Genomic DNA, 125,869 nt, shown 5'->3' on the forward strand with positions numbered 1-125,869 from the left:
CTCTGTACTGTGACATCACTGTGTGTATTATCCTGTACTGTGACATCACTGTGTGTATTATCCCTGTACTGTGACATCACTGTGTGTATTATCCCTGTACTGTGACATCACTGTGTGTATTATCCCTGTACTGTGACATCACTGTGTGTGTTATCCCTGTACTGTGACATCACTGTGTGTATTATCCTGTACTGTGACATCACTGTGTATTATCCCTGTACTGTGACATCACTGTGTGTATTATCCCTGTACTGTGACATCACTGTGTGTATTATCCCTGTACTGTGACATCACTGTGTGTGTTATCCATGTACTGTGACATCACTGTGTGTATTACCCCTGTACTGTGGCATCACTGTGTGCACTATCCCTGTACAATCACCATGTTTGTTATCCCTGAGTGTAAAGGAGAACACACTAATAAAACACTTCAGTTTCTGGATTTGCTGCTTACAATGGCCATGACAGTGTGTCTCCATCACGATACTGCTGTGGGGCCCCATGGTTGGGCTCCTGCCTCTCATGGCCATGTTGCTGCTTCTCTGCAGCTTTTGTTGTGCAGCAGTTCCCACCGGTACATAAATAGTTAATAGTGTTTTGTGACCCGCGTGCATCACACTGTGTTTTAAACTCAAACCACACCCTTTACACAATGTAACCACACCCACTCGGGAGGTGTTCGTCTAACCTCGCCCCCTAAGAAGGCGTGGCGCCGCCCTCCGTCGTTAGTCATACAAAGATTTCCACTCTTCTGGCTCCTCCCCCCGCAAAGGCTTTAGTGCTTGTCGGGAGCGCGCACGTCACGTCTCCCCGCCCTGTACCCGCCCACACCCTCCTAAGCCACTACAAGCCCCGCCTCCTCCCAGCATCAGTAACACTAGCCTAGGGAGGCGGGGGCGCGCACGGCGCTCTGCCGGCGTCTGAATGAGAGAGGAGAGAAACGGACAGAGAACAACGGCCCGGAGCTCCGGGGAGCGGCGTACACACCGGGAGGGGAGGCGGCAGAGGCTCGGTGCAGGTAACCGGACGGCAGGGGGGGCTGAGTAGCCGCTGTTAGATGTGTGATACCCGGGGCCGCTGCCACCGCACTGTGGTGACTGATAGATGTGACCAGGGACATGGATGCATGCTTACAATGTGACACACGTAGGGCCATGTCCTCAGCTGACTGCCCACTGTGCGGGGCTGGGCAGGATTGCAGGGGGCAGAGCTGGTAGTGGGTGCAGGCTGCTGTCCTATATGGCTGCAGAGGGACTACAAGTCTCAGCATGTCAGCCCTGCCCGCCACCTGTCATGGAAGTTTCTGCCAACAGATGGTCAGAAGTCACCCTGCCCCCATCTGTTGTGGGACTACAACTCTCAGCATGGCCTTCAGGGCACACAGGGCTTGTAGTGTCACAATGGCCGGAGTAACAATGGTTGGTCATACCTGGGTCTGTTCTATGTAATGTGTCTGCGCTCACTCATGGACATTGTTAGTATATTGTCAAAAATAGCGCCCCCTAATGTGGGAGGAGCTTATGCTGCGCTATGTATATATCTATATGGGAACAGTCAGATATAGTTGTGTGCGTGCAATCATATTAGAAAGTTTTTATAAAGTTTTGAGCATTTTCTTGGGTGCCCCGGCTGTATGGATGACTATAGAGTCGCTATAGGGTGTACGATGTGGCGGTATAATGTTATAATGTACTGTATATGGTGTACAATGTGGCGGTATAATGTTATAATGTACTGTATATGGTGTACAATGTGGCGGTATAACGTTATAGTGTACTGTATATGGTTGGTGCTGAGTTACATCAATTGTATGATATCAGATAGCCCTGCGCAACTTAAAACTGCAACATGGAGGTGTTGGGAAAGTTGTGTGGCGTGATACATATGCTATCTGGCTTATACACCATTCTTTTCTATGCCCTATAGAAGTCTTGGGGTAAACAGATGCCGCCATACAGCATCTGTCTGCATTCTGGCGCGCTCTCTTGCTCTATACTGGTCAGGCACTGGCACAGTCTTCTGGTGCGAGTTGTAGTAGATTTGTTGGGCCGAGGCGACATTTTGCAGCTCACGCCTGTAAAAAATGGCACTCGGGGGTAACAAAAGTGCAAAAAAAAGTGCTGAGGATAGAGATCTGCCATAACTGATCACATCTGCACCCGTTTTCTGGCACAGAGGGACTAGTAAATCCCCCCCCCCAAATAGTGTCCAGTCAGTGCTGGTATTGTAGGGACACACATTTCATGAGATTGACATAATACACAGCTGACTATTTAGTTAGACATTGCCTGGAGGAGTAACTGAGGAACAAGACAACTCAGAAACCCAAATTTGCTAATGGTTGGACAGTCTGAATATGGGCCAGATTTATCACTGACTAGCCTACATTTTTACACTTAGCTTGCGCCTGAGTTTTTTGCCCCTATTTTGGTGGCCCATTTTAGCCACGCCATATTTTCGGAGAATCCCCTTGCTAGCAAGTCAAAAAACTTTAGCACAAGCTAGATGCGCCATATTGTGCCAAAGATGCAGCGTTTTGTCTACACTAGTAAATCTGGTCTACAGAACTGTTATTTCATGGGGAATACAAATCGAGCATCTGTAAGGACTGAACTCGCCCCCTGGAGCAGAGAACCTTCCTAGCGTATGTACAGTTGTTTGCGACTGTTCAGTGTGAAACCTCACAAGTTGTAGGGGCGGCAGCGCGAACCCACAGATGGATTGTTTCTCAGGAGCGACAGCTGCAGAACTGCCTGATAGCGGACTACAACTCCCACAATCCTTCGCCCTGTTTAAAGGGACTCTTATCAGTGTATCTTGTGCACATGGGCTGTGTGGCTGAGGACAATCTATTCTTCCCTGTTATCAGACATGTCAGGTGGGGGGAGGCCGGCTTTAATGATTAGAGATAAGGGAGCCCCCTGCCCCAAGACCACTACTTAATTTCCAAAAAGCATTTGTTTACAGATGTCTGAAGATTATTCGCAGCCCTTATGAGATTTAGGGCAGAATAAGAAGAGGAATTTGAGACAGACCTTAGGCCCCGATCTGCCCGGTGCTGCGATCCCTGCCTGCCATTGACTACACTGGAACATACAAGCAGGGTGGAATTGGCCTCAAAATCTGCGTCCTATGTCAATGGGCCCTTAGCATGGGGGAACTTTAGCCCATGGTGTTGCCCACCTGAAAAATACGATACGGTACAAACCATTCGCATCTAAATTCATATAGCGCATACAAGTTTTACGGATGACCTACTGATACAATATGGGCATGGTTTTTTGGGGAATTCGGATCCCTTTTTCACAGGCGGTAACTACGACTATAGTCGTGTGCAGAGTCATAGACTTGGTGGATCCAAAGCTTTACCAAAAGGGACTCATTTTGGAGCGGCGACGAAAACTGAACTTTGTGGTTTGCTTTGCGTTGTAGTATCACAACTCCCCTCCCCCCTCCCAAAAACCCCTCACAATTTTAGCTTTGAAAGGTGCTGGTGTGAAAACCTAAAAAAGGAACCAAAAACAGCAATGAAATAACAAAGCAAGATAAGAAAGCCATGCTTGTCTTGTAAGTCGTCTGCCGGCTCCGTGGTCCCCTGCCGGGAGATGACTTAAAAGACAGTCTTTACTGTACAGGACACTAACAATTAAGGAGGACTCTTGTCACCTCTTGGAAATGTCCTGATTAGTAAATACTTGTATTCCCCTAGGATAACCATTTTGGATCGGTCGTGCTGTTCCTCCATTGTTCCTCCTGGAAATGTAGGAATAAGATTTTACCAGCTAGGAGCTCATCCCCACTTTAGACTGGCACTGTCCAATCAGAGGTGACACAACCCTTTCACAAGTGCACATGGTGACGCCCAGTTGTCAATTTACTCATGAATTTCTAGGAGGAATAATAGAGGATCGCTACAACACGGGGCTAGAAAAAAAATGCTGCTTTTATGGCTAGTACAAGTATTTACTAGAAGAGACATGTCAGGATGGGTGCAGCTTCCATGAGTTATATATTTGTGACCTGTGCTTAGGATAGGTCATCAATATCTGATCTGTAGGGGTTCCGATAACCAGAATCCCCACTGATCAGCCATTTACCATTGGCACCACTTTAGCTTCCCTGGATAGTGATGTCACATTTACACATGATGGGGCCTGTATAGAGCTCAGTCCCATTCAAGTGAATGGTCTGAGTTGCAATACCAAGCACAGCCACTATACAATCTACTGCGCTGTGCTTGGCAATGAAAAGGCCACAGCACTTACCTGAGCGCAGCTTTCTCTTCAGATAGCTTCTCAGTGGGGGTCCTGGGTGTCAGCCCCTCACCAGTCTGATATAGGTGAGCTATCCCAAGGATGGGTGTTCAGTGTTTGACTCCCAAAAAACCTGTTTACAATTGGTGATAAGAGAATAACTTATTATTGGTAGCTATAAAGGGGTCTTCTGACCTTTGGGGTTCCCCGGATGACCACTGTCGGGTATGTGTATTGTCTAGGGTGATGTAACATCCTACAGCCATGACACCGAATACACAGGACCAATGGGTTGCAAACTCTTATTACTTCCCGTTTCTTCCGTGAACCCCCGCAGCCCCTCCTCTGCCCGGGTTGTTGGAAAAGCCCTTTATGGTTTGTGGTCTAATACAGACTGTGCATAAAGTTATATCACAGCCATCGCCTGTCGTATATAACCCACATTGTGGTGCGTCAAGAAATATCTGAATACATATGTGGGTCGGAGGTCCTGTATCCGCAGCGGCCATGTAATGTCACACTAGATGCACTACAGACGAAAACTTTGCAGCCTATTTGTTTCCCCCTAAGCCCCCATTGTCCTATTCTTCTGCCCCTTTGTCATTGTATTATGGCTTGTTCTTGCTGTCCAGCCTCATTGGCTTGTGGTACATTGTATTCACTGCTGATGTGCTGTTTCAATGTTTCATGATGGCCGTATACCCCTGGGCTTTATATAATAAATCTATTTCACATCCGTTTTGGAACAGATATAAAAGGGAGAGAAAATAGATTTTGGAAGCTGCCGGGGCACACCCATGTAGATTCAGTAGTGTGCGTGTGTTTTTGGATGGCCGCCCGCATCGCTTTGTTCTGTGTCACATGTGACAGGTGTGATGACTACTACTCTCATGTCACAGATATGATGGCTACTACTCTCATGAGCTAGGTGTGATGGCTACTACTCTCATGAGCTAGGTATGATGGCTACTACTCTCATGGGGCAGGTGTGATGGCTACTACTCTCATGAGCTGGGTGTGATGGCTACTACTCTAGTCACAGGTATGATGGCTACTACTCTCATGAGCTAGGTGTGATGGCTACTACTCTCATGAGCTAGGTGTGATGGCTACTACTCTCATGAGCTAGGTGTGATGGCTACTACTCTCATGGGGCAGGTGTGATGGCTACTACTCTCATGAGCTAGGTGTGATGGCTACTACTCTCATGAGCTAGGTGTGATGGCTACTACTCCCATGAGCTAGGTGTGATGGCTACTACTCTCATGAGCTAGGTGTGATGGCTACTACTCTCATGGGGCAGGTGTGATGGCTACTACTCTCATGGGGCAGGTGTGATGGCTACTACTCTCATGAGCTAGGTGTGATGGCTACTACTCTCATGAGCTAGGTGTGATGGCTACTACTCTCATGAGCTAGGTGTGATGGCTACTACTCCCATGTGATAGGTGTGATGGCTACTACTCCCATGTGAGGTGTGATGGCTACTACTCTCATGGGGCAGGTGTGATGGCTACTACTCTCATGAGCTAAGTATGATGGCTACTACTCTCATGAGCTAGGTATGATGGCTACTACTCTCATGGGGCAGGTATGATGGCTACTACTCTCATGGGGCAGGTATGATGGCTACTACTCTCATGGGGCAGGTATGATGGCTAGTACTCTCATGTGACAGGTGTGATGGCTACTACTGTCATGGGGCAGGTGTGATGGCTACTACTCTCATGGGGCAGGTATGATGGCTACTACTCTCATGTGACAGGTGTGATGGCTACTACTCTCATGTGACAGGTGTGATGGCTACTACTCTCATGACTTGCAATACTGAGCTCTGCTAGCCTGGGTTGTAGGGAGGTGTTCATATGTGGCAGATTTCTTGCAGTAATATCTGCAGCTATCCAATGTACTTAGAATGAGACTTAGACGTCCACCTGTCTGTCACCAGATCACTCCCCGCTCACATGAATAAGATAGTGACGTAAAAATTCTGCAACAAATCTGCCGTGTGTGAACATTCTCTAACAGGAGCTGTAGATCTGTCGTGAATTCTTACGCATGTGTCAGTCTCTCACTGCTGCTAAGGTTTTATTCACATGACTGATCAAATAAAAATCCTATGACGGGTCCATCTTACTGGTTTGCATTTGCGCTGCTCTGCGACTTGTCTATTTAGGAATCCAGGAAAAGTGGCAAAAAATAGGACATAACCTAGTTTTTTTTTAATGTTTTATTTTTTTCTTTTAGGGAACTGTGACTCTCCCCATAGACTCATCCATTTTCTACGTTTGTATGAATAGAGCCCTAGGAGGGTATAACAGTGTTTTCCATTGGACAGGTGACATTGCCACCAGGGACAGATAATTTTACATGTCACAGTTAATTGCAACTTTTTTTTACCCCGGTTTTGGAACTTTTGGGCTTTTGTACCCCCCCATACTGTCAACAGCAAACCTACATTACAGCATACTAGATGCGATTTTGCAAAGTTTTATCCTTCTCATGCAGCTAAAGTCTTCAGGTTTTTAACCCTTAGTGTGTAAATTCAGCCTTTGCAATACCTTTTTTAAGGCTGTGGTGCGGGTGTCGGCATGGAGTGTCCCGGCTCTGCTGATGGTTTCTGATCTATTTCAGAATCTGCTGTGGTCTGGTCATGTGCGCTGCGTGCAGTTGATAGTTCTCTCTTTTGCTTATCTTGCTCCACGCTGACCCTTTTTCTTGCGCCCTCTTGCCACTTTATCTCCTTTGTCCTTCTGCTCGGCCTCTTTTTGTCCTTTAATGCGATGCCTATTAGTTGCTGTGCCCTGGGTAAATTACATGCGGGGGGTCTATTTAGCCGCAGAGGGTCTCGGGCCTGGTGTAATCAGGAGGGAGGAGGTTTTCAGGACGCAGCACCTGTTCCCGGGCGTTTTTCTACATTTAGGTGCATTGACAGGTCACCATTTGTCAGGAAAATTCCAGTTGGGGAAGCCGTCTGTCCTCACAGATGTCTCTTTACCCTGAGTAGATACCATGGGCACAGATGGTCTTAAGTCATCGGGGACCCTTAGATTAAGGTTGGTAAATAGACGGTGGGCTTAGACGGCATTATTTTAATCCTGCCAGCGTCGCACTGAGCCCGAAATGCAGAATTTTCAGCTTTGAGCTAAATTGTTCCTTATTAATCTTAACTTTGCTCTCCGATGACAGTGACCGAGTGACTTTATCTTACAGGATGTGGATGTTTCTGCATCTCCATATGTCAGAGGGGAACCGAAGGGAAGGTTCACGCTGGGTTTTTTGCAGGCAGAATTGAAATCTTCCAACTTTCCCATTCACTTCAATGTTTTGGTTTTTTTCTTCTAGCGGTCAGGTCGATCCTTCCTTGCAAATCTGCCTGCAAAAAACTCTGTGTGAACCTTCCCTTAGCCTTGTGCTCTTAATGTTTGGTAATATACTGCAGTTCCAGTAGTCGGGCATCCAATAGGTCAGATATTGTGAGGTTTGTTACTTATATTCTGGAACAGAGCTGCAGAATAGAGTGGGGTGTCTCAGGATCAGAGATCGAGCAGAGATGATGGGAGTAGTAATAGCAACACTGGCCTATACTGTGAGCTTTATTGTAGGCTATCGATATCAGATGGGTGAGGGTTCGACTCCCAGAACCAGCATGGACTATAGGGCTGGAGCACTGCTGACTAGTCAGCCGATATGAGGAGTCAGACCCCCACCCATCTGATATTGGTGACCTATCTTGAGGAGGATGCTTTAGCATTACATGACGTCCATGCTGATGTATGGCGGTCCTAATAGTCTATGAGCAGGTCAGGACCACCAGTGCTGGCTCATAGAGAGGTTCCCAAGTTTCCCAAGGCCCCGTGCATACGACTATAATGTTGTCTTGCGGGTCCATGGAAAACACAGTGAATGGCGCACGCATGGCATCTGACATTTTTCATGAACCCTATCAACGGGACAGACTAGACCGATCTGAAAAAAACGGACACGAATAGAACCTGCGCCATATTTTGCATACAACTTTAGAGCACAGCCACCCCGATTGTTCTGTATTTGCAATTGGGAAACCCACAACCTATTAGATTACCATTATGAGATGTGAGATTTTAGAAAGCCCATCCACACACTAAGGTAACAATGGACCAGCAAAGTGACCTGTGATATGGATTGTATCTGCCGCCAATGCCACACCAAGGTTTGTTTTTGTTTTCTAATGAATTGGGCGATCGATCCCTAGGATAGGTTATTGATATGTGATCAGTGGGGGTCTGACACTAGGGACCCCAAGTGTTTGGAGGGATTGTGTGCTCGTGTCTCTTTTCTGTGGTGATGTCACAATTTGAGTGAATGGGTCTGAGCCGCAATCCCAAGCACTAGCCCTATGTAATGTACGGCTTGGTATTCAATGAACTGTACACACCTTCAAACAGCTGATCGTTTAGGGTCCGAGGTGTCAGACCTCCACCTAAGAGTAGGTCAGCCGTAGTTCAGTCCTGGAGAACGCCTTAAAGGCATTGCACCATCCTGTTATTACACCTGAGCACTTCCATCTGCTCTACGTAACGTAATTGTCAATGTTTTCTCTTGCTTTTTAGGAAGGGTTCTCACAGGGGTGATAATGGGACATCTGCACTAAATGTGTGATGCATAGTGACTATGGGGGAACCTAGCAATCCCCCCACTACAGTATGAAGCTATATTCACATTACTACTAGACGCCTTGGTACAAATGGAACTTTTTGGTAAAATAATACCCCGATGGAAGTTTGTGTCGCCGGACTCTGCGGTATATGATCAGGGACATTGTATCTGTGTATGAAATCTTTTTGTGACACTGACATAACGGGACTGGTTAATGAATTTATTACTTTGATACTTGTGTTAGATGTTTCCATGATGACAATTGCATCCCCGTCCGTAGCGCTGCCCTTTCATTACGTCGGTATTATGGCAGGCCTCGGGGTACAGCGTTTTGTTAGGTCCTGCAGGCGAGGCCGGCTCTGCAGATTAGCGGAGTCTTGCTGTGCAGATTGCTCTTACCCCCAAGTAAGCGGAGAGTAATCTTGTCATCTACTAGTTACACAGCGAAACTCCTGATCCTGAAGCCGCAGGGAGCGCTCTGACTCCGCCAACATGCGTCACAAAAGGAAAACTAGGAACTCATTTTAGAAGGTACCGAAAGATGTCTCTTATAGTAAGTCCTTGTTATTCTGCATGTGCTGTTCCTCTGTTATTCCTCCTAGAAATGGAGAAATAAAATACCACCTGGGTTTTACTATTCCCCTTGCCAAAGGAAGTCTGCGCGGACACAACACCATCTGGTAACACCCGGTTGTCAATTTTTTTTTTAGGAGTTCTAGCACGAATGTGCCGTTTTTAGAACACATTGATTTCGGTGAGGGGGGTTCATTATTCCCTTTAAGCCAATGTTCTGGCATAGAGGGTTGATATGGAGGCGCACGTTTTGCTCAAGGCCCTTTCATGTACCAAATGTGCGCCACCACCCTGATCCATGTTGAAAAACTAATGACTAATTCCTATGAAAGTAAATGTGTATGGGTTTCCTTTTGGGGCCTCTGCCTGAACGGAAACCTAATCTGCATTAAAAAAAGGTTACCTTAAGAAACCTGCAGACCCCATAGACTATAATAGGGTCCACGTGGTTTCCATTCGGTTGCCGCTCTAAAAGGGCGAAAAGTGCTGCTTGCATTGTATGGAGTGGCAAGCGCAGATGTGAACCAAGCGTAACTTTTTTTTGTTTTCCCCTGACTCACCCCAAACTGGCCCCGACACGCCATTATTTACTAAAACGGACATGTTGGGAGATATGACAGGTCCACATGTGACTTTGCTTGGGCATTTGGCTCTCCCCCTTCTCCCGTTGTGGCACTGCCCTATGATCCTCTTTCCTCATATGGGGAACAGGTTTGGGCAGATCCTGTAAGGCCGAGTACCTACAGTGTGGTGTTGGGCCCGTGCTGCTCCTGTAGATGTGAATACATGTACGTTGTGAGCTTGTTCCCTCCCGTGTATGACCAGTTACTGACTTATCATTCGGTACATGACTTGCATGTCCAGGGTCCATGTTCATGCTCAGACATAGGGAGATTTATTATGCATTTTGCATCTACTAAAAAAAAATCAAAAAATTCACTACATTTTTGATGTTCCTGAAGTGAGGTCGAAAATGGCATGTCCAAGAAATACCCCATATAGGAAGTAAAAAAAAAAAAAATGCCCTGCTCCATAACCACATGTAAACCGTATCAACCAAATTTGTGAAAGGAACCCTGTGGCCACGGCCGGTGATGTGGGCGATGCCCTCCTCTCAGGTTGGTGACATGTGTAGTAGCGCTTATTTCCATTAAAATAGACTATGTCAGTAGCGATGTTGTTTTAGTAGTTTCATGGTGGCCGCGCGCCAATACAAGTGCTGGCTGGAGTTTACTCTGGTTAGTCACAGACTCCTAGGACATGTGTTCTGCTCCGAGGCTGCCCGGCTTTGTTTATAGAAGTCAAGAAAAGTTGAAAGATAAGTGGCCGGCCAAGACCGGGGTAGTTTTTGGCAGCTGCGGTTCTCATGACAGATCCCTGTGCCACTTCTCAGTGAAACGTGCGAGACGGCCGGCTGTTTTCACTGGGGCCGTGCAGGTTTATTTTAGGCACTTTACTGCTTCTGGATTCAGGAGCGTTTTCCTTGACCTTTCTTCCCTTGGTCTCCATTTTTCATATTTTTCAAGGATATTTTTGTTTTTTGCCGTGTTAGTTTCTTCCTCTCTCCACGGTTCTTGAACCTTCTTGGGATCTTACGAGGCCGTCGTTTACGTTGACTGGCAGCAGATTCCTTGCAGAAATTTTTGGAGTTTTCAATCCAAAAATTTGTGAAAGAACGGCACTTTGACGTATGCTCCATTTCAGACGCGGAATCGCTTGGACAGGGGCATCTGGGCCGACAGACTTACAAACATGAGGTGAATTATAGCTGAAATCTACGTCGCGCCCTTCCATCTTGGTGGTGGCAGACTCTCTTTAATTGACTACTCAGGAATATCCGCAGCTCCAGTGTAAGTCTACAACACAAGGAAGAGTTGCTTTAAGTCTTGAATTGTACTTAAACATTGTCTTTAAGGGAAGTTATGAAAGTTCACAGTCATGTATAGCATTGAAAGGGTTTGTAGGAAATTGCGAAAGTTTGTGTTTGCCAACTTAAAGCTTTCGTGGACATTTCAGCACCAATGACCATTTTTACTGGTTGCTCGTGGAAACAGTCAACAAGCTTGTGTCCAGCATCTTCACTGAGTGCCTGCAATGCTTTTATGTGTGTGCAAATCTTGGCACATGGTAAGACGATGAGAGTGGGAATAAGTTGTTCCAGAAATCGGGACCAGTCCCTAACTGGTGTATGTTTGTGTTCAGGCGCATGCGACCTCCTGACGTGCAAGAATTTAGGGGCCTGATAAGAGCCGAGCCCAGGATTTTCTATATAAGATGTTCTGACTTTCATCTATGACTTTACAGTCCGCACATGTAGGACGTGGTGACCTGTCCTATGATCCGGACATATGGTCCATGCGAATAACCCCATGTGAACGTCACTTAGCTACCGGTGCCGCTTGACCTGGTTTTTATGGGTGTTAATAGATTATTTGATCTCCTTACAAGAATGTCTTCTGAGACTCCTTGGGGACTTGTTGCAGGAGTCTGAGGATACAGCTGTAGTAGTAATCTGTAGTTATAGTCTTCCTGCGAATATAACCAGGTCAGATGCTTCGTATTAGAATATTACTGTGTTAGTCACTTGTACTGTATATACTACTCGTATTATCAAATATATTTATGTCATCTCTGCTGTAATAGTTGAGGGGAGGGGGAGAATAGTCTTCCTGCGAATACAACTGGGTCAGGCGCTTTGTGTTGGTCATTCGGCCGTACTGTATATACTGTGTGGTCTATATTCTGTAAAACCCTTATGCGTTGTATTTATATGTAATGTTCTAGTTATAGGGGATGGTCGTCTATTCATGTGCACACCCTTCGACAACCTGTATAGCAGGTTACTAATTTTTTTTTCTCTATTATTATACTTTTGGGGAAGATTTTTGAGGTGTAATACACAGGACAATAATTCATTGCTGTGCCCGGGGGTCTATTGGGGTTTCATCGTTTCCATATGGTTTTGTATGCACGGCTATTACTCCTGCCAAATGTGATGGACTTTGAAAGCCGTATGACTTAAACCTTTGCCATCATTGGTGGCCACTTGGCGGTTGGATTTGGCTGCATGTGACTGCCACAACATGAACATGTCTCCTTCCCGCTATTCGGGTGGATATCAGACTTTGCGGCCTAGCATGCATGTGTTCTCATGCAGTTATTTTCTGAATAAGATGGCGATCTCCGCTATTCCAATGGAAGTGTATGGACTGGTGGTCACACATGTAGATCCATGCTGCACTTAGGAATCCTGTTCTTGTGATCACAGATGAATCCCCGGTGATCCAACGCTTATCTCCCTATCCTGTGGGTTGCAGATAAGTGTTAATAATGGGAAAATCCCTAAGTTTTTAGCTTTCCGGACAAGGAAATTCCCTCCTGGACGTCCCCTCCCTTTTATCAGCTGATTCTAGATAATACTTCTATAACAAATATGGTGGGGGGATTAGTTATATCATCTTAGAGGGAATGTGGCACAGTCACAAAATCTGTTCTGCATTCTCATTCCTGGGGTTTGACCAATATCCTGAGTACGAGTCTTCCTCTTATGAGAAGTATTAATCTGTGTCTAACCCCTTGACTTCATTGGTCTTATGATTGTGTTTTTTCTGTGTGGAGCGCGGCTCTCCGGCGGCGTGCTAATGTCTTATTCACATGTCTGCATTTAATATTCTCCTCCAGGGAAAGCTGAAAGCTGCGAGCTAGAAATGTAAGTGTATCTCGTGATGGATACGGTTTATAGGAAGGCACAGAGCTGGCATAGTGCATACATTGTTTGGCAGCTTTCGTCTTTGGGAGCGTCCCGAGCTGACAGTCAGCAGATGCAAATATTTCTTCACGTCGCTTTATGGACGTTATTGAAGGAACAAGCCCTAATCCTTCCCGTGTCTACTATTTTAGGCCTGGGCGGTTAATCCTAGCCCCCCCCCCCCCCCGACTCCCGGCTTACTCCAAGGTATACTGGAGGTTGTACTGTATGCACAGTTCATAGGTCGCCCCCTGCAGAAAGGAATATACTGACAGACATTAAGGTATTGTGTAATGGACCTGTCCTGGATGGGACTGTGGAGTCGGTGGCATGTCCTGTCCACAGTCCCGGTCATGTGTATATATTATTATTTGCTTTTCATATGTATTTGTATTCTTCTGACTGTTTCCCTTATGAATGGAGCATCAGGTTGTGCATGTTTATGTGTCCATTCTACTGTATGTACAGGCAGTCCTATATGGATGAATGTAACGGCACATATGCCCAACCTGCTGCTCTATTCATATGGGGTATATGTGAATCCCATTCTCGGATTAGTAAAACATGGATAAAGTTTTGTGCAGCTTTGCAGCCCTGCCCCATTCCCATCCATGTGAGCTGTTCTTCAATATCAGGCACATGCACAACCTGCAGCTCCACTCATACAGGGAAACGGGGCCTTTCTCCTGATCTGTGGGATCTGACAACTGAGCAAGTATCCCATCACAGCTGATCTGCTGTTTGAAGGTGCTGCAGAGCTCAGACAAGGACCCAATCCCCTTTACAGCACTGGACATTTAATCTCGGCTTTCTGGGTAAGTTGCTCAGTCCCATTCTCTTGAATGGGACTGAGCAACATGTACTGCTGCAAAATGTATAGAGTTGTATGCGGTAAACAATGACAGGGATGGCCTTGTCAGCTGATTGGTGGTGGTCCGACTCCTGGCACCCTCACCAATCTCCCTCATCGATTGTAAGCCCTCGCGGGCAGGGCCCTCTACCCCACTGTGCCAGTCGGTTATTGTTAGTGTATTATATCTACCTGTATATTCTGTGTACTGTATGTAACCCCCAAATGTAAAGCACCATGGAATTAATGGGGCTATATAAATAAACAATAATAATCATCTCCTGGAGGTTTTGGCCTGTTCTGGAGATTTCCCAGGACTTTAAAACTGGTTAATGGGACTTCAAACCCAGGTTAATGGGGCTGCTGCTACAGCATGTACTTGGATGTCTACAAGTCCCACTTAGGTGAATGTTCTGCAGTGAATCTGTGTGCGAATTCTCCCTAAATGAGAGGGTGCATGTGATGACGCCTGGCGGGCAGTCCTTGTGGATCACATAAGAACATGCTGTTTACCCAACTAAGACTGAGACTATTGATGTGCCCTCCCCGTCTGACGCCGATTACTCACCACACTATGGTGACGTGCCAGTAAGTCACTGTCCTGTATACTCCCTTGTGGGACCCTATATCCTCTAGTACCCATCCTACAGCTGACATTAGAGTCCTAAGAACTGAACGGTCAGAAGTTAAGGATGCCTTTCCTTAAAGGAGGATGTTAAAGGAAAGCTGGAAAGTAAATTCAGACATAAAATCCTTGTAGTTGCTTTGAGTCCAGGGGTCCGGAGCGCTCCCCATGACCACCAACCAGTGATGGTCGGCATGTCTTCATCCATACGCATCATCACAACTTTTAAGGAAAGCCTTGAAGAATAAGGCAGTGTTCACACAATGGAATTTTCTACATATTTTGCTGCATTCTCCACGCTGCGGTTGATGTGCCGTTTGCATTTCTCACATACAGAGGGGTTTTTGCAGCCCTGTTCACATTCATAGGCAAATTTTCACCTTATTTTTTCTGTTGGAGTAAGAGACGGAAAATACAAGGATCACTTAGATGAGTGACAGTGGGGCTAAGCCTTGTGTGATCTGTGTCCCAGTACTTGCACCGAAAATCCATATGCACCAAATTTTTAACTGGCTTGCAACTCTAGTGCACCTTAGCTTATGAAATATCAGTCTTTATAAATCCCCCTATTATGTTGTTGTATGTCCCCCCCCCCCCTCCCGTTACATGCAGTTCCTAGATATGGTAAAGCCCATATTATTTGAGCAATATCTGATAGTGTCCTATGCATACAGAACCGATGGGGGTCAACGGGGTAACAAGGTACATGGTATATATTCCACTTTGCTGTTTTTTCTCCGATAGGCTTCTTTCTATGTAATAATTCGCCTGTGAACGGTTTTCCCTGATCTGGTACAAGTGAACAGGCGGTTATTATTTTGCGCGCTCTCAGCGTTTACTGTGGCTTTGTGTCCTGGTTCGGGCTGCCCTGGTCCTGGGGCGAGACAACAAGTGCTTATATTGAGCGCTGCAGAGGAAATGGGCGAGTGCTGACCGTTACGTGCACATAAAAGCGGCTCTGTCTCTGCAGCCTGAACTGGAAAAACAGCAAGTCTGACCAGTATGAGCCAAATGTGATGCTCTTAACTTATAGATCTCTATTGGATAGTGTCTAGAGTGGACTACTGAGCCCATGCACCCTATTCAATGCTATATATGGACTTATATTTTTGCAATTTTTTTTTTTGCATTTTTAAATTTTTCCCAAAACTGCTAGAAAGAAAATAAAGTAACGGCGAGGGACTGTAGCTGTTGTTCCAATTCTTGGCCTGGGATTTGGGTGTGACTGTGTCCTTCTTAAAGGGCTTTGAGGATACCTTATCTGCCAGAAAAAATGTGTGTGGCCACATTACTCACACATGGGGGTGAATGAGCGGAATTTAGCGTGTGGCGAGCGCTGGCAGGATGCCGCTCTTGACACCAATTGTTCCAATATATTACAATGGATTGAACCTATTCTAAGCCAGGGCTTATCCAGGCGGACGGGTCCGGAGTTGTACTTACTCACAGAGCGTAAGAAATCCTCAGCCGCAGTAAGTGTATTCACGACTGGATAATGTCTCCTTGTGCGTACATATAATCCAGGCTGCTAAGGAGGACCTGTCACCTCTCCTGACATGTCTGTTTTAGTAAATACTTGTATTCCCCAGGATATAGAAATTTAAGAACTTCTTATTTTAAAAGTTTGCATTGAGTCGTTCCTCTGTTACCCCTACTGGAAATTTAGAAATTATCAGCAGGTTGGACAATTTCTCTTGTTTCAAGGGTGTGGCTCATACGGTCAGGACCAATTGGATAGTGTGTGTGTGTGTGTGTTAAGCTATGCCCCCCCCCCAAATGTTAACACCTCTTGTCAGTTTGTTGTCAGGAGGAGTAAGAGAGGAACTGTATGATGTACAACATAAAGAAAAGATGCTCTACAATGATCGAGAGAAACATTGCGTTCACATCTGCGTTGGTTTGTCCGTGCGTCTGGTCTGTGGGAGAACCAGAAGAACGGAAAAACGTTACGTCCAATGACACGGCAATGAATCCCAAGGGCACCCTATTGGCTATAATGGGATCCGTCAGGTGTCACTTTTTAAAAAAATTTTTATAGACCTCACTGGACAAAAAATTGATCCAGGATTTCTACCGGTCTCTGCGCCAGTCGCTCTGCAGATGTGAACTCAGCCTTGGGACATTTTCTGAAGACTATAATAGAGGCATGATATTCGGAAGTCATTAATTCAAGTAATAGGTAAAGTACTTCATTCGATGGGTTTTTGCCATAAAGGGAGTTTTCAATTTTTTATGTTTACAATCTAGAATTTAGAAATGAAAAGTATAGTTTTGAATTATAGTAATTCAGACTTTGGAGTTTTTGGGACTTTGTGCACAAGTGATTGTAGTCTCTGCTGTCTTGGTACCCGCCAGTAGGGGGCAGTGATTTGGAAAGCCGTCTCCACCATTGACATCCCTTAGACTGGTCCTGTATGGTTGGTATACTAGGGCATGTTGGGTAATGTAGTGCAATAACCTGCACCATTGGTGCCTTGTAAATCTGGAGTGTGACAACAGCCGCACTTATTCCTACTTATTTGCATTATAGTTGTCATGGGGCATAAATGCTGCAGATTTTCTGCAGCAGGATTTGTGTCCGAATTCTATAGCGGAAGCAAATGCACCAAAGAGTGGGGGGGTTTGCACCAAATATTTGGCTTTCTGCAGTGGATTTTATAATGTAATTGCTGTCTGCAACCACTTCCCATGTGGACCCAGTGACTAAGGACCTGTGTAGATAAATCTCAAATTTTTATTTTTATTTTTTGCAGCATTTTTTTCTGCTTTTTCTTCTATATTACCGTACATCTACTGTCTTTAGATTATTTGGCACACTGAGAAATATAAAGAAAAAAATACGATTTTCGTGTTGTCACAAGATATCATTGGGATCTGCTTTACTATTCCCTTAGATACATTGCTGTATTATATATGATATTGATTGTAGAGCATTGACCATAGTTCACATTGTGCTGAGCAGGCTGTCTGGCTTGGCAGATTTCTTCTCTTCCGTTAGTGGTTACATGTGGCTGTAATACGTTATAGTATGTGCAGTGATTGCAGTTGTATTACATTGTGGTTATGGGTACGCAGGTTGGCTGAGCCCGGATACTTGTTTTGCTGCCTAACCTCAGTCTACGTGATCCCAGAATGATATGGGGACGATCTCGTGGGTGTCTGTATCTGCTCCCTCGTGTGATCTGTCGGTGGGTGGTCTGTTCCAGCGGCCGCTCCATGTCCTGCACCGAACCCCTAGTGCAGCTGTACTAATAGTACAATACGCTGTCCATGTGTCTGCTTGGGAAATTGAACTTTTGGGCCACAGGTTATTCTGACATCTGGTTACTGTGTGAGAGTCTCCTGCTGGACCAAGTATTTCAAGTTTATACAGTTTCTTATTAAAATGGTTTTCTCACATCAGTATAGGATATCCATCTGCTATAAAGCCAAGCAATCCAGCTATATTCTGCGGGGAATGTAAGTACTGTGCAGCGCCGCCATCAGGGGAAATGAGGCGTTACAGTTTTTACTAAAGTTCAATAGACTGATAGGCGGACTGCTAAAATAACGGTATCGTAATGGGGTCCGTCAGGTGTCCGTTCTAAAACTGAAACCAGCGGAGGAAAAGACTCTGTCGCAGATGTGAACTTGGTCTTACTAGTACGTTCCCTACTCTCGATGAGCTTTATTGCTAATATGGACCTGGACACCCCAGTTTATCATCTTTGTTGAGCACCCCTGGGGTGGCCACAAGTCTCATTCCTTTGCCTTCCTCTACTGATGCTCGACTCTGTCATGTGACTGACTCTGCTCTACTCCGTGGACCTACATCAGGAGAACAGCAGAGTTGGGAACGTCACATCGAGGTGGAGCGTAATCCGCAGGTTTGCTAGAAAATGTGGTCTCCATCTTTCAAATTTCTTGTCCTGAGACCTGGATTCCAAGCCACATGCTGATCTACTGTGCCATACGGTATACGTAGAGGGCAGCAGTACCATTGGGCGGCATTATAGATCACGATGATGCTTGGAGTCTGGGTTACCAAGCTGATATATGGACTGGCTTGTCTAGGCTATCCTCCTCAATGTACAGGAGACCTTAATAATCACTACCTCACCTTACACCTATAGCTTGGTGGGTTACACTTTCTGCAATAAGTGCACTGAAAATTATTTAAGACCACCCATAATTGTCTTTTAGAGGTGGCGGTCCGCTCATAGATGGTGGCCAGTATGTGGTGGACCTGGAAACCTGGTCTGAGTAACCTGGTGGTTTCCTCTAAGCGGTAGTCTTATGGACAGGTCTTCCAAAAAGGACGACATTGCGCTTTGTTTACAGCCTTCTTATTTTTTGCCGTATCCGTATGTGAAGCCGTATAGAGAGACAAAATGCAGAGTACGGAAATCTGCGCGGACATTGGATTGCACGTCTGCCAGGTCAAGGGCGGAGGGATGGGTCTCATCGGTGCCAGGATTTTATACAGGCCTGTAAAGATAAAGAAGAATTCCGATACTAATATTCGATAGCCAAGGTATAAAAGTCAGGTAGAGACATTCTCGCTTGCCCCGGCGCGCGGCGACGAACTCGCAACCACTAAGCAATATATAATTGATAGAGATCAGATTACGGTATTAGTCGATGACTAAACCTGGTTTTCTCATCCTCCCTTTTTATCATGTCTGTTCTAGTAGAATTTCCCGGGAGGAGGCCCGGACATGATCTATCAGTGCTAAATCCGAATATTTTGACAATCCCTGAATACATCTCTATGGCTCCTTTGTCTCCTATCTCGCTGCCTCCTCCTTTTTGCTGCTGGGACGGTGAATAAACTTGCTCGACCAGCCCCAGCAATGAACCCTGTAGTAATGGGTCACGAAGGGATTTCTCACACGAGTATTACAATTTTTGGGTGTGTCTAAGAAAGTGTCATTCAGTAATGAAGTTATTTTGCAACCTGAAACGTTGCAGCTTGCGCGGGGCCGATAAGCTAAAACTAACTTCTAGAGCGCTAAGACTTTCTTAGACTTTCCAAAATATCTGATGCCGTTTGATAATTTGATGTACTTGCCACTTTTCCAAAAACATGTTTCATGCGGAAACCACATGGACCTCACTATAGTCTATGGGGTCTGTGTGGTTTCCTTGGCTAACCATTTTTTAATGCGTATAGGTTTCCGTACAGGAGTTCCCAAGCGGACTCCCCAAACGGAAACCCGAATGCAGATGGGAACCGGGCTGTCTGTATGACTGTGCTTCGATACGCTGACCCCAGTGAGCGCCGTACTGTACCTTATATCGGATTTTATTCATTGCATATGAATGCTCACGACCCCTCTAAGGTATCCTAAAATTGTTAGTAAAAAAGCGTTTGTGGGAGCTTGAGGGTTAACCCGCTGTGCGGAGGACCCGGCAATGCAATGGTGGAGTTTGCTGCGATTTTTACCCCGTACTGCCACTGCCGTTCTATTAAGAAATCTGCAAGTAAAAGAAAATGTAAATTTTTTTTGCAAACAAAAACTTTTACAGTTTTCAGTGCAGAATCCGTAACTAAAAACTGCATCGAAACGGCAGCGTGTGAACCCAGGCTAAAGATTTTATAGCAGCTATGCGGTTAGTTCCCCTGTTTGGGAGTGGTGGTATAGTTCTGTGGATGCCATTCCGTGTGTATGACGGCGCAGAGGCTCCATCAGGCTGGTGGCGTCCGTCCTCCTGTTCTTTACAGTTCATTGCCCCCATTGCTGGTGTAATTGAATTTTTGTCAGCAGGCTCTTTGTTCCTTCAGAGAGTTGAACCTTTTCCTTTAATGATATCATAGCCCTGGAACACTCCGCACCAGGACACACACGCAGGACCAGGTTTTACGTGCCGCAACCTGCACAAATCCTTTTAAGAGAAAACTAAACCTGCACTTGATACAGTCGGAGCAGTATCCGGTTACCTCGTGTGAACGATTGCCAAACCTGATTGTTTGCAGACCAAAGTGTTTTTCTCTTACATATCAATATCATTATTTATTTCTGATGCCCGTGGACACTTTCCAGGTAACCAAGGGACTTGTAAATGTTTAGATGGACGTCGCCAGTGCCCAGGGAACTAGGGCAGGGTATGAGGGGTTAATGGGGCGTGATCTTAAAGGGGGTTTCCCATAAATGGTGGCACTCCTCTAAATTCTGCTTCCAATTCAGCAACAAAATAATCTTCAGATTCAGCGTCAAAAGCCTTGTCTGTGTTTGACAAGTTGAAAAAATCTGCTTCTAACTTAACCTTAAATTTACACATGCACATTGCCAGTCCGCTCATACAGGGGGCTTGGGACCCCCATTCATGTGACCACTTGGGGACCATTGGCAGTCCCACCTTTCTTGGAAACCCCCTTTTTGGGGCTGATCTGTGCTTGGTAAGTAGTGAAGGGGCCAAAGGACAAGTATCAAACTCCCAGAAAACCCCTATATCTGAGGTTTATTTGATGCTGTCATTGGGGTTGTGGGATGTTTTTGACCCCAGGTCACATGGTCGGGGCTGGCCTCCTGGTCGCTCCACCACCTCAGCACGAGTTATCTGTTCTAAGGGGCCCTGAAGGTGGTCTAGCTCCTTTACCAAGAGGCGGTGTACCCTATAGTGGCAGAGCTGGTGCAGTCATGGTGCCTATGGAGGAAAGTCCCAGCTCGGTCTGGCCCTGTCCCAGTTTACCGTGGGTCATGTGTCCCTTTTCAGAGCCTCCGAGGGGGTTCACAAATAAGTGAAAGAATCCAGCTGAGGACCCTCCTTTGTTAGCTTGACCCTATTGTCCTACAATGGGCCTGTCACAGTCTGAATGAGCACCATTGGGGATGTTGGGTGGGGGATTTTATAAGACTTTTGCTGTCCTGAGCTTTGTCACAATACAAGTAAGCCATGGTAGCCGTCGTCCTCTTATAACCTTCCATAAGACGGTAGCGGATTCTTATTCCGCCTAGATATTACATTTCAGAACTTGGCCGCTGCGAGTGCTGAACAATTGGGCATTTTCCCACTAATCTGGTATTGAGAATAACAGGATCGGGGTCCCTTTGGGCTGCAGATTTAGCTTTAAGCGTCTGCTGTTTGCTCCCGTTTCCATTGCATGTGGTTTGTCGTAAATGCAATAAACAGTCTAGTGGTTTTGGAAACAGAATTGGACAACGTCTCTGTCCTGCGGGAAGTCTCTAGACCGAATATCCTTATTTATCGTAGGTAACTAAGCACATAGATCTCCTCGCAAGGCCCAAAGCAGCGCTCTGAGCTCCCGGCTGTTTGTGCCATTTACATATATGTTTCCTAATCAGCTGTTCCGTTCTTGTCTATAGGTCCACATATGCCATACGGTAAATGGAGCACTAGTGGCGTATTTACTGCTGAGTCTCAACCCCTTTAATTCAATACACATTCCCAAACTGGGAATACACGCCATTGTTCCTGGCCCGGCTGAACTTTTTTGTTACTTTTTTTTTTTTTTGTGTTCCTAACACCTATTGTTCAAGGTCTGTAAAATTCCCCATCTTTCACGGCCGACACCATGGCAGTGAGCAGAAAGGGTTTCGTCTCTCCAGAAGATCTCGCAATAAGATCTGGACGGATTGTCTGTGCGTAAAAGAGGAAATGGCCGTTCCTTGAAGGTTTCCTGTGTCTGTATCTTTCCTAGCCAAGCACTTGGATGTTTTTAAACATTGTGTCCTGCCGTTCTTCTCGAGGGAGGATTATGTAACATTTTCTGCAACTCTATATGGCGATTATTTGGGATGTCCGTTATCTGCTTAAAGGGATATTCCCGATCGTACAAATTCCTGTCCACTGAAATACAAGAACGGGGGTCCTGTGTGACTACAGCGGCAGGTTGGAGGGGTCTCTACTCAGTTGAGGTCAGGTTCACATCTGCGATCACCGCCTAAAATCGTAAACGGTGGTCTAACGAAGCGGAGCAGCAGTGTAAGGCATAGAGGACGGCACAGGGATGGGGTAGAAGCTTTTTTTTAAGGATTACCCAAGACTGTGCAGATCGGGTCTCTGATCCTAATAAAGTAGAGCTAGTAAAGAAGTCTCCTCAGATAAGATATCATACAAAGTTTCTTATGTTATGAGTGTATAGTACAGTAGTTTATGCCGTATTTGATAAGTCAGTGACTATTTCACCATATTTAAAGGGAGCGCCCTCTATTGGGCTGCATGACTGAGGCGCTGTATTCCTATTTACATCATGGAAGACAGATTTGCATATTCTTCCCATGATCTTCTTCACAATGGAGCGTCTATGGCTTAATAAGACTCCACACACCTAAATGGGGGTCTCTCCCTAAGGAGTGACGATATCCCCTTAACCCTGTCTAGAAGCCTCTCACCTCTGCCAGGTCAGTCTTCTCTGCGCCGGGCTGATGAGATCCATTCAGATCAAAACAGCTGTCCTCGGCTGAGAAGACTGGCTTGGTAAAATCCCACATCATTTGCAGCAAAGGCCTCTGGGAAGGTCGGACATGATGTTAAAGGGAGCGTCCCCTAGTGGGCTGCGTGACTGAGGAACTGTCTTCCTATTTACATCATGGAAGACAGATATGCATCTTCTTCCCATGACCATATTTAAGTACGTGGTCTGAAGTTTATAAGGATAAAAAGTAAAATGACTTGCACTTTGCATTGCATGTGATATGTATATAAACAATGACTAGTTTCCCATTACCACATGAGGCACTTGGCCGGTGTTCAAGATCTGACAGCTGTCATGCTTCGAGGGTTTCTCTTCCTGTGTCTTGAAAGACAGTCCATCTTCGAATGTAGATTTTCACAGATTTCTCAAGTCTTAAGGCCCTGACCGGGCACGGCTGACTTGTGGACCGGCTCCGGCCTCTTCATAAATCAGTCGCACACTGGTGTCCGGAGTTCTGCGCCAATTTGTAGCTGGTGTAGATTTTACATTATAACACACAATGCATATATATATATATATATATATATATATATATATATATATATACATACATATACACACACACACACACACACACACACACACACACGTATTTTTGGAGTCTGGACAAGACCATTCCTCTAATAAACCAGCCCATATAGGGACCCATTTATTGGGCAGGGACATCTGTGGGTTTCTTACTCAGTAATTGGACAGAATGATCATCTCAGTATGCCATAAGTGTCTCGGAGGATACTTCTTCCGTAGGGTTGACTTGCGATGACTGCCGCTGTCCAAATCTAATATATCCTATTATATTCTGGGGGGAAATGTGCGGCCAGATCCATCTTCCTCAGCAATAACCGCTGCTCACCAGGGATAGCTGAAATTCATTTAAAGGGAAATATTAAGCTTGTGCGGCTGGCTGTGATCATCTTGCAACCAAAACTTAAGGCGGAACCCTGTCCTTACTGGAGGAAAGTTCCAGAACGTGAGATCTTTATTAAACACTGGAAATTCCTTAAGACGTCCGTCCTTCTTGATAGCCAAGTTGGCAATTTTTTGGCTTTGTTAGGCTAGCTGACATCTGCCCCACATGTGGCCTCCAGTTGTGAACCCTGACAGTAGAATACAACATGGTGTACCAGTGTACTCAGTGGTGTACCTGAGGGGGGCAGTTTTGGAGGTTAAAACCGGCGCTTTGCTGACCCTGATTGGTCACTGCTCTACTGAGTAATTGGTGAGTGTATTGAGCCTGGGGGGCAAGAGACTATGTGGGACTATGTACTGTACTGTGTGGGACCCAGGTGGGCACAATACTGTGAGGGACCTTAGGGATATTTAGGGGACACCCTAGTGTGTGTGTGTGGGGGGGAATCTGCAGAACTAGCACATTTATCACTTTATGGATTTTTAGTTATTTAATAGGTAAACGGGTTTTTGATGCGGAGAGCAATCTGTAATTGTAGAGAAGTTTTTCAGGCCGTTGTGCTCCACCCGTCACACATGGGCGCCCCGCAGCAGGTGTGATAAATGGCTTCTTTCTTCTTTATTATTGAGACGTGCTGAAGCAGAAAGATTCAGAAATGATCACATCTTTACACGTACTGATGAAAATAGACGGAATTTTTTTCCAACATTATATTTGTGTAGACTTGGATGGCGTCATTATTTTTAGCACCTTTTTTGGGGTCGATTTAGGGCATGTTCAGCGAATAGTTTCAAGTTATTTTAAGGCGGATTTGTCAGCGTAAAGGGAAGCTGTCAGCTACTTCATGGGGCAGCGCACACGGAGGTTATTACTGTATGTGTGGTAGTGACAAAGAACTGTATACAGGGGGGTATAAACCTCACCCCTCACCCAATACAAAGTAATCGTATGTGTAATCTCTAGTGCGCTTTACAGGTGTTCTGCATTGTATATTCCCATGTTATGCTGACATATAATGACACACATTTTGACCTGTCTTTACCCCCTGACGAAACGTTTGCAGGTACAGCGTGCATCGGGACGCCTGACGTTGTGGTAGGTTGATCTTTATGGCACTTAATTACTATTATCTTTATTGGCTCTTTGTTGAGACTTTAATTGCAGCCTTTGGAGTCTAGGCCTAAAGTTACCATGACCCGTATGGTTACAGACTGCCGTGTTCTATGATTTCTGTCCATTTTGGGCATCCGTATATACAAAAGATTTATATGAATTGGAGCAGGGGCTTAACAAGGTGATGGGATGGATTAGAGTATAAAGACTGGCTATCAAACTAGGGATGGTTCAGTTTGGAGAAAGAGAAGACTCAGGGGTGACTTGTTGGTACAGACATTAGTCCTTGGGGTCCTGGGTTTGAATCCGAACAAGGGCAACTCCTCATGGAGCTTGCATGTTCTCATGTGGGTTTCTTCTGGGTACTCCAGTTTACTCCCTTGTGCCAAAAATATACTGATGGGCAAATTGGCTCTGTGTATAAACAGCTGACCCTTGTGGGTATTGGGTATTTTATCTATCTATCTATCTATCTATCTATCTATCTATCTATCTATCTATCTATCTATCTATCTATCTATCTATCTATCTAGTGTATTTGTAAGTTTATTTTCCTTGGATTAGACCTGTCACAAGTCTGTGTTCATTTCCTCAACACGTTTTTATGTGAGATTTCCTTTGATCGGAAACCCCAATAAACCTTTATTGAACGACGGAGGGGTTTTCCAGCATTTTATGTCGTGTCATAAAGGACTAATCCTTGTTTTAGTCCTGGTCATGGGGGGGAGGAATCCCTGTTACACAAAGGGTCAAGTGCTTTACTCTGCCACCGATCAGCGTTTTATGAAATATCCCATTGACGTGTCATAAAACACTTTTATGGAAAAACCTTGTGAAACACGGAAGTCTGAAGGGTTTCCTAATGAATCATTCGACCTGGATATTTTGTCAGGGATGTTTTTCCTTTGGACGTTTGTTTTCTGGTCTAAACAAGGGCGCGGATTATAAAGTTTTACAGCTCAGATGGAAACTTTGCGGAGGCAAGAGGTATGTGATGACCTCTGATATCGGAAGTTTGCATCTTGTAGAATAGGCGCGCTCCTCATGCAGGGAATCTAAGGTATTTCACTTGTTTTATTAACGGAACATAAACATTGATACGACAGTGTAATCCGAATAGTCGTGTGTTTGTGCCCAAGGCTGAATAGTTTTTCATAACTGTTCATTTCCTTGGTCGCTTCAATTTTCATTCATAGTAGTGGATGTTTTGCGTAGATATGGGCCCATGGATACAGAGGTAGAGTCTACGTGTATTTTATGTAATCTGTCTAACAATGAGCTTGGACAGCAAGATATCACATATGGTTTTACCACAAATTTCTAGGTGAAGCTTATTAAAACTGCAACAATCTGCAACTTTGGCGCTTGTGGCAAAAATATGGCGCAGATATACTCTTAAATGGTCCTTCACTTTTCAGATGACGCTAGATTCACACTAGCGCCCGGAGTCCGTTCTGAGCTTTCTGTCTTCTGCATGTATTCTGTCAGACCGGGTCCGCCGTGTGTGCCGGTGAGCATTTTATGCTCTCCGCCGCAAAACCGTTTTTTTTAAAACCAGACACAGAGTACTGCATGTCCGACTCTGTGTCCGATTTAAAAAAAAAACAACAAAAAACGGTTTTGTGGCGGAGAGTATAAAACGCTCACCGGCGCTCACGGCCAGACATCTTTTAAACCCATTCAAATGAAGGGGTTTGAAAGAGTCCTGCAGGTTTCCGTCTCCTGCTCAGTTTTGTGCAGGAAATGGAAACCTGCATGAATGGAGACCGGGCGCACATGTGAACAAGCCCTGACTTGGTCTCAATTTAATAGAACTTGTGAATCCAGATAAAAAAATGTACAGCTCTTTTATTTTAAAAATGTTCCTAAAGTTCCTAACGCTACAATGCGGTGATCCTTCTTGATCATTTGCAGTTCAATCCTTGTTACTAGGGAAGTTCTGTCTTTAGATTCCAGCAGTCTCAAAAGATGGCACAAGGGAAAGTGACAGGACAGTCTGCACAGTCTCTGTATCTGCTTCTGAAAGCTGACATTGAGTGTAAGAATCTTTATACTTCTATTTCTCTCTAGCTGCTTTTGTTTTTGCCGATGAGCTTTCCCAGTTTTGCTCAGGTCCCTTTTTTCTGTGTTGGGATCTAAAGCTGCATCATAACATGGATTTGCAGTTATGTGTCCCTGAATCTCCTATATTATGAATTCTTGGGCATTCTATTCGTTTGCTATTTATAGCAGAATTAGTTATGTTTGGCAAAACTACAGTACATGTAAATAAACCAGTAGTAGTTGTAATGGATGGGATCCGTGGGGAAACTGCTCAGCATTGTATATGGGGCTGTTAGCAACAGCAAAAACTGATAGGACACTCTATATGAAAGCTTATATAGGCTGCAAGAACTTGCAGATATTTCAGATTTTTCAGTAAAACTCTAAATTTAGAAGTGAATAAGTTAACTTGCCCTGTAACTGCTTATAGGACTCTGTCTCCCAGTTTTTTTTCTCCTACATTCTGCAGCAGCATGGATGACATTACACAGCAATCATGAGCAGTGTTACCGATAAGGCCCTTGTGGTGTAAAATAGAATAACACTGCAGAAGTATGTGTGCGTCACAATCTCTCTCCGAAAATCTGTCTCCTCTATACCGCTCTCAAGACAGATTAGGCTGTAAATTAAGAGTAAGTGATAAGTCCAGGAGAGGGGAGGAGAAGAATTGGCAGATAAGTGCGGCAGTTTTCTGTACTAGGACATATTATACAGTTTCTTATCTTCACTCGTACTATTGATTCATGCACCGTTTGTTGAAGTGACCCCTAAAAGGAAGATGTTCTGTGAAAGTAAAGCGCACGGCCCCCCGAGTTGTCCGGACCGCATTGTGCAAACACAGGATGTCGAGTGATCAGAGAGCGCGGAGCCCTGGGGTGTCCTCTGATCCCGTCATACACCAACCTCACGAGGATGTTCTTGTTTAGACGTCTCAATATTTTACTTCCTGCCGTTCATATATTTTTTTAATCCTTCCCGTGTTGTTGTAACATCTCGCAGCGTCTTATTTGTTTGGCTTGTAAATCTGTTCGGCCCAGACCTTTCCTATAAATGCTAAAGAGGTGTTTTTTGTCCCGGTCATACATGTTGTCCCAGTACCTAGTGATATAGGTGCACGTAACGCCACCTAACACGCAGCCCTGCATGCTTATACTGGCGGACGTTCTCCTGTTAGCGGCTGCGCGGGTTTACGGATTTAACCATTTAAATGAAAAATTGCGAAATGCTCGGTTGCTCGACTGGTACTCCGTTGCTGATCATGGAGCAATTTGACATTTTTGGAAATAGGGAATCTGGGCTTTGTTTCTTTGTTCCTTTCACCACTGTAGGACCTGAAAAATAACCCTATTAAATTCGGGACCCCCTGAGGGTAACCCAGTTCCAGCTGAGGTTTATATCGTCTTATATCGTCCTATGGTGCTACCCCCTTTTCCAGGCTGCACCCCGTATTGGCATGCTATATATATATATATGTAACTGCATTACTTTTCTGTATTCCTTGCCAGGCTTCTATAACCACTGTGGACAAACAAATGGCAGCCATTGTAACCGCTGCCTTATTTACTTCTCCGTAATGTGCAGGGTTCCCTTTTTATATGGTGCCGTTGCCAGGCTATGGTAAATGGACATATTGGCATAAGCAATCAGTATGGTTTGCATTCTGAAATATCCAACTCTGCCCCCTACCTCCACCCCCGCCCTGAGCAAAAAATCACCATGGGTGGGCATAAAGCAATTTTCATGACCTCCTGCAACTCCATTCTGCCTCCCGTTGCATGCCTAATCCCATCTCTGCTCGCTGCGATTTTATTTATCTGCTATAAAAAATTAAAAAAAATTGCAAAGCCCAGCAAATCCCTCACATATTGCATTCGTCTCTTCCCCTCTAAATTAAAAAGCCAATAAATGCATTTTTTTTTTCCCTCCTCTGCATTGCAGAGCTGTGAAGTTAATCCCATGTACAGCTGGATAAAGCCGCTTGTGTGCGCTGGATACATGAACTCATGGAAAATGCCAAGAATTCCCCCCACTGTACAGAGCCATGAAGTGGCCGTTGTGGGAATGTGCGGGGAGAATGCACGCAGTTGTAAGGGTGACGTCGGCGCTGGAATCTGTTGTGACAGAGAGGCCACTCTGTCAGGGTCCCAGTAGATGAATGAGAAGCGGGATTCAGCGGCCGGCGGGCCGTGTGCGCAGCATCGGATACGTTGCCTTTGTCACAACGACATAAAAACTCTTTTTCAACACTTGCAAATGAGGCTGAAAGTCTTCTATAGTGCAGCCACTTCCATGGAAACGCCAAACTGGAACAATGGAGCGCCAAGGATTCATTAGTCATAACCTTATGGGCAAGAGCGCAACTTTACCCTCCAAAAAGAGCGGGATCGATTCCTTGTCAAAAGTCGTTAAACAAGAAATAAATACAATTTCTTTAACATTGTGATACTTGTAGTGTCATCATTTCACCTGGTCATCTGGCAATTGATACATTTGTTTAGTGACTTTCCGCAGCGCTTAGACCTTGCATACGTTCACACTTCCTTCCTGCACGGACTATAAAGGGTTTCCGAGTATTGACTTGTACGAAGAGTCAATATAGAGTTGCATTGTCAGGGGTCCAGAAACTGGAATCCCCACCGATGTCCCGGATGTCCGAGGAGGAGAGCGGGCCCTACATGTGCAGGCGCCGGGCAGTATTGTCTTGCAGGACAAGGGGTCTTTGTTTCCATACTACTAGGGGCCACATCTGTATGGAGCTTGTATGTTTCCCCACTAGCATAGGCTTCTGCCCATACTTAACCCATGGAGACGATTTGGATGGTTACAAACAAGGGAGGGCGTCCTATGCAAGAGACCAGATGCAGTTTTAAAGGGGAGTTCTCATTTCCCACAAGATGCCATCACCTTATGACCTTACCATCCAAATTCAGGGATCATGAGTTTGTTTTAAAGGGGTATTCCTACCTTAACATCGCTTGGACATGCCATCACTTCATGATCTCTGGGACCATCACCAGTTCCGAGAGTAAAGGGGCTGTGGTATCCCCCACGCATTTTACTTCCCTTGACTGTATTTCTCAGCACAGTGACACCACAGGCTGTGGAGGGAACTTCAGCCAGCAGATCTGGAACAATGTACTGGGAAAGACTGCAAACCAATGCTGTGGCCCCTTCACTTCCAGGATTGGTGCAGATTCCAGAGGTCAGAACTCCATAGATCGTATAGTAAAGTACATACTAGCTAGATGTCCACTTTTTTTTCTTTTTTTTTTGTAGGCCAAAATATTTGACCTATCCTAATATTAGCGGTTTCAGATTGAATGGGATATGACACCTCCCTTCAATCAGTTGTTAACAACCCTATACAGAGAATAGAGCAGGAAGTGGACAGCTCCGTTCTCTGTGTAGTGGCCAGAGCAGGTACTGCAGATCAGCTCCTATTTATTTGAATGTAACCTAACCTGTAGTGACTCGTATCAGCCACTACACATAGAACGGCGCTGTCTACTTCCTACTTTATTCTTTGTATCTGCAGCTAATCAATGGGGCTGCCGGGTGTCAGACCCCCACAGGTCTGATATTAGTGACCTGTCTTTAAGAGAGGACATCAATATTTTAAGCTTGCAAAATCCCTTTAACTATTTTGAAGAAACAGCTCCTAGAATATGAGTTGATTCTATTCCAGATGGCCGGTATATCATAGAGCCCAGGCCTGGGTGACCGTCCACAGCGTAGCAGGTAGTATCGGCGGTAGTGAACGGTGCGGACATTGTACCCCACAAGGCTGTGTAATGGCCGTGCAATACAAAAGCTTCACCTCCACCGCTACCTGCGATGACTAAGAAATATGGCGTGTCTTCTCCTTGTCTAAATGTTTTCTCAGACTGTTATCAGGCGCTGCCTCCGGCTGTGTTTCTTTTACATCTGGCGCAGCGTTAAACACTTGTCCTCGGAGCCGGTTCTGTTTATAGATGGCGGCGGGGCGCGACTTCTTCATTATTTTACTGCTTTGTTCCTATTGTGTAAATTAGTCACAAGATATTATTAGGAATCCATTTGTACAAGTCTGGTCTCCTCAGGCCTCCTCCTAACTCCCAACTTTACCTTTTATGTAATAATGTTCAGAGTTATTTAAAAATTTTTTGCTTCCTACTAGAAATGATTGAAAATTGTGTTACCCCGTATTAAAGCGTCAGGTCGGGGTTACTCCGGGGACGCTGCTGCTGATTTTGTCTCTGATCTTAGCGGTGCCGCTGCAGAAGTAATAGGTTGTTATTGCTACTGCCATGTCTGTGTGATGGAGTAGCAAAACTTACCCGTTCTGGGGTTTTTCACAACATGGGGTTACGATTTGGTGAATATCCACTATGCTACTAGAAGCTAACACGCATGACTGCGTTCTTTATGGATCTGGCCTATAGGGGCCCTTAGACATATGAACACCAGAATGACCATCTTATGTCTATGGCGGATTGTCCCAACTCTTCCACTGATGGCAGATGTCAGGGAAAAGAAAGATTGGGCATGTTGACTATCTATATGGCCTAGGAGATCTGTCTGGGATCTGCTTTTTCCCATCTCCCTATTGAGGAACGTGCTGATATTATATAGTGGGGTCGGGGGAAATAGTTATCAGGCTATCGGCCTCCGCTGTTGTAGGCCTCAGTATCTTACACCCTCTACTACCACTAGTCAGGTTTATTATGGATATAGGCCTTGGTGTACAGTATCCTGGAAAGCCGTACGTCTAGGGAAGAATACCGCCATATACATAGTCCTGTACAGCAGTGTCCTGGTTAGCTCTTGCTCTACTTGCTGAAACTACAAATCTGCTGTATCTGCCGGTGATTGAGCCCCGACGCGCTGTGTGACACAGATGTCCTCCGATCTACAGAGCTGTCATTTACTTTGCATGACAAATGGCATACATATATTCCCCCCTGTTTAATATCCTGTGAAGCATGCCAGGGCCAGTAAGCTGTCAAAATCCAGCAAGCAGTACAGCGGCGAGCTGACATGTTACATGGCGTGACTGAGGCGTCTTATGGCAGCTGGAGCATTGCAATATGTTGTGGATTTTATTAGGATGTCTAGCACTTCTATATCTCCTGGCACCATGAAAGAAGAGTGTAAGGACTCATGGACACGACGGCACACCATGTGCATGTGTGTCCACATAGGTCAGTATTAAGGACTTGTGCTGCCATCTGATGCCACCAGGGTGCGTTCTAAACAGTTTGTTTTATGGAGGTTTTTTTTGTTTTGTTTTTTAAATGTATTATTGGATTTATTTTAGTTGTAAAAACCTGTGCGCTGCCCTATAACCAGAGGCACAGAGAGGGGGCAGCACCGTAACAGGCCAGGCGTGTGGTATTAAAGGGATTCTACCATTAAATTCAAATTTTTTCTCGATGACACATAGGAGTATCCTTAAGAAAGGCTATTCTTCTCCTACCTTTAGATGTCTTCTCCGCACCGCCGTTCAATATAAATCCCGTTTTTCGTTGGTATGCAAATGAGTTCTATCGCAGCACTGGGGGCGGTCCTCAGCGCTCAAACAGCACTAGGGGCATCCCCAATGCTTCGAGAGAAATCTCCAGCGCCGCCTCCATCTTCTTCAGGAACAACCTCTTAATGCGTCTTTTTCTGGCACAAGCGGTCAAACTTCTAGTCTTCCCGCCTAGGGCAGAGCTGACTACGCATGCCCACAGGCCACAAGAAAATGGCCACTTACTTACTGTGCAAGCGGCCATTTTTCTTGAATTATAGCTTGTGTGTATCTATCCTTTCATACTGTGCCAGCAGTATATGAACAGTGGTCACTGCGTCCCTTCTCTGCGCCCTGTCTCCTCGTGAAATATCAAAGTTTCATGGTGTCCTGAGAGATTTGGTCATTTGGAGGCTGCCGACTGGTCTAACCCAGTATTACAATGTGCCCCAATTTATCTACTCTTCATAGTAATATTTATTGGTCCTTGCAGTATTTTCAGTTATGTGGAGAATCCCAGGTTCTCCAGTAGGTGGTGCTGTAAGCATGCAGATGGCGGTCAGTAGCCGGGAGCCATTGCTTCGGTATAAGGTTAGACTACAAGGGCCTTTTCTACAAGATTGCAATGTGATATCTAGTACATATGCAGAACGCTGCTTTATGCTTCATTGTATCTGGGACATGGCAACAAAAATATCAGATTGGATCTTACCCATTGTGCCATCTTTAATATGTATTGCTCAATGCTTTCTTATCCCTGTGGTTGGCTTTACTGTATATTAGGATGTATACCATCTCAGTATATAGCATCTGGCCGTATGCCGATGGAGTGGTTTCGTGCATTTGTTTCCATCCATCTACTCATTGTAATGTCCCTTTAGGTTTATCCGTACACATCTGCATTCTGCAGAGCATCGCCTGCTCTCCTCCGAGCCGTGGTCTGACGCTGAACAATGAAACCAGTTGTTAAGATAAATATAGAAACTCATTCTGTTACCTTTGACCCAAGAAAATTCTCCCGGGCCACCAGGGTTTGGAATAGGTCTATGTAGTCAATGCGTTCAGTCACTGGGATGAATGGAGTTCAGTTCTTAGGATCACAGTGCGGCCTGTATATGATGCGTTCACGTTCCTTACATTCTCTCCTGCATTATTGTCGTGTTTCTGGCCACTTATGGCTCCTGTTTGTCTCCTTGCAGTGTAATGAAGATGCTTTTACTTCCATGGAGATGAGATGATCAAAGTTTTTCGCTCACTTTGAAGAGGGAGCAAGCACTAATGGTGCCGGGAGAATGGACCTAATGAACGGCCAGTCGAGCAACACTGCTCTCACAGCAAATGCCTCAGAGGTGAGGGGGTCACCGGCCAGCACCCGATTTTTAAATCTGGTTTTTACATTTAACGTATTTTTTTTAAGAATTTTTTTCTAATTTTATTTATTTTATTTTTTTTTAATGTAACTAGCATGTTGAATTTCAATGCCCAATCCTTAAGGGAGGTATCCATGTATACATGCATGCTCAGATGTATGAGTGTATGTGGGTTACGAAGACTAGATGTAGGCCTAACAAGTTATTGTAGGTGTGAGGTCAACTTTAATGTATTAAACTGTCGGGCCCGGTTCACATCTGAATTCGGTATGCAGTTCGGGGAGTCTGCGTGGGGACCTCCAAACGGAATACCGAACGCATTGGCAAGCGGTGAGTTTATGAAAGCACACGGACCCCATAGACTATAATGGGGTCCATGTGTATTCTGCGTGGTGTCCCCACGAGTCATGTGGAGAGAAAAATACTTCATGAACTACGTTCCTGTCCGCATAACTCATATGGAGACCGCGGAAAACACACGGAACCCAATATAATCTATGGGGTCCGTGTGCTTATAATGCTCACAGCTTACCAATGAGTTCGGGGACCCCCCAGACGGCATACCAAATACAGTTGTGAACTAGGCCTTACCTGTTTTATCTAACCACAATTTCTTTTCCTTATAGAAAAGCAGCAGCTCAGAATCCCTGAGCGACAAAGACTCGGCTGCTCTGAAGAAAAGTTTTGATGCCGTCGTGTTCGACGTACTCATGGTCACTCCAGAGGAATATGCTGTAAGATCTTTCCCCGTCCATTACAGACAATCTGCACATTTTATTATATCATTTTGGTGCAAAAATTAAGTTCTACTGTAAGCTTTGTATATTATAGTCCATAGTAAAGGGGGCTTTAGAAAAAAAATAAAATATCAAGAAAACATTTAAAAATATGAAGAAAAAAAACCCCTGATTTTGTAAAATTTAAAGTCAATAACTATTAAAATATCACGAAATTGCTATTTTTGCAATTGAAGAGCTCAACGGAAAAATGGCCTAAGTCCACATTTTGTCATATTTCAAATTATTACCTAGAAAGCTTCTTTGTACCTCGTTCTATGCATTGGGTTTACAAGGTACCTAGGATTAATGACCTAAGTCCATATATTTCAATGCAGAAGAATTTACATTCAATGGAATAATGGCCTAAGTCCAATACAAACTTACTTACTTCACTCTTGTTGGTCATTTTTTCATTGAAATCGTGACTTCCGGTCTGTTGTTTATATTAGTGTAAAAACTTTGTCTTATTGTTTAAAAGGCTCTAAATCGACTTTTGCACATATTTAGCGCCGAAAAGGGAGGCAGGTAATTATTATTCTTCATCGTTTAATAATAGTAGTAATTAATAATATTAAATAAATAATATTTATACATAAAGCTGCATTTTTTTTAATAAATAATACAATTTATGATTAGGATTAACGGTGTTCATTAGCTGATTACATTGGATAGATATATTCCACAATAATGCCCGTTTGCTTTAGGCTAAAACTTTAAATTTAGTTTTTCTCACAATATTGATTTTTGGACTTAGGCCATTTTTCCGTTGAGCTCTTCAATTGCTTTACCTCCCAATAAAAAAATGATAAAAAGAATTCTTACATAACCCAAAATAGTGACAATAAAAGTTACAGCTCACCTTGCAAAAAACAAGCCCTCATGCAGCTTTTTTTTTTTTTTTTTTTTAAATAAAAATTGGAGCTAGGAACTGGTGGGAAATCTAGGCAGTATTAGAATGGATGTTCACTCCACTTTGAGTTGTTTTTTTCTGCTGTATAAGACCTTTAAAGGGATTCTACCATTAAAACCTTTTTTTTGTGGCTAAGACGTCGGAATAGCCTTTAGAAAGGCTATTCATCTCTTACCTGTAGACGTGGTCTCCACTGCGCCGTTCCTTAGAAATACCGTTTTTTACCGGTATGCAAATTAGTTCTCTCGCAGCGATGGGCGCGGGCCCCAGCGCTCAAACAGCGATGGGGGTCGTCCCCACCGCTGCCAGAGAATTGTCTCCAGCACTGCCTCCTTCTTCGTCCACAGTGTCATCTTCAATGTCTTCTTCCAGCGCAGGCTCATAACTTCTAGGCGTCAAGCAGAGCAGACTGCACAGGCGTACAAGCCACGGGAAAATGGCCGCGTATTGTTAGTGGCCATTTTCCCGTGGCCTTTGTGCCTGTGCAGTCTGCTCTACTCAAGGCGCGCTGCCTAGAAGTTACAAGCCTGCACCGGAAGAAGACATTGAAGATGACGCTGCGGATGAAGAAGGAGGCGGCGCTGGAGACACTTCTCTGGAAGCGGTGGAGACACCCTCATCACTTTTTGAGCACTGGGGCCCGCCCCCATCGCTGCAAGAGAACTCATTTGCATACCGGTAAAAACCGGTATTTCTAAGGAACGGCGCAGTGGAGACCACGCCTAAAGGTAAGAGACGAATAGCCTTTCTAAAGGCTATTCCAATGTCTTATCCACAAAAAAAAGGTTTTAATGGTAGAATCCCTTTAAGTACAATGTATAAGTAGAATGTCCTCTCCGAAGCGCCCTCTAGTGGTAGAATATTTGCAGCCACAATACAGATCCTAAAACGCATGCTTGTTTTAACTTCAGCAATAATCCGTAAACGTGAAACCTACATAAAAACAGAGGCGCTATTTACTATGGAATCCGCTGCCGTTTGTGAATGGTTGTCATTTATTCTAAGCCGGTGCCAGTTATTCTGCAGGGCGTTCTTTCCGCTCAGCGTGCAGTAAACATAGAGAGATTGTGGTTCCTTACTATAAAATACCAGCCTATAAAGTTACATGTCAGGATTGATCACTACCATATGTGCAGCACAGCAGGCCCTTTACCCACCCGAGCTTGTCCCATATCTCTGCACTTGAATGGGGATAATCCGTCTTCATGCAAGGGACGTCACTGTTTGGTTTTAGGGGCATTGTCCAGCTTGGAAATTTTTTCTTCTTGGCGTGTTCCCTAAAATAAACTGTGCAGAGTGATCGTGTAATATTCCTGATAGCGCCACCACTGGGTAAATGAAACATTACAGGGTGTTCATTGAGATCTCTCTATACTCCTGGTCCTCCAGAGGCTGCACAGGCTATTTGAGTGATATAGCAGGGGTACCCAGCAGTTGTGCAGACTTCTGACATGTATTAGGTTTTGATTGGTGGGGTCCAGAGGCTTAGACCCCCTCCGATTACTAAATCAAAGCAACGCAAGCACTTGGCAGAGTAGTGTACACATTTGTCTCTATGAGGCTGTCCTCTTCTGAGAATGGAGCATGCGGTGCACTGATTTATAGAAAGCGTGTAGGCTGCACAGATTCCTATAGACCGCATGCTCAGGATGCCTAGAAATAAAGGGGAACGTCGGTTAGTTCAGCGCATCCACCTTTTTGATTTTGCTATGGGTTTGACAAGGAGGGATGTGCATGCGGTGTATAGGGTCTTCTAGTAGGTCACAGTGATATGTTTTTTTTTTTTTTTTTTTTTTTTTTAAAGAAACTTTTCTGAACAGAATTAATAATTTTGTTTTTAATGGGTAGCAAAACATCCGCAAACAGTCACACGTTTATTTCCCATAGAATGCATTTTCTGCTGTACGCCAGACATTGGGACCTGGGTCATCTTTGACTCATCTGTCCTGAGAGAATTCTGCCAAACATCTGGTGTCTTCCAGGTGTCTTTGTGGGACAAACATCAAGGTTCCTCTTGGACAGCGATGATTTCCTCCCATGAATGGGATTTGGCCCATGTCCTGACTAAGGTGTTATGTCTCCAGACGTATAGTTGTGACTATAGAGTCACTTGAAGATGTGTTCTGACTTTCTGGAGGGGTTCCACTTGTATACATTTGGCAGTCTGACCCCTCCTTGGAAGTCTTCTCCATTTGGCTGCTCACGAGATTCTCAGAGACTTAGAAATAGTTTTGTAATCCTAGCGAGAACCTTCAGCTCATCTGTCCTGGACCTGAAACAAGTCTTATATGTACAGAAGGCTGCCAATGGGCTGGATGGAAGGAGTTTAGCAAAACGCTTCTAATATGTATCTGTAGATATTACTGTGTGTGTGTATATTATATGAGAATGTGTCAATCATATCATGCAATGCTTTATGTGCCGTATAGAAGATGGACATACTTCTAGGGCTGCACATACTGACATGTCCTCCTCTGCTGATCCCTCCACTTTGATCCAAAATATTAGAAACATTAAAATCTTCAGTCCTCCAGCCCTCCTTTACTACTTTATTGGGGGTTCAGCGGTGTCATCCAGATTCCATAGTAATACGTATGAAGTAAAGGAGGACTCCTAATGCCTCAGTATGAGAGAGGAGGCATTTGGAGGTACGATATGGGTCCCTAAATTTCTCTGGGTGTTGCTACAGCTCTGTACCAACTGGTTACTTGATCGGTGTCTGTTCGCTGGCGGTCCTGTGTCCCTCATGTGATTGGGAGCAATAGTCGTACGTGTTTTCAATCTTTGACACTGACAGATAGTCAAGTGCACAACTTGGGCCTCTCCCACAGCGATCAGACATTTATCACGTATCCTACGGACAGGATACGACTTAAAGGGGTTGCGTTGTTACGGACAGTTACATCTTATCCTGTGGATAGGGAATAAGTGTCATGTCACTGAAGTCGCAGATATATAGGGCATGTTTTTCCTAAACTAGACATCCCCATTAAGTTGTGTGTTTACAGTCCTGATAGTGATGTTCCCTCCTATGTGTAGACTGGTTATCGGCCAGCTCGGGTCCGGTGACTTCATGTTTCTATGGATTCCCAGCTCCTGACTATAAACCTGTCAGACCCCGCGGGGAGGCCTGAACATCATAGGAGATCCAGTACACTTACTATTCCTACGCATACATCATCTTCAGATAATTCCTGTTTACCTGCGCGCCTCTCGCCTAATCCTCTGGGCTCTCTCTTGCAGGGTCAGATAACACTAATGGATATGCCGGTCTTTAAAGCCATCCAGCCGGAGGTGAGTAGTTCATGGAATTAACGTCTAGAATCCTGAACATTTTCCACTGTCTTAACTCTGTTTTGACATCCTCTTACTCTCTTTTTGCCTCCGTGCTCATAAATTCTGGAAAATATGCATATATTAAAGTATTTGGGGCCCTGTGATCCTTTATATGCATTTAACCACTTCACTGCTCCGCTCATCTATAACATTGCTCCTATATTTCGTTCGCTGTGCCTGGAGGAGTCTCCTTGTGTCGAGCATTTGGCTTCCATAAGCCGTAACTAATCCTCCTCCTGATTTAGCTGAAGAACTGTGAAATCCTATACTTGGTGATAGAATTTTATCAGCCCACTTTCTTCACCAGGATTAGTTCCTTTACATTGTCGCCCTCCCTTGCACTGCTACAGTCTTCCCTGGTTCTGCCATGTCCTATCTTTCTTGGGTTTTTATATTTTCTTACAGATAAGATGCTACGGAAATGAAGAATCAGATCTAATGGGTTTCAAGATACTTGTTCTTGGTGGATAAGCTGCTATAGAGGGGGTCTCACAGTTGGGGATAGCTATAGGGAGCCTGAGGGGGCGCAAAGGACCTTCAAGAACATTAGACATCAGTATTATAGATGGGACATGTTTAGTGGGGGGCTCGATTCAATTCTGCTCTTGGCCCAGATTTTTGTCAGCTGAAATGGCGGACGGTCTGCAATGGCAACATCACAAATGTTCGCTCGAGACGGCCTATTGTCATCTGCCAAAAGAAGATTGGCCATGTTGGTAATTTCTTGGTGGTCGACTGAAAATGTCAGTTTTTAGCAAGTTCAGAAACTTGTGGCCAACTTGCGCAAACTCTTTGGACTTTCTTACTTTTAGCAACCAAATTTCCCCTGTGACCGGGCAATTTAGTTGTTAAAGTCAATGGTTTGATCATTTGTACAGCCACATGATGGCGGTCCAAAGTCTGTGTTATAGTCCGCTCCACGCTCGTCATTGAAGACTGAGTATGGACATAGGCAACTATACTAATGAAAATAAGGTATGCCTAGAAAACCCAAAGACGTTCTTGGTCTGCTTTAAGTGAATGACAGCCTACTGATCCATTAAACATGTCTACCATGAATATCTCGCTGTCACAAGGCCCAAGGATCTGTATCTTTGCTCCTTTGCTTCCTTCTTGGGCAACAGGAAACATTAGAGGCTACCCAAGAAATCTTACAGATTCGGAAAGAAAACAGAGAAGGGTTAGAAGTTCCTGAACAGGAAATAAATTGTGTTACTTCTATCCTGCCATTATGTAGCAAACGGAGATACGCTGCAACATATGGGAACGATTTAGACCTTTAGCTAAAGATTCCCTGTAAATAATTTCTGGAGATGATCGTGGCCGCCCTGCCCAAATCTGGAGTTACTGACTCTAGACACGTTACTGCTGTAATACACATCTTGTCCAGCAGGGTATCTGCACTTGGTCTCCATCACAAGTATAAGATTGATCGCCTTCTCTTAGGATGGACCATACAAGTTATACACCGCAGCCTGGAAGGTTTCGCATCCAGTCACCAACCGGTTAAGACACCGACTGAGCTATAGAGTTACCTTGTAGCCGCTGCGGTGTTTATTTTTATTAATTTGGGTTGGAAAAATGTTGGCTCTCAAGTGGAGCTGAAAGGATGAATTTCTCCTGTTAGCGGTAATCTATACCACATTTCCCCCTTTGGCTATGGACCATGAGGTGTCCTCTCCGGATCAGAGTTTCCATTATTCCACGCTCACTTTTGTTAGTAAATATGTCGGATGCCTTTGTTTTTTTGTTTTACTGTGTCTATCTTCTTTTGACCTTTCTCAGTCTTCTTCCACCTGCATGGAGTTTGTTTGTTCTCCCCATTTTGGCATGGGTTTCCTCCAACATCAGAAACCATGTCAAGTGCGTGTGAACAGGCCCCTATAGAAACAAAAGTGATTAGATTCTACATAATAATGATTATATTCTACAACAGGTTAATATGAGTAATGACAAGCTTTGTACAGCACTGCAGAATATGTTGGTGCTATGTTCATACTAGCGTCGGCTCTCCGTTGTTCTGGTCTGTTGTCGGGTCATGACAATGGAGTGGAGGACTGCTAAAATAGCAATAACACACAATGGAGTCCGGCGGAGCCCATCGACTATAAGGGCTAGTTCACACGGGACCAATGGAGCGTATTTTGACAGCTGGTTTCGCCTCAAAATCCACCTCCATACATTGGGGCCCTATGTGAAACACTAGTGTTCAGTTTTCGACTATCGGCTCTTTGCCACTAGTGGAAAAAAGAAGCAGCCTGCCATCTCTTCAGGTGGTTTCAGTGGCTCGGCGGGCCGCTGCTTCCACCTGGCGGCATCAGCCTTCGGAGTCGGCCCATTCATTTGAGCCGACTCCGGGGGGGAGGAAGCCGTGAGTGTCGGGAGCCGAGACAGTCATGGCAGGCGGGTTCTGACCCGAGAGTGACGTGGCTCTCACGTAACTCTTGGGGGCCAAAACCCACCCCCCGTGTGAACTAGCCCTTAGGGGGTCCATTGTTTTAAAACTGAAACTTGTGGAGAAAAAAGTCCTTTGTGCAGATTTTCATGTGGATAATGCAATGTAGTTTACAATGGAGACTCCAGCGCAGATGAGAACGTATCCTAAGGTAGTGATCAGTTTAACAGCCACTATAACAAGCTGCTCACAAGGGCTTTTATTTGACCAACTGTATTAGAACTATGTGTAGTAATGTGGTAATATCAGGACCCCCCTATATACTCGGTATAACATAGCTACTAGATTGGTGGAGCTCCACAGGTAGGACCTCATTGATTGTCAGTGGCTATCCTGTGTTCTCCATTAGTATTAGAGCTTATTTGTTTTTGTTTGTTTTGTGTTTCATGCCGATTGTGAGCCCCATATAGGGATCACAATGTACATTTTTTCCTATCAGTATGTCTTTGAAGAATGGGAGGAAATCCATGCAAACACGGGGAGAACATACATCTCCTTGCAGATGTTGTTCCTGGCAGGATTCAAACCCAGGACTCCAGCGCTGCAAGGCTGCAGTGCTAACCACTGAGCCACCGTGTTGCCCCTAGCTTATTTGTTTTTGTATCTGCTCTGTCTGTTTTGGTGCCAGGTGACCAGGATTTCTGAATTATTACATCCTAGATCAAATGACTAGGCTCACAATATGTAATAATACAGTAAGTGATTCTATAGGTTGTAATAAATTATCTTTTTGTGCATAGGAATTATCAAGCTGTGGGTGGAACAAAAAGGAGAAGTATAGCTCCGCACCGAACGCTGTGGCCTTTACAAGAAGATTCAATCAAGTGAGTCACCGACCATAGTGATTTTATTAATGTGTAATATGTGATAACGTGTGCGAATTCACAGCGGGAAGAAAACGCAACTAATAAATCTTAGTGTAAAACACGGTGAGCAAAAGGTATAGCAAAACTGCAATCATGGATGGTAAAGTGGAGGAGTTAGCTTCTGAAAGGGATAGGAGACACTGAAAATACACACACAAATTTATTGAAAAATATCACTTCTCCTTCACTACCTCCTCTCCATTAATTCTATCTTGGTCCCTTGTTCTGCTGGTTGGATCCACAGCGATCTAAGGCCTCATTCACGTCTGCATCTGTAATCCATTCGGGGGAGTCCGCATGTGGCCTTAGAAAGCCTGCGACTAAGGGTTGGTTCACATTTGCTTTTGAATTCAGTCTGTGGAGAGTCCGCATGGGGACCCCTGAACGGAATACCGAACACATTTGCAAGCGATGTGCAGTGAAAGCACATGGGTCATGGGTCCCCATAGACTATAATGGGGTCCATGTGCTTGCTGCGAGATCTCAGCAGGAAACATGCAGACAGGAAAGTACTAAAGTACTTCACAATCTACTTTCCTGTCCGCATGACTTGTGCGGAGATCTGGCGGCAAGCACACGGACCCCATTATAGTCTATGGAGATCCGTGTGCTTTCACTGCACACTGCTTGCAAATGCGTTCGGTAGTCCGTTCAGGCGTCCCCATGTGGACTCTCCGTGGACGAAATTCGAAAGCAAATGTGAACCAACCCTTAGTGGCAGGCTTTCTAGGGCCTCATTCACAAGACACTATTCATCAGCCATCTGCTAGCCCTTGTATTAATGACTAGCACATGGCCCCATAGACCATAGTGGATCTAGCCACACGACCGTTCTTTAAACAGTCAATGTGAAAGATCCCAGAAAAATTAGAACCTGCTATAGCTTGGGCTGAGTTTACGGATGGCTCAATAGATTCATGTCTGAGGGATCTGTGAAATCAGATTACCCTTTGGAGATGCACTTTTGTTTTTTCACAACATAGTGCAGGACTCCATTGTGTGAATGTTGCCTTAGGCAGTGCAACTTCTCCAGTCTATGTGCGAGACGGAGGATGGAGTGTAAGACTATGGATTTCTTTAGGCAGATTTGTATTAAAGGAACGGAGCTGCTTTTGGTTGCTGACAATATCCCACCTTCCTGACACATAATAGAATTTATATTAAACAAGTGAAGTCGACGACAAACTTTTATTTCTGTGGGGAACGATCAATAAAACCAAATAGCCCGGTGAGCTGCTTGGAGGATTTATTTTTTTTTTTTTTTTTTTTTTTTTAGCAGCCAGACTTCATTTCTTGCACTCAGGAAATTACCGTTCCTGTTTCCAAGACGTTTTTCTTTCTAGAAATAACATTCATTATTTAACTTCAGCTTTCCTTACGCTTTATGCGGTAACTAGAAGATTGGGATATCCACTCTATAGACGTTTCATAAAAAAAAAAAAAAAGGGCAATTGGAAATATTTTCGCTGAAAAACTCCAGATCGCTCCATTCCCGACTGTGACGTTAGGAACATAAAATAAAAAGCGTTGGCGTATAAGAGGACCTGTGTCGGAGAGGAATGCTGCCCATTATTATTCTATAGGGTCTTCAGCCGCTTTATTGATTTTGGGTTAATGTAATGAAATGCTTTTAGCCATCAAAGTTGAAAAATTGAGGGAAAAAAAAAAAAATGAAAATCGTTAAAGAAATATCCCGTGTGATAGCCAATTTTTGCAGTCATTTTCCTTTTCTAAGCACAGCAAACCAATTAAATAAAAAATAATAAAACTTAGCACTTTAAAAATGTATGTTTTCATACATGCATATACATTCATACAGGCATATACATTCATACAGGCATATACGTTCATACACGCATATACATTCATACAGGCATATACGTTCATACACGCATATACATTCATATACATTCATTAGGTACACCTGTCCAACTGCTCGTTAACACTGAATTTCTAATCAGCCAATCACATGACGGCAACTCAGTGCATTTAGGCATGTAGACATGGTCAAGACAATCTCCTGCAGTTCAAACCGAGCATCAGTATGGGGAAGAAAGGTGATTTGAGTGCCTTTGAACGTGGCATGGTTGTTGGTGCCAGAAGGGCTGGTCTGAGTATTTCAGAAACTGCTGATCATCTGGGATTTTCACGCACAACCATCTCTAGGGTTTACAGAGAATGGTCCGAAAAAGAAAAAACATCCAGTGAGCGGCAGTTCTGTGGGCGGAAATGCGTTGTTGATGCCAGAGGTCAGAGGAGAATGGCCAGACTGGTTCGAGCTGATAGAAAGGCAACAGTGACTCAAATAGCCACCCGTTACAACCAAGGTAGCCAGAAGAGCATCTCTGAACGCCGCACAGTACGTCGAACTTTGAGGCAGATGGGCTACAGCAGCAGAAGACCACACCGGGTGCCACTCCTTTCAGCTAAGAACAGGAAACTGAGGCTACAATTTGCACAAGCTCATCGAAATTGGACAATTGAAGATTGGAAAAACGTTGCCTGGTCTGATGAGTCTCAATTTCTGCTGCGACATTCGGATGGTAGGGTCAGAATGTGGCGTCAACACCATGAAAGCATGGATCCATCCTGCCTTGTATCAACAGTTCAGGCTGGTGGTGGTGGTGTCATGGTGTGGGGAATATTTTCTTGGCACTCTTTGGGCCCCTTGGTACCAATTGAGCATCGTTGCAACGCCAAAGCCTACCTGAGTATTGTTGCTGACCATGTCCATCCCTTTATGACCACAATGTACCCAACATCTGATGGCTACTTTCAGCAGGATAATGCGCCATGTCATAAAGCTGGAATCATCTCAGACTGGTTTCTTGAACATGACAATGAGTTCACTACACTCCAATGGCCTCCACAGTCACCAGATCTCAATCCAATAGAGCATCTTTGGGATGTGGTGGAACGGGAGATTCGCATCATGGATGTGCAGCCGACAAATCTGCGGCAACTGTGTGATGCCATCATGTCAATATGGACGAAAATCTCTGAGGAATGCTTCCAGCACCTTGTTGAATCTATGCCACGAAGAATTGAGGCAGTTCTGAAGGCAAAAGGGGGTCCAACCCGTTACTAGCATGGTGTACCTAATAAAGTGGCCGGTGAGTGTACATTCATACATGCCTATACATTCATACATGCCTATACATTCATACATGTATATACATACATACACAGCCCTGTACACTATATACTATGTCTGGCGTTGTAGCACCTACTAACCTCTGATCCTGGGGGGTGCCGTGTATCAGATCCCCACCAATCTGATGATGATCTCCTATCCGAAAGAAAGCTGATCGATATCCGAAGTCTTTTTTTTTTTTTTTTCTACTCATATAAACAGGAGGTTCTTAGCAGACACTTGGATCAAATTGTGTTTAAACAACACTTTCTTCATATGGGTCCCCACACTAAGGATTGGTTCACATCTGCGTTTGGGGAGTCCGCATGTGAATGGAATACCAAACACAATTGCAAGCGCTGTGCTGCAAAAGCACACAGATCCCCATAGACTATAATGGGGTCCGTGTGCTTGCCACCAGATCTCTGCGTAGAACATGCGTACAGGAAAGTAGTTCACAATCTACTTTCCTGTCCGCAATATTCGTATGGGCAGCGCACGGCAAGCACACGGACCCCATTATAGTCTATGGGGTCTGTGTGCTGTCACTGCACAGCAAATGCGTTTGGTGTTCCGTCCCCAAACGGATTACCAAATGCAGATGTGAACGAAGGGTAAGCATTATAATCTTGTGTATAGCAGCCAGGGACCTATATACCGTTCTGCCAGTCCCAGCACTTAGATACTTGTATCCTTAGCTCTGAATGGGGCTGACACCTTATTTTGACACCCAGCTGTAATTTTGTGCACGGATTTTCAGCCTTTAGTCCGCTCTGTACCCATCTGTTTCCTCCCTAGAGGAGTTGGGCGGCGTTCAGAAATAGTGCGTTGAAAGGGCTCATTGAACACCAACGTATTAACCTCACAGCCCATTACACTTGTTCTACGCTCTTGAATCCATATTTATACATTTTCTTCTCTTTGCAGGTGAGCTTTTGGGTTGTGAGAGAGATCCTTCACGCACAAACACTAAAGATTCGTGCAGAGGTCTTGAGCCATTATATAAAAACGGCCAAGGTGAGAGATGTCAGCAGTGTTTTCTTTTCGCCGTCTCGGTGTTTAGTAGAAGATATGGGCACCGCATACTTAGCATACTGACACCCATGGATAAATATTTATTCCTAACACTTCATTTGGCAGCGCTCTCGGACTCCATTAAACGCTTCCAGGCACCCTGTGAGTCCATGAGCGCTCTCGCTGTAGTTATGGAGGCATGTGCAAAGAGGCTTTATAGTGCAAATCCCCGCAGAGCCTCAACCCAAGATTTAGACATTGATGTATGTGATAGCAGGATTTTCTTTCAACACTTAAAAGCTTTGGAATCAGAGGGAAAAAAAAATCGGTCTTAGGCCGGGTTTACATGCGCATGTAAAATATCATCCAAGTTGCATCTGCAACAAACAGATAGTTTTTCATGTCTATGTGTGCAGAAGAACCAGACTGGGAGGCCGCCTCAAATGGTCTCCTTATCCATCCCCTAATTTATCCGCTTCTTATTTATTCTGCATCATATTCTGCAGCGCTTTACACCTAGTCAGTCACTGTCCCATATAGAGATCACAATCTATAAATCTGTCTTGGGATTGGGAGAGGAAATCAGAGTACCCCGAGGAATCCCATCCAAACACAAAGAGAACATACAAAACACCTTGGCTAGATTTGATCCCAGGGCTCTGGCGCTACAAGTATACAGCGCTAACCACTGAGATATATGGTCTAATACATCTCAGTATCTGAACCATAAGTCCATGTGGAAAACCATTCCTGTGCATTGCAGCATTCACTACTATGCAGAACCAAAAAACATCAGTCCTGGAAATTACATCTTGCTCTAAGACTGTGTTTGATGGAAGGCTGTGAGGTATCCCACTGTATAGGCGTAAATATCATAGGCTGTCGTTTTTGTTTTGTTTTTTAATTTAGCTTTTTTTTTTGTGGCGCACATCTTTTCATTTATGGGTATACCATTGTATGGAGTAACATACTCTGCTACGCAGATTCATACCATAACAAGGTTTGCGTATGTATACTGGCCTGGGCGAACAGATTATCCGTACAGTCTTTTACAGGGAACCTTCGTGCAATGTTTTTTGCACCATTAGGAATGTATAAGGTTTGCAGGTGTAATGTTATGCAGACAATTCCCATTGAATCGAAATCCTTACATCAGTTGTGCAAAATTTTCAGCAAATAAATGCATAAGGAGCATTCGCAGTGCAGTCTTATGCTTCAGTTTTCCCAGATAAAGCTGATACAATTGCAAAGGATCGGACAAAAAAATACCATCAGAACATGGTTGAACAACAAAAAAATGTACATTTTATAATCTGTATAATTCCTGTGTCTACAGAAGCTGTATGAGCTGAACAACCTGCATGCATTAATGGCTGTGGTGTCTGGCTTACAAAGTGCTCCGATCTTCCGACTCACCAAGACGTGGGCAGTAAGTAATATGATTGACTTCGTTGGCTTGTATTTAAGCATTTGTTCTCAGTGGATGTCTGCAGATTTTTTTATTTTTTTTTTTGGTTGGGTGCCATGTTGCATGCAGCCGCCTCCTAATGTAAAAGGGAAAGGGTCCTCTCATAAGGGACCTCTGTTGGCACACAGTCACCTGCCAGGGCATGTAACCAGGCATTGTAAGAAGATATAATCTTAAAGAAACAATCATCACAACATGACATTGGAAATGTTAAAGGGGCCGTGCGCTTTATAGAGAAATGCCATACACTAGCACGCAATGGCATAAAGGTATGCTACGTTGCTTTAGAGCTGACCTAAGCTTGCATGGAGAATCCAACGTTGCCAATGGGCACTGATGTACATAAGCCACCCCATCCATAAGCATTCGGTGCAGTCACAAGTACAGGTTTTACTGGAACGGTATGGACACCCCGTAATTGCACTTGTGAGGACACAGTGGCCACTTTGGGGCTGGGTACCCATAGACATTGGGAGTATTGCACAGATGACGATTCCATAATAAAATATTAAAATCCAATATTCCTTATAGAAAAAAGTCATTTGTATTCTTAATACATTAACTAATGGTCTTCAGTTGCTGACTCCCCTGCTCTTGCAGATCTACCACCCCTGGCATTGCCGATCACCTCCGCCTATAGGCCATATTGGAGTTGTAGTTTTGCACTAGTGATTGGAGACTGCTATTATAATCTGATGTAATATTATAGTGTGCTGACCCGCGGCCTGGTGAAGATAGTCTTCCTCTCCGCCTTTGCAGTGCGTGGTAATTCTTCTATAATTGAGTTTGAGGACTGGTGCGCTGACTGTCAGGTTTCGGCCGCTCCTGGGATGCGAGAAGAGTTCATGGATGGTGTTAATCTGTTACAGACTCGCTCTGCATTCCTCTAGCGTCCATGAGAAGCATTGCCGGGTGCAGAGGTCAAGGGATATAGTGACAGCCATACTGTAGAGATGACATGAGGGTAAAGGGGCCGCTCTCTAAAGGCTGCGACCTCCTGAATTGTGGCGAATAGATATATGAGCGATGGCGCTGGTGGACGGTGCAATGGAGAGTGATTCAATTACCGGAGAGCGAAAGAGAGATCAATAGCCAGGGGATGGGAATGTGGGATTTGGAGAAATGACAGAAGTGTGAAATAAGAAGAATCTGTAATAGAGAGCAGCTGTATACGATGTGACCTCATAGACTGCACAGTTCATCCAGGTATGAAGAGTAGTTATTGCTGTATACAAAGGCCATTGTAGGATAGATGGAGACATTACAGCTGGGAAATGATCACCGTCACTATAAAAATAAGATGTGACTTCTCTTTAGAGCCAATATGGTGGTATGGGATCCCAGCAGGCTCATAATTTAGAGCGGTCAGGACTCCTGTGTTCCTCCATGAGGCCCCTTATTACCAAAATATTCTATCCTATAAGCATTGTGACTATCTCTACAATACCACATCTGATGAGCGTACCTCAATATTGTGTACACAGTCTCTGTGTATGTATCCATATGGAATCATAGTCATATAGTGACAGTTAACCTTAGACATCTATAGGTGCCGTACAATGATCATGCACAACGTGACGCTCACTTGGACGATACAGGATCCCTGCCTGTCACTTTAACCTGTCTTATCACCCTACTTCTACCAAGGCGATATTCACACAGCTTATTTTTGTTGTCAGCTCGACTTTGAATTCCTTGTCAAAAAACTGTGTGACGTGTTTCGTATTGCGAAAATTACTGAGTGAGGATGAGGAGCTTAAAGGAATCCTATCATTAAAATGCAAATTTTTTGTGACTAACACATAGGAATATCCTTACGAAAGGCTATTCTTCTCCTACCTTTAGATGTCTTCTTCGTGCCGTCGTTCGGTAGAAATCCCAGTTTTCTTCGGGATGCAAATGAGTTCTCTCGCAGCACTGGGGGCGGTCCCCAGCGCTCAAACAGCAGTTCTACAGTAAGCGGAGTAGAGTGGCCACAAGAAAATGGCCTCTTACACCAGGCGGGCATGCGCAGTCGGCTCTGCCCGAGGCCCGACAGCAAAGTCGACTTGCGCATGCATAGTGGTTTCACTCCAGCGCCGGAAGAAGACGCGTGAAGAGGCCATTCCAGAAGAAGATAGAAGCGTCGCTGGAGAGTTGTCTCGCAGCATTGGGGACACCCCCAATGCTGTTTGAGCACTGGGGCCCGCCCCCAGTGCAGCGAGAGAACTCATTTGCATACCAAAGAAAACTGGGATTTCTACTGAACGACGGTGCGGAGAAGACATCTAAAGATAGGAGGAGAATAGCCTTTCTTAAGGCTATTCCTACGTGTTAGTCACAAAAAAATTGCATTTTAATGATAGGATCCCTTTAATAAGTGGAGAAAGAAACTTCTGGAAAAAAATATTACAAAGCTTCTTGTTTACTATTATTACTATTCATTGATATGAGTGATTTTATAATCAGAGATATTGTACCAATTGTTACCAAAATTCAGACAAAATAACCTAAAGGCAATAAAGTGTCACAAAATTGAATGTACAGGATTAGAAAAACATGAATTTCTTTCATAAACAGTGCCATACCGGGTTGTGTGTAGTGTTTGCAACTCAGTCCCATTTACTACTTGAAACTGCAATACCAAATTCAACCTGTCGACAGGAGCGGCGCTGTTTTTGCCAATCTTGCACAACTCTTTTTATCTGGTTTGCTCATAACTTGGTATATTAGATCCGTCATGTCATGGTTTTATTTTTCCAGCGGTTTAGGACTTGGCTATTTCCTGATTTATAGATGTAAAATTGTTCAGGCATTATTAATCCCAGAAGTAAAAAAAAAAATCTGCCGTCATCCTGTTGTGATGAATAGTCATTGCTACTGGATATGCGTCTAATCTGTTATTGTCCTGTGTGGGAACATCTGTAATCTCAGTCAGTTTTTTTTGTCTTTGGCCGAGTCTATTCTTTGCAGCAGTCCAAGTCACTACAAGGCTCGCTCTTTATGACCAGCACTCCAGGAAAATTTTGGGTCAGGGCCCCAGGGCTGGTAAACCCCAAGTGTTTTTATAGTGTGGTCTGGTTTTCAATAAAAGCGGGATTTTCATGTGGTTGTTTCCAGGTTTGGAGTTTCCGAGTATCTCACTTTTGTTAAGCCCTGAGTATATTATAAATTTTTATTTTATTTTATTTTTTCAATTTTAACCATTCTCATCCAACTGGCCCCCGTCCGACCGTTCCCAAGAGAAGTCGGTAGCCGAGCCGGTCTCAGCGAAAGCCTATAATTGGGTGTTTTCCCTAATGCTTCGACCAGCTGTTGCCTATGTGTAGCTTCTTTTCAGGCCCGATGTGATTGGCATTCACCGCAAGGAAACAAGACGTGACTATAAACAGCTTCTGTTTTTGTTACCTTGTAATATCATGGCCTGGACGCCCCCAAGTACTGGCGTCGCTGTGCGCCCTCATGAATTGTCACTGTATGGATAGCCAATTACCCCTTGTTATTCTTGAGATGTAATGAATATAGTATGTGTATTGGCCCCGCACACGTGGACAGGCAGGACGCAGTTACTTGGCGCTTGGGGAATAATTCCTATTTACTTATCGGAGTGTGTCGGTAAGACTTTACAGTGAGTTTAGACCATGGCTGGGTACAGGGATGAGGGGGTGATGCTTAAAGGGATTTTCCAGGCCAGAAATATTGATGACCTTGATGTCAGTAGGAGACGGATATTGGTAATGTGCTCGGTGGACCCATGGTTAGGACATCCTCTCCAGAGACAGCCATTGAGCGTCTCTTATCGAGACTCTCCAGAGACAGCCATTGAGCGTCTCTTATCAAGACTCCTCTCAAGCTATTCACTGCGATGTTCCAGCCCATCTATACCAATTATTCCTACAGGTTTCATCACATTGTCTGCTTAAAATCACCAGACAAGAGAATATTGCATGGTTGGCGCATTCCCTTTAACGACCGAACCTATCATAGTTAATGTTGGTCTCTGTACACGTCCACGATTTTAGCGTATTTCGGTCCATTGTTCTGGTTCTCCGTTGGATCAGAACAACAGGCACCCGATGCAGGTGTGAACTTATCAATGGATGTTTTAGAGGTTGTAGCTTCACTGGTGATATGAAACTTATCTGGCAAAGGGTAAGAGACTATTGTTCTCTTTTCTCCAATGCTACTGGAGGACAAACCTTAAGGTTTTAAAAAGGAACTTTCATCACCGCCAACAAGTCCAGCGTTTGGCACCATTTAATAGGTGCCACTTCATTTATCCTGGAACAATTTGATTTTTTTTTTCTAGCCCCCACCATTCCCGGGCAATCAATGCTATTAGTTTTGTCACTTCTTACCCCAAGTGGGGATTCATATCCATGTTTTTGTAGCAATACCATATGAATTTCAATTGCTGCCTTGTTAATCTCATAGTTGTTAGTTAGTTGTTAATTAGTTGTTAGTTAGTTGTCTGTTAGTTGTCTGTTAGTTGTCTGTTAGTTGTCTGTTAGTTGTCTGTTAGTTGTCTGTTAGTTGTCTGTTAGTTGTTAGTACGGTAGTTAGTTGTTAGTTAGTTGTTTGTTAGTTGTTAGTACCCTGTTTCCCCGAAAATAAGACAGTGTCTTATATTAAATTCTCTTCCGAAATATATGACCTGTCTTATTTTCGGGGGATGTCTTATGCAGCGGCTGGAGCAGGGGACAATCGGCAGTCATGCCGGCGCTTCCTTAGCGGAGCCCCGGCATGACTGCTGGTTGTAGGTGGTCCAGGAGGTGAAGGGGGGTGTCTTATTTTCAGGGAAACAAGGTGGTTAGTTGTTAGTTAGTTGTTAGTTAGTTGTTAGTTAGTTGTTAGTTAGTTGTTAGTTAGTTGTTAGTTAGTTGTTAGTTGAGACACATGGGACAGTGGGGGAGAGCTGCTGCTGCAGCCAGTTGCCTTACAGTCAGCATAGGTTTGTAGGAATTAAATGTAAATGTACTTGCATACTATTGTATTCTTTTCTGAAATGTTTATGGCCCTCCGCTACTAAAATATAATCCCTTCTACAATAAAATTTGCCCCCGGCTTGTTGGATTCTGTTCACAGTGGTGTTACATAGCCTTACCTGTATTAAATCTTCTACTTTTGATCAAACCCTCTTTGATTTTCCAGATACAATGTTATATCAGTCAGTACAAATTCTCGAGCACATTCTTATTACAATCTCTGTAATTTAGTGATTTTCTCCAGGCACAGAGGAGAATTCACATCTGTCTCTTCTGGTCCGTCTGTTGTAATTTTTGCCTAATAATAATAATGTTTGCCTTTCAGCTACTGAGTCGGAAAGACAAGACAACCTTTGAGAAGCTGGAGTACGTAGTCAGTAAAGAAGATAATTACAAGCGGCTCAGAGACTACATCAATAGCTTGAAGATGACTCCTTGTATCCCCTACCTGGGTAAGCCGCTAATAATCTCACCCGTCTTGTGGAAGTAATGATTGTCACCTAAGTGTGTTGCGTAAGCTGAAAGTGGCAAAGGAGATTATCGACGACGTAAAGTCTAATCAAACAAACAGGCTTATGGGGAAATGATACATGGCGGGCAATGCACGCGGCGGTCTATCCGTTATTCATTGTGACCTGTACTTACAGGCATTTGCAGCACATATTCGCTCATAGCCGTCAGAGCTTTTGTCACTATATCCTCCTCCAGCCATGTATGTAGCAATGTAGATGTTTTATACCAGATTATAAACTTTTATTGAGTTTTATCATCAGGTATTTGCATGCTCCGCAGAAATTTTTTTAGTAGTTAACACGCCGCCACCTGGTGGTCAGTTAATAGCATCATAAAAAAAATCTTGAAATGTCTCTAGGGCGAATTCACTGCTTCTATAATGCGACTTGGTACAGTGAGTGTGTGTTTAGTACCAAAGTAGAATCAGATGGAAGCACAAGGAAAGAAAGTGACAACGTTTTTTTTTCTTTCTTTATGGGATTTTGTTTAAATTTTGGCAAAAATGTACGCCGTTTTACTGAATAGAGGTGTACGTCTTGCAATGTCCTTAAGGAGACTAGTGTGGGATAGGTGAAATTTTCCTTCCATGGTATTATCAGTTGTCTCCCATGGCTAAACTGATCTTTTCTATGACCAGTAGTATGCTTTGCTTTTCCAAAAATCTACCACTTTTCCCCCTTTGTGGTGTCAGGCCCCTTGTCCTATTCTGCCAAGGTCAGAAGTAAAACGTCTCGGGTCACCGCAGCAGCCAATCAGTAGCCTCGGTGGTCACATGTTGGGTAACAGTGACGTGACTGGTGACCAGTGATCACGCGAACGGTGTCACTTCTGGCCCATCCAATATGGGAATGGACAGGGGAGCCAGCACTGGAACTGAGGACCCGGGGTAGGTGAGCATTACTGGGTATTCCAGTTTGCCAGTAGGATTGAGCCGATCTTGAGATTTCAGGATCAATTTTAAAATCCGATTTCTCAATCACCGATCTTTTCCGATCCCGATCGCTCAACCCTACTCAATGCTTCTCTATGGGAAAAGTCACTTTTAGGGTTGAGCCGATCTTGAGATTTCAAAATTCGATTTCCGATGATTTTCCAGCCGATCATGAGTTTTGCTTGATCACTGATTGGAATCCGATCTTTCCCTATTTGCCATTGAAAACCCCTTTGATACCCTTTGATGTCTTGAGCTTAGACATGTCCTCTACTATTCCTCCTCCCAGTCCTGTAACAGGATGTAGGACAACTGGCTGGAGCAGGAGCCTCCCTACTTTGCCTTGCTTCAATAGGGTAATAAAATTAAGACCAACCCCCTTGATTAAGCCCCACCTTCTCAATTAAGTCTCTAGTCAAAGACGGAACAGATAGCAAGAGATAACCCCTGTATTCTCTGCTGGATTTCTACAGGACTGTTTGCCAGCCAGCACCATTTTCTCTCACACCCACACGAGAGGGCGGCCATGTTTCTTCTTTATTTTTATCATTCGTTTTTACGTTTAGCGTTCCTTTTAAAACCTCTTTCCAGATTCCTATAAAACCCCTTTATGTAGCTCAGTGTGTGCAATAAAACGACTTTTGTTGAACATCCCATGTGCTGCCATTGTTGGCATGCCGTTATGCCCGTGGCTGCCAATTATAGTGAGGTCTAAAATGGTACAAAAAGACCCCTTGTTACCTTATTGCTATAAATTAGGTTGGAAGTTCTGTTTTGTACGATACGTCCAGATGGCCAAATACGTAATAAGGGTTTTCATATTGACGGTGGGGTGGGAAGGGGTTGTATGGCGACCCTATAAGTGACCACTACAGTTAGGTGCTTGGAGTTGGAGACCACACATAGTATTTGGGTTTATGTACAATGTTGTCCTGTGTATTTTTAGCTCCGCAGGTATTCCCAGTAAGGCATTACTCCTCCGTACAAAATTCCTGGCACGTTCCTCTGCCACAAGATGGATTTCACCTATGTCCCGCCAGAATCATTTGTGTTTCCCCGTGTGGACTCCCCTGGCTCCGGCATCACATATCATTTTTCTTGTAAAGGGGTGTCGGAGGAGAGGTCTGTTTCCTGGCGGTCGCTCTGCAGTCACTTTCCCTTTTTCGTATACTCGGTTATTGTGTGAATCTCCGTAGATCAAAGCTCCAGCAGAATCACTAGATGTTGTAAAGTTCGGCCATTCTCGGAGGCTTTACGCCCGTAATATCCTCGCCCTGTTTTATTCCTGCAGTACGGTTCCCCTTTTTTGTAATTTTTACTAGCCACAATAAGCGCTCCAGCTTAGGCTGTCGACTGCCGTATTGGCGTAGACGCAGCACGAGAGCTTTGGATAGCGTTCTGGTTCCAGGAGCTGCTTGGTTTTGGCTGTTTTGTTGATTTTCCTTTTTTTTTTTTTTTTTATTCCACTGACCAGCGCCTGACATCTTATCCTCTCGAAAACCTTTAAGCACATGGGTTAATTTGAATGGTCGCTGGTCCTCGTCCAGGCATTGTGTAAGACGCAAATTAATTACTGCGGATCATACGGAGCCAGTGATGAATGGGAAATATCTGCGGCTGGAAGGCCGTCCCTCGTGACATGGAAGTTTAGCTGCTATTTGGAAAGGAAATCTTCCCTGTCTGTGTTGTAAATTATAGTAAACCTCTGATCCAAACTTTTTTTTTGGCTGATTTTAACCAGTGCCTTGTGTTCCTGCCATCTCTGTGCCCTGCGATGTAGTGTAGTGGAAAGGACCTTATGGGGTGATATACATCATCGTCCTATATGCAGCATAGGGAGACCCCCAGTTTGGGTTGTGGGGGGTTGTCTTCTGGAATTTTCCTTACGTGAATGATTTGTGTGCTCAGCCTGAGAACAATTATAAGAAAAGAAGAGCTCCTTCCACGAATGTAGGGGCATCTGTTCATGCTTTCAGACAAGAAGGGGAAAGTTTGAGCAACGCTCCAGTTGACATCATCATCTTCAGCCATACACAGGTCCGTCCCCAAGGTCCATCTCAATCCATGAAGTGTTTTCATTGTCCTGGATCATTACGACATGCGTATCCGTGCAGCTGTGGATGTCAGTAGTAGCCCCCAACCTTTCTGAGAAGCTTTTCCTTTTTGAAGAAGTCAAGGTTGGGTTTATGGATGCCATATGCTCAGTCGTAGATTTAGCTACTTTGTGTGTTAGACATGGTTTCCCCGAAGTTTGTGTGTGGCCGTGAGTGAAGGAATTGTTTGCAAAATCTTCAAATAGACGACGTGATATTTCGTCGTGACTGGAGAGAATAGGTGGAATCCATTTAGCTTCCGATTTTGCGGGATGACCTCGAGGGTAAGTCAGCTTAGTAGTAAGAATAGATGGTCATATAAGAATTGCCATATGCATTAGATATCTGTTGGTCCCGACCCCACCAATCCCATACATGTGTGTACTAAATGTACATTGGACATCCTGCTCAGCCCTTCCATCCCTTGACATTCACAGAGTGCAAAGGCCCCCCTTACACATTAGGTAGGTGGGTTGGCTGCTATACATCTAATGATATGGGTGAGCGTGAGCAGCCAAGGGGCGATCTCCTGAAATACATGCAATAAACTGTCTTGCCCTATCACATAATGTTATCAGACATGAACATATATCTGTACACACCAGAATAACCCTACAGCTTAACTTTTTGGAAAATCAAGGATGTGCTCATTGTAATGCACTAGAGCACTTCATAGGGCATCATCCCAGCAATTAAACTGCTCTATGACAGGCTGCCTATGGATAGTACTGCATTCTCAATGTGACAGGTTCCCTTTCAATAACATCAGGATCCCTTTGTTTACTGGGCTTGGACAAGATGCCTCCTCCAGTATTACATGTTCTACATTATAATGATAGTAGGTACATTGCCAAAGTCCAGCCTAAATCTGAAGGTCTAATTGTGGAAAGAGACCTGTGAACCCATAACCTTCCAAGCCACCGTATCGAGACCAACCTCATCTACACAGTCCAGTCATATTAATGTGACCACCGCCTACTTTTGACGTCAACGTTAAATAACCAATCGCAGAAGGCACATGTCATCAGCCATCTGGGTGCACTCATCATTTTGGAAGGCACGATAGATCAGCACCAATATGCATTTACCCTTGCGGACCATGTTCATCCCTACATGCGAATTGTTTTTCCTCAGGATGATGGCATCTACCAGCAGGACAATGCGACGTGTCATAAAGCTCACAGTGTACGTGCGTGGTTCGAGGAGCACCAGGATGAGTTTACCATACTCCCTCGGCCAGCAAATTCCCCGGACTTGAACCTAATCGAGAATCTGTGGGACCACTTCGATCGGGTTGTTTGAGCCACGGATGCTCAACTGCGTAACCTAGCACAGCTGGACACGGCACTGGAGTCGGCATGGCTCAACATCCCAGTGAACATCATCATAACATTCCCTCTCTTCCTGCATGTCTCGCAGCGGTCCGCTCTGCCAAAGGGGGTTATTCTGGATTTTGGAAGGTGGTTACATTAATGTGACTGGACTGTGTATATCACTGCTTTGTTGGTGCCCGGTGTCTTTTACATTGTAAACCCTTTTAGTAATAAGCATTGGAAATTTCCTATGCCTCCCAATTCTCCCCCTGCCTATGGCTGCGTTCATGTGCCGTGCTTCCCCGCATATTATAAGCACATGGCTACAGACTGTTTTATCTCTAAGCTTTTAAAGGCTTTGCATGGACTAAGTAGAGCCTTTGGGCTGGCTAACCACAGTGCTTAAAAGTCCAAAAATCCTACCTTGCACCACTAATTCATTCATTGCACGAAATGTACTTGAAATTGTGGCAAGCTGTACCTTCTGGATTGTGCTGTAATGTGCGTGCTTTGTCAGTATTACATGTGCCTGCTCTGCATAGCGATGATGTAAAGCAGAATGGTGAACTCGGGTCCCGCACTCTCCAGAGCTTAGCCCATTCCTTGGTGCTTGAGTCACACACTCTCGTGCTGCGTACAGATGGCAGCTGTTTCAGCGGATACACGGTACATCTTCCTTGTTGTGGGTGATTTGTAACTTCCGAAATTTGCTTCCCGGAATGAGAACAATGTATATTTCAGCTGCAGAGCGAAGATCAGACACACACCATCCGTACCAAGCCTTATTCTATTGCTTTTATACTCTAGTCTGGTATAGTTGTAGCCCGGCGAGTCATATTGTATGGAATAACTTTATATCATTGCATATGATGAACCGGCATTAGATCATGGGTGCAACAGAAGGGAAAACTGCTAGCAAAGGAGATTACTGAGCTTTGTCATGGCTAGGAGCAACAGGGATGGGGGCTTGGAACATTTGTTAAATGCTTCACAAGCCAGATTTTGCAATGGAGTCCACCTTACAAAATCCACCTCTGAAATCTTACTGCTGTTGTCGGATTTCTTACTCCCATGAGCCCTGATGAAATGAATAGGAGGTGGAAATGTTGCACCCTAAACTCCTTTTCTATCTTCAATATGCCCAGAATGGTGCTTGCCTTTGGCCTATCACACAGTTGCACATTTGTCGTGGCTACTTTTCTGCTCTCGCCTATTGCCCAGTGAGTACTCTCCCTTCACACCCCCCTTATATAGCGAGCGGGGCTATTCTGCATCTTAAGGACCCCTGCACAGTGGATGAAATACCCAGACAATGTGCTGCATAAGTCACAGTAATACCAACATGTAGATTGGCTACAAATTGGCCCCTGAACTTGAAGCACAGTGGAAATCCACTAAATAAATTGACATTTTGCAGACCTTACAGTCTACAATGTGCATCAGTACATTCCTGCAGCCCGTACTTTGCCGCTATTATGTACGTTGCACCTCGAGAAGATAATTTTAACCTAGTTTTAAGAACTTGGGAGAAGACTAGCTTTCTTATTCTCCTAGAAGCATCATACAGGTAACTGCTTAGAGTAGGTTTTGGCTGTCACTACTACACTACTCATTTGCACACTGACTTTTATGTGCTCAGTTGCTATAGGACACAGTATATATAAACATCTATAGGATGAAGCGCTGCTCAGTTTTATGTGCATATCATTACATTATGTTTTTATTAGCTGGAGGTCCCTGTTTCAGCCAGTTGGCACCATCGCCTTCCTCGACTGTTAATATGGGAAATCTGCTGACATCAGGAGGTTAATATGGAAAAAAGCGGTGCCGAATGTGCCTGGTTAGAAAGATTTACCTCTGTTTTAAATCTGCTGGTTACTTGTTCAGGGTAAATTCACATGTGACAGATTAGTTGCAGAAATTACTGCAACTGAAAATCTATAGTATGAGGGTCTTTACCCGTGGACTTTTGCACATCATATTCACCTGAATGAGACAGTAACAGAAAATTCTGTAAGAAATCTGCTGCATGAGAGTATAACCTTAGGCTTCCTGACACCTCCTGTTATATTCCAAATAAATTAAAGGGGCTGTCGAGGGATTTTTACTTTTTATGGCCTGTCCTTGGAATAGGGATAAAAATCTGATCAGTGGATGACCAACATGTATCCCATACAGAGTCCAGCTGATCAGAGGAGCCTCTGGCCTGTGTACTATATGTGTATAGTGGATGAGTGCCAGTACTGCAGTTCAGTTTTCATTGATGTAAATGGGAGTTAAAGGTGGCCAGCCATTGTGCAAGGGAAATGCAGTACTGGTGGTCAGCCATTATGTAAGGGAGGTGCAGTACTGGTGGCCAGCCATTATGCAAGGGAGGTGCAGTACTGATAACCAGCCATTATGCAAGGGAGGTGCCGTACTGGTGACCAGCCATTAGGCAAGGGATGTGCAGTACTGATGGCCTGCCGTTATGTTAGGAAGGTGCAGTACTGGTGGCCGGCCATTATGTAAGGGAGGTGCAGTACTGGTGGCCAGCCATCAGGTAAGGGAGGTGCAGTACTGGTGGTCAGCCATTAGGCAAGGGAGGTGCTGTATTGGTGGCCAGCCATTATGTAAGGGAGGTGCAATACTGATAACCAGCCATCAGGTAAGGGAGGTGCAGTACTGATAACCAGCCATTATGCAAGGGAGGTGCTGTACTGGTGGCCAGCCATTATGTAAGGGAAGTGCCATAGTGGTCGCCAGCCATTATGCAAGGGAGGTGCAGTACTGGTGGCCAGCCATTATGTAAGGGAGGTGCAGTACTGATAACCAGCCATTATGTAAGGGAGGTGCCGTACTGGTGGCCAGCCATTATGTAAGGGAGGTGCCATACTGGTCGCAGCCATTATGTAAGGACAGGTGCATTGTTTGGTACTGGCATCAGAAGTGTCCCCATACAGCTGGCCTAGTGCAGAATAGGCCCATAAATGAAATGGCCAAGAGTTCTTAAAATGTGCAGTGACCAGCTGTGTGGTATTATAACGCACATGTACAATATGAGCCTGAAGCTGGGGGTGGTACCTCAACTGTGGAAAACATCTTGCGTGGTACCAGTCCCAAAGAAACCCAACCCGATGGGCTACAATGACTACCGACCTGTAGCACTGACATCCCACCTGATGAAGGTCCTAGAGAGACTGGTCCTGACACACCTACGCCCCCTAGTGAGCTCCGCTCTGGACCCCCTCCAGTTTGCCTACCGGCCAGGCATTGGGGTAGATGATGCCATCATCCACCTTCTTCACAGAGCTCTCTCTCACCTGGAGAAACCCGGGAACACTGTGAGAATAATGTTCTTTGATTTCTCCAGTGCGTTCAACACCATTCAGCCAGGGCTACTGAGGGAGAAGCTGAACCTTGGTGGTGTGGACCATCACCTGTCCAACTGGATCCTAGACTACCTGACAAACCGCCCTCAGTATGTGAGAGCCCAGGACTGTGTGTCTGACACTGTGATCTGTAGTACGGGGGCACCTCAAGGTACAGTTCTTGCCCCATTCCTCTTCACACTGTACACTGCTGACTTCAGGCACAACTCATCCAGCTGTTCCTTACAGAAGTCCTCCGATGACTCTGCTATAGTCGGCCTTATCACTGATGGCGATGATAGGGAATACAGAGACTTAAACCGGGATTTTGTTGAATGGTGCCAGCAGAACCACCTCAGGATTAATGCTGGGAAGACCAAGGAGATGGTGATGGACTTTAGTAAACGGAGAGGTGCTCCGACCCCGGTGGAGATCCAAGGAACATGTATTGAGATAGTCAGGACCTATAAGTATCTGGGCGTGCTCCTCAATAATAAACTAGACTGGGCTGATCACCTGGAGGCGCTGCACAGAAAGGGCCACAGCAGACTCTACCTGCTCAGGAGGCTGAGGGCCTTCGGAGTCCGGGGGACACTTCTTAGGGCCTTCTTCAACTCTGTGGTTGCCTCAGCCATCTTTTTCGGTGTGGCCTGCTGGGGAAGCAGTATATCAACCAGGGACAGAAATAGACTTGACAGGCTGATCAGGAGGGCCAGCTCTGTCCTGGGGAGCCCCTTGGACCCAGTACAGGTGGTGGGTGACAGAAGGATACTGTCTGTGGTGACCTCCATGCGGGAGAACAAATCCCACCCCATGTATGGGACCCTGATGGGACTTGGCAGCACTGTAAGCGACCGTCTGCTTCACCCCAAGTGTGAGAAGGAGCGCTATCGCAGGTCTTTCCTTCCAACCGCGACCAGGCTGTATAATCTACATCAGACCAAACGAAGAGCTCTCCGCACAGAGAACTAATGATTATGAGGATGACCATGAGGTCTTCCTCTTTCTCTTCTGTTTTTCCTTAGCTGCCATGGACTCCTAGTATATCTTCTCTTCTCAGCTTATCTGTGTCTACGTCTGTAACATATTACTCTGTATTATCCTGTATCTGTATTACTATGCTGCTGTAACACGCTGAAATTTCCCCAAGGTGGGACTATTAAAGGATTATCTTTATCTTATCTTATAAATGAAATGGAGGAGGGAGGAGAGGAATAAACCATTGACAGACATAGCCAAGGAGAGAAGGGTCAGCCATCCTTGCCCTGACTATTCCTTATGTTCTCGGGAAGATAAGTCTCTGCCAGGTAGTGCCAAGCTGAAGATAGCTGCAACTGCAGATGTGAACATGGCTTAAGATTTGTAAGCAAAATATGTCAATACTGAAGCGCATACAAAACCACAAACAAAAGTAAGCGGGATCATGTATATTTTACACGTCATATCATCTGTATGGTTGGACACGGAGTCTGATTCATTCACTTTTGTAAGTCTTGGCTGTCCATGGTCATGGTTGATGCCCCGGTGAGTCCTGCAGGACATCGTGGTGATGTGTCAGTTCATGAAGCCTGATCGACAGCACTGAGTTTTAAATAACACACAATTCACACAGGTAAATCGTTGCCATATTGCGTACCTGAAACCGATATGTTGTACATCTCCTCTTACATTATTATGCAGGCGTTCTGAGTTACTCACAGATCATTGACTGGAGAGCACCAGAAGCCATGTCGTATTTCTTTACATGAATCCAATAAAATATTTAGCCAGAAATACATAGTAACCTTTAAATGGAGGGATGTCCAGCGTTCCTCTTATTAACATTTTCGTGAGTTACAGTTTATGGATGAAGCTGAATAAAACGTCCTCAACAGTATCATGAAAAGCCTTCATGACGGGAGCCATCGGTGTGAGCAGAGCACCGTCCATCATTGTCCTGCTTTGTGCTTCACTCTATTGGTCTGATCATCATTTGGACCTTTTTGAGAGAATAGGAGCCGCCCCTGTATTCTGCCCAGTAGATGCCATCTTGGTGTTTACTTCGGTACATGCCACCTCTATACCACACACCATTGAGATTGGCGTGTGCGCAGGCGTTGTACCACCATCCTCCTTTATGGAAATGTGCACAGTTACCTGGAAACAGATTTATACATTTAGTACATTTGGTTCTGGTTATTGTTGGATATGTCATGTTACACTATGAAAATTACGGTTTCGAAAGAACCTTTAAACTAAAAAAGGAGAGAGAAATATAGTTGCCCATGCTCGTATAAAGTCTGCAGAGAACAGATGTTAACTCCTGCTGATCTGCTCTATCAAGTTGGTGGTTGACTAGATTGGGCTGGGCTTAGCAAAGGGGGGGGGAGCTCCTGCTGCAGACATAGTAGAGGGGGAGGCTCCTGCTGCAGACATTGAGGAGGAGGCTCCTGCTGCAGACATAGTAGAAGGGGAGGCTCCTGCTGCAGACATAGTAGAGGGGGAGGCTCCTGCTTCAGACATAGTAGAGGGGGAGGCTCCTGCTGCAGACTTAGTAGAGGGGGGAGGCTCCTGCTGCTGACATAGTAGAGGGGGGAGTCTCCTTCTGCAGACATAGTAGAAGGGGAGGCTCCTGCTGCAGACATAGTAGAAGGGAAGGCTCCTGCTGCAGACATAGTAGAGGGGGGAGGCTCCTGCTGCAGCAAGTCTGAGGCAGACATTGGACAGTGAGGGCCTGGACATGGCTGAGCATCTAGATTCCTTTATATATTTCTTAGGTTTAATTGTGATAGAAGTCAAAGTAGAATAGCAGTGGAGGAAATGTTGGGTTTTAGGTTTTTGTGTATTTTCTGTGATTCGTGTTTCATTACGAGTATAGCACATGCAATATTTGTCTCACCTGCATACGAATCCCTGTCTCTATCCAGTGTGGTAAACTGCTTGCCATTATGCCAGACCATGGAGTCTCCGGCGTTCCCTTGGTACGTTCCCAGCCGTATCCTGTAGTAATCTGTCTCGGGCTCCAGTCGGAAGCTGCTGTATTCTGCGTAGACTTTTTTGTTGTTCCAGTCTTCCAGTTCTATCAGCAGCTTGTAGTTATCTTGGTTTGTTAGTTGATAGATGTTCTCTAGGCCCAGCCAATACTCCGAATCGATGTTTCCAAAGCCTTTCTGTAGATAGAAACTATTTATTAAGTGCAACGTATTTCTTTGGTGTCTTATTGTGTAAAGCATTAGTAGTAGTTGTAGCGGTGGTATTTTATTTTCATCTATCGTGGGTTTTTTTATTTTATATTGTCATGCATATAAAAAATTACTATTAAGTAGTCTTCCAGCTTGTGGCTTGTATAACTTTTTATTCTAGATAGCTGTAGGTCTGTGCATAGTCTTCATTAAAAAATGGCATAGTTTTATCAGGTGCCATGCATTGTCTAATACCATAAAGAATAAGCATCACTCTACATACATTGTGGTGCTGGGCGTATAATGAATAGTAACCCGAGGTATACTAGAGATCTGTACAGATGGTAATCCCATAAAAGAAGTCAACAGCTTTACCTTATAAGTTTCCCAATTCCTGAAAAAGTTGGCCGATCCGTCGTTCCTCCTCTGTATGACCGCCCAGCCGCCGGGATCCAGGCTGTTCTCACACCAGAGCTGCATGTGACTATTGGCGTTTTTGGGCTTTATCAAGTAAATTCCAGTGCTGGAAAATCCGGACTCTTTTGCATGTTTGCAGTCCCTGAAAGGACCTGTTGAGTCAATGGTAGATGTATCACATAACGTGCAAAGTAGAAGGCAACGCGTCCTCACAATATACACCAGCTAGGGATCACTTGACAATTGTTACTGGTCATGGTGGGTGCACAAATCTATTTAGATAGAGAGAGATGGATGGATGGATGGATAGAGAGAGATGGATGGATGGATGGATAGAGATGGATGAATAAAGAGAGATGAATAGATAGATAGGCACATTCACATGTGCAGATGTGACGTAGGTTCCCACCACCACCAGCAGCCCAAAGATCATTGATCTGAAGGAGGATTCAGAAGTTATATAGAAAGCTGCTCTGCATCCTAAATCCTACTCTTATTGCAATGGTATATACCTCCACTGTAGTATCTTGTATACTGCTGCAGTATTTTCCTAGCGCTCCATTGTCAGGATGAGCAGAAAATACTACAAATGTATAAAACATATTGACTTAAATGTCTGACAGTACACCGCTGCTCTGAATTTGGCAACTTTAGGCAACACAATGACTAATAAGAAATGCAGAGATATTTCAGGGAATACAAATGGCTACTATACAGAGTGGTTATAAGAGTTTGGCTTTTCATGATGGACCATGTTAATAATCCCGCCCTATAGAGCTCAGTGTTGTGCCGCTATCTATATTAAACCTCTTGCTTTGGAGGACCTTTCCTGTCCTGCATTACTAGTTCCCAGGCAACCCCATTGATTTGAATGGGGACTGTGCAGTTCTTAGTTTCCTCTGTGGTGGCGCTGCAGGGAACTGAAATACTTAGTGATAGGTTTCTCTCCAGATTACAGCGGTCATCCCATAAAGTAGGACTTTATCTACAGCAGGGACCCCTCTAGTATGTGCGGGAGTCTCTGCACACAGGCAGTTCCAGTCCAGAGAATACGGTCCATATATTATTGTCTGTATTTCCCAGACAACGCTCTGTTGTAGAGACCTAGCCTCACATTTTCCTAGATATCTATGGTACTATGAGTCATGGCCTCCTTGCAGGACTACCATCGAGGGGACCGTAGTCCTATCATGAATTATGATACTGTCAGACCAAGCCCCGGACACAGTGCAATTTGAGAAATGGTGCTGATATATGAACCCTGTTTCCCGGACCAGAACTAACCATCTGCAGGAACCCTTTAAGAGTTCATACAGAAATCTTGGAAATCTTTCATACAGAAAATTTTCATACAGAAAATTTGGAAATCTTATCCACGGCAATCCCATGGAGTCCTTTGTGCTTGTCGGAGCAGGCGGCCATACCTGGCCCTGTGTGCTCAGCCCTCCCCGCAGTCGGCATACTTTGCTGTTGATGTGTAACTTGTTGTTTAGTCCGGGGATTGTTCTTGCAGCAAGACTGTTACACCATGCACCATTACAATGAAAACAGAGACTTTTGTTTGTTGGGAAGGAATTGGAGTCTTTGTGGAGCGCACTTTCTGTGAGGCCCCTCAGGATCCCCAGGATGACTTTCTGAATATTGACGTGGCATACTTCATTCCTTTGGATAAAGCTTATTTTTTTTCATTTTGCTATGTCTTGCCTGCAAGTGGGGCAGGGACCGTGTCTAGATGACAAATGACATTTCAGGCAGGGGAAACAATAGTGCTAATCTTTACAATCTTGTGAATTATTTTTTCCGAAGATTAATTATTAAAATACGGGAGAGTAACCGGCTCAGGAATGCCGTGTGGATTGTTCCCTGCAAGTTCTATACCGAGGACGTTTCATGTGTGTAGACCAGCACTTCACGTGTCGGCAGCATGTGTTATAGATTATGTGTAGTTAATCATGTTAATCCTATGCAGTCAGCGGGACAATAGACATGATGTGCCGGGGAGCGCTTCTGCCATAAAAACCTAAAGCCACCCACGTTAGGTTGGCGCTGGCTGATCCTGTGTCAGTCAGATGGATGGTTCCGACGGTAATGTGTAGAAAGACATCAATCCTTCTGACATCCAGTTGTTAAAGGGGTTCTCCATCCCCATAGGATTGATCATCGGTGTCGGGCAACCTATAATCGGCTATCTGAAGAGGCTGCAGCACCATACATTGTATAGCGGCTGTGCTGGGTGTTGCCGCTCAGCCCCATTCTCCTGAAGAGGACTGAGCTACAAGCATGCAACGTGATCAATGAAATGGACGAGCACCGCTATAAACGGCCTTCCTGACAAACCCCTTTAAGCCATGTTGAAAATTTTTAAGTTTTAACTAAAATTGTGTATAGCCCCAATTTGTATGGAGCGTGTCACATTATACAGGCAGTCCTATCTGCAGGCGACATGATATAAAGCAGATTGATGTGTATTTATAATAGTAGTTTAAATGGCTGCTCCTTCTATGCTTAGGAGTCCAGTGGGCGGTGCTAATCAGTGACTGACTTCTATATCTGCATACACTGTCAAACACTGAAGGCTGTCGGTCTGAGTAGCACCACCTACTGGGCTTATAAGCAAAAAAGGGACTAAAATACAAGTTGTACTGGATCTTTTTGCACAATGCTGTATATCAATGTGCTCAGCTCGTCTTACACTATAAGTCTGCATTCACATCTGCGGCAGATCAATCAGAAATCACCCGCCTGACCTTTCTCATCCAGCGATTTCAGTGAACAAAACAATGCACAGCTGAAGTTCACCCGAAGGACCCCGTTATAGCCATATATGGTCCAGTATTCATCTTTCCATTGTGGTCCTCCAGTGGATCAGAAGAATGGACTTCTTAGCGCAGATTTGAATAGTGTAAGGCCTGGTTTACATCTGCTTTCGGTATTCCGTTTGGGGAGTCCGCTTGTGGATTCTCCCCCCCTGAATGAAATACCGTTAAAAAGCCGTTAGCTAAGAAACCACACGGACTCCATAGACTATAATGGTCCATGTGTTTTCTGCGCGGTTTCCACATGAATCATGCGGAGAGGAAAGTACTGCAAGCACCACTTTTCTCTCCGCATGTTTTGTGCGGAAATCACACGGACCCCATTAATAGTCTATGGGATCCATGTGGTTTCTTAGCTAACTACTTTTTAATGTTTCGGTATTCCCTTCCAGGGGGTCCCCAAGCAGACTCCCCAAACGGAATACTGAACGCATATGTGAACTGGGCCTAACATGCTACCTGCAGATCAGATGCCGGGCTCACTATGACAGGTACCCTTTAACGGTTCAGTCTATAATACGTATTTTGTGTATAATGAAGTGTTATATAATATTCCATGCTAAATATTCTCCTGCAGAATTACACATCAATCTGCTGAGGTCCTCCTGCTTTATATCCTGCCGCCTGCAGATAGGACTGCCTGTATACTATAGTATAATATAGTATATCGATTCTTCATGGCTTCTAGGATCTCCGCTTGCAGTTATTGAAAAGGAACATTCATTGTTTACTTCCATTAAATAAAACCCATCCTGGTCATGTGATGGGGACATTGGGTCGGCGCATCTCGAAACACTGCTCAGATATTGGGGCTGCCAGAGCCCACTGAAATGAATGGAACAACAGTTGCACAGGTGCCCTGGCCCTATAATCACGGGGGGGATGGGATGGGGCGGGACGGGACGGGATGGGATGGACGCACGCAGGGGCTCCCATTCTTCCCGTTCATAATGCCAAAAGCCCTTTAAGTGATACCGGTTGCCTGCAGCCATCACAAGGGGGATCTTGCTACTCACTGTTTGTATCTGTGCCCCAATCCATATATACCACACATCCGCAGAGGTGAAGTATGTTCTGGTCACCTCTGATCACTCTAATGGGATTGAAGCCCCCGATTCCTCCTCGTGGCACGTTTGCAGTAAGAGGCGGTTGTATGGAGCAGCCGTCTGCCATGCTGCTTCCCAAAATGTCATATTTTCTAATATAGGATGGCCTTGACAATCTCTTGGGACTTCTGGCCTGTATAAGGGGGTGGTTTTCACTTATAGGGTTTTATACTACCTATCAGAGCATATTGGGATGGCTCCTACTGCGGGCTTATGAGAAGTCGGTCCAATTTTCAGCATGTAGGATCTGCAGGCTGTTGGTGTGAATCACATATTCCTGCTCCTTTTGCCAAATGCCTGGTTTGGGGCCAGCCGGAGCATTAGCTATTTTTATGTCTTTATACATTTCAGATGTCACCGTTCTGTCCTCATCCAAACTCCATTTCCTGATAGCAGGACATCATGCGGGGACGCTTCTAAATTTAGTCGCCCCTCTTTCCTGCCTCTTTCTTTATTAGGACCAGTCCAATCCTACATTAGAGAATGACTTTATTGTGGAGTCGCTGTCAGTTCCCATGCCTGGTGAATAGGACGCGTTCACATCTGGCTGTAATCTGTGTGACATGTTGTTAAACTGCTGCAGCTGAAATTGCATCAGGCTAAGCTACGGCTTCCTGTCGGCCGGCTTCTGTGTCCAGCCCCATCACAACAAAGCCATGCTCTGCTACTGACATGGCGGCGACATAATCCCTGCCGACATGATGTGCCGGAGAGGAGCTGACTTGGAAATTCTCAGGCAAAACCTTCTTCCTTACTAGGACATGTTGATTAGAAAGAATGTGACTTTGCTACAGAGCTGGAATCTGGTCTCGGGAAGGATCCCTGTTCTAACCAGCCTGTATGTCCCTAAAACTACCAGGACTGTATACGTAGCCATAAGGCCAGGCTTATACACTATAGCGGCCGAATGTACAATGTGTATGAATGGGAATGTACACACAATGCATACTTCTCCGCACAACATTGTATCACTAGGAATGACTGACTTCTCTGTGTTGCTTCTTATCTGGCAGGTGCGTCTCTTTGCATGTTAGACCCAGACTCCTATAGCCACCATTTTCCTTTCCCTGCGCATTATTCTTGCGTCAAGATTTACCACCGGCCCCCTGTTTGGACAAGGAAGGTTTACAGGGAAAAGGGTTCAACGTCTGCACTGTAATAGAGCATACTGTATATCGTGTATTCATAACTGGGATAGTTTTTAACTCTTCTTGAGCCCTTTTCCAGACAGTCAGACCCTTTAAGTGACCTTTCACCTGGGAAGGTCATGTGAATCTCCCTTCACTATGCAGGTGCACATATTTTATTGCAGGGTATTAAGAATGTTCCTGATATTATGCAGCAGCAAAAAAAAAAAAAATTGTGTAAAGTATTTCCTTAGAAATACTTTCCATGGTTGAGGAACTTTTTGGAAACCGTTTCCGACTTTACTCGGGTTTATCATTCTGTAGTTGTTTGCATTGGACGGGTTACAGACTGTAATGTGATCTAATATTCTGCAGAAAATCTCCAGCGTGATTTATGTTTATACGCATTCACTGCACTATTTTTTTTTTTTGTATATATATATATATATATCTGTCAAAAACTGCAGCCAGACCCCCAGCAATGATAGATAGATAGATAGATAGATAGATAGATAGATAGATAGATAGATAGATAGATAGGCTACAAGGCACTTCATGGTAAGGTATTGCTTGATTGTTGAGGTGCCCCGTTCACATCTATGATAGTCATTTCCGTTGTTTTGCTTTGTCATAGGAGCAGAGCAATGGAAATTATGACCGTTTCCATCTGTCCCATGGTGGACATCCGCCCACCACTTTGACTATAATGGGGTCTACCTTTTTTTTTTCACAGTGGTGTCCATTTTTTTTCTCCAAGCCAAATGGTGCAGTGCCTGAATAACACCTCCACTTATCAGGTTGTGCTGCAATATAAAGGCACAACATAGAATGCAGTAAAGGACAATGCTGCAAACTCTTCATTGTCAGGCTGGGCAGGAACTCAAAGGAGGTAGGACACCCTCCTCTTTAGGGGACTCATTCAAGAACAAGGAACACATTTAAGTGCATTACACTATGCTCATATTTTCGCTGTCCTATCCATTTTTCTGATCCATCGCAGGACCAGAAGAACAGATAAACAGCCAGAAATGACGACTTGAACAGATCCTGAGGGACCCGATTTTACTATAATGGGGGTCTGTTGGGTGACCAAGTCGGGCTTGTAGGACTTTTTGCCTGTTAATTTGACTGACACTACGATGAACACTCCTTTTCGCTTTATTCATTGGCAGCTAGCTATATTTGGGATAGTTCTAATTATTTTTGGTTACTCTTCTTAGTTTGAGTCTTTCCAGTCTTCACAAATAGTTGTCCTATGGGATTTACACATCATTGTGCTCATTAACATGCTGCTGATTGTGTACAGAGCTCTATTGTACTATCAAAATTTGTATTACCCTTCAAAACTGTGAGATTCCACCCCATAACCTTCTCTAATATTTACCTTACCTTCATTGATGACGGTGACTGGAGGTATTCTAAATGGACTGGCGGTGGGTGCCGGTGTTTGTGGTGGCTGTCTGCTGTCTCTCACCCGCGGATATCCTGTATCTCTCTGAATCTCATTACTGCCCCCTAATCCCGGAGTGTACTGCTGGTTTGGGATATGCTGCGGCACCACTTGAACCAATGGTGGCGAGCCATGCGGATCCCTCCTCGAGAAAATTCTCAGGCACTGGTCCTCCAGCTGCGCGATAATGGACGACTGGTTATTGACCAAATCTATTAGTGAGGCGTATCTTGTCTCCAGCTCCTTGTAGCGTGTGGCTGCTCTCAGCATCTCCGCCGTTACGTTGAGGATTTTATTTTCCAGATGAGCAATTTCGAGAGAGTTATCTCTCTTGCGAATGATCTCGTGCAGGAGCTGCATGTAGAGCTGCGTGACCCGGGAGTTCATATTGCGGCTTTCTTTCCGCAGTAACTTCACCTCATTCACAATATTTCCATCCACGTCTACTATCACTTGTAACAATTCCATGTCTCTCTTTTGCTTAGATAAAGCGTCTTTAAGATTTTCTAAATCCATTCTGGTTACCTGCTCCTTATTGGCACCAGGTCCTTTGGTGTTGACGCATATAGGCCCAGTGATCTTCTGCTGGGGGACCATGAAGGTGTAACCGCACCGCTTACCATCATTGGCATCGCCATTGTCCGCAGAACGGGGAACTCTTTTTGAAGTTCCTTTCCGACTTTGCAAGTCACTGTTTGTGCAGTATGCGGAAGGTACGAGAGATATTAGCAACACGCCAAAGGTCCAGAAGGTTTTTTCCATCTTCACCCAGGCAACTGAAACAGAGAAAGGTAGAGTTACTTATTTTGGCCGCAGTAGACCCCTCTTGCTATTGTGTAATGTTGGGCTTTTCAGCAGAATTCCTCCAAGCTAAATTTATGAGCTGCTGTTAAACTTTAGTACTTATAAAAACTCCAGAGAATTTCATAGTAGAAGAAGGTTTTGCACTTACATACAAACATTTCATGTTACATATTTCATGTTATAGGCTTCTACCAGCTCGGATCACTTTCCCATTCTGGATCCTAGGGTTGTCCCAATGCTACCATGAAGAAGTCCGCCATAATGTACAATAGCACTGCGTTCTAAGGGGTGGTGGTAATGTCCTCAGGGGGTTAGATATGTGCGTTGTTTAAACTTACAAAAACAATTGCAACATGGCAGACATCTTGATGGGTCGAGACCCCACTGAGTTCTAAAACAAAGGGGGGAAAGTGCTCATCTGAGCATTCATTTAGTTCTGTGCAGTGCGATGTTTGGGTCTGATAGAAAGTCTTAGTCCGTACAACACTCGGAAACGGAAACCTGAAAGCGGAGTCCCCGGGCGCAGATGTGAACGAGCCCTTAGACGCACACCTCAGGATAAGTTCACCCAACCTTATTTCAATGGGAGGCAGATGCTTTTTTTTTCTGGTTGCTGAAAACCACCGATATAAATCTGCGTAGGAAATTTTTTTGCTACCGTTTAAATTTTTGTAGTAGATTTTGCATCACGCTCAAGTTGCAAAATCAGTGGTCCGAATGTAGTCTTAGACCTCATTCACACGACTGTACACAGTTTGTGGGTCCGTAAAAACGCTACGCACTGGTATCCATGCGCAATCCATGGTTTTCACTGACCCATACATTGAAATAAATGGGCAGAGCCAAATATAGGACCTGCACGGTTGTCTGCATGGAGACTTATACAGGGGAGAAACCAAGCAAAGGAATAACTTTTAGCCAAAGCGTTAGAAAATAAGACATTGCTAGACTTAGGATTGGCCATGTTGGAATCCAACATGTTCCCTCTTTCTTGCTACATCTGCAGTTGGAGGACGGCTAAAATTGCTCCAATAAATAGACTAAAATTGATGGTTATGGCCGATGTTCATCTCTGTGTATGGCCACCATTACATGCAGTATTGAATACCTATGTGAAAAGTTACAATCTCCTTATTTATTTAACCAAGTGAGGGGGAAAAAATTCCTTTTGATGACTAGATTGACTAAGATGAGTCTGGATGTGGTTACAAAGCCATTTCTAAATCTGCTTCCACATCAGATTTTTGTCTGCGCTGTAACAAAGATCTGTCACCCACCAGATGACGTCCAGATCTTTGTCAGGCTCTTCCTCTATAGTGCATATACATAACATGGTGCAGGCCTAGTGTCTGTATATAACACTGTGAGCAGGACACAAAAGCTTCTTGATTCTTGTAGTTGCTGCCATGTGTATGACGTATCCATACTCCGGGCCCTGTCTCCTGTAGCACTAATAGCCTGCATTGTTTGGCTCAGGCTCTAACCCAGGACATGGGCGAACAGTCTGCATCTTCCTACACTATGTGCCAACTTCTCCCCTTGTTTGGATTCTGTTGAGTATAAAGTCATCCATGCCAAGTGTATTGTATAAACAGGAATGTGCTCTGCAGGTATATAGCAGGCTTGGAAGGCCGTCTGCTTTATTCTGCTGTGTACAAGCCAAGCTTATTTAATGCTTATGTGATAGAGATGCTGGTTTATTTCTTCTCTATTATGCGTTAAAGAGGTATTGCTAGGAAATTACATCACTTTATGGTTGGTGGGGGTGCAACCGCTGCCAAGTCTGAGACTGAAGGGTCTCCTTCCAAGTTTTTCATGTATAACAGCAGTCTCCCCATTGAAGGGGCCACAATACTTTGGATTTAGCATGGTGTCTCCTAGATATTCCGTGCAGTTGGTGGTCCTAACCCTCTAGGTGTGCAAAAGGTGGCCTGCACACTATTTTAGAGGTGATGCAGTACTGAACAAGCACTGCAGGCCCCTTCGTTCCTAGGACCTGTGGGGATGGGTCCCAATTTATTGCAAAGTGATGGCATATCCTAGACAGGAGAGGTAATGTATGATCGGTGGTGGTCGTAGTACTGGGAATGTGAATGAGGATCCCCCAAGTTCCCTGTGCGAATGGAGTGGTGGTGACCATCACTTCATTTACTTCTATGGACTGACATAGATGGTGGCGTACAGTGTAGTCCCACATTACTGCGCCATCACATAGGGCAAACTGGCTTGGGCTGGCCCACAGGTGAATCCCCCACTGGGCCCCTGACCATGGTGGGGCCCCCAGCTGTCTCTGCATGACACAGTACACTCGCTGCACTTCATTCAGACTCTTATTGTGCAGCTTCTCAATCAGGCTATATCAGTATAATATAGTGGGCGGATTATTTAGAAAATTAGCCCTTTATCTTCATATACTGTAGACACATTGGGTGACTGAGATGAGATCTAGGTGCAGAGTCGGGGTATCTAGTATCCTTCCTCCCTGGGCCCCGTCTTCTCCATCACACTGCAGGGGCCCCAATAACATCTTTCCGCTCCCTGGTACTGTGTGGACACATCTCTTGTTCCCAGAGCTATGTGGGCCCTAGTTCTTGGCAAGAGCCCAGGCCGCAGCTACTGACAGGGCCCCAGAATAGAAACAGAGGCAAGACCGAGACAACAAGCAACTGCTGGAAAAAAATAGCAATATTTTAGGAATTTGCAAACTTTGTAATCTAGTATAGTAGGATCCCAGAATGAAATTTACAGTTGGGCCCTAAGCATGCCAGTCCAACACTGAGGGCGAATAAACATTTGTGGGACAGACTCTCATAATGGACGACAAAAAAGGTGCTATTTTAATTATTATATAGCTGATCAGTGCTCATTATGGGCAGATAATGTGTGAGCAGGTCTTTACCCAACAATATATACTGTGACAGCAACACCCACATGACAGCCCACACGCTCCCTGGGAACTAGGAATGCAAACCTCTCTACATTGCATGGGAATACAAAAAAACAATGAAAATATCCTACAAAAAATGAAGCCATATTTTACTACCTCTGCAAGACGCCCAGAATAGATAACCTGTGGATTGGCTCTGGATTTATGTTCTCCTTCTACCATCCCTTTCCCTAAATCCAGTCTCCCAGTATGCGATAATACAGAATATATGGGCATTTCTGACATGTTGGTAATTTCCTGCCTATTCCTTTGCACCGCGAGCACATAGTAAAAGTGATTTACGTGCACCCTTCTCTTCACATGCACTTTCTAGGAGATCTAGATTATGGCCCAGACTCTTTGATGTGAGCCCAGATCTGCATCTGTTTCTATTGTATCTCTCTCCACCCCCCTGTTATCATAACTTCTTAACCCACATCCATTCCTGCAGATATGGAAAGTGCAAGATAAGCATAAAACTGGTGACAATCCCTTCATTTTACTCAATACTCCTTTAATCACTCCCATATGGTATAGCGGAGGAGCCCTTGTCTATACGGGATGACAGTGGAGCAGAATAGTCATTTCTAACCTGTCCGACCTTATATAATAACCTACACATCACCACTTAGCCCCTGCACAGCTCCTGTCCGGGGTATTCTTATTTATGAACGTCCCGGGTCCTCCATGGTTAGGACAGACGTACGTGCTGGTTAGGACAGACGTATGTGCTACTGCAGTCTCATGCCGTCTGGCTTTGATTTTGTGTGACTTGTTGCTTGGTAGTGCGGTTATATGGGAATCGCTACAAACATTGCATTGAGCAATTTAATTCCTTTTGGGAATGTTATTAGGACATGTTCACACTCCTAATTTTTGGACTGAAGTATCGGCTGCAAAAGCGGAAATCTGATAAGTTTCGGATTTCTGTATGTTACTACTCTCTGTAGCTTCTATTCTGGTTACCACATGTCAATGGTTTTTCCGAAATAGAGATTTTAAAGTCGTATCTAGTCGAGGCGCAACTTGAATATTGAAATCTACACCGCAAATCAGCAATGCGAACGTGTCCTTATAGAGATAGAATAGCGTTAAGCTCATCTTTAAGGCTAAAGGTTGCAATAGAGTTGCAGGTTACACCTATCTTATGGTTGGCCCTGTACGTAAGACGTTATGTGACAATTGCAAGGAATAGACACGGCTGGAATTCTTACAATTGTGTGTTGCCTTCAGCAGTCAACTCCATAGGGAGACTCTGAGATCACATTGCGGTTTCCCACAATTTTACCGCGGCCAGAATTTACCGCAAAGCCCCAGCTTCAGGCTGACATGTTAAAGCATAAAGAGATCACGTGAAGTGAAAAGTGACTGACAGGTGACACGGCAGAGGCCTGTCTGTATGGCTTTCTTAGCAAAAAACAGAAGCACAGTGTTGAGGGAATCTATGGGGAACCAACATGTGCGCAAGGGAGCTCTTGGATAAACAGAAGAGACCTTTAGAGGAGTCCGAAGTGTGACATTACACGGCCGCTTATACAACGTAGCCGCCTGCAAAGAATTACAGACTTGTAGCACATCGCTCGTCTCAAAGGACGACATTCTCTGCTCCTGATATCTGTAACGCCGCCTTACCCTGCCCATTAATATTATTGCACAACAGATGTTTTGATACTTTTTTGCATTTGTTCATATTTATTGGTTTTTGAAGGGGGGAACTCAGTGATCTCATTGAAGTAGTTATGTCACAGCTTCCCAAGCCAAAAGCCCCAAAAATCTAATACAAATCAAAATGATAGGCCTTGGAGGGTTGTCAACATCTGTAGCACACATAAAGCTATAGGTCCGTGAGAGCCAAAAAGAAGGCTAGGACTGTATATGTAATAAATGTAATGATTTAGAGCCAGCCCAGCTAATATAGACCGCATGGATCTGCCAGCATGTCATTCAGGGACTTGTAGTTCACAACAGCTGCAGAGGTGGCTGATGTGGAGAGGAATATTAGGTGATATATGAGCACTGTACATCCCGAGTCAGAATACAATCCAAAAAGTTAACTCCATTCTGGTTTCCATCCGTATAGAATTTCTTGGAACTGTCCAGTCTTATAGAGTCAGGTAAGTCACATGGTCATCAGACTTGTGTCTGCGGTATAATCTATACATTGACAGCTAACACTATTACACCCAAGTTAGTGAGGGCTGGAATAGCATCCTCAGATCGAGTCCTATACCTTAGTCTTATGCCCCTATTGCTGCCTGTGAAGGGGTTAACGTCTTCCAGATGTGCCTGTGCGATAAATATCCAGGAACTTTCTTTTCCCTCTTTTAAACATTTTAAGTGTTACAAAAATAAGACGGCGCTCATGTATAACCAACCTTTACAGAGGCAGCCGAGATCTGCTCTACCCTGCAGAAGGGGCTGCGGAGGGCGACTTTATCAGGAATCTTCAGCAGGCTGCTTCATGTCTTCCCGTCCGTAAGCCTAAGCCTAGAAGAGGAATGCTTCGTCTTCCCGTTGTCTCACTCCAGCAAGGACCTAGTCGAAAATGCTCCGCACATCCTTGTACTGAAGTGTTGGTGTTGGGAAGGAGGGATTCCTTAAGTGTCATAGGGTTTGATAGCCGAGCCAGCTGGCACTCCTCATGTCTTCAGCACAACCGACAAGTTAAGACCAATTTCGGTGCATGTTAATCTCTTTATTTGGCTCGTTGCAAAATTCTTCATCCCTGCTGAAGTGGTGGGAGCAAAGGGACCTCTTCCATGGTTGGGGGGACCTTGGATGATGACCATATTCATGCTCCAGTCTCTATATCTTTAATCTAATTTTACTTTGTTCCTATTAAATCATGGAGATCTACCTGGTGTAGGTAGCTCCTTGGAGTGTGGAGAATTGCAAGGTTTCTTCCATTGTAGTATTGTCTTTGATCCATGGCTGCATGACCATCCTATACATTCCCACCATTACCCATTGGCTTGGGACCGATACAATCGTCTTCGTAAAACTTATACTTTTTAGTATTGCAGGGTAAATGTAACAATCCATTGCTTAACATTGCGTTCTCCTCCTGAAAGCCTCTCGCGGTCCTGCCGGCTCTCATTTCCAGGAGCTCAGCACATGTGGCTATAGTTAATGCCGAGATGAAATCTGCCAGTGTTTGTTTATGGTGTTCTTTCTCTATTCCTCTTAGGTCTACCGCGAGCACATTGCGAGTTAAATAAAACGTTCCTAATAAACTAAGAAGCGAATCACTTACCTCCCGATGTCTCCTGTGCCGGAACTGTGTGTAGAGGAGAGTGTGCTCTGCGTTATGTCCTTGTTTAGATAGGGAGGGATAGACGTCTTATGTAATGTGCCTCCGTATTAAAATCGATGTAACCTGAGCTCCCGGACCATGCGGGGGTCTCTCTGACCTTTTTTTCGTAATTTTTTTTTTTGGTCTACAATGAGAACCTGTTACAAGTTGCAAGTGAGGTTTGTTAAACTTTTAATGTAGCACGTGAATGTTTCTAAGAGCCATCATTATTCCTAATAGAGACCTGTATTATTTCATGGGCTCAGAAAGTATTACGTTGTAGTAAGTCTTGACATTGTCAAATGAAAGACCCCTTTTACTATGTGGCTATAAATAACATCATTTAGGTTGGTTGTAGTCGCTGGAAAAGGAAAATTGTAGGGACATAGTGAAGTGACTTTACTTCTAAGGCTCTGTTCGCTTCTACAGCAGATATTTCTCAAGGAACTTTTTTCACTATCATAGAGAAAATGCAGCTGCGAAAGGACGGGCACAACCGAGGAGCACAAGAGATCCCCTAATAAGTTCTCTTCATCTTCATCGGCTCCAACACTGCGGCATGAATCCCGTTACAAATGGAAACCGTGATGCAGTTGTGGTCGGTGCCTAAGACTCCAATGAGAAATGCAAATTTCACAGTGCGCTTAGTCACGTTCAGGACCTCTCGAGCCCTTGCCTTCAGGGGTTAGGGGTTTGTGCTCATGAAGGCGTCTCCTTGATCCGCTAACAGAAAAGCATTGTACTTATCTGCCATCTTAGACTACGTTCACCTCTACGTTGGAGGCTCTGTTGAAGATTGTCAAGTCATTGATAAAATTCCACTAAGGGCGGGTTCACACCTGCGCCCGTTCTCCGCTTTCTGCCTGAGAAACTGGACAGGAGACTGAAACCGGCAGTCAGTTTTCAAACCCTTTCCCTTGAATGGGTTTGCAAAGTGACCGCCCGTGAGCATTTTGTGCCTATCTGCGGCGAAACCATTTTTTTTTAAACCGGACACAGTCGGACATGCAGGATTTTGTGTCCAGTAAAAAAAAACTGTTTCGCCGTGGAGAGGCGCAAGACGCTCACGGGTGGACACTGACTGTTGGGTTTCCGTCTCCTGTCCAGTTTCTCGGGCCAAAGACAGAAACCCACAAAGCAGAGACCAGGCGCAGGTGAGATCCCACCCTAACTGATAAACCCAACACAATTGATTATGGTCAAAGAGGTCATTTAGGGCGGGTTCACCCCTGCTCCCTTGTCCGCTTTAGCCAATCCAGCCGGTTTCCGTCTTCTGACCCGAGAAACTGGACAGGGGACGGAAACCCAACAGTCAGTTTTCAAACCCATCCACTTGAAGTGACTGCCATTGGTGATCCATCTCCGGCTTGTTTACAGCTTTTCTGTAACTGTACTATATTATATACTATAACTGATATACACCCCCCCCCCCCCCTTGGATTATACTCAAGTCAATAGGTTTTCCCAGTCTTTTGTGGTAAAATTAGGGGTCTCTGCTTATATTCGGGTCGGCTTATACTCGAGTATATATGGTACATTCCCTATATAAAGTTACTTTAGCATTATGGCTGCCTTTCTGCTCCAGGAGCAGGGAGAAAGTAAATGACCGGAGAAATGTTAAAGTTTATTTCATACGGCTGATTTTTAAGAGTGCACGACATCTTGTAAATGAAAAAAGCAATTTAACAAACGGCAATATATATATATTTTAAAATTTAGCTTAGAAAATTGAATTTGCACACCCAAGTGCCATCAAGGCTACAATTTCTCTGACATAACACCTTACAATGTTAGCTGTGTCTATTAGTGCTATCTATTTTTTTTATTTTACCCAAAGCCTTAGCTTAAAATTATTCCTTAAAAAAAGGAAGGAAATGACAGAGATCAGTAAAGCTCATGACCACAGGTGGATAGGATACGGTCACCCTCTGCTTACTGAGACATTGTCCATATGCAAATGAGTTCTTTAAAGCAATGGCAACACCCTGGTTTCTGCAAAGAGGTAACGGACAATGTCCTTATTACACCATAGAGCTCATTTGCATACTAAGGCTAAAATCAAATCAGTGACGTAACACTGGAAATCAGTAGAGGAGAAAATCCTCGACAAAGGACGTCGCTTTTAAAATGAAGGACACCCAAAACAACAGAGAGGTGACGCTAATGTGAACCTAGCATAACAAAAATGGTAGGCAGCGATTCACAAGGAAAAAAAAATGGATTCAGATGACTAGTCTGCAGGGTTAGGTTGATATGTTGGGTTTTGGTACAGACTCCCTTTAATATGGCAAGTAATTGGTAATAAAAGTTAATTCCAAAGCAGCAACCATTGTTGCATCATCTTCGCATGACCTATGGCGGTCGTGTTCCACGTAGCAGGTTATAGGGTTATCAAATGTGGCCTTGGATTTATTTTGCAGTCCAGAGTTGCAGTTCCATTGGTTGCAATTAGATGTTGGCTTCATATATGGCCTCGCTCTCTGTAATCTATGGAAGATAGGGGCCCCATCATACAATGTTCAGACTTCTACCCATCATTGGAAAATCTCAAATGAAAAACATGTCTAAGGCTAGGTTCACACCTTTAAAAATGTGGAAAGAAAACTCCTGCAAACAATGCTTTTCTCTCTGCATTTTCTGTCCTTCTTGGGCAGAAACCCGGTGGACCCCATTATAGTCTATGGCAGGGGTCAGCAACCTTCGGCTCTCCACCTGCTGTGAAACTTCAAGTCTTAACATTCTCCATTCACTTCCATGGGAGCTCCGAGAACGGCAGAACCTGTATGCATGCTGGGAGTCGTAATATTGTAACGGCTGGAGTGCCGAAGTTTGCCTGCCCCTAGTCTATGGGGTCTGTAGGTTTCTGAAGGTAACCGTTTTTTTAAGCAGATTGGGTTTCTGTTTGGGGGGGTCCCCAAGTGGACCCCCCACCATGCTCCACAAATAGGAGCAGAGCTGCATGCGCTCCCTGTCTATTAGCAGCTTTAAGAAAAACCCCTTTAAGAGCCAAAGGCTGTAGGGAAAGCTCCGAGAGCCTCCACCAGTGACCGCATCCTCAGTCCCCACATTTTTTATCAAGCTTCTTACTACAAAGCAGCTGCGAAACCTAAAGCAGGGCAGCACAAGTCGGTTTTCGTGGGAATGAATGCAACTATACAGTCAATGGAAAAAGGGTAACAATGAAACGTAAGACTCGCTGTAAAAGCTGTCGTCACTAGTCGTCGCCATTGGGGATCCACCAACGTCTTGGATAAGCCAATTCCTCAATGATTGCCTACAATGCTAAAGGACTTCATACAAGAGAGAAGCTTAAAGACGGACTTAGTGTATTTTTCTTTTACATTATGGTAATTGCTTTGACAGAAGAGTCTGTTTTTTTATTGCTTTTACGCGTTTAATCTTGTGCATGTGCAAAGCGCATTATACAAGAAAAGTCTTCATATACGTTTTTGGAATACTTTTTCCACCGCTCGGGCTTTATATTCCCAGGCATAGCTTGTTTGATTTCTGGGTCTCGCGTCATCTGTTTAATTCATCTTAAAACTACAGTAAAGGATGTATTGATGGCGGACCCGGCCAGAAGATTGCTCAGAGGAAACAGAACTGAACGTATATTTCCGCTGTTGATTAACCACATGTTTTAGTGGACACGGAGACTTGTGGTCAGCGCTTCGAGGGCCTCTGCTGTGCAAACATGACATCCAGCGGCTCCTAGGTTTACAGTGAAAATATAGGGAACTTTAACTCTTTCATCCTCCGATATGGTTTTCAAGAATTTTGCTGGATAGAGCCAAGAAAGTTGGTTGTTATGTTTCAATAGCAGGCAGCAGAGCCTTATAAAGTATCTTTGGCGGTGTTAAGGATCCTTTGAGGAAATGGCTATAATTCAGACTGCAATGTCAAAGAATCTCACTTCATTGATAGAAAAGGTGCGATGCGGCTGTACTCAGTATATTCGATAGGAGTCGGTAGAGCCTGGCAAATGCACTTGGTTCCATACATGTAGAGGCGATTGCTTGTACAGTATATCAGCTGCTAGTAAGATGTGTTTTAGGCTGGTCTTACACGACCGTAGTGGTTTTTGCGGGCCGCAATTTGCTGATCAGCAACACTTTATTACACGCCAAAAAGTCATTCCGCAGACTTCCGTGTCCAACCGCACGCGCCCTTAGAATTCTATGGGACAGTCCGTGCCGTGCCGTGAATTCACAGCCTTTGCGGAGCTGCGATATTCAGTGCAGACCTCTGTCATGGCAGGGCAAAATCTCCGGTGGTGTAAGAGGCCGCACTGAATACAATGTGTCCGCAATTGTGAACCCACAAATGCAGACCATTTGAGGACTAAACTTACTGTCGTGCAAGACCAGCCTTATGGATGCTCCTTTGTGTCCATCCTAAAAATATTTAAGTCTGAAGCTGGCAATATACATTACATATCGGCTGCCCGAACACTTGTTTGGCAGTTTGATATCGCTCTTAAGAAAGTGTGATTTTTATATGTTTTAGAGATGGATTTCGGAATACAACATAGGGTAACTCTGACAGGACTCCTTGGAGATGCAGTAAGAGTCCTGTTAATGTCACTCACATATCTGCTCTCCCTGCATGAATATGTGTACAAAGAAGGCTGTCAATCACTCTGCGGGCAGGTTGTCAATACTCAGGCAGTCCCTCCGAAGAGTCCAGGATCCGACAATAACTTGCTCTGCTTTTTCCGTTGAGAACACATGCATGACTTGGTGAACCACTCACATGGGTATGGGGTAGTTGGGAGAAATGACTATAGGCTTAAAGGCATTCTACGGTTTCCAGCTTAAAAATATTGATGACCTAGCCTAAAAAGAGGTCACGAATATCAAATATGTGGGGGGGTCTGACACCGACACAATCATCATCAATTGGCTAATTTCTGCAGCTGATACTCAGAGAATGGAGCAGGAAGCAGACAGCACTGTTCTCTATGCAGTGGCAGCACTGAGTCACTGCAATTTAGCTCCTGTTCATATGAACCAACCTACAATACCTGTTGTGGCTACTACATCAAGAACAGGGCTGACTGCTACCTGCGCCGTTCTCTCTGTAGCATCTAGTTACGGCATACCAACAACAGCTGATACGTGTGCTGGGTGTGGGACCCGCACTGATCTGAAATGAATGACCTATCCTTAGGGAAAGCCATCAATATTTTTAGCCCCTTTAACAGGAGTTTGATCAATAGCTATAGGAGGTGTATGGACAAGTCATTGGGTTCCTACATGGTCTCTACCAGAACAGTTAGAAACAACCATCTGATAGGTCCCATGTGTTATATTCTCCGTTATCTATCTTATCAAAGACAAGGAGACTGAAAACTGCGCCAAATAAATGTCAGACTATACAATAGCAATAAAGGATCACTTATGTCCTACTTAGCTGGTGCACATACCTTGTACTTTCCCAGGAACATCTAGAACACACCGGTCTTATTTATTTATTTCACATATTTTCCGATAATCCATTTTCTCCGTTATAAGAGATGACCTAGTGATCCATAAATATACGATGTACCCGGAGACCCCCCAATGGTTATACAGTATATGAGATATGTGCTCCGCACACAATGGGGGAATATCCCCTTACATGTATTTTTCTCGGTTCGTTGTCTCCTTTTTGTCATCCTATAATGTTTTATTCTTTTCAGTCCCTTTAGTAAATTCTTCAGGCAATTCATAATGATCTCAGCGCGGAAAAACTCGCCGTCTGACGTCTATAGAAATGATGTCAGCTACGAGGAATTCGGGGTAATTGATGGCGGTAGTTAGAATTTGGATTGTCAGGATGGCTATGATTTCTTATTGGAAAAGGGATAATGGTTTTACAGTAAAAATATCTGTATACGGAGTAATGATACCGCGTGAGCGCAGGGGACTGGTTATGGGTCTGACAGGACTTTGATATTAAAGCCTACCTAACCTTTCAGATGAAGCTTCAGGATAAGATGTCGTGTATGTGCACATGAGCAGGAACACTGAGCCTTGTTACTAGTATATTCTGCATTTATTAGCAGTTTTCTGCTCGCCGTGCTCTATATACTGTATATAATTTTCAGTTACCCCTGAGCTAGTAGGTGGAGACTTCCTACTATGACGTCTCCCGTAGACCGCACATGGAGAAAACAAGCACCCGCACCATTATCCACCTCTTCATAGACTTCTATAGCTATCTGTAATTTTTCAGCTATCTGACAGTCTGTCTTGGGAGTCCAAGGCAGATTCAACAGAGATTTCAGTAAGAGATGGAATCTCCAGGATAGACTGGTGCATAGTCACATGACATCTGTCCCGAATACTACCTGGTTAAACAGACAGATCCCGAATGGTACTTTCCGATGTGGCGGATGCAAAGCATGTGAATTTGTGAAAACAGGTCCAACTTTTACTAGCGCATCATCAGGGGCCACATATGAGATCCGTAGCTTTATAAACTGTACCAGTGAGGGACTGGTCTATCTAGCAACCTGTAATTGTCCTAAAATTTATGTAGGAATGACATCACGCCAATTTCGGAGACGCATATTAGATCATGTCGGGAATATCCGACGTAGAGAGGATAGACCTCTTAGTAGGCATGTCTGGGAATACCATGGTGGGGATGTGAACTCTATCTATTTTCAGGGGATAGAAACTGTTAGACCAAACCCTAGGGGGGGAGATTTACACAAAAGGATCCTACAAAAGGAGGCAGCATGGATCTACAGACTTAAGGCCTTAAGTCCAAGGGGCCTTAATGAAAATATTGGTTATACCTGCTTTATTTAAACATCCTCCCCCTAATTTAAACAACAAACAATTAAAATGGGAAATATGTTATAGATAGGAAGGAGAATGCTCAGATGAATTAGGAAAGAGAATTAATCTGGTTTCTGGGTGTGAATATATAAAATTGACATGATAGTTGGTGTTTGGTGGATGGCTCTGGTATCAAGGGGATTTACCTCTGTTAGTGTGAATCCATATCTTTTTATCGGAAGCAGAACAGCTATCTTCCATACACTCATTTTGCTCCATCTGTGGGCGTATATCCTTACCCAGAGAGGAGCACATGGGTCTTTGTTTACCTTGATCGCACAGCCCATAGAATGTCCCAGATGTCATAGGAGGGCGTGACCAATCAAGGGGCGCCACGTCAACCTGGAGGCATGTCGACTGGGCGGGGTATCTTGATTAAAAGTCCGTGGAGAGGCCGCGGCCGGCGGCATAAATCAAAGTATCCCGTCTCACCATCAGAGACGGGAGAACTGCGGTTATCACCGCATACTTACCTGCATCATAGGGTCTTTGTTCACTAACTCCTCCTGATGAACCAGCTCGCAATAGAGATAGGGGAAACGCGTAGAGGAGACGCTAGAACTTCCATCTAAAAAGGGGCTACTACTGGCAGGTAGCAAGTACGGCTAGCCACTCAAAACCGGAGAGGATCGCAAATATAGCCTGCCAGACTGTAGGAGCTCATGACAATCTTGAGCCTCCTCTCCCCTTAGCCCCCTCAAAATTGGTACTCCCTATATACTTTCTAATGGAGATACTTAAAGGAAAGATATAGAGGTGTAAACATTGTCCTAGAAATAAAGGGGTCAATGTCTTTATTGTGGAAAGGTGTGGTTACTAAGCCTAATTAATCAGCTAGTGAGAATAGAGACCAGAGGCATATTGTAGTACTCATCCTTTCATACACAAAAATAGAAAAAGGACTCAATTTTTAAAGAGAGAGTTTTTATTTTTAACAGTAACAAAATAAAAGTTATGTTTTAATTACTCCTGCAGTGTAAGCAAACTAAATACTAGAGTAATTTTCCCTTCAATGATTTTGTTAGAGATTTCAGTAAGAGAAGACTTTTTTTGGAGGGAGAAATGACCAGAAATAGAATCTTCTAAATGAAGAAAGAAGCATGTTTCTGCTATTAGAGAGATCACAAAGTTTCTTATACTATCTTGAGACATGCAAAGTTAAATTTTTATTTATTTATTTTTAATGTAGATTGTGAGCCCCATATAGAGATCACAATGTACTTTTTTTTTTCCTATCAGTATGTCTTTGGAGTATGGGAGGAAATCCATGCAAACACGGGGACATACAAACTCCTTGCAAATGTTGTTTCTGGCAGGATTCGAACCCAGGACTCCAGCGTTGCAAAGCTGCATTACTAACCACTGAGCCACCATTTTGCCCCCACGAAGTTAAAATTTTAGTGATGAACTAAATCCATTTTCTGGAGCCCCCGCTGGTTCTCTACATAACATTGTTCAAAGTCCAAAAAGCTCCCTAATGTCAGGAGTTTCTTGCTCTTTCTAGGAGGATAGACAAGTACAGCCGGGCATGTAACGTTCCATAAACATGTAGAGCGACCTCAGTGACTGTCACTCTAGTGTGTTGCAATACTATTGTATGATAGACTTGTAGTTTCAAGAGTCTGTCATTAAAATTCTCCCCTCTGATGTCTTTCCAGGTATTTACCTCTCAGACCTCACCTACATAGACTCTGCATATCCGTCTACAGGCAGCATCCTGGAGAACGAGCAGCGATCCAATCTGATGAATAACATCCTGAGGATCATCTCCGACCTGCAGCAGTCCTGTGAATACGGTGAGATGTTGTAGGGTGCATGCATCTCCCATCGCTGTTGTATGTCTGTGGGACTTATATAGGCTCAAGCACTTTATAACTATAGGAGTTCTCGTGCTGCCCTCGCATGCACAGGGTATGATCATAACAGAGGGGTCTCTATGTAGCTTATTGGTTGGGGGTAGTTTGCTTATGAAAGTTGAAACACCTGTTAGGTTTAGCAAATTGCCTATTGAGCCTATATAGGGACTAGAGGTATGGCTGTGTTAGTATCATGTTTATGGTGTTGAGAATGTGAATTTCATGCTGAAGTTAAAGGGATTCTACCATTAAAATCAAATTTTTTTCTCGTTCACACGTAGGAATAGCCTTAAGAAAGGTTTCTCCTATCTTTAGATGTCTTCTCCGCGTTGCCATTCCGTAGAAATCCCGGTTTTCGTCGGTATGCGAATGAGTTCTCTTGCAGCACTAGGGGCGGTCCATAGCGCTCAAACAGCACTGAGGGCGTCCCAAATCCTGCGACAGAAATCTCCAGCGCATCTTCTTCCGGAGCTGGTGTCAAACCTCTAGACCTCAGGCAGATCCGACTGTGCATGCCCGCGGCCACAAGAAAAATGGCTGCTTCTTACGTGTGAACGAGAAAAAATGTGATTTTAATGGTAGAATCCCTTTAAAAAGATTGTAGTTAAAAGGGAACTTGTGGCCATTTCCCCACTGCTTTGACACGGCACCCCTGGGGGGGGGGGGGGGGTCATGTCACCCTAGTTGGGAAGCCCTGGCCTAGAATGAGTCCAAAATAAGGCATACACACTCTGATGGCATATGCCAATACAATAGAATCAGCTGAGCTTTCGGAAGCCCAACAAGGCCGGTCCTTTGTCTTCATTCTCCATTAGGCATCGTTCACATCTGCGTTAGTAATCTGTTCGGGGGAGTCTGCATGGGGACCGAACGCATTGGCAAGCGGTGTGCAGTGAAAGCACATGGACTCCATAGACTATAATGGGGTCCGTGTGCTTTTCGCACGGTCTCCACACAAGTCATGCAGACAAGGAAGTAGATCGTGAACTACTTTTCTTTCCGCATGTTCCATGTGAACGCTGCACAAAAAGCACACGGACCCCATTATAGTCTATGAGGTCCGTGTGCTTTCACTGTACACCGCTTGAGCAATGCGTTCAGGAGGGTTTCCTTGTGGTCTCACGCGAACAGATTACTGACGCAGATGTGAACGAGGCCTTAGTTCAGCTGCATTGGGATGGGACTGTTCCCTATGATCTGATATTCATAATTTTATTGGGTCAGTAATATCTATAACCTGGACAACCCCTTTAATAACAATGGTTATTACATGAGAAGCCCAGATAGCACTCGATAAAGCCTCACAAGCCATAGCTGGGCGCTCTGCAGGTATAAGCAGCTTAACCTGACAGTCTTTTTGTGTTTTTGCAGAAATTCCCTTATTGCCGCATGTACAGAAGTACCTGAACTCCGTGCGGTACATCGAGGAACTCCAGAAATTTGTAGAAGACGATAATTATAAGTAAGTTTCTAGCTCAGCCTGTGCTAAACATCTGTCACTTGCTTCTTTGTAGTGGAGGACTATGCTGAAAACCTATATCATAAGCTGTATGTTATATATACTGCCTCCAGAAGCCTCAGACTAATAAATATATCAGGGCTTATGTTATTCCAGGTCCTGAAATTGTCACAAACCCGTAACAAAATCCAGGGCCTTTCCACAGTCCATCAGGGGGTCGTAAAGACCCCATCCCTTTGTATTGCATATTGCTGCGTGCGTCCTGCACTACGAATTCGCCATCTGGACCCGGGCCTGGTGTTCGTGCACCAAGATGCCACGTAGTCTTAGCTGCTGCAATGCCATGCCCATTGATGTAGACAGATATATTACCGTACCCCATTAACCCCCTTTTTAATTTGGTGCTTTTAGAACTATAAAATATTCCAGACGGGGGTTATTATGGCAATATTAGCCCTTCTTTTATGTTTTTAAGTAGCTTTTCAGTGTTTCGAAGCCACTTGTGAGCTTAGCCGACCTTTAATCGTAATGGTTAATCTGAGTCCGCTCATAAAATATGGCTTCCCAGCTGTGCAGTTAAAGGTTAGAGGTTTTTTCTTCTCTGGCAGAAGTAGATTGCAACCAGGCTTACAGAATTGCTAGACGTTAAGGTTGTTTCAGCAATGCAGTCACGTGGCCGCCTTTCCTGCCGCGGAGTACAGATGTTTTGTCTGGATCGAGCTTACAGGACAGACTTGGTTGTGTTTCTTGGGATGTGTTGTGTAGTAATAACAAATGTTGTTAAATGTCAGGAGTCAGTAGAAATCTGTAATACTATTGGGGCAGTCTGAAACGTTGCGTTGCAACCCTTGTTTCCCTAGCAGAGCTCCTAGGATACCCTGGAAACAAAGTGGTTAAAATCCCAGTTGTGCAGGGGACGGTGCAACTATGGGGGATCGTGCAGACTGTGGGAGTTCAGTGGAGTGATGGGGTGGATCAGCAGTAGTGCAGAACATGAGGGGCTCCAGACCCCTGATCTCTGGATCAGAGGAGGTCCCAGTGATGGCACCCACAATAATTAAAGACTTATCCCTTAGGGAGACATGTCAATCATAGGACATCCCCTTTAAAGGGACCCTGTCAGGACAATTTTGGAATCATAGACAGGTCCTTACGGGCTTGGGGTTTTATTGTCCCGAATAGCCCAATCGTACCCTTATCCGTAAGGACTAGAGTTGATTCGAATACCTCGCTCCATAGGAATGCATGTTAACGGCCGGCGCTTAACCCCTTGTTGTGCGGCCACTTCCATTCATTCCTATGGGAGCGAGGTATTCGAAACTATAGTTTGTAATACTATCTCTCATCTCTCGTAAGGACGTGTCCTCACTGGCAGAAGTTGGTGGAAGAAGGATTGGTGGTTGGATTTCAACATGGCCAATCCTTGTATTCTCAAAATAGATAAGCTGCTGCGAGAGGTGTCTGGCAGGCCAAGTGTGCATGTGTATTTCAGGGGTGAAGGTGGATTTGGGTTCAGAGGGGATAGTGGGAAAAAATGCCGGAGTTTTACAGTACAAGCAAAGTGGATGGGATTCTAGCGATTCTCAGCAGTGGGGACATGCAACAATTTCCAAAACCGGCCCGGTTTTGCAAATCACAGCCTGTCAATTATGTCTATGGAAACACCAGCGGTTTCCCCATAGATAAAACTGTAACAGAAAGTTCACATAGGAAAACTCTTCAAACTTTCTATTTAAACCACTGCAGGAAGAACCGCAATGCTTTTCCACCTCAGGTTTTTCCCACGCATTTTGGCTGCGGAATGTCCCGAGGGGCCTTAGCCTAAAGGGGATATCTTTTTTTATATTTTTTTTTTTGTCTCTTATGATCAATCAATAAAAGTTTGTTTTGGGCCCGACATCTGAGATCCCCGCTGATCAGCTCTTCAATATTTACATTGCATGCCATTTATTTCATGGCGGCTGTGCAGTCTAATTACATCCTCATTCCTTTCACCTCTATGGAACAAGACCTGTAAGTACATCACAGCCCTGCTATGGAACTAACAATGTGTGATATAACCAGAGGAGGAGTCACCACATTCGCACAAGCACTGTGGTGCTTTTAAACAGCTGATCAGCGAGGGTGCTGGGTGTCGATACACCCCTGGTCTTTTATTAGTGACCTATCCTAAAGATAGGGCAAAAATACAAAACAAAACTGGACAACTCCTTTAATGTGTATACGATCTCTAGCACTGGTTATCTGATTCTTTAAGAAGATAACTGTGTCGTGTTTCATTGGATGCCATATTACAGAGCATTGCTCCTATGCAGATAATGACACACGGTGCCCTGTACACTTGGCTGTTTACTGATTTTTTTCCATAATGAAATAAGTCAGTGAATGTATACGGGCAGTCAGTACCTACTAGCCATGTCTGTGGTTTGTCACTGCCGGACTACACGCGTCTTCCATCAGATCCGTGTCCTAATATACCGCGCACAAGAACCACGTCAGAACTTTCCATCTCTTACAGACACTCCTAGACTGCATGGATTTCTGTGTTTTATGACAGAAAACAGCAGAACTTTCTGATTTCTGAAACAATTGTGAACAGATGGCGGGAAACAGAAAATGTAATTATGCTCTATAAAGTGGGAAGGGAAAGCCGTGCAAACAGCGGCGTTTATGGGGTGCGCAGTGGGAGGCAAATATTAGTGGATAGCACATGCTGCGGCGGGACTACGGGGTAAAGCTCAGCACAGTCGGGGCCGATTACTAATACTGTGTAATAGTTGGACAAGGGAAACTTAGAACTCCATGTGCAGACAGCGGTTAAGGGCTAGTTCGCGTGTCCATGACGAGCAGGGTCCTGGTTGGCTAGGTGAGGGCAGAAGGGGTACCATGTCTTTGGTTTGGCTTTATTCCTAGATCATTTCACTGTTTCTTGAAAACCAGGCATTGATCTCTAGGGGAGCAACCTTCTACAAGGTGGAGCTAGAGCACATTGTTCCTTTTCCAGCAAGAACAACTTACTAATGAAGTGCAGTCTCCTTTATAGAGATATAGTACCCCCTTGTACACTGACTACCAGACTCCTCTAGTGCTGCTTACCTTTCTCCATTCATAGAAAGAGCATGCTTGTATTATTGAGGGAGTCAGACAGCTGTTTTGACTTGCTTGCCTCCTGACATAGTTGTATTCCATCCATGCGTGCTGCCATATTGAACTATTTGCAGTACTCTATAGCTTTGCGGTGTCCTGTTATTTCTGCGCCCCCAAGCCCCCCCCCCCCCCCCCCCCGCACCTCTCACTTCCTTTTTTTTTTTACTGTAATGAATACTTTTGCACATTTGGCCATTATCCTAACCTCATTGGTTTAATAAAGGGAACGCTAATAAGTGAATATAATGCGAGAACATCCTGAGCTCGCCCCTGCAACTTACAGAGCAGATAAATAATGGCTTGTTATTCGGATAGGCTTCTTGAAAGCCCTTCTAGGTAATGCATGATGGATTGTGATGTATCAGGCCAGAACTCGATTAATACCAGATGAGCCAAATGCATTTCTTCCTATCCGCACAAGTCTCGCCCGCGCCTTTTACGCCCAGTTTTTTTTGTATTTATTAAACAATCAATTGGTTGATGTGAGAACAGTCTGAAGAACTGTCCGTGGAAAGAAGAAAATAAATGGAGTCTTTATGTTTTGGCAGAGCGCCCTAGGCCGACGCTAACCTCTAAACAGGCAGCCCTTTAATGATGCGGTAATATCTGCAGACAACACGGCACAGATCTCCTGTATGTGGTAGTGTCACACTCCTAACAGGCAAGCTCAGTGACGTAGCAGAAGTATGAGGCGAGCCCATGACACGTGGTCCTATAAGTGACCCCTCTGCTCCTCTGACCCCCTGCTTATGATTCTTTAAATGGGTTGGGTACCAATTGTTCCGTCATGGAGTCAATGTAACCCCCTGGCACCCCAGACAATGCTTGCTTTTTCATGCCTACCTTCCATGAGCCTTAAATGATTGAGATGGGGAATGTCCCTTTAAGGCCCATAACATCCTGTTTGTTCAATGGAGGGATTAAAAGTGCTGATTTTTACTAACCCATAGCATAGAAGATGAATCAGACCTAGTTTTTAGTGCCCATACGCTGTCATCCATTACATATCGATGGTGTATACTGGTCCTATGTTTTCCACCTTATATGTTGCCTACCCCCGGGTTACTAAGTAGTCCTCACATTGACCCTGCAAGGCTTTTGTTTTGTCCCATGTGATGTTTTCTATAAAGATAAATGACATTGTGAGTCCACACTTGTATAATATATGAGTAGAGATGAGCGAACACTAAAATGTTCGAGGTTCGAAATTCGATTCGAACAGCCGCTCACTGTTCGAGTGTTCGAATGGGTTTCGAACCCCATTATAGTCTATGGGGAACATAAACTCGTTAAGGGGGAAACCCAAATTCGTGTCTGGAGGGTCACCAAGTCCACTATGACACCCCAGGAAATGATACCAACACCCTGGAATGACACTGGGACAGCAGGGGAAGCATGTCTGGGGGCATAAAAGTCACTTTATTTCATGGAAATCCCTGTCAGTTTGCGATTTTCGCAAGCTAACTTTTCCCCATAGAAATGCATTGGCCAGTGCTGATTGGCCAGAGTACGGAACTCGACCAATCAGCGCTGGCTCTGCTGGAGGAGGCGGAGTCTAAGATAGCTCCACACCAGTCTCCATTCAGGTCCGACCTTAGACTCCGCCTCCTCCGGCAGAGCCAGCGCTGATTGGCCGAAGGCTGGCCAATGCATTCCTATGCGAATGCAGACTTAGCAGTGCTGAGTCAGTTTTGCTCAACTACACATCTGATGCACACTCGGCACTGCTACATCAGATGTAGCAATCTGATGTAGCAGAGCCGAGGGTGCACTAGAACCCCTGTGCAAACTCAGTTCACGCTAATAGAATGCATTGGCCAGCGCTGATTGGCCAATGCATTCTATTAGCCCGATGAAGTAGAGCTGAATGTGTGTGCTAAGCACACACATTCAGCACTGCTTCATCAAGCCAATACAATGCATTAGCCAGTGCTGATTGGCCAGAGTACGGAATTCGGCCAATCAGCGCTGGCTCTGCTGGAGGAGGCGGAGTCTAAGATCGCTCCACACCAGTCTCCATTCAGGTCCGACCTTAGACTCCGCCTCCTCCGGCAGAGCCAGCGCTGATTGGCCGAAGGCTGGCCAATGCATTCCTATGCGAATGCAGACTTAGCAGTGCTGAGTCAGTTTTGCTCAACTACACATCTGATGCACACTCGGCACTGCTACATCAGATGTAGCAATCTGATGTAGCAGAGCCGAGGGTGCACTAGAACCCCTGTGCAAACTCAGTTCACGCTAATAGAATGCATTGGCCAGCGCTGATTGGCCAATGCATTCTATTAGCCCGATGAAGTAGAGCTGAATGTGTGTGCTAAGCACACACATTCAGCACTGCTTCATCAAGCCAATACAATGCATTAGCCAGTGCTGATTGGCCAGAGTACGGAATTCGGCCAATCAGCGCTGGCCAATGCATTCTATTAGCCCGATGAAGTAGAGCTGAATGTGTGTGCTAAGCACACACATTCAGCACTGCTTCATCAAGCCAATACAATGCATTAGCCAGTGCTGATTGGCCAGAGTACGGAATTCGGCCAATCAGCGCTGGCTCTGCTGGAGGAGGCGGAGTCTAAGATCGCTCCACACCAGTCTCCATTCAGGTCCGACCTTAGACTCCGCCTCCTCCGGCAGAGCCAGCGCTGATTGGCCGAAGGCTGGCCAATGCATTCCTATGCGAATGCAGACTTAGCAGTGCTGAGTCAGTTTTGCTCAACTACACATCTGATGCACACTCGGCACTGCTACATCAGATGTAGCAATCTGATGTAGCAGAGCCGAGGGTGCACTAGAACCCCTGTGCAAACTCAGTTCACGCTAATAGAATGCATTGGCCAGCGCTGATTGGCCAATGCATTCTATTAGCCCGATGAAGTAGAGCTGAATGTGTGTGCTAAGCACACACATTCAGCACTGCTTCATCAAGCCAATACAATGCATTAGCCAGTGCTGATTGGCCAGAGTACGGAATTCGGCCAATCAGCGCTGGCTCTGCTGGAGGAGGCGGAGTCTAAGATCGCTCCACACCAGTCTCCATTCAGGTCCGACCTTAGACTCCGCCTCCTCCGGCAGAGCCAGCGCTGATTGGCCGAAGGCTGGCCAATGCATTCCTATGCGAATGCAGACTTAGCAGTGCTGAGTCAGTTTTGCTCAACTACACATCTGATGCACACTCGGCACTGCTACATCAGATGTAGCAATCTGATGTAGCAGAGCCGAGGGTGCACTAGAACCCCTGTGCAAACTCAGTTCACGCTAATAGAATGCATTGGCCAGCGCTGATTGGCCAATGCATTCTATTAGCCCGATGAAGTAGAGCTGAATGTGTGTGCTAAGCACACACATTCAGCACTGCTTCATCAAGCCAATACAATGCATTAGCCAGTGCTGATTGGCCAGAGTACGGAATTCGGCCAATCAGCGCTGGCTCTGCTGGAGGAGGCGGAGTCTAAGGTCGGACCTGAATGGAGACTGGTGTGGAGCGATCTTAGACTCCGCCTCCTCCAGCAGAGCCAGCGCTGATTGGCCGAATTCCGTACTCTGGCCAATCAGCACTGGCTAATGCATTGTATTGGCGTGATGAAGCAGTGCTGAATGTGTGTGCTTAGCACACACATTCAGCTCTACTTCATCGGGCTAATAGAATGCATTGGCCAATCAGCGCTGGCCAATGCATTCTATTAGCGTGAACTGAGTTTGCACAGGGGTTCTAGTGCACCCTCGGCTCTGCTACATCAGATTGCTACATCTGATGTAGCAGTGCCGAGTGTGCATCAGATGTGTAGTTGAGCAAAACTGACTCAGCACTGCTAAGTCTCTGCATTCGCATAGGAATGCATTGGCCAGCCTTCGGCCAATCAGCGCTGGCTCTGCCGGAGGAGGCGGAGTCTAAGGTCGGACCTGAATGGAGACTGGTGTGGAGCGATCTTAGACTCCGCCTCCTCCAGCAGAGCCAGCGCTGATTGGTCGAGTTCCGTACTCTGGCCAATCAGCGCTGGCCAATGCATTCTATTAGCCCGATGAAGTAGAGCTGAATGTGTGTGCTTAGCACACACATTCAGCTCTACTTCATCAGGCTAATAGAATACATTGGCCAATCAGCGCTGGCCAATGCATTCTATTAGCTTGATGAAGCAGAGTGTGCACAAGGGTTCAAGCGCACCCTCGGCTCTGATGTAGCAGAGCTGAGGGTGCACAAGGGTTCAAGTGCACCCTCGGCTCTCCTACATCAGAGCCGAGGGTGCGCTTGAACCCTTGTGCACACTCTGCTTCATCAAGCTAATAGAATGCATTGGCCAGCACTGATTGGCCAGAGTACGGAATTCGGCCAATCAGCGCTGGCCAATGCATCCCTATGGGAAAAAGTTTATCTCACAAAAATCACAATTACACACCCGATAGAGCCCCAAAAAGTTATTTTTAATAACATTCCCCCCTAAATAAAGGTTATCCCTAGCTATCCCTGCCTGTACAGCTATCCCTGTCTCATAGTCACAAAGTTCACATTCTCATATGACCCGGATTTGAAATCCACTATTCGTCTAAAATGGAGGTCACCTGATTTCGGCAGCCAATGACTTTTTCCAATTTTTTTCAATGCCCCCAGTGTCGTAGTTCCTGTCCCACCTCCCCTGCGCTGTTATTGGTGCAAAAAAGGCGCCAGGGAAGGTGGGAGGGGAATCGAATTTTGGCGCACTTTACCACGTGGTGTTCGATTCGATTCGAACATGGCGAACACCCTGATATCCGATCGAACATGTGTTCGATAGAACACTGTTCGCTCATCTCTATATATGAGTATATAAATGTATATATGCGTGTCGTAACGTTCCATCTGTTTGTTTTACTTTGGCGGCTGTATACACGGATGATGTGCACTGTATACCAGTGTAATGCTCTGCATATGTTGCTCAAAATTGTTTGTTCTTTATGAATTCTGTTTCCCGTCAATATAAAATGAGTAACGTTGGCTTTTTCTCATCTGTAAACAGCGCTCCAGATGGATTTTCAGGAATATTTCCCTGTTATCAGCCATCCACATGTTATGTATGGGGACTCCAGTGGTCTCCGCGGCTTTGTTCACAGTTTACATTTCTAGGGTCTCCGGGGCTGGGAACATAAACTTTCCAGAAGCGCAGAGTATGGTTGTTTGTGTGATGTATGGGACTTTTTTACAGTCCGACTTATGTTATGCGATTACTTTTTCTGTAGGTTATCTTTGAAAATTGAGCCTGGTACCAGCACGCCCCGCACGGCGGCATCGCGGGAGGATTTAGTAGGTAAGGCTTCTTAGTGCTCATTTTGTCTAATGGGGTTGACTGCTATCTTTATAAAGTTGTTGGGTTTTGAACTACATTAAAATGGATAGCCCGATGTCCGACTGCTAGGACCCCCTGCAACCACAGTGGCTCCCCTATGTGAGTGGATGGATAGGCCACATTCGACACCACTTTTCTATGGACTCTTGCTAGACATATCAGGCAGTGGCTTATCTTCTTGAGTTTAAAAGGATCAGGCATGTTTAAATCCAACATGTCCAAGTCTTTGCTGATATCAGACACACCTAGACCACTATATACAGAAATGCTTGGTCGGTTGTACCAAATGTGTAAGGTCAGCAGTCATGCATGTATTATGGATTGCCAGGGTTGGGGTTGTCCAAGATCCCAAGTGTTCTGGATACTAATGACTTGTCCGCAGTGGGATCTGTGATCAGTCCGACACCCAGAGCCCCCACAGATCAGCCCATCTGGCTGCTGCAAGCGGCTCTGTTCCTATTCAGGTGAATGGGATCAAAGCTGTAGTTTCTTAGTACCATTTCTACATTAAATGGTTCTGTAGCATTGGCCCAAAGAACTTCAGCTCTGAACGGGAGCAGGGATGCTTATCAGCAGCCCGGTCCGAGTATAAGACCCCCACTGATCAGATACTCATCCTGTGGGATAGGTCATCAGTATCCAAAACCTATTAGATCTAGGAAATCCTCTTTAAGTAAACCTAACAACTCTAATTTCCAATGTCTGCAGCTAGAGTTGCTTATCCCGGAGCTTTATTTCAGAAATTGTCACTGCTACACTGAGACAAATAGAAATGACAGCTCATTAATCCTGTTTATTTATTACTTCTCTTTCCACCAGGCCCTGAAGTCGGAGCGTCACCTCAGAGTTCTCGCAAAAGCATTCCAGTGGAAGGAGTGCTGCTGCCCCCAACGCCGCCATCTCCTCGAAATCTCATCCCACACGGTCACCGCAAATGCCACAGTTTGGGTTACAAGTAAGTATTTCCAGGCTCTTGTCAAGGCGCGTGGTCTGGCACATGGCTGAGTCACTACAACTTTGCTACTATACTGTTTCATCTCAACTATATTGTCACCGCTTACTGATTTTTATTTATTTTTATCGTATTTTATCTTCCTTTTTCACATTAAGCTTCATCCATAAAATGAACACTGCAGAATTTAAAAGTGCAACGTTCCCGAATGCCGGACCGCGCCACCTCTTAGATGACAGTGTGATGGAGCCGCATACGCCATCTAGAGGGCAGGCGGAAAGCTCAACACTGTCTAGTGGGATATCTATAGGTAAGTGTAAGGATCAGAAGAGCTTCCTGGACCATCCAGTGTCTGCCTTATGTGATGTGTATGGATTAGAGATGAGCGAACAGTAAAATGTTCGAGGTTCGATATTCGTTTCGAGTAGCCCCTCAATATTCGACTACTCGAATCGAATATCGAACCCTATTATGGTCTATGGGGGGAAAATGCTCGTTTCAGGGGTAGGCAACATCGATCAAATTATACTTACCAAGTACACTAGTGAGGGTCGGGCTGGATCCTCCGAGAAGTCTTCTCCCGGCACAGCGCCCCCGCGGCATCTTCCGGCTCTGAATTCACTCTGCCAGGCATCGGGCCTGGGCAGAGTCAACTGCGCATGCACACACTACAAGCGGACATGCGCAGTCGGCTCTGCCCAGGCCCGATGCCTGGCAGAGTGAATTCAGAGCCGGAAGACGCCGCGGGGAAGCTGCACGGAGAAGACTTCTAAAGGTAGGAGAAGAACCAGTGTTGATTGACCGACTGTATAGCATTCGGCCAATCAATGCTGGTTCTGCATCGAACTTTTCCATTCGAATAGCGAGTGGTACTCGATCGAGTACGAGTATTTTGAATACCGTAGTATTCGATCGAATACCTACTCGATCGAGTACTACTCGCTCATCTCTAGTATGGACAACTTTTAGGCTCAAATCACACAAGCTGTTCTCTCTAGTGAATGATCCTGCAGCTGCATCCCCCTTCATATATCACACTGAAGTATGTACGGACTGAGAAGAATCAGGAGCTGTAAAGTGGGCAATACTGACTAGATATTACAACCCAGTGCTTAGAGGGGCAGAAAGTAGTGGCTAGTGCTGGGTAAAACAATCCCATACAGCAATATGCTGCCTCAGTGCGGTTTGTGTTGGTAAGATGGCGGTCGCACGGTAGGTGCAGTACTGCCGTAGATATGGAGAATTATGTGAGAGAGGCTCTGTGTACTTGCAGCGCTTCAATAAACCCCTTCAGATTGATAGGCTTTTTATTCCGTGCGCATCTGCTGTATCCTCCCCGTAGCTGACAAATATAATATTGTGTAATTTGTCTTTATTCCAGTAAATCACTGAGGATATGAGGCCCGAAATAAGGGATTGTAATCAAATTCCAGCCTTATCTGTAGTAATAAAAGCCTGTTTGGCCTGCACTTCATTCCAGCATGATGGGAGCCGCCTGATAAACACTTCTACAATTTCAGGATGTCCTGTAATTTCTGCCTATAATTCAAGGCAACAACATAAAAGAAACCTGAAATGGTTGGGTTTTTGCAGCCTTGGTAGGAATTGCTGCAGGTATTTTGCTGCTTTTAATCTTTGCATTGCAAAAAGGTAAAACTGCAGCAAAACATGACATCTGCAGCACAAGTCGGGTTGTTTAGTCGCAATGCATCAGTGACATTTAGTAAAATGTGAATAATGCCGCAGCACGTTGGCAGCTGATCCACACCTCGCGTATTATGGGTCCATGTGTGGGGCTATGATCCCAGGGCAAAACCTACTGAAGCAAATCAATGGGTCTGAAATCGATATCATCCATGTACCGTTTTACCATGGAATAGGCATGTACAAAGATTCTTTTGCATACAGCTTTAGGATGTAGGATGTATGGGTTATAGACTAGGGTGTCACTTGTATTGATATAATCTCTATCTGCATCCTCAGGACACCGATAGAGTTGAATACAATAGTGAATCATTCTGCTGCAACGAGTAACATCCGTCGCTCAATGCACGCCTGTTGCATCGAGACAGAGACTAGGAGCATTATATATAATGTTTGGTCACTGGGGACTGCCAATAGGATTTTGTATACTGTTGGGGGAGGGGGGCAACTGGGTCATAAGGAGATGGTGAATGTACTATAGGTGGAAGCTGATGGTTAAAGTTGAATTTTGATACTTCGTTGGGTGGGAAGTAAACAATGGTGTAGCCATGAAGGTTGCATTTACACGATTTGGAAAGACCGCTATAGACTGAAATTCCTTTAGACCAAAGGTTTGATAAGACATGATCCAGAAGATTCAATAACACAACGAGGGAACTAAGGCAGCGGAATAACAAGAGAACAAAAAAGATCAGAATGGAGGAAAGAGCTTTAATCTAGTAGACCGGGCCCATTGTCACGTATTCCACGAGCCGTCGGCTACACACAGCGCTGCCGCTTCCTACACACGTTCTCCGTTCTAAGAAACTGAAGCAGAAACGCAAACGGTCTATGCTGCTAAAGAGTTAACGGCTGATCTCTGAAGTTTTATTTCGGAATTTTCTTGGAACTTTCTTACAATTAGGCCATGTGCTCAGATAGTTTATCCTACCTCGCAATGTCTTCCAGCTCTGACGCTTTGTTCTTCCCCGCAGGGAGCAGCGATGGCTCTGAGCTCAGCGAAGACATGTCATGGCCAGCATTTGAAAGGTAAGACGTCTGCACCATGGCTGCATCTGCTCCAGGAGGTTCCCAGCACATACACACAGCTTCTATAGCCATTCTTGTGCTTACATAGTTCTGCAAATATCCTGTGGCAACATTTAGCAGTTCCCATACATAGACTTGCCAGATTTTTGATAAAATTTGGGCATTTAAAGAGATTATCTGGGAACTGAGCACAAGTTAGAAGCAAACCAAGATTACTATTCTGACTAGTCCATAAAGAAATTTGTATGTTCTGGAGAAGCATTTGAGCCCCCTAAGGCTTCAGGGCCTGGTAGCGATTGCTACCTCTGCCCCCCCTATAGTGATATGGATAGGAGATCCCTTATAGGAAACGAATACGTGCATTTAAGTTTCCTTTTCTATGAGCACTGTCTATTCTATATTTTCTATTTCTGTGATATTAGATGGTTAGTAACATTGATAATCTGTAATGGAATCCAACAGGAACAGGTTGTACCATTCTCTGGGGCCGGTGACACGAGGGGCATGGAATGGCTACCGAGGCCCATTGCAGGCTAGCAGGTATAACTAGTGCACTCTGGTGATGGGGTGTGACATAGCCCGAATAGTTTGCCTTCTCTCTCGGTTGCGGGTCGCTCCTCTTCCGCTTTTAAGAGCTTTTCTTTTTGGTGTTTGCTGAATCTCTTAGTTTGTTCGCCTCTTTGAATCTGCATTTTGCTTTTGTATTTTTTTTTTCAGGGCAAAAATCCTATAGAGTAAATTTGCTGGTTTCTAAATGTCAGGTTCCAGATACAGAGAAAAAAAAATCTGATTTAGATGACGATAAATCATTTCTATTCACTGCCAGTTGTTGGAAAGCAGATTCAAAGTGTCTCTAAAGCCTTTATGTTGTTAGGTCCTAATTCACATGGATGGATGCAAAGTAGGCTATGTTGCTTCTGCAAAAAAATGGCCGATTATTCATCTTTGTGGAGAAGAAAACTTGTAGATGACGGTCTCAAACAGTCTACGAGTGCTCCACAACAAGGGCTGAAGCAGTGCACGCTGTGATACCACCACTATTGTGTGGCCTGTAGCATTCACTAGTGTGGGGGCCGTGTCTTGTGCTAGTAGACAGACCAGAAATACATTGATGTGAATTAGTCCTAGATGGAAGGCTTTATGTGTGAATGATCCGGAATTTCATTTTTTAAGGTTTTATTTATAAGAACAAAACTAATTGATTTGTTTCCCCTGACATGCCGCAGAAATCTTGGCGCACATGCACGCTGTCAGGGTTTACATGCTGAAAATCCACATCGAAGTCTGCTGGAAAATCTGCAAAAAGTAGTGCGTGTTTTGGTGCAGATTTTGTTGGGGGGGGGGGTGTTGTTGTTTTTCCTCCCCCTTTGGAAAACTGCACCCAAATATATTAAATTGGAATGCTGCGGATTTTAAAAACTGCGCCATAGATAATTTTGTGAACAGGAAAAAAGTGGCATGTGAGAAATAGAAATCAATGTCGGGGCAACACGGTGGCTCAGTGGTTAGGACTGCAGCCTTGCTGCACTGGAGTCCTGGGTTTGAATCCCTCCAGGAACAACATCTGCAAGGAGTTTGTATGTTCTCCCCGTGTTTGTGTGGATTTTCTCCCATTCTACAAAAAAAACATACCGTATATACTCGAGTATAAGATGAATTTTTCAGCCCAGTTTTTTGCTGAAAAAGCCCCCCTCGGCTTATACTCGAATTTTTTTTTTTTTTTTTAATTTTTTTTTAAAGGTGCGTGGGGGTCTATGACCAGCCATAATATCAATGCATAGAATCTCCCATAAAACAGTGCAATTTTTTTTTTTTTTTTTAAATAAGAGTTCTAAATCACTCTCACTTTCCCTAGAATACATACAAAAGTAGAAAATTACTGTTAAACACATACACATTAGGTATCCCTGTGTCTGAAAGTGCCCAGTCTACTGAATATAGGGGATCTGCAGTGCTCCTGTTCCGTCGGGAAGGGGTTAATAGGAGCACTGCAGATACCCTATATTCAGCCAGGCTGAATTCCAAGTGGGGGAAGAAAAAACAGTCCTCAAGCTCAGGGAAGGGGCAGTCAGACAACCAAAACACCCCCTTCCCCAGCACCCAGCAACTACTGCAACCAAAAACTCCGACCATTTTAATTTTTGAAATTTTCCAGTAGCTGCTGCATTTCCCCCCTCGGCTTATACTCGAGTCAATAAGTTTTCCCAGTTTTCTGTGGTAAAATTAGGGGGGTCGGCTTATATTCGGGTCGGCTTATACTCGAGTATATACGGTAGATAGGTAGAAAAAAAATGTACATTGTGATCCCTATATGGGGCTCAGAATCTACATGGAACCCCCCCCCCCCCCTCCCCAAAAAAAAATAACCCAATGTCTTTAATGCTAATAGATTGCAATCTGCATGTAATCCCTATAGTCTACATGTGTCCTAAAAGGAGTATTCCCATAACTCTTGTTCTGCAGCCTCCAGGCTCTGTGCTTTCTTCACTTCCTGGATTTCTCGGCACATTGGTGGGCGGGGTTTCACTTGCTGTGCTATCTGCTATGTTTGCAGTCAGTAATGAGGCATTGGTTGTAAATGCATTACCACAGTATAAAGCTGATGTGGAAACTGATGTAGCAGAGCTGGATTTGAGTCAGCTTGCATTACATACAGAGGTAACGGACTCCTTATCTCAGCCCTTATCAGCCAAATTCAATTAAACTGGCTGATAGGTGGAAGAGATGAAGATAGACAGCACAGTAATCCCGGAGCTCTCACCTCCCCCCTCCCCTATCTGAGGAGCTCTGTTGCTTGTCAGCCCCTCCCTCCCTCCCTGAGAGCAGTCAGCTACTTGGGAAATGAGCAGATAAGCCCAGTGGCCATAGAAACGCAGTGTCAATAATGAAGTGAATAAATTAAGATAGCGGCCAAACAAAGCAGTTTCGATAAAGCAGTGTATTTAGGAAAAGTCTTAAAGGGGTATTCCCATAACTCTTATTCTGCAGCCTGAAGGCTCTGTACTCTCTTCACTTCCTGGATTTCTCGCACATTGGTTCGTGGGGTTTCACTTGCTCTGCTATCTGCTATGATCCACAGTATGATGCTGATGTGGAAACTGATGTAGCAGAGCTGGATTTGAGTCAGCTTGCATTACATACAGAGGTAATGGACTCCTTATCTCAGCCCTTATCAGCCAAATTCAATTAAAACGGCCGATAAATGGAAAAGCTGAAGATAGCCAGCACAGTAATCCCAGAGCTCTCCCTATATGAGGAGCTCCATTGCTTGTCAGCCCCTTCCTTCCCCCCCTGAGAGCAGGCAGCTACACTTGACAAATGAGCAGATAATCCCAAGGGCCAGTGTCAACAATGAAGTGAATAAATTAAGATAGCGGCCAAACAAAGCAGTTTTGATAAAGCAATGTATTTAGGAAAAGTCTTAACTCTACATAAACTAGCAGTATAGATAGGATGCTTTTCATGGAACAACCCCTTTAAGGCTACATTCACATTTGCATCTGAGCCTTTGTTTGGAGCCTCCTGCAAGCCGTGTGTGTGTGTGTGTGTGTGTGTGTGTGTGTGTGTGTGTATATACGTACACATACACACGGCCCCCATTATAGTCAGTGGGATCCCTTACTGTTAGTCAGTTTTTTGTTCTTTGCTGCCATATGATCAGTTCAGTCCATGATGGCTTTGGTGTAACTGGTCGGTATATCATACTTGATCTCATGATTGAATGTATATAGCGGATCTCCAATGGCAGATGCCGGGTTAATGTTGTATTTCAGTTGCCCAAGGTTTGTTTTTGTGGGAGATCTGCTGCCGCCATTTAGGCCCGGCCATTGAACCAATCCTAATGCTTTAACTTTGGCAGGTTTAGATAACTAGTTTATTACAGTCAATGCCTAGGAATATGTTATAGCTGAATTTCTCTTCTCATTGGATTTCACTGTTAAAATCTATGTGAAAAGTTTGCAAATACTTATAAAGGGAGTCTGTCAGCAGAACTGATAACTGCTGACAGTGCTGTATAGGTGACATGCCATACTAGCTGAACAAGCCAGAAAATAAAAGTTTTAATCCATGCAAAGTGTCTGGTGAATGTTCACGGACTGCGAGGTGTCCTGGACACTTGGCTGTTCCCAACCTCCTACCCCCTTGCTCACGAGCGCCTGCTGGATATTAAGACATCAGGGACAGACACATGGAACCGATCACTAATATTTTATTATTCACTGTCATCTGGCCCTTAGTGGATATTTCGGAGCCCGGTCCTATTGGTGTGGTCACGGCAGAAGCTTTTAGGATAGCGCTACACAGTGATTTTGGCTTCGACAACTATGGTGTGTCTAAGGATCACCGTAGGACCTGCAACTAGTTTTAGTGGATGGGGTCACATTGTTGCAATTGATTGTTGCAGTGTAACCCTATTAACATATGTGCACGGTGATGTTGCGCTGTGATCTTTGAATGTGACACGACTTCACTTCTAAAGCTACTGTGTAGCTCCAACCATCACCTGCTGCCCAAGGCAAGTCATACCCCAAATGGGACGCTCAACTAGGCTAGGAATGACACCTGGGTGTAAATGTCTATCCAGATCCACAGTGGTTAATATGTACCAAAATATGCCGCAAATCTGAGTCACGTGGATTTACCCAATCGGCGTTGGCTTTTGATTCCCCTCGGGGGATCATCTAACATTGGTGGTCTAACCTATATATGAGCAAAGGTGATCTTATGACGTGTACACATGCTGTAATGGAGGTGCTGTGTGTAACCACGGGAGGTTTTTGAGATGTCAGTGCTCCTTCCTTTGTAGGAGACCACATGCTCTGCTCTCTGTGCGCAAACTGCGGATTTCATCCCTCACTAGGAGCTGCGTTCAGCTGCGCACTTCTAGGCAAGTCTGATCTAGTGCACAATATCTGCATCTATTAACAAGGATTGCAACTAGCAGTGCATTGTGGGTTCATCGGTAACACCAACTAAAATGTGATTTATTTATTTTTTATTAACCTTTTAAGAGCATTTCCACCCATAAAATCCACCAGCCCTTAGTCTGTGATAGAATAGCACCATTCCCAAGGTGCAGCAATAATGCATATGAAAATATGTATAGTTTGTAGCTGTCATGGAGGTGACTGACAGACTCCTAAATAGCCTAACTGCCTGTCTATGTAGTGCTGGGAAACATGGCAACACTTCGTAAGTTTTATTTATTTTAATTTTTTTTGTTGTTTTAAATAACAAAAAATTCAGGATAAACATAATGTCCGATCCGCTGGCAGCATGTTATAGAGCAGGAGAAGCTGAACGGATTGATATATAGTTTTATGGGAAAAAATTCAGTAGAACCTGTTACATATTAATTTCAGTTCCTGTTCATTGTATCCTTAGGAGTCCAGTGGGCTGGTCCTACTCAGACCGCCCACTGGACTCCTAAGCCTAGAGTATACATGGCTTTAATTGAATATTTAATGGATGTTACTGAATTTTTTCCCATAAACCTATATATCAATCCGCTCAGCTCCTCCAGCTCTATAACATGGCACCTACAGCTCACACATTATGACCGGTTCCCTTTAAATACATTTTGACTTCATGATACGTCTAAGATTTGGTTCACACTTGCACCAGGGTCTCCTATGTAGACTCCGATCCAGATGTGAACCTTGCTTAAAGTTTGGATTTATTGATATTTTTTCTTCAAAGTGGAAATGCTCTTTCATGTTGAGGTTTTGTTTGTAATTTTACTTTTACAACCTTCCATTCAAGAGAGAGAACGGGCGCCGCGTCACATGACATCAGTCGTAAAGGCCTCCATTCTGGGTACTATAACTTACGTATTTTTACCTTTCCCTGCTGTTGGCATGGACAGATGATGTTTTTCCGTTTATGATGGCCTGGCCTACAACTGGCCTGGGACTAGTCATTGTTAACCTATTAGACATCTGAGGGTTAGCGCTGAGTGGGTGAAGGGTTAATTATCCTGATGTCATATGACCTACGGCCAGGCGTCTGATCTCTCTATCATATGATGTGTGTTCCCGCGTGTTGTGTATTGCCGAATGCCTGCGACTCTCATCAAATACAGTAGGCGTTTGATGTCTGTCCCGCTCAGATGCCTGACCTAGCGCGTTTCCTTTCCACCGGCTTCTGCTGTTTCCCACAATCTAGTCCTGGGAGCAGACGTCCGGTGACAGTGACAAATAGACGCCAGTGTCTTCAGCCATCATTAGGTCTGTCTCTCTTTGTAGCTCTGCAGATTCAGCAGAACTGGCAGTTCACTTGTATCCCGGAGCGGTGACCATACAGGGGGTTCTACGAAGGAAGACGTTATTAAAAGAAGGCAAAAAGCCAACGGTAAGACGGCCGGGAATCCAATTGTAATCGCAAAAAAATAAATAAATTGCAAATGACACTATTAATGGCGACCACCGGATGATGTCCCTTTACCTTTAGGCTTGTGCACCTTGTTCACCGTTATATGTGTATTTCTGCAGCAGAGCGCCACCTAGGGTTAGACTACAAAATAGAATCACCATTTTTTTTGCAAACCTAAACTGTTTAGAAATTGTCTTCCAGGGAAGTCTGTATAGTGGAATGAGCTATTAACATTGCCTATATTGGACCCCTATGTCTGGAAAGGTATAGGCTAGTGCGCCAAACAAGGCCAGTATGGCACAGCGATTGCACATGTAGCATGCAAAGTGTATGGGACTGACACAGATAACCCAGTGCATAGTTTAGCAATTCTTCAATAGTCCCCTAGACTTTTAAAGGGATGGCTTCACACGTGAGACCTGGAACCCAAAACGCTTCTCTTGATCTGTAGGCCGGGCCACCAGGTTCATTATAATGTCTGCACAACTTTCTGTCACACTACAAGTACTCTCCTTTCTTTGGAAACGTTATTGTAGATGTTATAGTGTGGCCTGGAGAAATGGGCAGTTTGTTGTAACATGAAATGTGTTTTCTGTATTTATAGGTTGCGTCCTGGACCAAATATTGGGCAGTATTGTGCGGCACGCAGCTCATCTACTATGCAGCAAAATCCCTAAAAGCCACAGAGAGGAAACATGTAAGTAGTAAATGGGTGACATCTGTCATTGTGTGGGGCCTGTACACTTTACATGAAGGTCAGCCGTACCTGCTAACGTTGTAGTCCACCAGTCAACCATCTAATGTGTATGGTGGTCATAGTGTAGATGTTGGGGGAAAGAAGGGTCGGTCATGCAAGAAGGATAAGCTTCCATCAGGGATACCTGACAATGGCTTACTCCACTCTTTCCCAGCTAAGGACGTATGCCCACTAGCTTAGCCATGGAACCTTGGCGGTGAAACTACAACTCCCAACATGCTCCATTCACTTCCATGGGAGTTCCAAGACCAGCAGAGCAAGTATGCATGCTGGGAGATGTAGTTTTGCAACAGCTGGAGTGCTGAAGGTTGCCGACCCCTGGGCTAGAGAAAAAAATAGCAACTGAGCAAGAACTGGTGGAGCAGCACCTATTGAAGTATTCAGAGAGGTGGAGGGAAGTGGTGAAAGGTCTTTACATGGCTGCCAGTCAAATTCTTAATACAGCTGGTGAACCCCAATACACTTGCATGCTTAGTTTGGATGAGCTCGTATATGTTCGGGAAAAACGATAGCAAGTCGACAAAAGATTATATCCCTGCAGAACAAAGGATCAGGCCTGTTGAAGCTCAACATGTTCCCCAGAACCAGGGCACCACCAATCACATTAGATTAGGTCAGACGGTGCCCGTGAAATATACGGGTTCAGCCAACCTTCATCTAATGTGTCTGATCTCCTTTACATCTGTTCACATATTTCTAGCCCCGTGTTCCTAATGGTTCAGCTCCATAACTGTTGGTACCAGGAGTTTAGTAGCCTGTAAATTAAGTGATGCTGTTTATAGGGGGTTTCTGCTCATGCGCGGTTAGGATAGGCATTGACATGAGATTCTTGGCGATCAAATGTTCATTCGGCCAATACCTGGCTCTGCTAACCCCCCCTTCCCCAATATACATATGTTACCAGTGGGTAGAGGAGAGTAAGCTGCTGGACCCCTCCAGAAGTATCTCATCTTCCTAAGAACAAAAGGATCAGACATGCTGAAATCCAATATGGCCAACCCTTCTTGACAAGCAAGAGTCAGGGACCCCCATACACCGCAGATAATAGCGTGGTCTTGCCAGAATTGACCGAATTGTTCATCCTCCATCTAATGTGTATAGACAGATTAACTGTTTAGGTTACAGATTCTTTAGTCTGCCATCTTTCCAATTCTCTTGTATGAGGCCATTTACGCTGGAATGTGTTTTCCTGGCAGAGCCGAGATCCGGCGCTTACGTCAGTAATCCCCTTTATTCCTTTGTCAGGGACAATGCATTTTTGGTCATGTCTGTTGTCAATAAAAACCGATCATGTGGAAATGTTCTGTGTGCGAGAACAAAGCGTGGAGTGAATGGCAGTGTTTAGAGGAGCGATGATTAAAGCATGCAAGACGTTCCATGTAGAGCATGGAGGCACTTCATATGGGATTTCTGGCAAGGCATCATACTGGGATATATATACTCGTAAACCTGCTGCGCTTAGGTCTAGGCTATGGCTGCTGATGACGTACCTGTATCCTTAGTAGTGCGGTGTTATCTGCTAGTATATTACTACACCAATCAGTTTAACTAGGTTGGCCCACCAGAGACTTGGTATGTGGCTGCGGCGATAGGCTAGCTGCTATGTTCGTGTTCTAGATGTGGTGTGTATTCACTTTATAGCTTACATCTCCATCTCTATACCTGTCATGTATAGACATTTATGCAATAAAACCCTGGGCCTGTCATGGCAGGCATTTTCACAGCTCTTAAGCTGTCCTGCTGCTGAACTTGTTCCTTGCACCGTGCCTGTGATTGTTCCGGCATCTCAGCAGCTGGCTGCGACGCCATATAATGAGCGTGTTGTTGGCGTTGATGATCCAGCTGCTCCGGCGTTTTGGCTGCTCTAAGAGGCGTGGACGCCTAGCTTGCTCAATCCTTCTCAGCTCCGCTTGAGAACTCTGTGACTTCTGGCTACCTTCATAGCTTTCATTGTTTTAGAATTTTGTGACAAACTAGATTTTCTTTTTCCCGGAATGTTTAAAATTGGCAAACTGCCAATTTGGATTAAAGGGGTTTTCCCATGTCAGTGTCTCAGCACTGGACCAGATTGGATAATATGCAGAGGCTTGCACACAGTGGACTCAGTGTTATCTATGTGTTTACATAGAGAGATAACAGACCAGGCTTTATCAGCAAACTCCAATTAGCTGATTCTTCTGCAGGCAACAGCAATTTAATATAGTATATGGATATAAATTCATAACAGTCGTGAAACTTATGTAATTTACTGGGATAAAAAGTAGCCGATGTATTAATCGAGGTTACAAGCTACCTATGTGCCAAATTTCATTCAAATCCATTCAGCCTTTTTTTGCGTGATGGAGGAACAAACATTCACACTTATAATATTATAGTAGGCTTTTATATAATGTGTGTGTAAATCTACATTAATACACTCACATTAAGATGCATTTTCTTGGAGTTACCGACGTCTTCTACTACAGTAATTTTCCTGTATCTTTCTCACATAATCTGTTTATTGTTGGCTTTTGGCCCCAGTAAACCGCCACGTATTGTCTTTTATTTGGTTCTTGTGGTCTACAGAAATATACAGGCAATTTACTTTCCCAGAGTTGCTACCTCTGGAGGTTATATACATATACGCAGTATATACACGCTGTAGATCTTACAGGATTATATATGGCTTGTAAAGCCATCCTGTGGATTTACAAGAGATGCCGGTCATCCGGTGACATGATGTATATGCAGTTATAGATTACAGGAATCCACCGGGAACAGGAAAAAGTCAAGAGATAAAATATTGTCGTCTTGTAGACACCAAGCTATATATGGCTGCGGCAGATCGTCGGCCGTTTACCGTGTGATGTGCAGTTGGCCTCAGTTATCTGCAGATAATCACACGCAATGTTCAAGTGAATGCAGATATGATTATAATGTAACCAGTACAGCAGTGTGCATATAGTCCTACTGCTTTACAAGGCGCAGTATCTGTCCTATGCAATTGTCATCATAGCTCCCTTCAGAATTAAGTTGGCAAGTTCCCTAAACTTAGAATGGCAGTGATACACTCTGTATGTTATTTACGTACGTTCCAAGACTTCATTATGATTTACAGGGTTTGGTCCATTATCCAGTTACATATTAGTTATTGCCAATGACCCTGACAGTCAGTGAGACTTACCTTCTGCACTCCAGTATGTAGACCCTTGTGTAGGCTTTATTATGGCACCTTAAGTTCACCAAATCCCACTTGTCCAGCGTAAACATGACATAGTCATATACCCTGCAGCTTCTATGGACTGCAATCTGTCCTGGAAATACTGGGAAAGTAAGTTTCACGCTGATCAATACTTTTTATGCTTTTATGTTCTTTCAGTTCAAGTCCACATCAACGAAAAATGTATCTGTAGTAGGCTGGATGGTTATGATGGCCGATGACCCCGAGCACCCAGATATTTTTCTACTTACAGACTCTGAGAAGGGTAAGTCCAGTGACCATCATAGCATAAAGGGATGGGGATAGATAAAGGTCTCCTAGATGGCAGGTCCCACCTCTGGGGTCCATAACTGCCGCACCAATATGGAGAGGTGGTGCCGCATGTTCTCACCATTCATTTTGTGTTCCCTAGACGTGAATGGAGAGATCATGTGTGGCCGCAACCTGGACTGTAATGGTCAAGGTGCCAGAGGCTTCTGCACTGTTGTACAATATATATTCATCCTTTTGTTCTTCCATCCCACAGGAAACTCTTACAAATTCCAGGCAGGGAACCGTGTGAACGCCATGTTGTGGTTCAAACATCTAAGCGCTGCCTGCCAAAGTAACAGGCAACAGGTAAGAGGGTGCGACGATATTGTTCTCCATTATATATTTAAAGGGGTTTCTCAAAATGGAAAAACATTTGGGCTAGGGGGCCCATAATAACGAATGACCCTTAATTGACGTGGTTATATCCCTCACCATTCCAGGGCCAAAACTCAGATGCTCCCTGACAGTCTACTTGGCTGCAGCAGCGATGTCCCTGTCAACCCGTCTGCCCACTGCTGCCCACTAGTGGTCTCACTCCTTACACTACTGAGGACAGTGATGGGCTACAGTGGTCACAAGGGTATCGGGGTGCAGCTAAGCAAAGACCAGCAGATAGCATCAGAGCAGGGGGAGATAGATCAGATAAGTAATGGGTCTTTTCTCATTTTATGCCATTTCCACCTGTATGACAGTCCCTTTACTTACAGTCCAGGCACATGTGACATCTTTGCGTTTCATTGCACAGGTCCCGGCCAACCTGATGACATTTGAGTGATCCTCCCAGTGTTTTCCCAGAGACTGTCTCCTCTTACTGTGCCCCAGACATCAGGGGGAGGTGAATGACGAGCCTGGACATTTGTGAGGCTTCCCCTGCCCGTCTGTGGCCAGCAGCACCTTAAAGCAATGAACAAAACCGATCCCATTTTTAGCACTGACAGCGAAGAGGAAGGAAGGAGGGACATTACTCTTTGCACCACCACGTCCGTTAACGCCCCCGGCGCGGGTGAAGGCGCACTCCTGCAGTTGTGGACAGGATCAGCCATGGACCTCATGTTGAGATAGCCTATGTATATATACTTAGTATTTTTTTTTTTTTTTTCTTGTTCACGGAACCAATCTGTGCAAACCACTGCCTTAAAGACAAACTAAAAAAAAAAAAAAAATGTGAGTGTTGAAACGTAACACCAAATAGCGTGTGCGCGAGTCTGAGCGGATTCACGGATGTGTATTTCACTGGAGTCCTTTGTGACTGGTTTTTCTTTAGCTTTTATCAATTGTCAAACTCACTGGTTATGGGGAAGGAAGTGTTGGACCTTTTTTGGGGGTTGATTCTTTCTATTTTAACCTGTATATATGAACACATTGGGTTTTCTATTAGAAAGCCTGGTTATTAAAAGACATAATGTAGAATGGACAGTGTTACTGTAGGGATAGGGCGAGGTAGTCTAGGGTTCAGCGAGTATCCAGGGGTGTGGTGATAGGGTATTACTCACACAAGGTAGGGTCTCGGACCACCTTAGGATAATATGGTGCTTTAGAAGGGTTCGTCTATTGTTGCGGGTGAGAACCTGCTTCATAAATGTAGAGCGGCTGTACTAGTCTATGCTTACAACACAACCAAGTCCCACAAAGCCAGCAGTATTATTCGTTTTAAGTTAATTTTATGGACTTTTTTTAATTTTTTTTTTTTTTTTTTATTGTTAAAAAGTTACATGTACAACCGTGTGGTTGGCAATAATGCTGTCTATAGCGCTCAGCTGTGTCTATATAGGGGGGTGTTTGCTTCAATCTCTTAATTCAAATTTATCCATGCCCTATATATCAGACTCCGCAAAGACTGCAATGGCCAAACGTGATATAGCCTTCCATTTTTTAGTGGAGATGCTGACATTTTTGGAATTGTAAAAGGCATATCCTAAACTTTACATATTGGGTAAATGCATTAAAGGGGTTATTCATTAGAAATTGCTCACTAATAGAGATGAGCGAACACTGTTTGGATCAGCCGATCCGAACAGCACGCACCCATAGAAATGAATGGAAGCACCTGTGACGATGACTTTGCCGGCGGCCGGCCGGCGTCACAGGTGCTTCCATTCATTTCTATGGGTGCGTGCTGTTCGGATCGGCTGATCTGAACAGTGTTCGCTCATCTCTACTCACTAACGACTTTTAATAGCGGTGTCCTATTCCAGTCTATGGGACACAGATGGCCACTAATAAAAGCACAGCAGGGACCTCCACCCACCTAAGATAGCCTGCCTTATGGATAGGACTCCTCTAAAGCGGTGGGCTCCGCTAACCTTTCTGTCCCATAAACTTCAACATTCCATGCATCTAGATTGAGGTGCTCAGGACCCTCGCTCTAGTGACTGGTGGTGGTCCTAGCAGTCAGACTCCATCCGATCATTGATCACCTACCCTGTAAATAGGTGGTGTTTGTGATGGGATATCTTCAAGATGTTATCCTCTTTTAAGAGGGAAAAAAGGGGTTGACCCCACATTGTGACCCCTTCATTGCTCACCCATACGGGTGTTGATGGTGAAAGTATTGATTTACATCAGCAGGCGGCATCAATTTCCATCTTGACATCAGAGATTCTCATCACAGACACCGGTGACCACTACAATGTTGTGCGGTCCAGAACTGTAAGCCGCCCCTATCGCGACTTCCTGATTTGTAGGCAATTTCTTCCAGATGGCCACATGGTCAGTCATTGGCTTTAATAATATTATAATAAGTATATGGCCATGCGTTCGGCAGCCCAGAAAGAGCTGACCCAGTGGTAAGTTATATGGCAAGGCCTCTTCTAGATTTTGTGTCTACTTGATTATTTTATAGGGGCCAAGTGTTAGGACCCTACTCCTAAGACACTGATGGTATATGTTATGAATTTATCCTCTATCACATTGATAAGGCATCCCCTTTAAACTTGTTTTAGGATAATGTGCACATTTAATGGTTAATATCACAATTGGTAGTAATACACATGTCCCTTTCCTCAGATCCTTCCACTGTCACTTTTAGTAAATTCCTTGCCTTAAAGTGGTTGTACCTAGTTTAGAAGTTACGCCCTCTTCCTAGGGTAGAGGATATCTTCATGATAGGTGGGGGTTTGACCGCTGGGACCAACACCATTTCAGAGAATAGGGGTCAGGTTCTCCTGTTTTGCTCCATCGTTCTCATTGGAAGCCCCAGACGTAGCCCAGAGATCCGCTATCTCTGGTACTCCCATAGAGAATGAATGGAGTGGCAGGGCACATACTCAGCCTGCCGTCCATCAAGACTGGAGAACCGTACCCCATTCTCAGATGGATGGGAATCCCATCAGTCACACCCCCATCAATCATGAGGTTATGGTCTATCTTTAGATAACATGGTACAATCCCTTTAAATTCTTATCTTGGTTTTCCTTACCTTTGTGCTAGTAAATATTACTAAGCAGAACCTTTAAAGGGTTTTCACAAGATATACCATAAATGTCTGATGGGTGCAACTCCCTCCTCTACGGACCCACTACTATCCCAACTTGTGTCTAGGCATTGTGTCTCTCTCCATTAATTTCTATGGAAGTTCCAAAAATTACCAGGCATTCTTGCTCGGTTATTTTTCAGAACTCCCATAGAAGTGAATGGAGTGAACCGCGCATGTGCAGCCACCTCTCCTGTCACACCGGCTGTAAGATGGGGTTGGAGAATCATCGTTCTTGAGAGGTAGGACAATCATCTATTTATGCGATATTCTTAATGTCCAAGACGGAAATACCTCTTCAGTGGGTTTAGAAGCTGTACAAATGAACTGGCCGGGTCTTACTGTGCGGGCGTTTTTTATATAGGGGATGTATTTCTCTAGTAATACAAATGACATCTTCAGCTTGTCTCCATATGTCACATTGTAAAACCTATACATTATAGCTATATGATGTGCACCACTTATACAGTCACCTCATCCCTAATACAGTGAGACTATTATGTTTGTACATTTGTATATAGTTGTACGGTGTGTATAGATATATATATATATATGTTTGCTAGATAACTTTTTTTGGATAAGGACTGAAGCAAACACCACCTATTCTTTATTCTTTCCTTTTTCTTTGTCTCGTTCTGCCATTGATTCTTCCATTGGATTATTATACCTTGTCAACAATTGACTGGTACATGTTTGGTGGCAGGTGGAGCGCCCATTGAGCTGAGCAGGGGGTTTGGGTATGAGAAGTACCACGTCCTGCTACGCCGAGAAGATAAACTTACATGTATCATGAAAGTATTGAAATGTATGAGCCCCAGCCTGTTTGTATGTGATAACCAGGCATCATTCAGTGACATTCATAGGTAGCAGTGTAGTCCTCGCCTTATGGTTGACATTCAGCATTTGTAAGTACGCTTCTTAGAAAGGTTCTTAGGTCTGCTGACTTGACACATCCACTCAGTTTTACTAAAGGGAAATTCCATCCAAAACCTTAAAGCATTCCTCCGATTATAAAACGACTTCATAAATGAATAGTAGAAGTGAATATAAGAATCTTCATAATATGTTATTTAAGAAAAATGCTTCTTTCTCCAGTTGTCAGACTTCCTCAGTTTTGACTAATAGACCCAGTATCTGGAGGGTGGATATGGACTGTAAAACTTCACACAGAGATTGCGATACTTCTAACATAGACGTCTATGAAGAGGAGAGGGGTAGCAAAGGGGCTTCTGGAGGGAGGGAGAGAAATGCAGTGATGAGACAAATAAATGGAGATGAAAGCATTTTTCATTAAGAAGATATATTACAAGATTTCTTATAGTCATTCTTACTGTTCATATATGAAATGGTTTATAATTGGAGATACTCTTGGGGGGCGGGGGACACAAAAAATCTCAGTAGAGTGAACAATACCAAGATTCCACGAACATAGCCTTGTAATAATTGATTCCCACCGTCCCCCACCAAGGACCAGGATACTTGACCAGATTTGAGGGGTGTGCAACAAGGCTCTTGGACCCCAATGCAGAACATATAAAAGGACCCACAACTATCACTTCACCTTTTATAGTACTGGTCTACTCAAATGGGGCTGAACTATATAGGTGCACCCTGTTGACTTTCCCTTTAGTTTTTTGGGAAAGGTTTTCACTCTTCCCTCAAATGGAATCCAGTTGATTTTGTATTTGGAATTTTTCCTTTTTTTGCATTAAAGTTTTGGATGAAGTTTTCCTTAAACAAATAGAATACAGGAACCAGCTGAAGGTTTCACAGGGTCCGCATCAAATCCAACAGACCTTGGCAGGCGGCTCACATCAGTCCGGCCTGCCATGATCACTTTACTCTCAGGAACAATATGAATCTATAACCTAGCAGGTAAACGCCATATTTCAGCCATAAGGAATTCGTAGATGTCCTTCTTCATCACAGGATAGTGATATTTAGGGCAGCACAATCCATGAAGACACAAGTTTATTAAGGAAATGGTAATAAAGCAGCTGTAAAACAGCCCGGGACCTAATACTGGAACTCATGGGGAGCAGGCAGTGACCATGCCGCGTGGCATTGAGCATGCTCCATGAGGTTGGCGGTAGAAAACCTGGTTATAACACCAGTGCCTTATCAATCAGTCTTTTGTATCAGTCATCCAATGACTTGTTGTAACATAAAACAATTAGATCTTACAATACAATGAGACTATAACCCAATTGTAAAAAAAAAAAAATGGTTTTCAAATCGGCTTGTCCAACTCTAGAACGACTGACATACGCACAAGGAGAAAGGTGAACTCTGTAGCACATTGGTTATGAGCTTAATACAGTTTTTCAGAAGCCTCTGATGTGTAATTCCGGTTTTAGCCAGTAGAGGTGTTAGTGTCCCCTCACAGTTTGACGTGAGGACCCAGCATAATGATCTCTTGCAGGGAGGTGCGGGTCCTCAGTTTCTTGTTTTCTTTGTGATTGTGTGTGAGCACTTTTAAGAATGTGTGTGTGTGTGTACCGTACACTGTCCCCGGGTCTTTATTTCCTACTGAAAATAAAAAAATAAATTTACAAACCTTCTTTTTGTTCCTTTTTTCTTGTCACTTTCATGGACCTACCCTGTGCTATAACTGGCAGGGCGCGATCTACTCTGCATAGGATATTATTAGAGATGAGCAAGTAGTATTCGATCAAATACCTCCCCGCCATAGGTATTCGTGTGAGCGGCCGAACACTAAGGGGTTAAACGCATCGACTATTCGATGCTTCTTAACCCCTTGGTGTTCATCCGCTTACACAAATACCTATGGCGGGGAGATATTCGATAGAATAATATCTAGAGATGAGCGAGTAGTATTCAAAGACGTGAACCATTTTTGTAAAACTTGTATTATATATCAGATTTCCTATTTATGGTCATTGTACTTTTAACAAATTTGCTTAAAGGGGTATTCCTATCTCAAGGATCATATTCAGACTGAAGCTAACTGATGTTTTTTACCCAATACATTGCCGTATACAGCCAAACTCGGTCTACAGCTGGTTGCCTATGTTACAGACCTGCTGACAGATCAGGATGGGGATTCCTGTATTCTCTTCTCTTACTACATATGGGTTTCGTTTTTGAGTTTTCTGACAAGTGCTAGATAAGCTTCTTTAGCAGTCTCTGTTTCCGGTGTTTGTTAATCCAGAGATAACCGTGCTGTTTCGCGCAAACAGGAGCTTTATGTAAAAATGAGCTGGAGACCAGGAGAGGAGACAGGAGGGCAGCTGAAATCCTGAGATGAGAGAACCCCCTATAATCAGTAGTACAAGTGAAGGTAAGACTCCTTGTAATATATCTGATCAGAGAAAAATGCATTTTTCCCCACTTATTGGACTCCTTAGCTCCACCGCCTTCCTAAGCTACTTGCTTTGAATGCACTTTCTAGTGAGTGTTGTATCTCACAACAGTTCTCAATTTACAGTTACACTAGTCAGTACTTATCTATAACGTATTCCATGCTGGTGCTGCATCCCTTCAGGTGAGTGAGACAGAGTCAGGCAACGTGTACAACTGTGTGCCCGGGCCGTGATTAAACAGCATGGCATCCGTGTACTGCCTGTACCTCCTTGGTCACATTCACCGATGTTGGTGAGCACGGGCCACAAAAAAAATACAGGAATAGGACCTGTCCTGAGTTTTGCATCTGGCTTGTTGCCCTATACATATGGGACTGTGAAAATGTACAGTTGTGTGTACGGGACACAGCAATTAATAGATCAGTGTGCAAGGATAGGTCATCAGTAGCAGAGAATGGGTACTACTCCTGGCACCCCAAAATAATGGTTAGAGCAACTGCATTGCACTGGAACTAGCGTAGGTTGTACATTGTGTTTCAGCAGGGAAGTTAATGCAAGCTTTGTATTAAGTAAATGGAAATGAGCTTGTAGTACCTTTCCTGACCACTGCACACTGTATAGCGCTGTGCCTGGTTCTCATACAGTGCAGCTGCTGCAAACAGCTGATAGGGTAGCTGGGAGTAGAGCCCATTGATGTGCTAATGACAACTTATTCTTAAAGATAGGTCATCACTAGTATAGTCCTGGACAACTCCTTTAATAGGTAGTTGTTAAATTCCTATATTTGCCTGTGATTATCCCTGGGCTGGTCACAATATTCACCCCAAATTAAAGGGGTACCCATAAGTATAAATGATCAAAAATTCATTGTATCAGGAGAAAAGAAGACTGGTACTCCATATGCCAGTCTTTATGTTCTCAGCACCTGTGCCTTGTGATGAATTAGACACGTCCTCCAGGAGTCACTGCATCTAGAACAGAATCTGCGCCAATCTGGCATCGATTTGTGACATCAATTATGCCACAAAATTGGCGTAAATGATAATGTATCTGGTGTGGCCAATAGCCCTATTCTTTGCACAGGCCACTTTCTGCAAATTGATGAAGTCGTATACCCCCCCCCCCCCCCCTCCCCAGCTGCACAGCTCAGTGCCGCATATGTGACTGTGGCGTACCATCCGCTGGCTCCGTGGCAATGAAATTTGCTAAACTGTAGTGTCAGATCTCTGTAATCTGAAATGGTCTATAGTGCCACCTGCTGGCAATGAAGTGTTAGCATAGTAAATAGCCATATCACTGTGTTGTATTCATGTGCAGAGCTCAGACTGCCCCCCTATAGTACCCTGGAGTGGGCAGAATAATGGCCCAGCAGACGATACCCAAATATTGGAGGATGCGCCCTGAGAATCATGTTATCTGGTGGGCCCAAGGCACCTCAGTCAGACACTATTCATATGTGCGGCCTAAACTACGTTACGTGATCCTTCCCTGTAAATCCATACACGTAACCCACACATCCCCAGTTTCCAATTCCCCATCTTCTAGTTTTCCTCTGGTTATGAGCGCACGTGAGTCTGAGATTTTCCATTTCAGGACACACAAACTGCAATATGTCTGATCATTGCGTCTTTCTAACTCTCCCCACAAGGGAATAGTTTACAGCCCAACTGGAAGAACAGTTTAGAGCGTCTGGTTATACACATGGCTCCGCTGCTGCTCTGTTACAAAGCAGAAAGCTTACGTCTTCCACGTCTGGTCCCAGCTCTGCAGGCCAATAATTCATGTCTAGCCTATTAATCTTTCAGTAGTCAAAACCAGCAGCTGTGCCTCATGTCCTGCTGTCTGCGGAGTGACAGAGAGGGACCCTCTATCCCTGCGCCTCTAATCCACTCAATAATTGACGTGTCCCAGCTCCTCTGCGCTCACTCGCTGCTCCCAGCTGACAAACCAGAAAAATTAATAACAGGCAGACAATTACAGATTTTTCCACAGACTAAATCTGCAAAATGTGGATGGTAGATATTAAATCCAAAAATATACGTGAGCCAAAGGAGTAATGAATATATAGCCAGTGTGAGGCGTGTTACACCGGTACACGGGGGTCCGTAATGGGGGATCCCAAAACATGTACAATTGGTATTCCAGCCATAGCAAATGATGGCACCTGGCGGAATAATGGTGAGCAGGGGTCTGGCCACTGGAACCCCCCACTGATCGCTAAATTCATTTTTCGCAAGATCACATTAAAAACTTATATTTGGCTGTTTCTTCTTGGATAACATACAAGCAATTGACCCAAGAAAGGAGAAGAAATTAAGGCTTGGTCCCAGATATGCTCTGAACTTCCTGCAATTCTGCATCAATTCCTGAACAAAATCCGTGGTACATGCAGGTTGTGTTACGGATTCCTCATATAAGTCACCTAACCAAATATAAGGGGTGCAAAACTTTGGCATTCCTGCTATGTAAATTGCATTCTGTGGCTATAAAAACCTCAAGAATTGGGAGCCAGGCCTTGTACATTCACCTTTCTGTTCACAATGGAGGTTCTTGATCCTTGTTCTCTGATAGCGGCAGGTCACAGAATAGGAGCTGCATCCACCAGACATTGATGGTATATGTGGCTGCTGTGCTGTAAATGTCAGACATGGGAGTATCCCTATAAGAAATGCTCAGTATGAACAATCCTATCATGAGCTCACTGACTAACAAGTATTCAAACAATACCCCCATGCATGCATTGAAATCAATGAGCCATAAGGTAGCCGTATTCTCAAGAGCAGATCTCTGTTCTAGCTAATACAGGGTAGGACACGTCATTCATCCTAAATACGGAAGAAGTCACTTATTCACTGTCACCTGTTCATTCACAGAATCTTACCACCATGCGATGACAAGGGGCTGCAAGGGACCCTGGTACTAGTGGAGAGGGAATGGCACCTCATGGAGAAGGGGTATTGTCATTTCATTTCAACATTCTGACGTGTTTGACCCCATTTTAAGGATCTGGAAAATTCCTTCAACTGAATATAATGGAAGGAACGCTTTTGCTATAAAAAAAACCAAAAAAAAAACTGGCATATAATTGGTGCTTTGGCACAGATGGCTCCCTATTGTCAAAAGGGCGGGGCCTTACAGTTCATTGCCCCCGCCCTGACAATACAAGGCTATGGAAGAGTACTGTCAGGGGGGTTCCTGACAGCACGGTGATGACGCTGCTCTGTATGGTCCACCCTTCTGACGGTGGGGAGATATCGGTGCCGAAAGTAATGGCACCAATATCTCCACCGCCCAGGCACGTACTGGGAAAGCCAACAGTGCGCAATTCAGTTCTTGTGTCGTGATAGATTACGTATTGGTGATGTTCAGTATGACAATCTCCTGAGCTCCAGAGATATAAGGTGCAGATACAGAGCACAATATAGCTGTTCTCATACCTTCTGGATTAGCACAGTGCACCATCTTTACATCTATACTGCCACAATGAGGTATGAAGGATCTAAGTTCTGATGACGTAGGAAATGAAATTCGGCAAGGTGGTCAAAGTACCCGTCACTGCCATCATATAAGGATCAGGCTGTGCAGAGACACACCCACTTGTCAATTTCTTCATACCTTTCTAATAGGAGTAACAATGTAGTTTTAAGGAAAGTTGGTTGAGATTAGTTATATCATGATACACGTCAGGACAGGTGACGTGTCTGCTTTAACTCTACAAGTATCCTGCGTCCTAGCTGATCATTTCCTAGCACTCCGCTCGGCTCCCCTTGTGTGTGTTTTGCAGGGTGTGTTACTGCAGCTTACGTGGCAAACTCTTCTTATCTGGGTAGTCGCCATTTCAGTAAATGACATAAACACCGTATAGCAAAGTGCATTGCTGTGTTTTACGCCTCATTCATTCTGGCTATCAAGTGTGGTAACCAATTTGACACTCTAAATTATTCTGCTCAATATTCAGACAAAAGAAACATTTATAAAAAGATCCGCCCAAGCTTATAGCGTGTCCCACCTCGATGATTAATGGCTACAAATCTTCCAGTGTTTATATTCATGCAAGCCCAATATGCACGCTGTTTGCTCCTATGGACCTTGAAGTGCTTTAGTTTGCACCATTGACATAGCTATAGGGGGTGCATCAATAACAGTCACTACCGGGCCCTGGACCCTGACGTACCCCCAAAGGTCTCTCTGCCACATAAAATACACCACTATCCAAATGGCAGAAATGGAGAGCTATTAGAGAATTTGCACCGGGGCTCAGATGTTTCAGGTTAGGACTCTGCTTTGCACTGTCCTCACCATGTCTGGTCTGATGGATATCAATAGATATAATATAAGGACAGAGCTTGTCAGTGATTTTTATAACAACGATAATGTTTTCTTCCTAGAGTTCAGGTTATGCAGATGATCGATATGCCGCGAATGATTCTGCGGCAGTGTGACATTTCTTGTTTTACCGGTTGTGCAGCATGACATAAGTTACACAACCAGGTGCTGGATATATGTTCATGTACAGACAGCTGCATTAGTCTGATTTCTCCTATTTTTTTTACACAAAGTATTTGATATACTTAAAGGGGGAATCTGAAGCAATTCAGTATCATGTAAGTGAATGCGCTTAAACTGCAGTACCATTCACAGCCACTATACAATGTACGGCGTTGTATCTGATCCTGAAGGGCTGAGACCTCTTCAACCAGCACCATGAAGGTGCCAAAAATTTTACCCCCTGAAATCGATGACCTACATAAACCCAATTATTTTTCTTCCAATATCTGCAGTCTGCAAAGTCTCAGATGTATGTAATAAAACACTAGATAATCTGACTTTGTTAAAATTACCTGTCTATTGTGTATTGTTCCCTTCAAAGCGTACCTAGCCTTTCAACTAACTTGTCAGAAATCAGTAGTACAGTATGTATAGAACAGTTCCTGGGCATTATATGACTTGTATCCTGTGTCTTTTAGCATTTTTCCACTATGCACATATGCTATATCTGTGATTTCCACTTCTCTCTCGGCTGGTACATGGACAGTAGCGGACATTATGTCTCCATAATGCACCCATCTGTGGCATAGATCATACTTTGTGGAGGCCACTGTGGAGCAGATTGTACTGTGTGTGGTCTACTATGAAGTAGATTGGACTGTGTGGGGGTCACTATGGAGCAGATTGGACTGTGTGGGGGTCACTATGGAGCAGATTGGACTGAGTAGGGGCCCTTCATTATTTATCACACAGTATCGGTTTTATAGCAGACATGTGTATGTCATGTTAGTGTCGTCCAGTCCGGTATGTCTCTGTATTTTTTATGTCTGCTCAATGTCTTGTAGAAGTTTTTTATGGACAATCTGGATTTCGAATTAAAAGTTATGTCTTAAACTAAGAACATTACTAAGTGCTGGATACCTAATTTTTTTCGTAGTTTTTCATATGTTATTATTATAGGTCATAATAAAATTACACGGTCCTATAAAACAGATCTGTACAATGTAAATAGTGAACATTAATTGATCAAAATTATACCAAATGCGGTACAAAATTGCTTCTAGAATTGAAAGCTCTGAAAAGCTCCATTCACCCGACTGTGTTTTGCGGGTTCGCACTTGTGGATCTGCGCAGTCTTAAGGTTAAATTGATGTGTTGACACTTTGCAATAATTTGGTGAGTTTTGGGTTGCAGTTTGGGCACTTAGTCTCTAAAAGGTTCTCCATCACTGGTGTAGGAGCTCTCCCTACTGACAAGGGGAACAATAATGTTGATAACATTTTAAAAAAACATTTGTGGAGGAATAAAAGAGTATTAAAATGTTGTCTTCTAAGGAAGATGATCTAGAACTGTTATTTCATGGGGAATACAAGTATTTACTATAACAGACATGTCACTCCTGGCACTGCAAGCAAACAGATGCTTTTGCCAGAGGGAATTGTACCCAGGAATTTTCCTGCAGTGGAGGTTGCAGAGGAATGTATTCCATGGCAGCCATTCAATTGAAAAGTTGTCCTTGTAAGGGCTCGTTCACATCTGCAGGTTTCCGTTTCCTGCACAAAACAGAGCAGGAGACAGAAACCTGCCGGCATCTTTCAAACCCATTCATTTGAATGGGTTTGAAAAGTGTCCGGCCATGAGCGCTGGTGAGCGTTTTATGCTTTCCGCAGCAAAACCGTTTTTTTTTTTTTTATAAACCAGACATAGAGTCGGACATGCAGTACTCTGTGTCCGGTTTAAAAAAAAATTGGTTTAGCCACGGAGAGCATAAAACGCTCACCGGCGCTCACAGCCAGACTCAGCATGACAATAATGGAGTCCAGACGCTGGTGTGAACCCAGCGTAAGGCTAGCTTCGGATGGGCATATTCAGTCTGTGAAATATGGTGCATATGTTGGCTATATTTCCTGGAGTGAACACTGAGCTGAGACCCGGGGTCCAAGCATCATAGCCGTATATCCATATCTTTCCCCCTCATACTATTGTAATCATGTTCGCAGTATGGGGGGGGGGGGGGGGGGTAGTAGTTCTGGGTTACGATAGGACTACTACAGTAGCACATATATGACTATGCTAAAGGGAAATGGGAGTCTCTGAACTTAGTTAGTGTTTGATGCAGGAAATTTGGCCGAAATGTGGTACATACTTCATGGACCAAGTACACCTGTATGAAGTTGGCGTTGTTCATAGATATCTGGAGCTCAGCAGACCAGGAGCTGCTCGTGCAAACTGACACTATTCTGGCTAATAGAGAGTGGGGCCTTCTGAATGTCCATATGCCCGAACAGGTTAGAGACACGTGGCGACTACTACTACGGCTTCTGTTGTGCAACTAATACAATGGAATGAATTTGCATTGTTACCACAAGATCACTGTACAACTCCATTCACTTATGTATTCTCTTTATAGCGCCATCATATTTCATAGCGCTTTACAGATAAGGGCAGGTTCACACCAGCACCCGATCTCCAAAATGAAAGTTTCCGTTTTCTGTCGCCAGAAGACTGATTCACTGTCCTCCGGTGAGTGCCTGTGAGCATCTTCTGCAGCGAAACTTTTTTTTTTTTTTTTTTTAAGCTGCATGTCCGACTTTGTGTCTGGTTAAAAAAAAAAAAATGGTCATGGGCGGACACTTTTCAAACCCATTCAAATGAACGGGTTTGAAAAATCGCCTGCCGGTTTCTGTCTCCTGTCCAGTTTCTCAGGCAGGAAATGGAAACCTGCAGAACGGAGATTGGGCAATGATGTGAACCCACATCAGGGGGGTTTGCTGCATTTTTCCTTTAGTTATTTTTTTTTTTTTTTTTTTTTTTATGTAGATTGTCAGCCCCACATAGAGCTCACAATGTACATTTTTTCCCTATCAGTATGTCTTTGGAATATGGGATGGAAATCCATGCAAACACGGGGAGAACATACAAACTCCTTGCAGATGGTTTTATGCCCTTGGTGGGATTTGAACACCAGGACTCCAGCACTGCAAGGCTGCAGTGCTAACCACTGAGCCACCGTGTGGCCCCATTTTTCCTTTATTTTTTCGTCCCATTTTTTATTTTTTTCCTTCCCCTATTATGACAATTCAGCAACTAAAATTAATCTATTGTGTTTTTCAGAAATGTAGACGACGCTGACAAACCATCATTTCTGCGGCTCTTTTATTCCGCAACGTGTGGTTGGGATTTACCAAAATCTCATTCACTTTGCTGGTGTTATAAAATGCATTTATTTTTTGCATTTTTTTCAACACTGGGCAGATATCCAGGTCAAAATCGCCATGTAGCGCCAGCCTGTCGCACATATGTTCTGCGACAGGCTGGCGCTACATGGCGATTTTGACCTGGACATCTGTCACATGACTGAATATTGCAATGATAATCTGTGACTAATGGTAGTGAATAG

General features: G+C 44.4%; 2 protein-coding genes across 4 annotated transcripts; one reads left to right on the plus strand and one right to left on the minus strand.

Annotated features, from left to right (window-relative positions):
• Nucleotides 1-888: 888 nt before the first annotated feature.
• On the plus strand, nucleotides 889-112,881 carry RALGPS2 (Ral GEF with PH domain and SH3 binding motif 2). Of its 2 annotated transcripts, XM_075287454.1 has the most exons (20): nucleotides 889-1,018; nucleotides 33,860-34,009; nucleotides 34,657-34,764; nucleotides 38,963-39,013; nucleotides 42,251-42,334; nucleotides 46,437-46,526; nucleotides 47,860-47,952; nucleotides 53,281-53,407; nucleotides 86,740-86,877; nucleotides 88,309-88,399; nucleotides 96,755-96,822; nucleotides 97,681-97,816; nucleotides 97,972-98,123; nucleotides 100,492-100,546; nucleotides 101,009-101,086; nucleotides 106,792-106,897; nucleotides 107,523-107,615; nucleotides 111,034-111,139; nucleotides 111,401-111,492; nucleotides 111,932-112,881. In XM_075287454.1, the coding sequence occupies exons 2-20, from the start codon at nucleotides 33,953-33,955 to the stop codon at nucleotides 111,959-111,961; spliced, it is 1,755 nt and encodes a 584-aa protein (XP_075143555.1). In that variant the 5' UTR covers nucleotides 889-1,018; nucleotides 33,860-33,952; the 3' UTR covers nucleotides 111,962-112,881. The 2 variants fall into 2 exon arrangements, with proteins under 2 accessions (XP_075143555.1, XP_075143556.1); XM_075287455.1 differs by lacking the exon at nucleotides 101,009-101,086.
• On the minus strand, nucleotides 62,576-78,266 carry ANGPTL1 (angiopoietin like 1). Of its 2 annotated transcripts, none has more exons than XM_075287456.1 (5): nucleotides 78,197-78,266; nucleotides 71,172-72,008; nucleotides 64,692-64,885; nucleotides 64,034-64,304; nucleotides 62,576-63,291 (listed from the first exon to the last, which is right to left on the minus strand). In XM_075287456.1, the coding sequence occupies exons 2-5, from the start codon at nucleotides 71,992-71,994 to the stop codon at nucleotides 63,104-63,106; spliced, it is 1,476 nt and encodes a 491-aa protein (XP_075143557.1). In that variant the 5' UTR covers nucleotides 71,995-72,008; nucleotides 78,197-78,266; the 3' UTR covers nucleotides 62,576-63,103. The 2 variants fall into 2 exon arrangements, with proteins under 2 accessions (XP_075143557.1, XP_075143558.1); XM_075287457.1 differs by lacking the exon at nucleotides 78,197-78,266 and adding an exon at nucleotides 77,338-77,699.
• Nucleotides 112,882-125,869: the final 12,988 nt, after the last annotated feature.

This window comes from Leptodactylus fuscus, chromosome 9 (assembly GCF_031893055.1).
Source record: "Leptodactylus fuscus isolate aLepFus1 chromosome 9, aLepFus1.hap2, whole genome shotgun sequence".
In the NCBI taxonomy this organism is placed as follows: Eukaryota; Metazoa; Chordata; class Amphibia; order Anura; family Leptodactylidae; genus Leptodactylus; species Leptodactylus fuscus.

What these genes read in the sequence shown, in the direction of transcription:
- RALGPS2 (XM_075287454.1), top strand. Translation starts at nt 33,953, where the DNA reads ATGGACCTAATGAACGGCCAGTCGAGCAACACTGCTCTCACAGCAAAT. An exon ending in ATCGCGGGAGGATTTAGTAG is followed by an intron (nt 96,823 to 97,680) that starts GTAAGGCTTCTT and finishes TCTTTCCACCAG; the next exon opens with GCCCTGAAGTCGGAGCGTCA. An exon ending in GCCAAAGTAACAGGCAACAG is followed by an intron (nt 111,493 to 111,931) that starts GTAAGAGGGTGC and finishes TTCATTGCACAG; the next exon opens with GTCCCGGCCAACCTGATGAC.
- ANGPTL1 (XM_075287456.1), bottom strand. Translation starts at nt 71,994, where the DNA reads ATGGAAAAAACCTTCTGGACCTTTGGCGTGTTGCTAATATCTCTCGTA. An exon ending in AGTCACCGTCATCAATGAAG is followed by an intron (nt 64,886 to 71,171) that starts GTAAGGTAAATA and finishes TTGACTCAACAG; the next exon opens with GTCCTTTCAGGGACTGCAAA. An exon ending in GGAATTGGGAAACTTATAAG is followed by an intron (nt 64,305 to 64,691) that starts GTAAAGCTGTTG and finishes TTCTATCTACAG; the next exon opens with AAAGGCTTTGGAAACATCGA.